This window comes from Pelophylax lessonae (genome assembly GCF_965119305.1).
Source record: "Pelophylax lessonae genome assembly, chromosome: 7".
Lineage (NCBI taxonomy): Eukaryota > Metazoa > Chordata > Amphibia > Anura > Ranidae > Pelophylax > Pelophylax lessonae.
Window position 1 is genome coordinate 127,675,499 of NC_138774.1, and position 144,179 is coordinate 127,819,677.

Sequence of the window (144,179 nt, forward strand, 5' to 3'; positions counted from 1 at the left end):
ACACTGATCTTTCCTGCCCACGCTGCTCTAATAATTCTTTACAGATTTGCTGTAATCATTACACTAAAATTAATAGAGATCATTCCACTGGGACATATTCTAATGATGAAATGTAATTGTTAGAGAAAAAAAATCAATATTGTGAGAAAGACTGGAGTCTTCCAAAGATCTCATTCATAGAGGATAAAAAAGGAAATCAATATTTTAGAAGCACAGTGTAGATACGAATGCTCATTTTATGTGTCTGCAAGCAGAAATTATTCACCTTTGAAATGGGTGAGCGCAAAAGCTGCTTTGGCAGTCACTGATGGGCAAGCAGTTCATTAAAAAGCAGATATTACAGTGTGAAGTGAGGTGAAAAGGTATTATGTCTTTGAACCTTCTCTTGCATATGGGCTTCTAAACAAGAACTGAGGAAGCAATATGGATTTATGGTGTCCACAGCAAGATTGCAACTATCATTTGTTCATTGCAGTTTAAAAAATGAGAACTAGAATATCATCAGTGAGCAAACTTCCATGTAGATTTTTATAGATATGTTCCACAAAGCTTCACAAATTTTACAGATATGGCTATCTATAGTGGATGACCAAAGCTGACTGCAACAAGCATTTGGTATCTGACCTAAAGTGAACTTTGCACCAAAAATGCAAGGTCTTCTTGTTAACAGTGCTTCCCCTCCCCATGACAAAAATCATCTGCTTAAATTATTGAAAAAAAAAAAAAATCACTTAGCGAAAAGTTGCATTAAATACACTTACATTTTCACCAGCTTCAGCCCAAGACACTTAAGCCTAGTACACACGGGCTGAATGTCGACATTTGGACCTGTGTGTATGGCAGCCAGTCTTTTTCGGCCAGCTTCTGTCAAAGACTCATGACTGAAAAAGGTCTGCTGATCAGCTCCCGATCAGCTCTGGGTTGAATGAAAAAAAAAAAAAAAAACTAGTGGTTTGTACTAGGCTTAAGGCAAGAGTGACATAATCCTCCTTCCCTGAAGAGTTCAGGAACTGCTGAATAGCCCAAATCCCACAAGCACATGCCCCTGCATTGTGTTGGAGAATATTTTTGCAAGATTATGACAATTTTTAGCAACATTTCCTTAGATCTTGCTGGAAGGAAGATAACATTACCCCTCCAGTGCAGAAGCTGGGGTAAGATAAATATATTTATTGGCTTATTCCTTACAGGTGTTTTTTTTTTTTTGTAATGTTTGAAGAATTGTAGTAGTTGAGGAAGTAAAGCAGATGTTGCCTGTAGTATTTTCCATATTTCCTAGTACATTTACCAGCAAACAATTACACTGTCTAAAATGTTTCATATTAGAAAGAGGTTTTAGCTGCACATCTTTTGCAAATGTGGCAGTATCCCCGTAGCAGCCGCTGGATAGAATGGGTCCTCTGTTTTTTTGCCTCAACCCTCTCAAGAACCTCAGCCCCTCCGACACACCAGGTTGAGAGTACAAACATATAATATCACAGGAAATCACAGAAAGCAATACTTAGTGCATAAACTTAATATATTGTTACACAATATGGTTGGTAGTTAGACAAGCATAACATGCATTAACATTGGTATAAGAGTAAGGACTAGGCATATGATGACATAGGATGAGCATAAACAGAAGCAAGACCACCTCAAGTGCAGCAGTGATCAATAGTAAAGTTTAATTTACCAAGTGCTAAGAACTGAACTGCCAAAGCATTTATGGCAGCAATGCTAGTCATAGACCGACTGGTTATGAACTGTTCCGAAGAAAAAGAAGATGGTAACAGAGGGGGCAGGGTAACAAAGGGGGCTTGCAGAATAATTATTACAAGAGGGGCAGCCCTTTGAGATGTTCTCCTGCCACCTATGAGTTAGTTGGGAACCTTTAAGAGCATCTTTGCACTTAATGACAGTTCCACTTACCCTGCATGCAGTATAGGTATGGTATTGTCCCAAAACAGGTGCAGGGTAGATGTGTTTCAGATGCAGGTGGTGTTCAGGTTTGGAATAAGTGGGGTATAGAGTGAAGTATGGGCTCAGTAGGGATTTGGTACACTTGGTGTCCTGCTCTCAGTGGTTCAGTCCCTGCTAGCAGTATAATCATTAGGCTAATAGCCTTCTCACCAGTCCCCAGGATGCTGTGGTGACTTCTCACTGTAGAATAGGGAGTGTTTTTGGCGCCCTCAGGTGGTGCTGTTAATGGGGTGGCTGCAAAATGTGGACAGGTTCCAGGGTAAAAAAAAAAAAGGAGCACCAACACATGGGAGATATAACATTAAGAGCCTGGGCACAAGGAGGGGATTTAAAGTCCGTGTGCAAGTTCCTAGACAGACAGTGATGGTGTGCTCTCTTCAAATCCAGAGGGGAGGGGGGAGAGAGAGAGAGACAAATCCGAGGTTGACCCTGGGATGGATGGATGGAGGGGTTGTCAGCTGGGCAGCTGACCGGAGGAGTGAAGCAGCTCTGTATCAGAAATATAGAAGAGAGGAAAGCGCCTCTTGAGTGTTGTAAACGATTTAATGACAAAAATGATAGTAGTGACTCACATTAAGGTACTCGTTATCGTGTGTGGCGTTGTGCTCCGGAGGCTGGATGTCTGCTCAGTTCAAGTCGGTCTAAACGTCCGGGTGGGCTCTGGAGGCTTGCTCTGCCGAATTCCGGGTAGACTCGGTGGAGGAACTTGGAGGAGCTCAAACAGCGGCCGGCAGCATCTGACGTCACATGTGCAGAGAAGGGCAGTGAGGGCAAACCGGGCTTCACAACGCGTTTCAGAGCATGGGTCGATGCCAGGTTCGGGCATGCGCACTCCTTTCTCAAGTGTCCGGAGCAAAGGGAGAGAGCAAACTTTATAGGACACGATCGGGCGTGTACTAACAATAAAAGCGGCAATGCTGGGATCAGATTTAAAGCGGCAATAGTATCTTTAAAGCAGTGGGGATTGTTCTGCAGAAGGGGACCACTCATGGGCTGAATGGATGGTGGGATACACAAGGTTAGGTTGTGGAATTGTGAACATATCTTGGCAGTATTAATAATGAAAATATTATAATCAATAACAATAAAAACAATAATTACAGTGTCCAACATATGACAGCAATAGTGGTTTAAATTAAACCAGAAGAATCAATAAATATGATCAATGACAACGGGCATACATAAAAAGCTGCTTGTTGGATTTGACATAGTAAATACAGGGCTAGGAAAAGGTGGTATGATGGTGGTGTGTATGAGCAGAAGGGTGTAAAGTGGACTGTGGTTGCTGTTTGGTTTGTATAGTGTTATATGATATATAGCTGAATATGAAGCTGGTAGTGAGCATGGATTGGGGGAGGGGGATGGAGATGCGGGGGAGGGGGGGGGAAAGGGTGGAAAGAGAAAAGGGGGAGGGGGGATTTGTTGGAAACGGGAGGAAAAACACACAAGAGGATGGGCAGGGGGGAGGGGTGGGGGGAAGAGGGGGGGGGTGGGGTATGTACATACTTACAAGAGGCGTTCTTGATGGACATGACAAAGTATTATATTGTGAAAGAAACCTGAAATAGTAACAAAACAATGTTAGATAAGGCAATGGTGTCTGGATGGGTGGAGGGGGGACTAAAGGATGGTGTTGACATCGAGCTCCTCATTTAGTCCATTAGGACTGAGGCTGTCTAAGGTGTAGATCCAGAACGTTTCACGTTCGCATAGTAATGCGAAACGTTCTGCTGGTGGTAGACTTTTGGGGATGGATTCAAGGATCCAGACTCTTAGTCCGACTGTGGACTGTTGGTGAAATTCTAAGAAGTGACGGGGGACGCTATGTAGGTCGCAACCTGTTTCAATGTAGCGACGGTGTTTACCGAAACGCTGTCTTAAGGGACAGATTGTACGTCCCACATACAGGAGTGGACATGGACATGACAAGCAATACACCACATGGTCGGTGGAGCAATTATGGAAATCGTTGAAGGTACAGGTTTTTCCTTTATGCATGAAGGATTTTTGACCGTGTTGTATGAACTCACAAGTCTTGCAAAGGGTCTTTTTGCACTGAAACATCCCCTTAAGGGGTATGAGACAGAGAGGATTGGGGTTTTTTAATTTGCTTGGGGCGATTTTGGCTTTGAGGGAAGGGGCCCTACGGTAAGTGATCCGGGGTTTGTCAAGGATGTTGGCGGAAAGGAGGGGATCCTGTTTCAGGATACCCCAATGTTTGGAAAAAATGTTTACCATTTTTTTGTGTCGTCCATGAAATTGAGTAATGAATCGGACAGTAGAATCGGATGTGGTATTGTCTTTTTTGGGGGGTTTTCCAGGAAGGTAAGTTTTGTATTGTTGGCGGTGTCGATCAGAGTATCGGGGTACCCCTTGTCCAGAAATGTCTTTTTAAGGTAGTTACTGTGAGTAATGTAATCTGTGTCTCTAGTACAATTTTGTCGTAGACGACAGAACTGGCTTTTGGGAATATTTTTAACCCATAATGGGTGGTGGCAGCTGTCAAAATGTAAGTACGAGTTGCCTGCAGTTGGTTTGGTATAATTGCATGAGATTATGGAATCGCCATCATGACCTAGCTCTAGGTCTAGATAGGCTAGTTTCTCAGGATGCCAGGAGAAGGTGAATGATAGGCCGAAGGTGTTATTATTGCAGTGGTTCACGAATCCCTGAATGGTGGTGGAGGGACCGTCCCAGATGATGATCAGGTCATCAATATATCGTCCATAAAATATAAGATGTTTGGTGTATGGGTTATTGTGTCAGATAAACGAGTTCTCCCAAAAACCCATAGTAAGGTTTGCGTAGGATGGGGCAAAATGTGCCCCCATGGCAGTGCCTGTAGTCTGGAGGTAATAGATGTTTTGGAAAAGAAAATACAGTAGTTGTGAGTAAGGCAGAATTTGATGACATCTGTTATGAATATGGCTTGTTCAGGATTGATCATGTTGTCATGGGATAGGAAGTATTGGACGGCTGTCAGTCCAAAGTTGTGAGGGATGGATGTGTATAATGAGTTGACGTCAAGTGACAGCCATAAGTATTGATCTTCCCAGGTGTAAGGCTTAAGGAGTTCCATAAGATGGGCCGAATCACGTATGTATGAGGGGAGGGATTGGGCAAGGGGTTGAAGGAAAGTGTCTGCATACTGAGAAAGGCCACTGGTGACACTGTCCATGGAGGCAACTATGGGTCTGCCTGGGGGTATGGTGGGGTGTTTATGTATTTTGGGTAGATGATAAAAACAAGGCGTTTTATAATAGCTTCTCTTGAGGAAAGAGGCTTGCTTGGGTTCAATTATTTGTTGGTGACTGGCCGTGGTGATGAGTTGTTCAACCTCAGCTTGGAAGTTTGGTAATGGGTCTCTGGGTAGTGGAAGGGGGGCCTCTCAGTCTCTTCCTGAAAGCCAAAATCAGTGGGAAGCAGGCAGAGGGTGAGTGGTTGCTCTAGTCCCCCTGCTGCAGAGTTGCAGGTGCTGTGATGTGGGTGTTGCTGCGCTGCCCCCAGGTGTCCTCCCTCCAAGTCTCAGAATCTCCACTGTTATGGTCTTCCACTAGCACTTGAATATCCAGACAGAGTTGCTCTCTCTCTAACTCCCTCAGTGCCAAGATGAAGAGCTTCCCTGGGAAGTTTAATAAGAGTCATCTCTCCGCTCCTCCTAGTGTATATTGGGATCTGTAGTGTAATCATTATAGTGTATCCTTTATATGGCTGCTGTCTCAAACTTTCACTCCCAGGTTCCTCAGCACTTTGCATAGAATTCTATGGGCTTGCTTGATTTTAGCTGTCCCCTGTGAAGATGTATGTCCCATGTTGTGCAGGCAGCAGGATCCCATAACACTTTAGCTCCCCACTGTACAGAGCAGTCTTGATGATGCAGTGCAGCTTACACATATATTTGCAATTGCAAATGTTGTGCAACTAAAACCTCTGTTTTAACACAAAAAATTAGACAGCTTTATTTTACTTTATTTGCTCTTTGCAAAACCCTTCAATGTGTATTCTATAGGCTACTTATAAATTACGATGGTTGTCATTTTGGTTTAGCTTGCTGGAATTAGCGTGGGGACACATTGGAGGCCTTCAGCTGCCATTATGCTCTGCTGGACTTCTGGAATGTGCCTGCACCTATAGAGGAATGAGCACCTCCAGGCATACCTGTCCAAAATGTATCCATTGCCATATGTGCTCAACAGGCTGGTTGTACACAATTTGAATGACAGATCGGCTTGTGTACAAACAGCTAGACCCCACATGGATCAAAATTTTGACAGTTCCTGTTGAACTGCCCAAATTTTGATCCATGTATAGCTGGCATAAATCTTCTCCACTCTATACAGAACAAAAAAAAAAAACTGGTCCAGAGTTTCATTTTAACATTTAGTAAAAGCTAAGGTCTATCAATGGCATTGCCATATAATCTTGTACTCTTTAACAATAATAATTTATGATAATTATATTACAAATGGTTTCTAAAAGCGGGTCATTCATTAACCACTTCCCGACCCACTGCCGCCTTTTTTCTGCAGCAGGGTGGCTCTCCTGCGCAAACCGACGTAGCCCTACGTCGATCGGGCGCTGGAAGCTAGGGGCGAGCACGCGCCGCCACCGGGGCGCTACCGCCCCCACTCAGCAGCCGGGAAGCCGATGCATGGGTCATGCCGCCTGACCCCCTGCGATCATTCCCCGCTAAGGGAGAAGGATGGGCAATGGTTGTAAACACAGCTGACTGTTCTTCTCCCTGAAATGACCATAGAGCCCATGTGATCCTTCTATATGGGATCACATGTCTCTATGGTCATTTCAGAAGCCACTCCCCCCCCCCCCCACAGTTAGAATCACTCCCCTAGGCTCACATTTAACCCACTGATCACCCACAGAGTTAACCCCGTCCCTGCCAATGGCATTATTACAATAACAGTGCATATTTTTAGCACTGATTACTGTAGTGATGTCACTGGTCCCCCCAAAAGTGTCATAAATGTCAGTTAGGGGTCCGATCTGTCCGTTGCAATGTCGCAGTCCCACTAAAAATCGCAGATCGCCGACATTACTAGTAAAAAAACCAAAAAAAACAATAAAAATTACATAAATCTTTCCCGTAGTTAGTAGACACGAAAACCTTTGCGCAGACCAATCAAAATATGCTTATTGCGATTTTTTTTACCAAAAATATGTAACAGAAAACAAATTGGCATAAAATGGTAAATAATTTTGATTTTTTCATTTTTTTTTTTTGTCATAGCAGAATGTGAAAAATATTGTTTTTTTTTTTTTTTTTTCAAAATCGTCGCTGTTTTTTTGTTTATAGCGCAAAAAATAAAAATCGCACAGGTGATAAAATACCACCAAAAGAAATCTCTATTTGTGGGAGTAAAAGGACGTAAATTTTGTTTGGGCACAGCGTCGCATGACCGAGCAATTGTCCGTTAAAGTAACACAGTGCCAAATCACAAAATAGGGCCTGGTCAGGAAGGGGGCAAATCCTTCCAGTCTTCAAGTGGTTAAATATACAAGTCTTAATAGCAAGTTTAATAATAGATTTAAGAATTCCTGTATCATGCCCTTTTATATTTACAGTATGAACCGCAATAAGATCGTACACTTCATTAACAGGTTAGTGATTCTGCCACTGCTCGCTTTCCAATTCCATGAAGCAGCACTTTCTGTGTCCCAGGATAATCATTAAATATTCTTACTGCCATGTTTTATTAAAGAGGTTCATCTATATGTTGCCAGAAATACCTGTGCTTACTATCCCATTGGTGAAAGTGTCAGCTGACAACAACATTGACAGACAGATGGAGGTTTGCAAAATTTGCAAAATAATCCCTTGCAAATAGGAAAGAAGTCTAAATAAGTTTCTGCTTACACAAAATATTTATATTGATTTTTTATATAAGGGATTTTTCAGTTTAAATATATCACAAAGTATAAATAGAGATGTCCACAACTGAATGCTGTATCACATACTACACCTCTACTTGCTAGAGCAGGTCTTCCCCCCATTTGCATTGTAAATTGCATTGCTTGAAAGACTTACCATATTTGCTCTTCCAACTGTTGTTGTATTAAATATATAGAGATTTGTAGATTAACCACTTGTAGACCTCCCCATTGCAAAAATACTGCCACAGGGCAGCCACTCTGTGCCAGGCCACTTACATTTGCGGGTGGGGGGCACAAGCACAGCACAAGTTCATCAGCGGGCCCCAGCCAATGATTTATGGTCAGGACCTGCTGATCAGCTTATAAATGACAGTACAGAGACCTGTGTTTACTAACAACACAAGGTTCTGTACACGGAGCAACGATGTGGCAGTTTTTTTCCTCCCTGTTATTTTTTTTTTGCCCCTAGATGTTAACCCCTTTTCCATTCAGTATCATTGGTACAGTGACATTGTATAGTATTATCACTAATCATTGTATGTCAGTGTCAGTTAGTCAGTTCCCACCCAGTGTCAGTTTCGTGTCAGATTGTCTGCCGCATTATCACAGTTCCACTATAAGTTGCTGATCATTAGCATTACTAGTATAAAAAAAAATAAGTAAATAAAAATTTCAGTATTTTTTTACTGGGTTTGTTTTATAGCAGAAAGTAAAAAATATTGGCATCGAGCCCTCAGTTATTTAGGAACTGTCAAACGGCGGGAGCCTTAGGCGCAAGCAGACTTCTTTTTTCTTTTTTCAGGTGGGGGGGTGGCGGCGGGCGTCATGATTGATGACAGATCTACATTGTGGGACATTTATTTTTATTTTTAAATAAAGAACTTGTCAAACACTCTAAAATGTACTTTTTTACACTATACACTTTTTTTGGTGAATGAGTAGGGGTTCTATGTTCCCCATACTCATTCAAATGGGGGGGCAGGATCTGGGGGCCCCCTTTGTTAAAGGTGGCTTCCAGATTTGGATAAGACCCCCCCCCCGCAGATGCCCACAACCACCAGCCAGGGTTGTGGGGGAGAGGCCCTTGTCCCCCATCAACATGAGGACAAGGTGATTTGGGGGGACAGAGCCCCACTGCCTCAAAGAACCCCTTCATGTTGAGAGCATGTGGCCTGGTATGGTTCAGGAGGGGGACGCTCACTCGCCCCCTTCCTTTGCTGACATGCTCGTCTGCATGCTCAGGTAAGTGCCAAATATGAATTTGGAAGGGACCCTATACCGTTTTTTTTTTATTTTTTAATTGCCAGCATTTGTTTGATTACTCATCAGTTGTTAAGGACACGACTGCCACCCACTCCTTAACAACCATGTTGTTTAGTGGTTTTTCAGGACATGGGTGGCAGTCGCCCACTCCTTAACAATGCCTATTTTGTTAATGGTATTAAATATGGCGGCTGCCAACAGGCGTTCAATTGCTGCATGTGTTCACTACTAGAATATCGCATGACTTCAAAAAATAACTCATGCTCTTTTTTAGTACTGTATTTTCTGGCGTATAAGACTACTTTTGAACCTCAAAATAATCCCCCAAAAATGGGATGTCGTCTTATACGCTGAGTATAATATCTCCAAGGTAGCCTAAGTATAAGTATTACCGGTAGATCATGTAATAGGGGGGTCGTCTTATACGCCCAGTCGTCTTATACGCCGGAAAATACGGTAGTATTTTTTAGTGAATGACCAAAAACTTATTGAAAAATGCTGTGTGGTACCTTATTCACTTGGTGAATGGAGCCCATTGTGTGTGTTTTTTTTTTTTTTTTTTTAATGTTAGGTCTTTTTTCATTTATATGACAAAAAAATTTAAAAAACATTGAGATCAAAAACCACCAAAAGAAAGCTATATTTCTGTGAAAAAAAAACTATACATTTATTTTGAGTACAATGTTAAGTACAGTGTCTATGCAATTACCAGGTAAAGTAGTGCAGTGCTAAATAGCAAAAAATGCCCTGGTCATGAAGGGGGTAAAACTTTCCGGAGCTTAAGTGGTTAATCACTAGGGGAAAGCTCTGTCAATTAAGTAGCGTCATTTAGACTCTCTACTACTTAACTTAAAGGAAATCATCCACAATGGGGGGGGGGGGGTGGTGGTTGATTACTAAACCTGGAGAGTTCAAAATCTGGTGCAGCTCTGCATAGAAACCAGTCAGCTTCCAGGTTTTATTGCCAAAGCCTAATTGAAAATGATGAAGTTAGAAGCTGATTGGCTACCATGCACAGCTGCACCAGATTCTGAGTGCACCCATTTCAGTAAATCTTCCCCAGGTAGTACATTCTTTCAATGAGTCAGACAACTCATCTGGGTTGATTTACGTAGGCTCTGTTCACATATTGGGGTATAAGATCACTGGCAGAATGACCAGGATTCTGCCCGCAATCCCGAATCATTGCAAATCGTGGGACGCCCATGCAATTCTCATAACTTGCAACGGCACCCCAAATGCGGCGCGATTTTGCCACGCTTGTTGCCCGATGAATCGCAGTAAAATCACGCAAACAGAATCGCGGGACGCTTGTTGCCTAAAATAAGTTCTTGTACTTTTTTTTGGACTGCAGGCGTCCTGTGATTCTGTTTGCATGATTTTACCGCGATTCATTGGGCGATAATCGTGGCAAAATCGCTCTGCGTTTAGGGTGCCATTGCAATTCACAAGAAGCGCACGGGCATACCGTGATTTGCAATGATTCAGGATTGCGGACAGAATCGCCATCTGAGATGCCAATATGTGAATGGAGCCTAAAGAAATAGAGACTGTACACTTTGCAAAGTGAAAACTCACCAAGCTTAGTAAATAATTTAAAGCAATGTTCACTTTAATCATCCAGTCATGTGCTTTCCCTTGAGCATTATTGGGTATTAAAAGTGAACATAGTTTGGTTTTATTGACTAAGTGAAGTGAACATTGACTTTTTAAAATGAGTATATAAGCAAATTAGTAAAACAATGCCACTGAGAAAGTACATTAGGACTGGCCATAGACAAGTTGAAAACCAAATTTTCTGACGATGGAAAAACAAAAATGGTGCATACTATTGTGCCATCATTCGTTTGATTTTTCCCAAAAAAAATTCAGCATGTTGGATTGGCAATTTCAATTGCAACACAAAAATCGGGTGTTGTGGCTGGCACACTAATGATGTGAAAACTGAACGACCTGACGATCGTCAAACAATTTCATTTGGCTTTCAACTCATCTATGGCCTGCTTTAAGTACAACCATTGTACATAATTTACATTACACTGGTCTCTTTAACACATAATTAGAGATTTAAAAGTAGTTCAAAAGACTATACATTCCCTTTAGGTTTAAAGAAAATATTTAATGTTTCCAAAATATACAATAAATGCAGGGAGAGCCCAACTTACATTTAATAACACCTAAACCCAAAAATAAATCCCCAAAATATACAAAAGCATTCTATGCAAGCATTCCTAAATAACCAGGAAAAACAAGAACTACAAACAAATAAGAATGTTTAGTGGATGTGCCTATTTTTTCTGTTTCTTTTATTTATTATTATACTCAGGGTTTGCAAATGTTTGACATATTGACTTTGCTTTGCAGATTTGTCAAAAAAATGTATGTTCATGTCCCAATTTATTAAGTAATTCTAAAAAAGTAATTCTAAAAAATTCTAAAAAAAAAAAAAAAAAAAAAAGAGGTCTACTCTATATAATTTGTTGATAGGTAATCATATTTATGAATGTTAAACAGAAAATCAGTTTTTCTCTGTTTTCCCAAAAAGTTATTTGAATTCGAGAGAGGCTTTAACACCCATTAGCCAATCTTAAACAGGGAACAGTGTTTTTCCCTTTACTTTCTAGAAATCAAAAAGTTGATAAAACGGAAAATTGATATCAAATACTTACCGTAATTTTCCTTTCCTGATGGACTCCATGGCAGCATACGTTTGGGTAGGCTCCGCCTCCTCTCCTACCTCATAGGACCCCACTCCCATAAATCTTTGCTCCCTTTCAGCATCAGTGTTCTGTAACTAGCCTACTCAGGAATTGGGAGGGGACTCCTGCTGCCATGGAGTCCATCAGGAAAGGAAAATTATGGTAAGTATTTGATATCAATTTTCCGTTTTCCTGACAGACTCCATGGCAGCATACGTTTGGGAAATAACTCGCTATACACTCCCGGGTGGGAAGATGCTGAACAAAGAAAACTTTAATTGGCACTGTCAACTGACAAGACTTGAACGCCAAAATTAACGGAAGACAAAGCAGCAGGTTCAAAACAATAATGGGAAAGAAAAGTATTAACAGATGACCAAGATGCTGCCTTGCAGATCACGTCAGGTGCGACGTGCTTGGAAGCTGCCCAAGACGTAGCGACACTTCTTGTAGAGTGAGCTGTAATCGCCTCTGGAGGAGCCAAGCCCTTTGCTCTATACGCCCATTGGATAGCCTGAACGATCCACGCAGCCACTGCTCTGGAAGATGCACGCATTCCCTTCTTTTTGCCATGTAGCAGAACGAAAAGGAAGTCCGATTGGCGGAAGGAGGATGTGGCCTCCAGATATTGACTTAGAGTGTTGCCCACGTCTAGAGGATGGACTGAAGAATTCTCATCAGTTCTGAAGGTGGGAAGAACTATCTCAGCATTTTCGTGGAAGACAGAGGTCACTTTTGGATTTGACCCTAGCATAGGGATAAGGACCACCCTGTCTTGAAAAAAGGTCAAAAAAGGTTCTTTGTGACCCAGATTGTGTATCTCGGAGACCCTCTTAGCAGAGGAAATAGCCACCAAAAATGCTGTTTTCAACGTAAGATCCTTGACAGACATGGAAGCAACATCCTTTGAAGAAAAAAAGTCCAAAACTAAAGGAAGATCCCATTTTGGGAATCTTGGCCTTCTCTGAGGCCTAAGCCTGACTGCTCCCTTAAAAAATTGCTGGATCAGATGATGACTTGCCCACTGAATTCCGGTAAAGGCTGAAATGGCGGATACTTGCACCCGGAGAGAACTAACCGAGAGGGGCAGATCCAGACCAGACTGCAAAAAACTTAAAATCTGCTGAACAGTAGGTGTACCTACTGGACCTGACCCCTGGGCCTGATGACTCATGAACCTGGCCCATATCCTTTCATATACCCTGTTGGTGCTGGGCCTTCTTGAACTCATGAGAGTCGGAATCACCTCCTCTGGACATCCGAGAGCTTCCAACCTCCCCCTCTCAAAAACCAAGCCCTGAGGTGCAGCCGTGCAGGGCATGGGTGCAGAGTAGGACCCTGAGACAGAAGGTCCGACCTGAGAGGTAGAGGGATTGGATCCCTGAAGCTCAGAAGGGACAGCAGGGGAAACCATGGCCTGTTGGGCCAGAAGGGGATTATTGCCACGATCTCTACTTCCTCCATCTTCAGTCTCCGCAGGAATTGGAGTACTATTGGCACTGGTGGAAAGGCATAAGCAGACTGGAAGTTCCACCTGTCCGTGAGGGCATCCACTCCGAAAGCTTGAGGATCTCTGAATCTCGTGTAGTACTTCCGAAGCTTCCTGTTGCGTGGACTCGCAAACAGATCCACTTCGGGTGAAATCCCCAGAGATAACACCCAGTTGAACACCTCTTGGTGGAGGGACCACTCGTTGTTGTCTAGTTGGAAACGAGATAGGAAGTCTGCCTCCACATTCAACACTCCCGGGACAAAGACCGCTGAGAGATTGGCCAGATGATGCTGAGCCCATGTCATGATCGGTTCTGTTTCTTGGAGGAGAGACATACTGCGTGTTCCTCCCTGCCTCTTGACATAAGCCACTGCCGTGGTGTTGTCCATCCTTAACAGCACTGAAGCCCCCTGTGTTAGATGGTGAAAAGCCTGGAGTGCTTTGAGGGCGGCTCGAAGTTCTAGAACGTTGGTCACTACTCCGTGACCTGGGAAGTTCCATCTGCCTTGTGCCACTTCGGTCAGACAGTGGGCTCCCCAACTGGTATTGCTGGCATCGGAGGTTATCGTTACCCAGGAAATCGGAGCGATTGAGTGGCAGTTGGTAAGATTTGTACGGCGTAACCACCAGGGAAGGCATCCCTTCATGAATGGAGTCAGGTGAATAACCTGTGACAAATTCTCCGTCGTCCACTGTTGGAGAAACCCCTTCTGGAAGGGTCTCAGCTTCCACATAGCCCACTTCACCATAGGCGAGGTGGCTACAAGCGTCCCTACTACCTTTAGACACTGGTGAGCAGTGAGACGAGAGGCAGCGAGAGCGTGAGACACCCTGCTCTGGACTACAGGAATTTTCTCTTCTGGCAGGGAAATGGTGCACTCCACCGTGTTGAACAGTGCCCCGAGAAACACCAGCGACTGCGTAGGCACCAGATGGCTCTTTTCTAGATTCAGAATTCAACCGAATTCCTGAAGCGTAGATGTCACTTGCTCCAGATGTAAGAGTAACTGATGCTTGTCCTGGGACAGAAGGAGGAGATCGTCCAGATAATGATGCAATCTGATGCCTCTGGTCCTGATGAGAGCAACAACTGCCAGCAAGGTCTTCGAGAACGTGCGAGGCGAAGTTGAGAGCCCGAAGGGAAGACACGTAAATTGCATGTGAGCACGACCTACAGCAAACCGGAGGAACTGATGGTACTCTTTTGCCACAGGAACGTGGAAGTATGCGTCTTTTAGGTCGATCGATGCCAACCAATCTCCTGGGAGAATCGAATGTTGAATGGTGACTAGGGACTCCATTTTGAACTTTTCTTGATGGATCGACCTGTTGAGATAAGTGAGGTCTATTACCGGACGCCAGGTGCCGTTCTTCTTCTGAACGAGAAACAGAGGTGAATAGACTCCGAAACCTCGTTCTGCCTCGGGAACTGGCACAACAGCTCGCTGAACCAGTAAGGAGTCCACGTAGGCAAGAAGAATCTTCTTTTTCTCTGCCGAAGGAGGAAGTGAGGTTGCGACAAACCTGGGTTTGGGAACGTTGTCGAACGCCCACGAATGTCCCTGGGACACGATGTTTAACACCCAGGGATCCTGAATCGAGGCCGCCCAGACATCCCGAAATTGGAGCAACCTGGCCCCTACCGGGAAGGCCTGGACGGGCCCAACCTCAAAAGGATTTGGTGGCCTCCCGGTCACCGGACGAAGAACCTTTAGAGCCTTTCTGGAAGGTGGATTGCCTTGACTTCCAACCTCTTCCGTAGGACTTGCCTGGTTTGTAGCTGCGTGCTTCCCTGGCACGATTGGCAGTTTGTCTTCTCGGGAAAGAGTGCTTCTGAGCGCCTGGGCGTTTATCCTGAGGGAGGAAACCAGATTTTCCACCCGTGGCCCGAGTTATGGCTGCATCCAACTTGTTCCCAAAGAGGGAAGAACCCTCAAAGGGAATTCGGCACCACGCCTGTTTGGAAGCAGCATCAGCAACCCAAGGCCTAAGCCAAAGGGCGCGTTTGGCCGTAACCGAAGCCAGCATAACTCGAGCCAAAAGGCGAATGGTGTCTAGAGACGCCTCCCCCAGAAAACCCGCAGCCATCTTCAGCTCCTGGATTGGGGAGCTCTGGAGCACTTCCTCCGAAACTCCTCCAAGAGTACCCTCGAGGGCATTAATCCAGACTTCCATGGCCTTTGAAATCGTAGCCAAAGCCAAAGCTGGCTTACAGGCCATGCCGGCCGAAAGATATGCTCGTTTAAGATCAGCGTCGATCCTCCTATCCAACGGATCCCTAAAAGAGGCTGTATCCTCCATTGGAAGGGTGACATGCTTGACCAAACGCATCACCGCTGCATCCACACTTGGGGAAGATTCCAGATACTTCACCTTATCTTGTTTAAATGGATACAGCTTTGCCATTTTTGTGGTCAGAGAATTTTTCCTTTCCACTTTGCTCCACTCTTCTGTAATTATATCTCCCAGTTCCCCTAGAAATGGAAAGTCCAAGCGCTCTTTGCATAGCTGCTTGAAGTATTTTCGCTGTTTTGGGGAGGAGACAGCTGGGTCCTCCCATTCAAGAGCTTCTCTCACCGCCTTCACAAGAGAGGAGACCTGGCCGAACTCAAATCCTGAACCGGAGTCATCTGAATCAGATTCGGACTCTGACGGAAGGATAGAAGGATGGCTGGGTTGAGAGGACTCAAAAGGATCCTGAACCAGAAGATCTCTTTCCGGAGAGCGGGATGGTCCTGCAGAAGTACTTGGCTTTTGTAACCCAGCTAAAGAGTCTTTGAGGACTCTGCGCACAACCTCCTCAATATGATGGTCCGACTTCTCCCTTTCACCCGTGGCTTGGGTATAACAGGGTTTACACAGAGAGGAGCCATCAGTTACTATGGTACCACAACCCCAGCATTTCTTGCCATGCGGGTGCTCTGAACGGCCATGATGTGTTGACCCAGAAGATTTGCCATCACGTCCCCTATTGTGGGGGGAACTGCGTCTGGACCTAGACGAGGAGTGCCGGTGATGCGACTTAGAATGTCTGTCTTCGCTGCGTGCGCTAGGCTGGTGTTCAGACCTGGAAGAGCTGGGGACAGACACATGCAGCGATATGTAAGGGAAAGACACAAAAAAACCTCCCCCCCCCCCCTTCAATGCCCAGCACATACCTGGTATGAGCGGGCTGGCCACTAGGGGGTGGAGAAGCATCCATATCGAAGCAACCGAGGGAGCGAAGAAACTCTTCACCACTATGCAAAAGGTAAATACATAGAGCTAAGCCTAAGCATGAATCAAAGAACTGCCAAAAAGCCTATTAAGAGTACAAATCTTACCTTACAAAATGACAGTCAGAGTCTGGGGGAGGCTGTATGTGTATGCCGACCTTCCCACCAGCTCTGACATACTGAGGGATTTAAATATGCCGCCTCGCCGCCGCCGAACGCTGCCGCGCATGCGCGAGTGACGTCACGCGTCACTCCCGCGCATGCGCACCGAATCTAGTGCCCGGCGGCTACTGCGCATGCGCAGAAGCGCCGCGCAAACCCGGAAGCGGCGGCCGCGATCGCGGCCGCGGCAGGACCGGGAGCCACCGGACTATACAGGGAAGAAAAACACGGCAGACAACAGCAGCAGTAAGTAAAAACGGCCTGACATATTTAAACAATACCACAGACTAGCACACAAAAGGCACAACCAAAAGAAATAAACGAATAAAAAAGGTCCCATCACAGGGCTTACCACCCTGCCCAAGCAGAGAAGGGTCCCAGAGGCACACCACCGGACTGTGTCTTCAGGCAAAGATAGGCCACCCGCGGCAGCAGGGCTCTCTCGGCCAGACCACAGCGATCCTGCTGAGGGTCTCTTCCATTGCCCCCTCCATACCCTGCTAATAGCCAGGGCTTATCGGAGTCTCCACGACCCAATCTGCTTCAAGGTATAGGACTTGAAAATAGTAGGAACATAACACCGTATGTATGAGGAGGACGAAAAAAGAACACTGATGCTGAAAGGGAGCAAAGATTTATGGGAGTGGGGTCCTATGAGGTAGGAGAGGAGGCGGAGCCTACCCAAACGTATGCTGCCATGGAGTCTGTCAGGAAAATTAATTTAAATGGTATAACCTATATTACATGTTTTTTATCTAATCCTCTTAAAGGTATGTCAGGGCAAATAAAAGGTACATACTATATCTGCAATACCTACACACTTCTTCATGTTTTTGTCCTTTTAAAGACCCTGCATGTAAAGAAAAATTTTAGTTGATCTGCCAAAAATACGCTTAGCTCTTAATTCCTGTTATGAACAGACAACACGCAGCATTTTTGTAGAGTGAGTGGTGTCAGCCCTTGCCCAGTTTTCTTTTGCTAAACTACTCATGCCCTCCCAAATAATCTGTAGATTAGAAGGGCTACATTCAATAAGTGTGTGTGAGGTTGATTTACTAAAAGTTGTGAGTGCAAAATCTTGTGCAACCCTGCATAGAAATCAATCAGCTTCCAGTTTTTATTGTCAAAGTTTAATGGAACAAGCTGATTGGTTACTATGCACAGCTGCATCGGATTCTGTGTGCACCAGTTTTAGTAAATCTCCCCTGTGTGTGTGCTCAAGCAGTAGGCTGATTTGCTTGCATTACCTAACCCATTTTATTGTGCTTCACATAATGAATTATTCTGTGTAACCAAACATGGATATTAGAGTACTGAACTTATTTTAATGTATGTAAGTGATTATTAATAATTATCTGCAATTTGTGGTGAAAAGTTTAATAATGATAATGACTAAATGACGATGAATTCTTAGTTTCTAATAGAGTAAATCCAGCTCCATTGTGAGCCTCCTTTAGTTTTTGGAGGTTCATTTAACTGTGAAAATCTTTTCCCTTTAGCTGCTATTTGTTCTCAGCTTACCAAGCTCAAAAAAGAGCATATTGATTTGCTGCACATGAGTAGGATTTTATAGTTCTTTCTGGGGAATGAATACAAGAAGCTTCAAAATTAATTTGAAATGATTCTGAAACAAAATAACATTTGACTACGGCATCCTTTAACACATCAAATTTCCTTATGAAATTAAATGTATTATGAAAAAAAAGTCCTACATCTGTGCAGCACCATATTCCATCAACAGAGAGTCAGAAAAAAGTACAGTTTCCTATTCTGTATCTAAGAATTTTATAAACCTTCCATACACTCCGACTGCCAGCCCCTGTGCCACATGTGGCCCTTTGGTACTTTTTGTTTGGCTTTTGGACCTTAACAGCCTTTTATGGGGATGGGAGCTTTGGTTTGTAAAAGGGTAACAGCAGTAAATTCTACTAGTTCCATGTAAAATATCCCCAGTCTCCTACTATCTTCTACAGCATGGCTGCAACTAAAAGAAAACCAAAGAAATTACCAGCTCAACTTACAGACCAGCCTGCAACCAACCGAATTATCCTGTCTAACAGTATGTGTTAAAAACAGGAGTTCAGTTTGCACACATTTGCAAGTACATGCGTAATGGGCCATACACACTATAAGATTTTCTGAAGACTTTTTCCTTTAGACTTACCAAAACCATATAATATGAGGTCAAATCTAAACACTTTCAATTTGTATGCAATCTGGCAGGCCCTTGCACTACATAGAAAAGGTAAATCTGAAGGAAATCTAACCACAAAAGTTGGATAGTGTGTATCCAGCTTAAGCTACAAAGCGTAAGCTACAGAGCCCCGTCAAGGCACCCCAGTATTTTGTGTAGTTCTAACTAAATTTTGGGAGCCTCCCCAGTGGAAGCAAATGCATTATAATGGATAGGCAAAGGGCAGGTGAGCCTGGAGGGAGCCCACCCCTCTTTAGTGGCACAAGTAGTTGGTATATGTGTATATATACCCTTAAATAAAATGAATTCAGTAGTTAGAACACTTTTAAAATTATTATTATTATTATTATTTTTTTTGAGGTAGGAAGGAGGAAAAGAGGAAATTAAAATAAGGGTAAGATATAAGCTGGAGACACCAAAAATGTTATGGTCTTGTGCAAATCGATGTTTTCAAATATTGTCATGTTTTCCCATATTGTCATAATGTAATGTCATATTTATTTTTACATTTTATATCTGTTAGGTATGTGAAGAAATGTAATAAAAATCTAAAATAAATAAATAAAATAAAGCACAGGGGGGGCACTGGACACTAGGGATAGACCGATTATTGGTAAGGCCAATATATCGGGGGCCAATATGCACTTTCCCAGATATATCGGTATCGGCCCCGGAACTGGCCGATATTATGGATATTTTTTGTGACGTCATTCTGCCCTCTTAGGCCGCCTCCCTTGCCTTGGACAGCCTCGTCTGGAGTCGGGACTAGTCTCGCGGGAGTGTATCACAGCCATACACCCACCCACAGCAGCCTGGTGCCAGTCAGCCACTCACATCCATAGGCCCTGTACCAGCCAGCCAGCCACCCACAGGCCCTGTACCAGCCAGCCACAGGCACTGTACCAGCGAGCCAGCCAGCCACCCACAGGCCCTGTACCAGCCAGCCACAGGCACTGTACCAGCGAGCCAGCCAGCCACCCACAGGTCCTGTACCAGCCAGCCAGCCACTTACAGACCTTGTGCCAGCCACCCACCCACCACAAGGTGCCAGCCAGCCACCCACCACAGGGTGCCAGACAGTCAGCCACCCACCACAAGGTGCCAGACAGACAGCCATCCACAGACAGGGTGCCAGAGAGCCAGCCATCTACAGGCCCTGTACCAGCCAGCCACAGGCACTGTACCAGCCAGCAGCCCACAGGCCCTGTACCAGCCAGCCACCCACAGCCCCTGTGCCAGCCACCCATCTACCACAGGGTGCCAGCCAGCCATCCACCCACCACAGGGTGCCAGCAAGCCAGCCATTAAGCATTAAAAAAAATGAACATGTTCAGTACCAGATTTGTGTCAAAAATGTTCTTTATTTTTCAAAACTTGAAATGTACAAAATATCAGCCCATAGCGGCCGATACCGATACGTTGTGACCAAAATATCAGTATCAGCCCTGAAAAAAACATATTGGTCTATCCCTACTGGACACCCAGCATATAGCACCATGGCAGCAAAGGCACCCAGTGCATCCCCTCACCAATACTTCAGCAGAACCAATAAGTGGCCACTGCCCTCATCTATAACCTGCCTTTGCAGCAAGGAGTACATGGAAGGGCAAAGCATGCAAAACAAAAAAAAAAGAAATTCCCAACTCAACTTACCGACCAGCCTTCAACCATTCAAATTATCCTGTCTAACAGTATGCATTAAAAACAGGAGTACAGGGGTGCACTGGCGACCCAGCATTGTACTGTTGAAATATTGGTGAGGGGACACACTGGACACCTTTGCTGCCATGGTGCTATATGCTGGGTGTACAGTGCACCCCTGTGCCTTTAAGGAGGGTTGGGCTCCCTCCAGGCTCACCTGCCCTGTGCTTATCCATTATAATGCATGTGCTTCCACTGTGGAGACTCTCTAAATTTAGAGTTTGAACTACAGTAAATACTGGGGTGCCTTGACGGGGCTCTGTAGCTTACACATGTATTTGCAAATGTGTTTAAACGAAACCCCTGTTTTAACGCATACTGTAAAACAGGATAATACAGTTGGTTGCAGGCCGGTTGCTAAGTTGAGCTGGGAATTTCTTTGGTTTTGTTTTGCATGCACTGCCCTTCCATGTGCTCTTTGCTGCAAAGGCCAGTTATAGGTGGGGGGAAGTGGCCATTTGTTGTAATGTTGAAATATGCTGAGTGTACAGTGCACCCCTGTACCTTTAAGGAGGGTCGGGCTCCCTCCAGGCTCCCCTGCCCTCTGCCTATTCATTACAGTGCATGTGCTTCCACTGTGAAGGCTCTCAAAATTTTGATTTAGGACTACAGAAAATACTGGGGTGCCTTGACGGGGCTCTGCAGCTTACTCATGTGTTCAAACTAAACCCCTGTTTTTACCGCATACTGTTGGACAGGATAATTTGGTTGGTTGCAGGCTGGTAGGTAAGTTGAGCTGGTAATTTCTCTGGTTTTGTTTTGCATGTGTTATTCTTACATGTGCTCCTTGCGGCAAAGGCCAGCTATAGATGACGGTAGTGGCTATTTGTTTGTTGCAGTCTCCAACCAAACCTACAGTCTATGACCATCATTTCTTCTGGCATGCCTGCAGTTTATGACAGTCCTCTCTAGTATTTCATAGATTTAACATTATTTGAGGCCCTTTGGTGATTTTAGTGGCCACAGTTGAGACCCCCATATACCTTGTAAATTAATTGCTCTAAACGTTGCTGGGCCAAAAGCAAACATGTCATAGGTGAGCCTTTCCCATTTTTTCATTTCTCCAACACAAAATGCATACAAATACCAAATATAGTGATGGAGGGGATGGTTTGCATACTAGAACTTTTAGTCTCAAATAGGTTTATTTATTTCTTTAGTAATCCACGTGCTGCACTTCAGACATTGGTGGTACAATGGTTTTATTTTATTGCATGCAACAATTGTCTTTAGTAGACCACCAGGGACAACTTTGTTTCCAAATATTTTCTTTTATACTAGCTTTTCAAAACATTTTTGGTAGCAAAGTAATACATTATAGTAGCTCCAATCCCAGAAGCCGACTTGTTAGTGGAAACGCGTCGGGGGGAGCCAGCCGTGCTGTCATAGGTCCCGGTTTGTACTGCAGACATCCGCGACCGCCCTGTATTTGCTGTCTGTTCGTCTGGATTGTGTAAGTGTATCTTCATTCAGTTCATTAATAAAGTCGAAGGTAATGCACTATAGTCCTCTTCTTTTCTCTGGGTTTGCTCTGTCTTGGCATCTCCCCCTGCTTGGAAGCCTACAGATCCCTCCCCACTTTGGAAGCAGCTGATTGTTCCGGCCCATTCCGAGAGCCATCCCTGCCAGCTTGATCAGTTGGGACTTCTGGACACAACATAGCACATGCTCACATCTCTCCACATTGTGGTAAGAGTCCACTCCTAACACTGGGTGTCCACATGTGTATATCAGGCCACTGAGAATCACTTTGGATCATTTTTTGGGACGAGGCCCCACCCACCTCCCAACACTCCCTCACCTTCACTCCAATTTGAAAAGAAAGACTTTTTTACAGTTTTTGCACTTTTGTTTGGATTGAATGCATATGATTTTGGTATTAACCCAGACACCATCCATGTACTTTTGAACACTTCATTATTTGTTTAGCGCACTTTGGTAATGTTTTCTATATTGCCATCCTTTCACATTATTACATTATTATAGGGGTTTATATCTCAGACCAAAAAGAGACAACTGAGAAGGAGGGTGGGACAAATAAGGAAATAGGAGAGACATAGACAGTTGGTTCTAAATGATGGACAGTGCCTTTGAATAGGAGACCTCACTATGGACCTCAGATTTCAGCCACTCATACATTTTTCTATACAGCACCCGTTACACCTACATGTATAAGTTGCAACTTCATCAGCTCCTTTTTAAAAGTGAAAAAAATATATTATTTACATAGAAAGGTCATGGCCTGCTGCATGCATGTTCACATTCTTCAGTGAAATCTTAGATTCTGTAAAATCTATTGAAATAAAGGTTAGGGGGGGGGGGCATTTATTGCTCCACCTATACCTATGGGACGGTGACAGACCAATCAATACTATTTATGAATTGTTAATGGGTGCTTATTTGCATATTTCAATCTAATTGGTTGTTTTGTTTGAGTCAACTGAAATAACGGTTAATTTTCAGGTACAGAGCATATATAAAGTAATAACTGCGTCAGCAGTTATTCAGACGGCGGGGACAGAAAGAAGAAGTTGAGCCCGCCCTCCCTCCCTTCCTTGTCCCTTTGTCACGGTCCTTTTTTGGATGTCTTTTACATTTGGTCTCGCTTATGGTTGGATATTGTATATTTCAGTAAAATGAACTTGAGCGGTTATAGCTGAGTTAATATATATCTTTATTATATGTTAAATGTTTATAAATATATATATTCGTGTATAATATATATATATACACGTTTTTAATTTTGGATATTTATGTCAATAAAGGGTCGTGGCCAGTTTTCAATCCATATTCTATAGTTGGTCTTTTTTATTAATTAATTAATAATTTATATATTATTATAGATATGTGTTTTTTCTTCTGAGTGGTTCTGTCTACAGTCCCATAATTATATTCCTGGATTATAACTAAGATTAGAGAAGCGTTGCACTACCAAACAGGAAGCACAACAAGTGTTTGAAATCAGAAAATATTGTTGCTGTCCATGTACATTTAAAAATAAATGTAGAAACAGGGTTTTTAAGTAATTTACAATATCTTAGGACCCTGTTACAGTAGAGGCAGTGTGGAAGAATGACCAGAAGAATGTCAGTCACTGTTAGGGCACATAGAAAACAAATGTTTTTTATGTGCCTCATTCTCACTGCAATACAGCCTGGAGGTGCAATAAAATGCCACATGCTGCATTTTATCACACATCACTGGATGGCGCTGCATGTCACTGCAGGAAAAACAACTCAAAAGGTGTGTACCTAGCTTTAATTTTTACTTAGATAAATATCAGCTCAATGTAGATATTCATATCAATGTGTGTTTTTAAAACCTCATCTCTGTGTATGAAATATATGTATATGTACATCAAGGCAGATTTTTTTTTTTCTTGTTATTTACACAAGCTTGGGCTTTCCACAGTGATATGATTGTACTTTATTGTTTTTTTCACCATGAAAGTCTATGAGTTGTGTGACTACATTTATTCCCTGTGTTCCTTATATAGTATCTCAGTTTATAATAGAGAAACAAAGGGGGAGATTTACTAAAACTGGAGAGTGCAAAATCTGGTACTGCTGTGCATGGTAGCCAATCGGCTTCCAGGTTTTATTGTTAAAGCTTACTTGAACAAGCTGAAGTTAGAAGCTGATTGGCTACCATGCACGGCTGTACCAGATTCTGTCTGCACCAGTTTTAGTAAATCACCCCCAAAATGACTGCACTGAGCCAGTGAAAGCTCCCGCAAAAACAATGATACCTATACACAATGGCTGCTATGATCAATTGATCAATTAGCATCACATTCCCTTAATCAAAAAGAAAACACTTTTCAGGTGCTACCTAGAATCATAACATATACAAAGTCTCTGCTAAAAAAAAGAATATATATTTTATTTATTGATCCAAATGTTGTTTTTTTTTTATTTGAAAAATAAATATAAAACCAAAAACATTGCATAAAACAGCTTTTATAGAACTACCATATATTCCACTGCTTCCTGATGAAGCAGGTCCTAGGAACCTGGAAAATGCATGGAAGAACTGGACCCCCCACCTACTTTAATAGATTTGTTGTAAATATTCAAAACAGGGTTATACATGATATTATTGAGAAACGGTATATATAATCTAGGGGGTTAGGAGTGGTACTACATAGGTGTAAGTAATATTTACATCATTTGTCTGTGACACAATCATGAAAAATATTTGTAAGTATGTTTACGCAATGTTTTGTTGATTTTATACCTTTTCTTTTTTTTAATTGAACATTTGGGGCAGTAAAGAAAAGATACAGTATATCCTTTTTAAGCAATGACTTTGTATGTATTTTGATTCTAAGTAGTACCTGAAAAGACCAATGCTTTCTTTCTATATTACAATTTATTATAGTTTATTTAACAAGAGCTCAAAATATGTTCTCTCTAAAAAAAAATTGCTATACTGCCCATTAAACAGGCTGAATTACACATATATCTAAAAGCAAAAGTTTAACCACTTTACCACCGGAGGATTTTCCTGCTTTACGTCCAGGCCACTTTCTGCCGTACCCAAGCGAAATTTACGTCCTTTTTTTTCCCACAAACAGCTTTCTTTTGGTGGTATTTGATCACCTGTGCGACTTTAACTTTTTGCGATAATAATAAAAAAAGCGTAAATTTTGAAAAAATAACAATATTTCTCTACTTTGACAGTTAAAAAAATATCCAATATATTCAATTTTTGTCATATATTTAGGCCAAAATGTATTTAGCATCACTTTAAGTCCTTTATTTCAGCATTAATTTAAGTCCTTTATTTCCCCACAAATAGAGCTTTCTTTTGGTGGTATTTGATCACCTGTGCGATTTTTACTTTTTGCGCTATAAACAAAAAAAGAGCGACAATTTTGAAAAAATAACAATATTTTTCACATTTTTTTATATGAAATTCCCCCCCAAAAAATGTAAAAATCAAAATTTTTTAACATTTTAGGCCAATTTGTTTTCTGCTACATATTTTTGGTAAAAAAAATTGCAATAAGCGTATTTTGATTGGTTTGCGCAAAAGTTATCGCAGCTACTAACTACCGGAAATTTATGTCATTTTTATTGTTTTCTTTTTAACTAGTAATGGCGGCGATCTGCGATTTTATTTGCGGGACTGCGACATTGCGGCGGACAGATCGAACCCTTGACTGATATTTTTGACACTTTTGGGGGTACCAGTGACATTACTACAGTAATCAGTGCTATAAATATGCACTGTTACTGTAAAAATGACACTGGCAGGGAAGGGGTTAACTTTTATTGGTGATCAAGGGGTTATTGTATGCCTGGTGCTTACTGACATGTGTGGGGGGAGGGGACTGTGTGACACAGGCACAGATCGCAGGTTCAGTTATGCTGAATCCTGCAATCTGTCCCTGCCTGTCACTTAGGAGATCCGTCCTCTTTGTTAACACAAGCAGGCGGATCTCCACACTCGATCCCCGACGATTGGGGAAGAGTGGCGGTGATCACCGCCGCTCCTCCCCTGGCTTGACTCCCGCTGTGACTGAATACAGCGGGAGCGAGCCTTTGGCGCTGCGCACGCGCCGCCCACAAGGGGAGGAGTCCAGCGACGTAGGTCTACGTCGCTGGATGATAACAAACCACTTTGCCGCAGTAGGCTCAACGTGAGCGGTCGGCAAGTGGTTAAAAAAGTTAATTTAACCACTTTCCGACTGCAATACATAAATATACCAGTGTGCCCGGGAAATGATCCGATGGTACGGTTGGCTTGTCACAGAGACTACCAGAGACCAGATCATCTCTGATTGCCTCTATGGCCTTGGAGGACAGGAGCAACGTCATGTTGTCACTTTTGGTCTAGGAAGGAAATAAACTTTTTGTTTTTTTATTAAAGCAAAAGGTCAAAAATCTTTTTTTTCTTAATCTTTTGCTTTTAAAGGTAAAGAAGAAATTTGGTATCTTTTTGACCCCATATCTCTCCATAAATAGGACCTGTAATCCTTGTTTCTATTACAAGGGATATTTATATTCCTTGTAATAAAAATAAAAGCATTTGAAAAAAAAATAAAAAAAAACAAATAAAAAAAAAAAAAAATTAAAAGCACCCCACATAAGTTGCGCATGCATATGTAAATGGTGATTGCACCACACGTGTGAGGTATTGTTGCAAGCGTTAGAGTGGGAGCAATAATTCTAGCACTAGATCTCCTCTTTAACTCTAAACAGGTAAAATGTAAAAAAATAAAATAAAAAATTTAAAGCTTTGCCTATGGAAATTTTTAAGTATTTTCTCGCTATTCCACGAGTGTGCGCAATTTTAAAGCATGACATGTTAGGTATCTATTTACTCTGCGTAACATCATCTTTCACAACTTACAAAAACATTGGGGTATTTATTGGGGTTTTTTTTAATTCATTAACTGTATTTTTCAAAAGAAATTGCGCTTGAAAAACCGCTGCGCAAATACAACTTGACATAAAAATTGCAACAATTGCCATTTTATTCCCTAAAATATATAATGTTTTGGGGTTATAAGTCATTTTCTAGCAAAAAAATACTGATTGAATCTTTTAAACAAAAAGTGCCATAAAAGGCTTGGTCTTCAAGTGGCTAAAACTCTCAGGTCCCTCTTCTAACCTACTACATCTAACTTTCAATCATCATTTTCCTTCTGCAAAGTTTTTATTTGCATGTCACAGAAGAGATTGCTCTGTAATACATGCTGTCAAGTGACCTTTACAAACTGCCTTTTATTAGTTATATTTTACTGGTGCAAGTGCCAGCCTTTGAACATGAACAAGGAATGGCAGCGTTAAGTTACAAAAACAAGTATGGCACAATTATTCCGCCTGTCCGTTACTGAAAGTGATTGTGTCTGCTTGAGTTCACTCAGGGAAAGGAGCATTTAAAGCCATCTTGCATGTGGAAATGTAAGAGTAACATGAACAGAAAGAGACAAGAGGTGCTGGTGCAGAAAACAGGAATTTTTATCTGATGAACCATAAAAATATATTTTGAAAAACTGACATAATTCACTAATTTAAGTAATTTATTCTCTCTAATTAAAAAAAAAACAAGTTTAGTAGATAAAATACAGGCATACAATGAACATTATTTTGATCAGAAAGAGCTGATGTATAAGGTAAGTTTGGTACTCAATTTAGTCTTTTCTTTTCTTAAAGCGGAGTTCCAGCCCTGGGGGGTGAATTTTAGATAAAAATACCCCCGGGACAGTCAGGGCTAATACATTCCACAATGGATAGCCTCTGAACTGTCCCAGGTCGCACTTACCTTTTAGAAGAAATACTTACCTTTAAAATTTCTTCTCCAGCGCTGCCATCTCAGGTGTGGGCAGCTGAAGCCAGCGTGTCCTCTTCTGCATCCTCTTCGGTGACGTCAGAGTCCCAGAATGCCCTGCAGCGGCCCCGCTCGTCACTTCCGATGCAGGCACGGCATCCCTGCACAGCTTCTGGGCATGCCCAGAAGCTCTTTAGCAGGGAATGACACGCCTGCACTGGAAGTGACGAGCGGGCCGGGGCAGGGCATTCTGGGACTCTGACGTCACCGAAGAGGATGCAGAAGAGGACACACTGGCTTCAGCTGCCCACACCGCATTGACTCCTGGGAGCGATGATGTTCATCTCCCAGGAGTCATCGCAAGCCGGAAGTGACGGCGCGGGCCGCGGCCGCAGAGGGAGGAAGCGGAAGGAAGGTGAGTATATTTTCTTCAATATCAAGTAAAGTAAACAAAAAAAAAATCAGGAGCATCCATTTCTTTTTCAGGTGACCCTCAGCAAGCGGATGGCCCAAAATCGATTTCTTTCGATTTTGAGGCCAGAACTCCGCTTTAAAGTCTTTTTTAGTCTTTATCCTAAAGGGACTGTGTATTGGTTTTGTGTACAGTATTTATTTTTAAATACATTTTAAAAAATGTATAAAGCTAGTGTGGCGGCAACCAGGTGAGGAGTACAAAGACACGTGTGTCTTGCCTACAGTCAAGCATGTTGGTGGGAGTGTCATGGTCTTGGGCTGCATGAGTGCTGCTGGCAATGGGGAGCTACAGTTCATTGAGGGAACCATGAATGCCAACATGTACTGTGACATACTGAAGCAGAACATGATCCCCTCCCTTCGGAGACTGAGCCGCAGGACAGTATTCCAACATGATAATGACCCCAAACACACCTCCAAGATGATCATTGCCTTACTAAAGAAGCTCAGGGTAAAGGTGATGGACTTGCCAAGCATCTCTCCAGACCTAAACCCTATTGAGCATCTGTGGGGCATCCTCAAGTGGAAGGTGAAAGAGCACAAGGTCTCTAACTTCCACGAGCTCTGTGATGGCATCATGGAGGAGTGGAAGAAGGCTCCAGTGGCAACCAGTGAAGCTCCGGTGAACTTCATGCCCAAGTGGGGTTGGGAAGTGCTGGAAAATAATGGTGGCCACACAAAATATTGACACTTTGGACAATCTATTTCCCAAAGACAACCTCTGGATATGATGCTGGGCATGTGCATTCCACCTCTTTGGTCAACCATGGCAAGGCCTGTTCTGAATGGAACCTGTTCTGTTAAAACGCTGTATGGTCTTAGCCACAGTGCTGCAGCTCAGTTTCAGGGTCTTGGCAAACTTTCCTGTAGCCTAGGCCATCTTTATGTAGATCAACAATTCTTTTTTTCAGATCCTCGGAGAGTTCTTTGCCATGAGGTGCTATGTTGAACTTCCAGTGACCAGTATGAGAGAGTGAGAGCGATAACAGCAAATTTAACACACCTGCTCCTCATTTACACCTGAGACCTTGTAACACAAATGAGTCACATGACACCGGGGAGGGAAAATGGCTAATTGGGCCCAATTTGGACATTTTCACTTGGGGGTTTACTCACTTTTGTTGCCAGCAGTTTTGACATTAATGACTGTGTTGAGTTATTTTGAGGGAACAGCAAATTTACACTGTTATACAAGCTGTACACTCACTACAAAGTGTAATTTCTTCAGTGTTGTCACATAAAAAGATATAATAAAATATTTACAAAAATGTGAGGGGTGTACTCACTTTTGTGAGATACTGTAGTTCAGACCAGAATGAGGGACAATTTAGAAGGAAAGAGGGACAGGGGGACTCTGTTCCAAATCATGGACAGTCCCTTGAAATCAGGGACGTTTGGGAGCTATGCCTATGGGGGGGGATATTTGGGGGCCCCATTATCAAAAAGGGGGCTTCCAGGAACTGATAAGTCCCCCCACAAACCCCTACATCCTCTTTGAGACTGAATATGGGGATGAGGTCCTTGTTCCCCTCAACACTGGAACAAGGTGCCTTTGAAGGTGGGGATGCTTTACCTCAACTCTTTCAAGGTAGCTTCTCAATTTTGAAAGGCTTGTGGCCTGGTGTGGTGCACTCATATAACCCTCCCTTTCCTGCCCAGGTCTGGTTTGATATATCATAGATCAAATTGACAACATTCCTAGAATTGCTATATTCAGGCCCGTTCTTAGTAAGCTGTCCTACAATGGCTGTGTCCTGGACTGCATTCCAGGATCACAGCATGAGGCAAATCCCTGCTGTAAATTGCACCTAAACATAATCTGACTGTGTAAATTGTTCTTCTAGCCAAATACAGGTGGGAAGGAAGGGCTTGAGCACAGTGTGATTGCAGGCATAAGGAGTGAGCTCCACCTCTCTTCTAGTAATGAATGAACAGTGTAATACCAGTGGGTGGGGTTTAGGAAGATGCTTCCCACTCTCTGATTAAAACAATGGACAGTGGGCTTCTACTTCTCAGGCTCCGACCACTGGTGTGACCTAATTACTTCAAACTATTAGATAGGGGGAAATCACTCCACATGAGTGCAATCTAGCAGTAGGGCTCTCTCCTTCTTTTTAGCTTCACACCGAGGTCAAGTGCACATGCAGTTCCATCAACCAGAGACGTCAGTCCAGCACAGGTGAGGGAATGTTTACATTGCCCTTGCTGCAATTTTTTAAAACCTTTTCTACCCTGCCTGTATCTGCCAAGAAGCACACATCACACTGTCAGACTCTGTTCAGTATTCAGCATAGCAAAGCTCACTTATATAACAGAGAATAACTGCCTTTCTTTGTCAGTGGCAGAACACTAGGTTACAATATGGTTTCACACTAATTATAAAACCCATTTAGTTATGAAGATCTACTAAATAGATGACAACTGCCTCTGATTTTCAGTAACAACTCCAAGTGCAATTTATCAATGACAATGTCCCTGTGTGTTAAGGTTCACGCATTGATGTGCAATGTGGTTTGGCAGCTCATTCATGCTTACCATTACCAACCATCCTGCCATTTTAGTAAGTGGTCCCAGGATCACAGAATGAGGTGTGTAAGACAGCACATTATTTTCCGCATTGCACATTACAACAGACCTAATGTCTTGCTGTCTGCATTTTTTCTATACCAGTACATTGCACTGTACAGAGGTTTGGTGCTGGACATTGGAGTGCGCTGCAACATATCGTAGGGTGCCCTTCAAAGTTAATGCAGAGATGCACAGTAATACAGTGCAAAAGTGTGAATGGACCCTTATGTTCACCTTCCCTTGCTCCAAGATCTGTAACTCACTGAAAAATTTACCAACCAAGCATATTCTTCTGCACAGTTTTGGAAATCTCTGTTTATTTCCCGGGAGAGGCCCTCCAACATACAGACACATAATATTGAGCCTTTCCCTAGGTTGCCAATGCACAGGATAAAAAACTGCCAGCAAGTAGAGGATGGAGGAGTGTGAATGTGTAATTATAAGGTCCCATAAAGACTATTGTATTGTAGTAACGTGTTTTAGCAATTGATACTAGAACACACGTCCAAACACATGTGTCCAAGTGTGGTGCTTTGAGATGCCATTCATTGTTAATGGCACCCCAACACACTATTCAGTAGGAGTCAACATGTTAGGTGGGTCCCCATAGGTTGGCTATTGGAGAAACTCTGCCATATTGTGTCACCTTCTTCTGGCCTGAAGCCTACTCACACACATACTCCCAGCCTGAGGCCTGTTACCTAGAATAAACTAATGTCCAGGCAAATTGCATTTTCACTGCTTACTACACAAATGTCACAGAACCATTCTTAGGTTACAGGCCCATAGCAGCATATTAACAGTTCAGAGTCACTGATGACAATTAACAGTTTAGAAGACTCTCCTCTTTCTCATATCTTGCTATGCAGTGTGCAGAACACTTAAAGGTCTCCCAGAACAGTAAAGCCATTTTAGTCATTTTAGCAATAGATGTTACACACACAGGGTGTCCTTCATCACACACAACGAAGATCCTCCAAAGGCTCAGGGGCCACTCGAAACCAAGCCACAGACCTGCAGAAGGTCAGGGATGGCAAGGTCTCTTTGTCTGCTCCTAAGTGTCCTCTTTTCCTCAACCTGGCAGTTCAGCCTTGAAACAGGCTCTTTAGCTCTGCTCCAGCACAGCTCTACATCTTGCTTGATCAGGGGAGTCCTGCTCCCATACCCCAAGCACACTGAGCCCCACTCACAGCTGGCATATAAAGAGGCACTATCTCTACCCATTATGTCACTACAGGAGAGGTAACAATTAACGGGGCGCTGACACCTGCCAATAAAGACACCCACACGGCAGGAAGCTTAACCACCAAAAGGCACTATGTTTCATACTCCTGTTTGCACTCTGTATGCTGTGCTTAATGTTATACTTCTGGCCTCTGTGTTCTATAAACTATGTTGTATGGAACATACAGTACTCCTGAGTCCTGACTGTTGCGCGGTAAATCTGTTTTACTCTAAGCCATGGGTGTCCAACCTTTTGGCTTCTCTGGGCCACATTGAGTGTAGAGAAATTTTCTCGGGCCGCATATAAAATATATACTATAGTTAAGGTATAGAAGTAATAAAACACTGTCGCGTCCTTCCCGCGCCGCCGCACCCCCCGCACTAATTTAACACAACTAGAGGATGATCAAATGAAATGGAATCAGTATACAGATGTCTATTTCTTCTGAGAGATATTAAAGGAACACTCTAACCACCATGACCACCTCAGTGATTTGAAGTGATCCGGGTGGTAGGAGTCAGAAACACTGCACATGCTCACCTCCCCTCTGAGGCAGCCTCTGCCTACCATTAGTTGGAAGCTGCTGTAGCCATTCCCCCAACCTGACTTCCTTCCTCCCCAGCAAAAAAAAAAGAATAGTCAGGAGGTAGTGGGCCGCATTGCCTGTGGTTCCGGGCTGCATGCGGCCCCCCGGCCGCAGGTTGGACATGCCTGCTCTAAGCAATCCTGACCGCTGCACTCTGTAAGTATACAGAGTGCAGACAATACTTTACGTATTCCTGACCATGGTGTTTAATGTTTCAACAGTTGCTGATTGCTAACTCATTAATACAATTTTTTTATTGGATTTGAGCTTTATGTGTGTCTGTGAGATTGGTGTAACTATAATTAAAGAGTACTATGTGGGTGCACAGATTGTGCATATGGTTGAGATGTATACTGTGAGTAGGCTCAGAGTCCATTAAACCACACCCATTGTACTTGCACATAATGAAGCCACAACTACCTGTGGTTGGTCTTTCCTAAGTTCCCTCTTTGCTAAGTTTTAAGATTGTAACATATGCAGCAAAATTCCCACATAGATATGCAGTCCAATGATATCTCTGCTACGCTGCGTGCATCTGACCCCCTTCCCGAGCAAAACATTTCTAGCTGTGCTCTTTTTAACATATTTCCCAGAAAGTATGGGGGAAGACAGAAATAGACATAAACTGAAGAAAGAAAAAGGAGAAAAAGGAAAAAAAGGGGGGGGTTTGGGGGAAGCGACAGGGGAGAGGGAAGCTGAGGCTTGTAAAAATATATCAGAGTAGCAGTCATAGAGAGCTATGCCGCTGATCAGATGCCAATCGCCTCTGCTGGCTGTACAGCGTGCTCGTCCAACAGAAGTCAGTTGTGAGATCAGCTTCTGTCAGACAAGAATATGGAAAACTGGGGCATGGATTGGGATTTTAAGGGGTACCGTTATGGAACCAATACATATAGGAATAAAAAATTTTTCTTAAAAAATTACTTTTATTATTCACATGTATTTCCCAACAAAGGGAAAACAAAAGTAGACAATAATGTTACAAGAAAAATCATATAGACATATACATAATAACAAATACATATACATAAAACATATCAAAGCAGAATCACATCCTTGAATATGTGGGTGGACTCATCAGAGGTCACAGCGGGCCCGGGTGTACCAGTACCAATGTGTAGCTCTCTAATGGATCCAGACTCCACTACCCGACATGTTTCGCGGTAAATACCGCTTCCTCAGGGGCACAAAGGATAGAGCTTTATGATAAACAGCTAAGACAGTGATAAGAAAAACAAAATACAGAGTTAATAAACATGAGTATCAAGGTTACACATTTTCTTCATGAAATTGTAATATTTCGAATATCAGTGTGTGTCAAGTATGGAGCAATAGGTAGGAGCCTCTCCAACTTGTGACACATATACGTCATGTATTCGATCACATCTTTTAAGATCAATTACATCAATATGAAAAAAGTTCACCTACATTGGCATACAGGCCGAGGCAGATGCAGATATTCCCACCCATGGGGCTGATGGAAAATGTATCCAGGGTGAGTGTGCTGGAAGCCAACTAAGTCCCCCTGGCGGGCATGGACGATCGCAAGGCAAGGTGCAGTTGGACAGGAAGGTTTGTCCTAGATGATAATTGAGAATTGAAAATGGTACTAGTAAAGTATGTTATAAAGCTCTTCAAAAAGAGTATGAAGGGTTCCATATATGACTATGTGGACCACATAATTCTCTATATTGTTGTAGAATCATATCATAATTGTTGATTCTATATCCAAGAAATTATTGTTATTAAAATGTCCACAACGTTATTTCTATTGGAGGTCTACCGATGCGCATGCGCAGTTGTACATCTGCTATAGCGATCCAATACATATTTATTAGAGGAGGGGGCGTGGCTTGGACCCGATCTAATATGGCCGCTTGAATCCGAGCTCCTGCGCTGTGGAGTCTGCCATTACCTTTTTCTGAGCCCTTTACCCGCGCCTGTCACGTTCAAAGACATGGGAAGCAAGGCTAGAAGCTCTTCTGCCACCCGAGTGGGAATCCCGAGGGAAATGGAGTCACAGCTCAGCCGCAATATCCCGGACATTTTCCGGACACAACGGCCTTCTCCATCCCCCTCAGCCTCTCAGCCCGCCCGCTCGCGTTCCCGCTCGCCGAACAGGCAATCTGTTGAACTGAGTGCCTCCCTGCCTATGCCTCTTCACGATCCCCCGGGGCCACCGGTGACTCCTCCGATCCTCACCATGGCGGATTTACAATTTGTGGCGGCTGACATTAAAGCTGCCATGGCGGCGGCCATAGCAGAACTACGCAGTGATTTCCAGGCCATGTCGGCAAGAGTGGAGGAAGTTGAACAAGTCACTGCCCGCCATGACACCTCCCTGGGTCTTATCCACCAAGTGACTGAGTCACATGCCGTGCTCCTACGGGACCTTAACCGGCATGTTGAGGACCTGGACAATCGGGGCCGCCGGAGGAACCTGAGGGTGCGAGGGGTCCCCGAGAGCATAGAACACCAGAATTTACCTCAGGCCGTCTCCTCCATATGCAACGACCTCCTTGGCAGACCCCCTGAGGCGCCCGTGGCATTCGAGCGTATCCACAGAGCCCTGAGACCCCGTGGCAGGGAGAATGATCCCCCGAGGGACGTGGTGTGCTGCCTGGTCAACTTCCAGCTCAAGGAGGATGTGCTGCGGAATGCCAGGATGCGGCAGCACCTCACGTTCCAGGGCGCGGAGGTCAAGTTGTTCCAAGACCTCTCTGCCATAACCCTGCAGAGACGGCGGGAGCTTCGCCCGCTGCTGGAAGAACTCAGGTCCAGGGCGATCGTTTATCGCTGGAAGTTCCCCTTCGGCCTGTCAGCCACATCGCAGGGTCGCACCGCTCTACTGAGAGTTCCTGAGGACCTCGAGCACTTCTGCGCCACTTTGGGCATACCTCACATCAATGTGCCTGACTGGTACAGTGAATTCCGCTGCTCTCCGCTGCAACGGGCAACCTCTATGGATGGCATCCAGATGGCTGGCAACTTTGTTTTGGGTCGCCGACGCTCCCACCCGCCTTCTTCTCCTCCGGGCTACGGCAGAGATGTTCCTCGCAACGGAAGCCCCTCGGCATCTCCGGTTCACCGAAGGGCGCGTCATGACCACTAGCTGTCTGCGCTCACCGCGCCTCCTGCTGGATAGCACAGAGACCTTTTTTGCTCTTTGGATGTCTCCTGGATTCGACTCTCTCCCCTGATGGATTGTTGCTACGCCTTACTTACCTCCGTGTTGTGCCCGCGGTCCCGGACTTTCCCACTCCAACGGTCTGACTGCTGCCTCCCCACAGTTGCCTTCTGCGCATGGTCCCGCGGGCGCCATCGATCGAGTGTCCTGCTCCCTGTGTACTGTGAACTGCCTTTCTCATGCCATCGGCATCTCCATGCAGAATGTACCCCTTTGGATTACTCAGCTACGAAGCCCCTTCTCCCCATGCACTGCTGACTCTCGCTTTTTACGACCCCTGCCGGTATGTATTCCGGTCTCCCCCTCATCGTACCGGCACTCTCCCCCCCCCTCCCCCCCTCCCTTGCCTTCACTGGTTTCACGGGCTTTCCCTCCTAGGTGTACGTGACTGCCTGCCTGTATTCTTCAATAGCCCGGACTTCAGCCCCCGCACCCCTAGGTTGCTTTCCCCCTGGTTCCCCTTCCCCTGGTCTCCTTTATAACTAACATGGCTTTCCCCGCAGGTTTACAGACAAGGACTTGGTTTGCCTAGTTGGTGTTTTGCTCACTGATATGCCGGGGAATGTATTCCGATTCATGTATTTTCTTGCAGTGCACCTCATTGCCCCCTGAGGTTTCCCTCCCCCCCTGTCCCTCCAGCCCACCCCGCCCCTTCAGCCCATCCCGCCCTCCATTCCTCCCCTCCTTCCCTCCCTCCTTCCCTCCCTCCTTTTCCTCCTTCTTCCCTCCCTCCTTTTCCCCCTTCTTCCCTCCCTCCTTTTCCTCCTTCTTCCCTCCCCTCCTTCTTCCCTCCCCTCCCTCCCCCTCCTCTTTCCCTCCCCCCCCTCCTCTTTCCCTCCCCCCCCCTCCTCTTTCCCTCCCCCTCATCTTTCCCTCCCCCTTCCTCCCCACTCTCTCTCTCCCGCCGCTTGTCCCTCCTCCCCTCCCCCCCCCTTTTTTTTTTTTCTCTCTTTTTCCCCTCCTACCTTTCCTCAGATTCTTTGTGCCTGTACATGCAGATCGCCTGTGTCCTGATCCTGATGTCTTGCCTAGCCGATGGTAGCCCGGCTATGCAGTAGGGAGTGAGGCCTCTGCTTTTCCTATGGGGCTTCTCTCTCTCTTAGTTGACTGGGTCGGTACTAATAACGATATGCTGCCCGCGGGATGCCACTGCTCTACCTTGCCTCCCCCCCGGGCGCTTGCTTCCGCCCCTGGGGGAGGGGGGGTGGTCCGTGGTTGTCTATGCCCCTTGTGCTGTTCCCCATTTGTTTTGACCGTGGGCGCCGGGTCCCGCAGTCGGTTCGCGCCCCTGGCTATGGCATCCGTGCCATCATTCCTGGTGGTTCACACCCGCCAGGGTGTGCGGAGGTGCGGGCCGGCGGCGGGTTCATGGCGCCGAGGATAGTATTGGCGGAGGCTATTGCCCCGCCTGTGCACGTTACACCGGGACAGGGGCTGTGTGATATCTGCTCTATACCAATAGGAGAGAGTTACTGTTGTTTTATTGCATTGCTGTTCCTTTGCTACATTAGACTCAGCACATCCCTGGTTGGCATGTTTCTCTGTGCTATGTTGAATTCACAAAACTCATTGTTTAATGCCTGTATTGATCGCTCCAGGTGTACTGCACCTGATTGCGCATCTTTCATGAGCTACTTCCTCTCTTATTTGGCTTTCTTTCCTGATCTGTCTGCCTCCCGTTCATTTGTGGGCCTGCCTGTCTCAACCCCGACTGCCCCCAGCTGACTTGCCACTGCACGACCCTAGAGCTGCTGACTTGCCCGCTACTCTTCATACCGTTCGCGACTTGCCTAAAGAGATTCCACTTTCTCGCCATTGCCGCCTTCACCACCCGCCTCTCTGACTTACATCCCTACCTCCGGCTCCCTCTATATGTCTGTGCCCCTGGCATTCCCTCGCAGGCCTGCAATGGTTCTTGCCTGCTCCTGACTCCCTGCACTTGCTCTCTCATGCTCCCTCGCACATCGGGCTCCTTTAGAAGCTACTATTGACTCCTGCAGGTCCTTGGAGTTCTGGCCACCGTGTTGGTTGTCTCCTTCCACGCCCACCAACGGTCGCCGTTCCCTGACGGACGTCCCACTTTTACCGACTTCCAGACTCCCCCATCCCCCTTTGAGTTCCTCAGCAGGTCTGTTGGTTCTCACGGTTCTTTAGCCCTCCTACCATCCTCCGCCCTTACCTCTTCCTCCCCTCCTGTTTGTTGGTTCCCTTCCCCCCCCCCCCTTTTTTTTTTTTTTTTTTTTTTTTTTTTTTTTTTCTCTCTCCCTCTTCTCTTTTCCTCATAGCAGTGCGCCTAGATGGCTGCTTCAATACCACAGCGGAGTGACCTCCGTCTTAAAGTAGTCTCCTTAAACGTCCGTGGCCTACACACGCCCCAGAAACGCTCGAAACTGCTCGGGCACATGCACCGGCTCAGGGCGGACGTGGTGTTCTTGCAGGAGACGCACTTCCACTCGGATGCCCTCCCGAGATGTACGAACAAGTACTTTACCCAAGCATTTCACGCTACATCGGACACTTCTAAATCTAAAGGGGTCTCCATTCTGATCGCTAAATCGACCCCTATCTCCATTTCTGATACCCTGGTAGATACCCAAGGACGCTACCTGTTTCTTAGAGGCACCCTTAAGCATGTTCAGATCACCCTTGCGAATGTCTACAGCCCTAACAGGTCTCAGGTTTCGTTTTTCAGATCGGTACTGGGTGAACTGGCACCCTTTCAACAGGGCACCTTGATTTTCGGGGGCGACTTTAATGTTCCCCTGGAACCACTGCTCGACACCTCCTCAGGTTCCTCATGCTTGCCTTACAGGGCTCTCAAGCAGATTAAGCTGTGCCTCCGGGATCTCCAGCTTCACGATTCCTGGCGGACGCTTCATGCACGAGATAGAGATTATACTTACTTTTCCCCGCTCCACGCCAGATACTCACGGATTGATTATCTATTCCTATCTCAGTCGGCTCTCTCGTCCCTTCTTGAAGCCTCTATAGAACCGTCGATACTCTCGGACCATCACCCTGTCTCTTTCACTCTAGCCTTTCCAGTGTCCTTGTCCAGAGATCGGGTTTGGAGTCTTAACTCTGCCCTATTGACGGATAAAGCTAACTTGGCCGCAATCCGCGAAACTTTGACGGAATATTTCTCTATCAATGCGACTCCTGACACATCGACCCTCACTCAATGGGAAGCCCACAAGTGCGTGGTCAGGGGAAAATTAATAGCGCTCTCAGCGGCACTGAGGAAACAAAGGGAGGCTCTTGTCTCGGATCTGCTCTCGCGCGTTCGTACCTTAGAACTTGCCCACAAACAATCCCTTGCACAGGACACTCTAGCGGCCCTTACCTCCGCCCGTGAACAACTTACGGAGGAATTGGACAGAAAGACCAGGCGGAACTTCCTCCTGTCCCACAAGCTTTTTTATGAACAGGCCAATAAGAGCGGCCGACTACTTGCCACAGCTCTTCGCCAAAAGAAGGCGAAGACCACGGTTCACTCCCTCCGCTCACCTTCTGGCTCCTTGGTGGCTAATAACCGAGACATTGCGGCCGCATTCGAGGCCTTCTATAGCACTCTTTACAACCTTGATTCAGCTCGCTCTCAACCCGTCTCCCACTCTTCCAGATCTCAGGCCATTTCCGACTTTCTTGCGTCCAATGTACCTCAACGAGCTTCGTCTGACTTTCGCACTACACTGGACCTCCCCATCTCCAAACAGGAATGGGACTTGGCGCTCAAACACATGCAACCCAACAAGAGTCCCGGACCTGACGGCCTCACGGTTGCATACTACAAATCCTTCCCTGACGTCCTAGCCACCCCATTCTTATCCGCCTTTAACTCAGTTTCGGCTGAAAACCCCCTGTCTTCGCGGATGCTTGAGGCCCACATTGTGGTGATCCCGAAAGAAGGGAAAGACCCTACTTCCCCTGCCAGCTACAGGCCGATTTCGCTCATCAATGTGGACGTCAAGCTGTTCGCGAAGATTCTGGCCAACAGGCTACTCCCGCTCCTGTCCAGAGGGATTCACAAGGACCAGGTTGGTTTTGTCCCGGGCCGCGAGGCCCGTGATAACACCATCAAGGCTCTTAATCTACACTATGTCCTCTCTACCACTAACCAGAAGGGGTTTCTGCTCTCCCTAGACGCTGAGAAGGCATTCGACAGGGTGTCGTGGGATTTCATGGCGGCAACGCTTTCCGCCTGGGGATTGGGTCCCCGATTCCTTGGATATGTCATGGCTATGTATGCTTCGCCACAGGCACGGGTGCGTGTTAACGACACCCTGTCGAGTGCCTTCCGTATCTCCAATGGTACTAGACAGGGGTGCCCCCTGTCTCCCTTGATCTTCATCATGACTCTGGAACCCCTTCTTCACAAGATCAGACACACTGATACGGTCCACGGGGTTCGCTTCGCTGACGGTACATATAAGCTCGCCGCTTATGCGGACGACCTACTGTTGTTTCTCACCGACCCCATCACGACTCTGCCTGCGCTCCTCAAATTATTCGACGAGTACGCTTCTCTATCCAACTTTCGGATTAACTTCTCCAAGTCTTTCGCGCTCAACGTCACCTTACCCCGATCGGAAGTCGAGCGCTGTCAGGCGAATTTCCGATTCGTGTGGAAGTCGGACTCCATCACTTACCTAGGCATCGAAATTCCATCTGATCTCCAACACCTATTTGACCGTAACTTTCCACAACTCATTACACGAATATCGAAGGATCTCCGGTCCTGGTCCAAACTGCAGCTGTCCTGGTTCGGCAGGGCGGCTGTCCTGAAGATGAACGTCCTACCCCGCCTCCTCTACGTTCTCCAGACGATCCCCATATTGCTCCCCCCTTCCTTCTTCAAGACCTACCGTCGTATCAGCACTGTCTTCTTATGGGGGGACAAACAGCCCCGCATCTCTTATAAAACTCTCACGAGGCCGAAATCCAAAGGAGGTATTGGCCTTCCTGACCTGTATACCTATTATGCCGCCTGTCACCTTACTAGAATAACGGATTGGAACATACATGAGAGTCATAAGGACTGGGTTTCCATAGAGAAGAGCTTTACCGCTCTGGATCTCCATTCGTCTCCGTGGCTACGAGACGCACATATCCCCCCTGCCCTTACACTCCATCCGCTTATTGGCCCCACTCTAAAAGTCTTCCGGGCAGTTTCCATGTCTCGCTCTATCTCCACGGTTCCGGGTCCCATGACTCCTGTGCGCTTGAACCCCGACTTCCCTCCTGGCATGCACCGTACCTATCTGACCTCGAACTGGGCTCAAGTCCAACTGAGAGCCCATCATCTTTGGGATAACGACGCACCTCTTTCAGTTTCCTCCATTTCTGCGAAGTCCGGCATGCCCCCCATACTTCCCTGGTCACACTTGCTCCTCCAGCAGTACCTTAAGTCTCTTTCTCGCAGTTGCCCCTCCTTGTCCACCTTGTCCCCGTTCGACCACCTATGCCAACAAGAAGGCCCGGTTCGCAGATTACTATCCACCATCCACTCTTTCTTGCTGGATGAGCCTGAGCAGAGGAAGCTCAAGCGCTGCGAGGATTGGGAAGCGGATCTGGGAGTCACTTTCACCCCGGAAGACTGGGACCTTATCCACACCAACAATCATAGGTGTTCGCTTAATGTCACCACGCAGGAAAGCGGTTACAAACTGGTTAGCCGCTGGTACTACACCCCCACGAGATTGCATAAGTTTTTTCCTTCCACCTCACAGACTTGCTGGAGGTGTAACGCTGAACCTGGCTCGCTCCTCCACATTTTCTGGACCTGCTCTCGCCTCACCGCTTTTTGGGAGGAAGTTCATAGGATTGTGACGCGAGTGACCACAGCTGACATCGCCTTCACTCCTGCCCAGTACCTTTTGCACCACTCTTCTACCTCCAGTAGGACTTACTCTAAATCCCTTGCGATTCTTCTGGTGAACGCCGCCAGACAGTGCATCCCGGCACTTTGGAAGACCACACAAGTGCCGACCGTCAAGCAGTGGTTCCAGCGCCTCTCCAAGGTTGCGGAAATGGAAGAGCTCATAGCCATCGCAAGAGATGCTCCTTCCAAACATTACAAAAAATGGGCATGCTGGATTGACTATACTTCCACACCGGAATACTCCCGACTTTGTCAGTAATGACCCTGTGGTACCATTCTCACTGACCTCATGGGTGCTTCGTTCTTTCTGCTTTTCATTGTCTCCTCCCCTCCCCCCCCCCCTTTTTTTTTTTTTTTTTTTTCTCTCTTCCTCCTTGTCCTCCCCTCCCCGCCCCCCTTTTCCTGTCTCCCTTTCCCTCCTTGTCGGTCCTCCGCTGGAAGCCTTGTTGTCTCTGGGCGGGCCCGGACAACTGGCTCCCCCCTTTTCTGCACATCCTCCTGGCTTTGTCGTCATTCCCCCCCCCCCCCCGGACGACCCCCCCTGTCACCCGTCCCTGGGTTTTTGACCACCCAGGCCATGGGTCTCGACTCGGACTTGCCCGACTTGTTTACGTGGTTCTCCTGACGATTTGCATTCCTTTTTGATGTCTACTTCTTCTTCTTCCACTTCCACCACTCATTTCCTTTCCACTTCCAATTCCTGTTTGTATGGATGCGCTTCACAGGGTGGAGTTGTCCCGATCCCCCTTGGTTGTTAATGATGTTTGCTTTATGCATTTATACACTGTTACTTTTACCAAAGTTGGCTGATTGTTTGTTTGTAACTTTGCAATCTTTCTGCATAATGCTGTACGATCTCTTCGTCTACTTTGGCTGTTTGCCTGTTTGTACCTTTATATTTTTATACACCAATAAACTATTAAAAAAAAAAAAAAAAAAAAAAAAAAAAAAAAAAAAAAAAAAAATTAGAGGATTGGCTTCCTTTTTTCATATATATTGTCATATTCTATGCATATATATCTATAGAGACTGGCATGTCGGTTTGGAGATCTGAATATAGATCCACACCTCTCCCTGGGTATTCAATACACACCCCCGCGTTCTGTGTATCCATCTCCACCATCTGACCAATACGCAAGCTTTGGCATAAAATCCTGGTAGGTAAATACCTTTGTACACTTTTCAATAATAGAAATAACGTTGTGGACATTTTAATAACAATAATTTCTTGGATATAGAATCAACAATTATGATATGATTCTACAACAATATAGAGAATTATGTGGTCCACATAGTAATATATGGAACCCTTCATACTCTTTTTGAAGAGCTTATTACATACTTTACTAGTACCATTTTCACTTCTCAATTATCATCTCGGCCTTTGAGAGCGTGACCACGTCATTTCCGTCTACTGAACCCGAGGCTTGGGACGCACATCCGGCGGTCGGAACGCACGCTACATTCAGACGTGCACCGCAAGAGAGGAGGTTGCGGCTCCTATGCCAGACGGGCATACCTTTGAATTTTATACTTTGTGAGTACATGTCTTTTTTTATATAATAAAGCTGTTCTGAGAAACAATTTTACACTATTGGCGGCTCCTTCCCTTTTTCTTCTGCATACCCGGGCACTGTACTGGATTCCTATTTATACCTATTGAGCTGACATCTTCATTACTACTACGGAGCAATACCAAGGCCGTGGGAGATCCTGATTGCCAGTGTGTGGGAGCGATCCCCTAATAATCGACCCGCTGTTTACCCCTGTAGGGGTAAGGGAATCTGGTAAGCGCAGGACCCCAGGCTCAGGGGAACACTTTTTCCTTCTGCCCACCCACCATACTTTGGGCATAGAGAAAAGAGCACTTCAAAACCACCATATATGGACCTCACTTATTTAGGACTCTTTTTGGACTTTTAAACCACCGAGACGGCACCTTTACTTGGATCCATTTGTTGGATTATTTTAACTGACCCTTTTGTCTGTATTTTTTCATCTTGGTACCGCTAGTTTGGCACGGATATATTCACCAAGGAATTGGTTCACCTTTGCACTTTTTGCACTTATTTATTTATTGGGAATTATTTATTCATTCATTTTTTCCACTTATATTTATTGGCACTTTTAAGAGCATACTTATCAATTGTCACTTTATGGTCATATATACGTTATTAGTTATTTTACTTATATTTATTAGGAATTTTTATAGTATACTTACCAATTGTCATTTTATGGTCACATACTTATTACTGGATCACATTGGATCAATTTTTATTTTATTTTCTAGCACTTCACCTTTTGTATTCACTTTTTGCACCTCTCTTTGCACATTTTGTACGTATGAAATTTATTTATTGATGCTATGTATATAGGGTTTTATTTCATTTTTAGAAATTACACATAGACCCGCTCTGGTTTTATACAGGTCTGTCATTTATCAGATTTTAGTTGATTATACATAGATTCCAATATTAAATTATTACACAGGCTTCTATAGGATATCCTACTAGAAGCATAGTACCCTACGTATACATTCCCATAACACCCCACCAGGCAGCGCCAATCACTTCCTTCCTCCTTTATATTTCTTCAAGTGCTCCCCTTCTAGGGTCGCATTTTTGAAGTGGGCAGCAGCTAGGTGCAGTGTTCATTTGTACATATATACCCCCTATCCTAAGCGCGGAACTACACACACCCTTACTGAATCAAAGTTGCATACAGCAATGCTAGATTCCACAATGGGTTTCATTTTAAGGCCTAATGCACACTGGTTTCTTGTAAACGCTGTTTATCCTGACAGGAGAAATTTAGCGTTATATACTCACCTAAGCTGCATTATTTTAAAAGAGTTTAGCAGAGTTTAACAAAGTTTGGAGTTTATTTTAATTTATTCTAGCCATTGAAATTAATAAATGCTGAAGTGCTAAACAAGCCTAGAGCTTATGCACGTTTATGGGTGTTAATGAGAGTTTATGTGCGTTTTTCTTCTTTTTTTTGTGGTCTGAAGAACTGCTCTTGAAAGCGATTTTAGGGCGTTTAGACAACAGCCCATAAAGTCCCCTGCTGATAAACTACTAAAAACGTACATCTGTGCATGGACACATCTAATAACAAAAAAAGGGCAAAATAAAATGTCCAAACTCACTAAATCGGGAGTTTAACAGCAGCAGTGTGCATAAGGCCTAAGGTGTACAGTCCTTTGTTTCATCTCAAGGTGTGATTACCTGACTCAGTGCTGTAGTTCAACTGAACAGCTACAACATCAGTCATTTAAGTGTTATTGAATCCAGTAGGTAATAAAGCCCAGTTCTGTATGGCTACATAATAGCTGTCTTGACATATTCAGAAAGCAATAGCTTTGGCATTTGCAATACCTGTGAATGAAGCAAAAAGCAATTACTATACTTCAGTATTATTGTACAAAGGTATAGGGGTAATAGCTAAATGGCACTATAATTAATTTATCTAGGGGGCTCCATCATACTGTAAATATTGGTGATTTTCTTTCTTTTTTTGTGGCATATTTTAAATCATGGCCTTTACGTAGCCTTTAAGACGTTAAATTGACTGTTGTACCACTATTAGACTGTGTGAACAGGTAAAAATATAGAGGAAGATAAATATATATTAATCTCTACATCTCCTTGTTAATGTATTTTGCAAATCTGGTTGAACAAGACATAAAATATTAACAAAACAGGTTATTTCACACGAATTTAAAAAAAAACTGTTTTATACAAGGTACTACATAACTCCCTCAGAAAAGATATGCAATTTAAATAAGATTAAATGCCTCCCAGTTACATTTTGTTGCAAAACACTTGGCAGCACACTACTGTAAGACAAACTGCAGGCCATGAACAAAGGAACATTAAATGTAATTTATTACATAGATTGTTAGCAATAAATTTGAGCAGATCAATGAAGGCCAGCAGGTGCAATAGTCCAATCTTAAATATGTAAGGATTGCTGTAGAGGGACTTTAAATATTCTAATTATAGATACACATTTAAAAAAAAGTAAATGCTTCTGTTTTCATTCCAGTGACCATGATAATTTTTTAGAGGAGACATTGACCCCAAAAAAATTATTAAGATTTAGGTGGAGAAAGTTGGAGGCTGCTAATGTGCAAAACTATATTTTCCTATACTTTCTCAATGTGAAGAGGTACATTTTACCATCAAAACAAAAAAATGGTGCGGGGTTAATGTCAAATTTACCAAAATATCCTTATCCAGGCTAGCAGCCTAAGCAAAACAGAAAGGGGGACAGAAAACATGCTCACCTCCCCCCCTGCAAGGCATCTTGTCCCCAATATTGAGAAGACAAGGGTCCTATCCCTAAATTCTGTCCATGGTGGGAAAGTATTTGAATCTGGAAGATCCTCTAGTATAATAGGGCCTCCAGATATCCACCCCTTGATGAGTGACCTGGAAGCACATCGAGGGAAGGAGATAGTGAGGAGGGTCGTGTCCCCCAATGACCACTGTGTGTCAAGCTGAGCCCCGCCCACTGACCTTACCTCTACCACCAGACCCCGCCCACCATCCCACACCTACCGACCGCATCGGCATGCTACACTGCTATAGCCAGCACCATTACCCAGGCATCCTTTCCCTTTCTCTGGTCTATATTATTTTTACCAGGCACCATTTTTCCTGCACCTTTAATTTCCTATTTTATTTTTCACTTTTTCGGTGTTTAATCATGGTATCTATTCATTTTTATACCTTCAGTGGCTTACCTTTCTCATTATATGGTTGTTCCACATACCACTATACAATTTTCACTTGCTTCACTTCTTTTGGGTTTTGGTTCTCTTGGATCTCATTTATAGCCTCACTCTTTTAGTAACCGACAGTATCATATTATATTATATATACAATTTTTGCTACTTTTATTGATTTATACTCGTATGGTCAGTGGAGGCTTTTTGAGATCCATTTATGGAGATCCTCACTGTATTATTTATTTTCACATACCTGCTTGACGTAGGCAGGCCTCGCTCCCTCAGTTCCCAGGCTGGACATGCCCCCGGACGATACGCGACCTCTGTAACAGTTGATACCCAATTGTAAGCTATACCTTTGATAGGTCTTTGAGGTTTACGTATTTAATGGATATATTGTTATTCATGTATGTACATCTTCCCTAGATATTTGAACTATGTCTACTCCTGATGAAGTGAATTCTCACAAAACGCGTTGAGTTAAACACAGGCAAATTTATCAATTACACGTTTTTACTTAGTACCCTTGTTTCATCACCTCATTATAGTTACATAGTTACATAGTTAGTGAGGTTGAAAAAAGACATCAGTCCATCCAGTTCAACCTATGATGTGTGTGTGTGTTTGCTTTTAACCGTACATTGTATACCCCTGTATGTTGTGGTCTTTAAGGTGTCCATCTAATAGTTTTTTGAAACTATCAATGCTCCCTGCTGATACGACTGCTTGTGGAAGAGAATTCCACATCCTTACCGCTCTTACAGTGAAGAACCCCTTACGCACTTTAAGGTTAAACCGCCTTTCCTCAAGTTTTAGCGAGTGGCCATGTGTCTTAATGTATCTCCTTTCTCTGAATAGTTTGTTCCTTATGCTCGGGTCGCCAGTACAGTATTTGTACATTGATATCATATCCCCCCTCAATCGTCTCTTCTCCAGAGAGAATAGGTTCAGTGCTTGTAGTCTTTCCTCATAGCTGATGTCCTCCATTCCCCTAATTATTTTTGTTGCCCTTCTCTGGACTTTCTCCAGTTCCAGCACATCCTTCCTGAGGACCGGTGCCCAGAACTGGACAGCATACTCCAGATGTGGCCGGACCAGAGTCTTGTAGAGCGGGAGAATAATCTCTTTATTTCTGGAGTGAATCCCCTTTTTTATACAACCCAGTATTCTGTTGGCTTTGCTTGCGGCGGCTTGGCATTGCATGCCACTGCCAAGCCTGTTGTCTACCAGTACCCTCAAGTCCTTTTCCATCCTAGACTCACCCAGAGGTTCCCCCCCCCCCTAGTGAGTAGCTTGCTTTCTGGTTTCTGGCCCCCAAGTGCATTACTTTACATTTTTCAACATTAAATCTCATCTGCCATGTAGTTGCCCACCCCGTTATTTTGTTCAGGTCCGCTTGCAAGGTTTCCACATCCTGCATAGAAGATATTGGCATGCCTAGTTTAGTATCATCCGCAAATACTGAGATTGTACTAGATATCCCCTCCTCCAGATCATTTATGAATAAATTAAACAGGATTGGTCCCAGGACAGAACCCTGGGGGACCCCACTTTCCACACCCGCCCAATCCGAGTACTCCCCATTAATCACCACCCTCTGTACTCTCCCCTGGAGCCAGTTCTCTATCCAGGTACTCACCTTATGGTCCATACCTACCTTCCTTAGTTTGTACAGTAAGCGTTTGTGGGGAACGGTGTCAAAGGCCTTTGCAAAGTCCAGATACACCACATCCACAGGCTTTCCTTTATCTAGGTGGCAGCTCACTTCATCGTAGAAGGTTAATAGATTGGTTTGGCACGAATGATTTTTCATGAATCCATGCTGATTACTACTTATAATACCGTTTTCATTACTAAAGTCTTGTATGTGGTCCCTTAACATCCCCTCCAAAATCTTGCAGACTACTGATGTTAGGCTGACCGGCCTATAGTTACCCGGGATATATCTCGGCCCCTTTTTAAATATTGGTACCACGTTGGCTTTTTTCCAATCAGCTGGCACCATACCCGTCTGTAAACTATCCTTAAAGATCAAGAATAATGGTCTGGCAATCACCTGGCTGAGCTCATTAAGAACCCTCGGGTGCAAGCCATCCGGTCCTGGGGATTATTATATGTTTATTATGTACCAGAATGCACCAGGATTACATTGTATCATTTGGCTAATGACATAATCTAGGATCCCTAGCCTGTTTAAACACAAACCAAAACCAAATGGAATCTGTTATATAGTGGTGGTAGTGCTACCATCTCTAAATGACAGATTCCCTGGTTTATTTAAAGACTTCTACTACTGCTGCTAAATACCAGATCCACGGTTGCTGTTTAAAAAGAAACAATGTCACTTTTAAAGTACAACATACTGCTGTAAAACCTCACATGCCATTTTAAGGTATCCCCTAAACATGGTATTTAAAAGATTTGTATATTTCTAATGTTTCCCTTTAGGCCGCATTAAAAGACTCTCTCCCCACTAAACTATATTTTACGCAAGGCTACCTGTGACTTTTTTTTTTCTAAACAAAAGTTTGCAAACTAGCCTTGAAAAGTCCAAAAAAAGAAAAAAACAGGATTCAGCTCCCCTACGCATCAGTTTTGTTCTGTGCTTTGTTTGGTTTCAGTCATTTCATCTAGTCAATATGTAAGCAATGACAACTGGATAGTGATTAACAGTAAAAATTGTTCCTCCCAGTATGGAAGACAAAAGTTGAACCAGGGTTACAGTGTTTACAATAAGTAATAGAGTTAGTACTAGAGATTGGGACAAAGTAGATGCAGAAAGCGTGGACCTCCACTGCACTTCACTTCCACTTTAAGAATATAAAAAGGCCCACCTTGTGAGCAACAAAGTACAAAATATAAATATTAATAGTTAGTCTTAGTGTTTGTCATTCACTAACGAAAAAACTCTGAACGACTTTGGAACAAATACAGTTTTTACTATGTATCAATGTTTGCAACAGTGACAGCTCTAAGGAGAAAAGTATTATTGAAATATGTACTGGAGATGGGTAAATGAACTCTATCTTAAGCCATGAATGATAATTAATGCACTAGGATAAAGCAATGCTCTTTTGGAACATGTTTCATAAACTAATCTCAAAGAGAAATGTTGTTTCCATCAGTAATACAGTCCAGATTCAGATCTCTCTAATCTGTTTCATCAATCATTTACCACTCAAAATAAAGTGTTTAGAATTTAGAGGACTGATCGGAATGTCTAAATAGGTTACATAACATTTCAAGGTCCCCTTTCTGTCCTTCACAGGACACTCTTGCCTATCTTATAAAGATCTTTTTTTGTTTTTCAAACAGCTCCTCCAGTGATTGCCTGCTTAGTTTTAAAATGATTTATTATCTCATTACCCACAATAAAATATTCATCTTTGATCCAAGTGTTTTATCACTATGTTGGACTCCAATATATTGGTGATTCCATAGTTGTGTTTGGAGATTCTAATCTTGCTGGGATTCATGCCGTAATCTGATGAGTCTGAAGTGCCTTCCTAGGAAGCTGAAATACACACACAACAGACTCCTTCCTTCCTTTTTCATACAGAGACCTAATTAAAAAGTATGAAGATGTTTCTTACAGTCACTAATCAGGTTCAAACCTTGGAACTTTGAATGTGATTGGTGTTGTAGGAAGCAGAGAGGGAGTAAATTGCACAACACATACTAAAGGATGTTTAGTATAGTCCTTCTGTCCTCCTACTGATCCTGTATGGAACAAGGGATTACACATGGAACAAAATTTGCTCTGTGGGTCTGTGGGTGGCTCAGTTGACACCATCAGTAGATTGCTTTAAAAAAAGGCCTGGATTATTTTGTAAATGTGCATAATATAACATGATACTAACATTTATGGGTAAAGTTGATGCAGGGAATATCCAGTTGCCTCTCGAGGGATAAAGAAGGATATTTTTCCCCTGCTGGAGTCAATTGGATCATGCCTGGCTGGGTTTTTTTTTTGCCTTCTTCTGGATCAACTGTGGGTATAGGAATGTGTGTTTATTATTGTATGATTTTTTTCCTTTTATTGGTTGAACTGGATATACTTGAATCTTTTTTCAACCAGACTAACAATGTAACTATGTATGTCCCACCTGACATACTTTGATTGAAAAAACAAAGGAGTTGAGTAGAATTTTATCAGCCAAAGACCCTGTAACTCAATTAGATGCAAGTTCTGTTTGGGTATTTTAACATCCAGTAGAGCCAGCTGTCAGAATACAGTAACTGCTGTATAGTGTAGATGGAAGATTTTTTAGATTTTTGTCATTCAGTTGGCAAAAAGAAAAAACAATCTATGTGTGTATGAGCAGCTTAAGTAAACTCTCATCCTGCATATGGTTTATGTATTAAATAAACATCTTTAGAAGCTCAACTAGTTTGACTGAATGTTCTATTTAAAGGGTACAAACAAACAATATTGAAGCACTTCAGCTCAGGCTGAATGGAATATGACCATATACTCATATATACAGTGCCTTGCAAAGTATTCGGCCCCCTTGAACTTTGCAACCTTTTGCCACATTTCAGGCTTCAAACATAAAGATATAAAACTGTAATTTTTTGTGAAGAATCAACAACAAGTGGGACACAATCATGAAGTGGAATGAAATTTATTGGATATTTCAAACTTTGTTAACAAATAAAAAACTGAAAAATTGGGCGTGCAAAATTATTCAGCCCCTTTACTTTCAGTGCAGCAAACTCTCTCCAGAAGTTCAGTGAGGATCTCTGAATGATCCAATGTTGACCTAAATGACTAATGATGATAAATAGAATCCACCTGTGTGTAATCAAGTCTCCGTATAAATGCACCTGCACTGTGATAGTCTCAGAGGTCCGTTTAAAGCGCAGAGAACATCATGAAGAACAAGGAACACACCATGCAGGTCCGAGATACTGTTGTGGGGAAGTTTAAAGCCGGATTTGGATACGAAAAGATTTCCCAAGCTTTAAACATCCCAAGGAGAACTGTGCAAGCAATAATATTGAAATGGAAGGAGTATCAGACCACTGCAAATCTACGAAGACCTGGCCTTCCCTCTAAACTTTCAGCTCATACAAGGAGAAGACTGATCAGAGATGCAGCCAAGAGGCCCATGATCACTCTGGATGAACTGCAGAGATCTACAGCTGAGGTGGGAGACTCTGTCAATAGGACAACAATCAGTCGTATACTGAACAAATCTGGCCTTTATGGAAGAGTGCGCAAGAAGAAAGCCATTTCTTAAAGATATCCATAAAAAGTGTCGTTTAAAGTTTGCCACAAGCCACCTGGAAGACACACCAAACATGTGGAAGAAGGTGCTTTGGTCAGATGAAACCAAAATTTAACTTTTTGGCAACAATGCAAAGCGTTATATTTGGCGTAAAAGCAACACAGCTCATCACCCTGAACACACCATCCCCACTGTCAAACATGGGGGTGGCAGCATCATGGTTTGGGCCTGCTTTTCTTCAGTAGGGACAGGGAAGATGGTTAAAATTGATGGGAAGATGGATGGAGCCAAATACAGGACCATTCTGGAAGAAAACCTGATGGAGTCTGCAAAAGACCTGAGACTGGGACGGAGATTTGTCTTCCAACAAGACAATGATCCAAAACATAAATCAAAATCTACAATGGAATGGTTCACAAATAAACATATCCAGGTGTTAGAATGGCCAAGTCAAAGTCCAGACCTGAATCCAATCGAGAATCTGTGGAAAGAACTGAAAACTGCTGTTCACAAACGCTCTCCATCCAACCTCACTGAGCTCGAGCTGTTTTGCAAAGAGGAATGGGCAAAAATTTTAGTCTCTTGATGTGCAAAACTGATAGAGACATACCCCAAGCGACTAACAGCTGTAATCGCAGCAAAAGGTGGCGCTACAAAGTATTAACTTAAGGGGCTAAATAATTTTGCACGCCCAATGTTTCAGTTTTTTATTTGTTAAAAATGTTTGAAATATCCAATAAATGTCGTTCCACTTCATGATTGTGTCCCACTTGTTGTTGATTCTTCACAAAAAATTACAGTTTTATATCTTTATGTTTGAAGCCTGAAATGTGGCAAAAGGTCGAAAAGTTCAAGGGAGCCGAATACTTTCGCAAGGCACTGTATGTATAAAAGAGTCCATGCAGTTCATGAGTGGGTGTATATTAGTCCATAGTTCCAAAAAATGTTTTCCTAGTAGCTGCTGGCTCTGAAAGGAGCTAGAAGAGACTCTGGAGGTAAAATGAAAAAGAGGAGCAGCACCTTATAGGTGTAGCAATAAAACACTTTAATACAGGTAAGAAAAGAGACAATTACAAGATAAATGGAGTAAAAAAGCACTCTGTGTACTGGTGTTCTTCCGCTCTGTATTGGGTACGATTTCGCTTCTGAAGTGGTGCCAATGGCTCCAGCAGCACTGGTGGCTCCAGGCAATAAGAAAGGACAGGCGCCACTCAGTAATGCAACCACGATTTATTAAACAACAACATAGCACACTTACATGTGGGTAATGTATGGGCTTCTCCTGTTAGTCTCTCAACCCCGTGGCATGGCGCTCTCTTCCTCACAGCCGAACCAGAAGCCGGGAGATGACGCCGCCTCGATAGAGTCCAATGGGGGGTGCTCCCCCATTGGACTCTATCGAGGCGGCGTCATCTCCCGGCTGCTGGTTCGGCTGTGAGGAAGAGAGCGCCATGCCACGGGGTTGAGACAATAACAGGAGAAGCCAATACATTACCCACATATAAGTGTGCTATGTTGTTGTTTAATAAATCGTGGTTGCATTACTGAGTGGCGCCTGTCCTTTCTTGTTACATATGTGCCAGCGGGATTCCGGCTTCTGCCTGCTCACAGTGCTGCCTTCAGGAACTAACATCGGATTTTGCCACATTAGGATCAACATCCCTCCATTCCAACTACAGTTCAGTGCGGGTCCTATCCATCGGCACAAGCGCCCAACACATCACTTGTCTCTGGTGGCTCCAGGCGATTGTGGTTATCTCAGCTTCACTTGAGAGGAGGAGATGGCGTCACTACTGAGTCCAAGGTGAGCAGGCATGGTGTGCATGTTTGCTCCTTCCTCAGGCCTTTAGGAAGGAGCATGCCCACTCATCTTGGACCCGGTAGTGACGCCATCTCCATCTCTCGAGTGTACCCAAGATACCTGAAAGCGCAGGGAGCCACCAGCTCCGTTGGAGCCATCGGTACCACTCCAGAAGCAAAATAGTACCCACTGCAGAGCAGAAGAACACCGGTTCACACTAATTGGGATACAAATATGGGAGCTGTCTATGCCGCTCCATGTGTGAAGATGCATGCTCCAAGGATGCCAAGGCTGCCTTATGTGCGAAGAGGCACGCTCCAAGATTCCCTAATTATTGATTCACTTATCCAAAATAAGCGTGCAGACAGTGAAGTGCCAGGATTGCCTTTTTCAGGTCAGTGACCTACCAATTAGAGGAGGAAGGAACGGTTTGTCTGATAACTGTGATTGATATAAGGGCATATTTTAAGGTTTAACTAGTTTCCTCCCTTTTTTTGTTACTATTAACTTTCTTTTTAAAGTTAGTCTTTACAGTTTATCCAACTCCAGCAAAACTTGTAATTGCAAGGAAGGGTAAAGTCCCTTTTGGGGTTTTACTGCCATTTGGATCCCTATAAAGGAGATTTCCCCTCACTTCCTGTCAGGTCCGGAAGTAATGGGAAATCTTTCCAATTTGGATACAGACTAAAACAAAAAACAACTTGTAGTATTTTTAGGATTAATTGGGAATTCTGACAATGATTATATCGCCATCTGTGCCTTCTTATCCTGGCACATTTCTTTTACAGGCATCTCACACAAAGGAAGTAAAAGAAAATCTCCCCAATGAGGATGCAAACAGCAGAAAAATAGGGGGGGGGGGGTTTGGCGAGCGCTTGGTGGAAATGCAATACAGACAAGTGTCATAAAGAAATAAATCCTTTATAGCAATATAGTAATGATATTAGTCCAAACATTTAAGTCCATAAATCCTGGGTGGTAGTACTCTGTGGCACTTGGTAGATAGGCAGCCAGTCATTAGAGTAAGAAGTGGCTCTGTAGATAAAGGGATGGAAGAGAAGCAGTGCCAATCTAAGTGCAGTTTTAGAACAAACAGAGCATATATTTAGTACTGCACTTACAAGATAAAAGCAGGAAAAGGGCATGTATAATGGGACCAGGCAGTGAAGTCCATCTGGGTGCAGATCTGGGGGTCTGCGGCGTCCCACATTGCCGGCTGGGCCAATGGTTTCCAGTGCTCCGGGGGCAGTGGATGGCAGAACAGCTGAGCTTTACCAGGCAGATGAAAACACTGTGATGGGCATGGTCATGGTCCACGTTCGGAGCATGCATGCTCCTTCTTCAGGCCTCCCAAGCGGCCATCTCAACTGGAGTTAAGTAGGGCGGCATGGTCGGCAGACAGCATGGCTCAGCACGCCGGACCCGCCCACCCCTTACAGAACAAACACAGCATCCAGTGGCTTCAGGGAGCATGCTGATGGTGTAATACATTCAAAGCAATTAAAAAGCAATTTGCTGATAGAAGGCAATAAATGAATATGATGTGATATCATAAAAAACAAACACAAAAAGATTAAAAACAAAAGTAGTAAAAACTAAAAAACAAGTCTAATAAATCATAATAAATCTGAGATTTCAGATGCCTATAACGAAAAAAAAAAACTAATGAGGATTGGATGATAGAAAAAAAAATGTATAAAAAACTATGTAGGAAAATATGACAGTTTAATGCATGAATGTATGGATTAGCAGAAAAAGAGAAAGAAACTGCAGAAAAACCACACAGGTTATGACTCCTACCCACACCATCAAAACTTAAAAAAAAAACATTTTAGGCTTACCACACATATTACAATCTGATTGTACAATCTCCTTTGGATCTACCAACAGGTATGTAGTGCAATTAGGTATAAATTGATTGAATAAACTGGGTAGGTCCTCAAAATTAACAGTTTGGGTAGATTTAATTTTGAATATACAGCCATGTATGGTGAGTCTTAAGCCTCGTACACACAATCAGATTATCGGACAAATTTTCGTCCTTTTTTGTTGCATGCTAGTCTTATATCAAAAGTGAAGAGGTTACTTTCATATGAAATTTCTGGTACGACAGAATTTAACTTCAGAAGTGATGGGTTTCATTTTTTTGTATGTATTCTTTCGTTTCCAAACATGCGTAGTCTGGCTCTTACAATTTTTTTCAGACGAAAACTGTAGTACTTTTTTCAGACGAAAACTGTAGTACTTAAACAAAAATTGGACGTTGTGTTCACGTACGATAAAAATTTTATAGCCACCACATCCATGTAGAAAGCACTATAGACTATACTAACGATCCGAAAATCGGCAGATCGTTCTTCAGATGGAATTTTACTTCCGATTTTCTTATTGTGTGTATGGGCCTTTAGCTGGAGCTGTGCATTTGTAAACGACAACATACTTTCTCCTGCAGCACAACCAAATATTGTTTCATAATGAAATAATTAAATGATATGAGGTACAGATTTAGCAAACACTATTGTTCACTAAAGCCCCGTACACACGTACCGATCGTCGGCCGACGGAACGTCCTACAAATGTTCGCGGCTGGTGTGTTTGTTGTTTGTCTGTTGAAAAGTGCTCCAAACTTGCCCAGGACATTTGTCTTCCGACAGAAAATGACGTCACTACGTTCCACGCACGTTCGCCGCTACAAAAGAGGAAGTGAGTGTTTGGCCGTGACCCTTCTGGGCATCTCGCGCTGATTTCGGTAGCATTTGTTTGGTTGACGACATTTCGCTATTTTCCGAGACATCGTTCGAGAATTTATTATGGCGACCGTGAATTCGTCCGTTGCTGTCGTTAGTGTTGGAGTTTTGGCTCTGAGACGACGTACGAGCAATAGGAAGAAGAAGCGGACCTCCTGGACGAAAAATTGGTTGCTTAACCGTGATCAATTTTCTCATATGTCCTTGCTGAGGGAGCTCCAGGAAAATAATCCTGATGACTTCAGGAATTATTTGAGGATGACGGATCCCATCTTTTACCGTCTTCTTGCCCTGGTGTCCCCCTATATTCTGAAGCAGGATACTTGTATGCGGCTTGCAATTACTCCTGAGCAAAGGTTAATTGCGACGTTGAGGTATCTTGCAACAGGGAGAAGCCTGCAGGATCTGAAGTTCACCACAGGCATCTCCCCCCAAGCTCTTGGAGTCATCATCCCTGAGACCTGCTCTGCCATCATCAAGGTCTTGCAGAAGGACTATATCAAGGTATGTTTGATTTTTTACATTACATTACATGTATTACTAGTTTCACCCGAATTATGATGTTTTTGGATGTACAGCAATTGACACAGGCCATTATTTGTAAACTACCCTCTGTCCGCATGCACATAGTAGTAAAGATGTAGATTATCTTTAACCATTTGTAAAATTACCCACTAACCACCCCACCATTCTCTCCTATGTGTCCCTAAACGCATTGCCTGTTAACAGTATTTTGAATTTGGGTCATTTTATTGCTTTCCCTCAAACAATTATTCCTTGGCCAATGTTTTAGTACCTAGTTAATGATTTATCTAAAATACATCAGTCCATCCATTCCCACCTAGGATTGTGTATGTTTATGTAATGATGTTAAAACCTTCACTGACCACAAGCCCTAATTGATGTATAAATGCCCAGTTTTACTTACCCATCCCCCCACCCACATGCTAAATCTCAAAGTCAGCATATACCAAAGCTCAAGTTCAGAGGTCTTCAAACTATGGCCCACCAGTTGTTCACGAACTTCAATTTCCATCATGCCTAGTCATGTCTGTGAATGTCAGAGAATTATAAGGCCTCATGGGATGTGTAGTTCTGCAATAGCTGGAGGGCCGTAGTTTGTAAATCTCAGCTCTAGCTGGTGAGTATAATGGGCCATACACACTAGAAGATTGTCAGAACAATTTATCCTTCCGATTTACCAAAACCAAATAATATGAGGTCCAACAAACACTTTCAAATCCTATGCAATCTGGTAGGCCCTTGCACTACATAGAAAAGTTAAATCTGCACGAAAAAGTCTTCAGAGAATCTTCTAGTGTGTATGGCCCTTTACAATATAAGAACAATAGGAGGTTGAAAAGAAATGTATGTAGATGTTACATCCCCATATCCAAACCTTTGCCTTCCTGTTGTATATTTTTTTAGCAAGTTGCATAAGCATTTAACAGACAACTGTGTGTGTAATTAATAATGTGATGTGCTCAAGCACTAATTTTATTTTTTTTTTTTTTTTTTATTTTTTCCCCACAGTTTCCTTCAAACGCAGAGCAATGGCTGGAGATTTCTGATCAATTTCTGGAGAAGTGGAATTTTCCCAATTGTGGGGGTGCTATTGATGGGAAGCACGTCCGCATTGTCCCCCCTCCGAATTCCGGCACATTTTATTATAATTATAAAGGTTTTTTTAGTATAGTCATGCTAGCCATAGTTAATGCAAACTATGAGTTTATTTTTTTGGATATTGGCAAAAATGGCCGCAATTCGGATGGGGGAGTTATTGATCAGACGGAGTTCGCTCGTCGTCTAAAGAACGGCACTCTGAACCTGCCATCCAGGGAGCAAACTGTTGAGGGTATGAGCTTTGTGTTTATCGCAGATGAGGCTTTTGCGCTTGGGGAGCATCTCATGAAGCCCTACCCTCAGAGGAACCTCACCCCAGACCAAAGGATTTACAACTACCGGTTGTCCAGAGCTCGCAGAGTTGTGGAGAATGCCTTCGGGATAATGGCCAACCGGTTCCGGATATTCCTGACGTCCATAAACCTGGCACTGTACAAAGTGGATAATGTGGTCTTGTGTTGCTGCATTTTGCACAACTTCCTACGCAGGAATGCACAAAATTATGTCTTGCAGCAACTGGATACTGACCCTGCTATGCCAGGTACAAGTGGAGAGGCCCAACCTTCTAACCAAGTGGAGTCCATGACGTCAATGGAAGTTGGACGGTCAGCATTGGCATCACACAGGGCCCGTCAGATCCGCCAGGAATATCTGGACTATTTCGTGGGGAGAGGAGCTGTGTCCTGGCAGCAATCACTGTCACACACCCATTAATCTTGTTAAAGATTGGACACACAAGATAAATGTCAGAGATATATTATTTTTCAACACATTAAACAAAAATTGCAATGATTCTGTATTGTGGATTATAATCATTTGGGCACATATGCCAAACACAATTATTTGGGTTAATCATGTGTTATATATGTGTGACTTTGGAAGGGTTAATACATTCATCAGTGTGTTTCTTGACTGTAGTCTCTCACCAGCTGATCCAAAGTGATGATGGCCATGTGTTATTTTTTAGCCAGTGGTGTAAATACAAGGGCCTTCTGCACCCCACAAAATGTACACAAACCCTGTCACATTGAGAACTAGGTCACACCCAAGGTTCATCTAATGTCACCTTACATTGGTGTTCATTGTCCAGAAGTTGCCCATACTATATATTTCATATAATACATTAGGGTATTAACAAAGTACCTACACCTGTTATGTTGTGTTCATTTATGACATCCTTCTCACTGCCCACCAATGTTAGGATATGTCAGTGTTATGTGAAACTTGATCATTGTTCATCTCAAAGTGTTATATATATAGGTAATGGAAAGTGAACTAGAGCAACGAACAAGCAATACACTATAGATTACACTGATCTCCCTACACTGATTGCTACTGGCAATATCAATGCCATATTGAATCCTAGGACTGCTAGTACCTTGAGTGTTGAGTCACACTTATGCGATGCGGGAAGTCTGCGACTTTGCAGCCTTCCAGCATTGCATAAGGGTGACCCGCCACTTACTTTTTGCACAGGATTGTATTCCACAAGTGTTAAGCACTGTGCGATCCAATCCAGATACATCAGAAATAAAGGGTCATGTGCGACTTGTATGCGTGTTCAGTGCGAATGTAGCCATACAAAGTGTATGTCTCAATTCACACTGCACATCTGATGGCATGTAATATCGTAGCGCACTGCTCCTTTATTACATGCGATCAGATGTTCATGCGAAAATCAGCTATACAGTTTGTATGGCTCAATTCGCACTGCACTCGCACAAAAGTCGCACATGATGCATTTATTCAGCCGCATCAGGATAGGATCGCACAATCGTTCAAACTTGTGTGATCCGATCCTGTGTGAAATGTCAGATCGCACTGTGATATGCGTTAAAACTGGGGGTATCTTTAACATTTCATTGACACCTCCAGCAACTCGCATATGGCAGTGACCAAAATGCTTTCATTAACATGTAAATATGGGAATAGGACAGCCATCATACATTTAGTGCTTCTTTACACAGCTTTAGACCTCGACCCCCCAACTAAAGTCTAATAAAGAATTGAACACACATTGTTGAATGTAAAAACGTTTTAGTATCAAACATTCACAGGGTTAGGGTTAGGGTTAGGGTTAGGGTTAGGGTTAGGGTTAGGGTGTTGTAAAGTGCTTTTCCCAAACTTGGGTACACTCTTTAACATCTGAGTGTAATTAAAATGCCCTAAAACATTCTAAAAAAATTGTAACATCAGGAACATCCCAATACAAACATTAAAAACCTAGTAAAATTGTGGCTTAAAATTTGCCAATCATGTCCACAAAATTGCGCATTTTGATTTGTAATGCCGTTGCAGTCTCCTTTATTTGTTCCAGGTCTGCGCAGCATTGGAGAGCCTCACGGGTCAATTTGGCTAATGTGCAACTATGTAAAACATGGTCTGTAAAAATTAAAAAAAAATGAGTCAATGTGAATCACCTACATGAGGTCATAATAATAGAGAAACATTTGGTGTCCAGGTAATCTTAAATTCCTCTCGAGTTAATACCTACCCTGTTCTTATGCTCTTTTGCCCTAGGCTCTTCTTCTTCCTCCTGTCCTCCTCCGATGCTGTTGCTGATGATTCTGCCGGTCTCCTGAGCTTACTATATATTCATTAGGGGTGTGAACGCATGATGACGTCATTGTGAGGGCATGGTTGTAATGTATATATATTAAGATGCAGAGACCAGAGACGGGCAGAATGCACGGCAACAGCATTGGAGGAGGACAGGAGGAAGAAGAAGAGCCTAGGGCAAAAGAGCAGACAACATAAGAGCAGAAGATTGGACAGCAGAAGAGTGGAGAGGAGAAGATCCAAAGAGCAGAGTGGAGAAGACCGGATGAAGATATTTAAGAACATTTCATAAACGTCTCCTGTCGTTATTCACATACACTTCCATTTATGTGGTTAATGTGTAGGGGTACTATGTACCCCATACCCATTCACATAGTGATTGGGGTCTGGGATCTGGGGGCCACCCTTTGTTAAAGGTTGCTTCCAAAGTCCTAGGAACCCCCTGGCCGCATGACCCCCCAAAACCACCAGACAGGGTTGTGGGGATGAGGCTCTTGTCCTCCTCTACATGGGAGTAAGATGCTTTTGGGTGTGCGGTGCAGAGGCCCCCTGGCCCAAAGCAACAAAACCCCCCCATGTTGAGGGCATGTGTCCTGCTGTGGTCCAGGGGGTGTTTGGTCCGCTTGCTCGTTCTCTTTCCTGGCCTGACAAGCTGCATGCTTGTATAAGGGTCTGGTAGGGGTTTTGGGGGTAACCCACGCTGTCTTTTTGTTGTGGGCATACCCTCAAACTCAATACCACACACAAAAGGCCTGGTTGTGAACTTGGGGGGACACCCACGGTGGGTTGTTCAATTTTTGGGTGTAGTTCCCCCTCAAAAATCTTCACAACGCAAGTGGCCCCGCAAGTCAGAGCATCCTGATCCGACTTACGGTGCGACTTCCATTCAAATAAAGAGGCTCCCATAGGGAACTAGTGTTGTAAATTGGAGGCTAAAAATAACACTGATAAAAATCATTCTGAAAAAACCTACGTGGGCACACAATTGGCTCTTGGACACTTGGTCCTGGTTCCTCCACAGTTTCTGAAGTGGCTTCCATGCTGCTTGGCAAGTTGCCAGGAGATATTGGTTCAGACCTGGCTGGGGATGCCACATCCTGGCATGACGCAACATCTGCAATGTAAATTTGTAAGGGAATACAAGAATATAAGGTTAAACAATCATTGCAAATACACATATTTCTATGATACCACTACACAAAAATCTGTGACTACCAACCTTCTTGTTGCTCTGGTGTCTGGTCACTTGTAGGCTCCACCAGAATCACCTCAGGCATAATGTCTTCATCTACATAATACAAAACATTGGCCATATCATAAAAGTCACAAGAGGTACATTTGTTAGGACATGGTGCCCTGCTTGATAGCTCTTTTAGTAACAAATATGAAGACATGTACATGGTTATCTACGTAAAATATGGTACATTAATGTTTGACAGTGCATAGGAACCAATTACCTTTAGTGGAATCTGTGCCACCATCTGGGCCCATGTCCTCCTCTTCTTCCACAACTGCCGATGGAGCTGCCAAACCTCTCCTCCTCCTTTCCCATTGTTTGGCACGGAGTTTACGTTTTTCTCCTATTTAAAGGTTTGAATAATAATCTGTGATTAATAGGAATGTTTGCTGAGAAGATTCGTGCAGGAAAGAACGTTCGTTGCAACACAATACATATATTTTTAACTATGGCTTCCTGACTTTTAATGTCATATACTAAAACATCAACAATAGATCGATCAAATCACGACATGACAACTAAAATGAGTAATCTAACTTTTTACATAGACATTATAATCTAGACATGTTAATACAACATACACCAAATTATAAAAAACATATTGCATGATTAAAAAAAAAAAAAAAAATAAAACTTACTTTTTTTCAAAATCCGATGGATTTGGGAAAGCTGATCCTGCTCACGGTGTTTGAGGTCAGACCACCGTTTCCGAATCTGATCTTTCGATCGCTCGACAACGAATTTTTTGACCAAACAGGCCACCACCTTGTCCATGATGCCATCTTTCCTGGCATTGGGCCGATCGTAATTTGCCAACTTTCCATCGTAATCCATTTTTTCTAAAATGGAGACCATCTCCACCATTTCTGGCTTTGACATGGGTGTAGCCCTTGATTTTCGGGTGGCCCAATCACTTCGGCCCCCACTAATTGAGCTCCCAGATTGTTGAGACATGGTTCCTAATTAAACAATGATTATTCCACTGCCTCAGGTGTGAGTGTCGCATGTAGGCCTGATCTTCGGCACGTACACACCCCTGCACAAGCCCGCCACTGGAGGAGGAGTTGACGCCTGCGCTGTATTTAAAGGACGCCAGATCGTTCGGCCGACGATTCGCTAGCGGACATATCGAGAGTTGGAGCACGATCGAGCGGCGCATCACGACTTTTCCACACAAACAAAGGTACGACTCTTTTAATAGAAAGTGTGTGTTTTGGGCCCTATACAGCTTTTATTAGGAATATCTTTATTATGTGCCAAAATACATGCTATTTTAATATGTTTTGTGTTGTTTTGTGTCTTGCAGGCATATACTGTCCTGCAATATGGTGGACAATTTCACCACCCACAACTTTTTAATAAGTTTTATTGATGAGTTCAGGCAACTGCCCTGTTTGTGGCAAGTCAAGTCCGCAGATTATAAAAATAGAAAACTCAGAAAACAGGCCATGGAACATTTGGTGGCCTTCTACAAGCCCGTCTGTCCTGGGGCAAATTTTACTTATATCCGCAAAAAAATAAACAGTATTCGCACTGCCTACAGGCGGGAGTTAAAAAAAATAGAGGAGTCCACCCAGTCTGGAGCAGGGGCACGGAATGTATATGTACCACGGCTGTGGTACTTTGATAACATGCGGTTCCTGGCAGACACCATGGAATCCAGGCCGTCAATTTCTACACTGCCTTCTACTTCGGCAGAGGGCTCAGTGTCGGTAGATCCAAGCCAGGATGAGGATTTCCTGGAGGAGAGTTTTACTCAGGTATGGCATTTCACAATATATTGTCTGCTAAAATGTAATCATGTAACAAAATTATAAGCTAAACCATAATTGACCCTTTAGGTAAACGGGCATAGCAAGGGGTTGGCATGACAGGCAACCGCCAGGGGCGCAGGCCAAGGGGGGTGGGTCACAAAAACATTGGCATTGTTTTATTGTTTATTTTAACAATCCACTCAGCCTGCACACCCCAGAACCCCCAGTTTGCAGGCGGATTCATGCAGGTGTAAAACATTGAGAGCAGCTTCATGCAGGTGTAAAACATTGAGAGCAGCTTCATGCAGGTGTAAAACATTGAGAGCTGCTTCATGCAGGTGTAAAACATTGAGAGCAGCTTCATGCAGGTGTAAAACATTGAGAGCAGCTGAGCCAAAAGACCAGGAGACTGAGACTGCCTCTCACTGCATCCCCAGCACACCTCTGGTCTTACAAACACTGCTGCATCCCCAGCACACCTCTGGTCCTAAGAAACACTGCTGTAGCCTCAGCATTCCTCTGGCTCAACCTTTTTTAATACAAAACTAACAGCTCCTGCAAATGGTCCATCCATCCTTGCTTCCATGTCTCTGGTCTCTCACTCTGGGTCAGCAAGGCAGGTGGCTTCCTTATTCATGTTTCCCTGCACTGCTTCACCCTCAATGCCCTACATCAAGTCCTCTGCAAGTTCAGGCCCCTCTCTCTCTGCAACCCCCTCCTCTCTCTCTCACACCCCCTCTTTCTCTCCCTCTCTCTATCTCTCAACCCTCTCTTTCTTTTTCACACCTGAGACAATGATTGCCCACTAGAGAGCTCTACACTGGGCAAACAAGGGGCAAATTAGAAATTTTTTTATGCCCTTTAATTTTTTTTTGGGGGGGTGGGTTACAGTTTTACATTGATCTTGGGGGGGGGGGGGTTGTTGCCAAATACAGCTCCTCAACAAGGGCACTGGAGACCCTAGATATGCCACTGTATGTAAAGTCTGCTATTTGTTCACAATAATATAACAAACATGCATTTTTATATACACTATAACATTCTAATCAATTGTTCATTTCATCAACAGGGAAGTGTCACTGAGGAGGAGCCAGGTTGCAGCCAGGAGCCTGGGGAGCCTGCGGAGCCTGAGGAGCCTGCGGAACTCTTTCCACCACCACCTCCTCCTGCCAAACGGAGGCAAAAGAGGAAGCACGTGGATGACATCACCGACGAGTTTATCCAGGAGGCCACCATAGCCCTACGTCGGAAACCGGAGGCCAATGAGTCCTTCGGGAATATGACTGCCAAAATCCTGGATAAGGTGGACCTCAGGCAGTGTCAGTATGCCAGAAAAATTATTCTGGATGTGCTGCAAAACGCAGAAAACGGCATACTTACTGAGCACAGCCATGCATGCCAGGAGCACCCGTGCCCTCCACCTCCACCTCCACAACACCCACCACCTCGCCAAATGCCACATGGCCAGTGGCAATATGGCCAGCAGGATCCAAACCTGCCCTCATGGCAACCTGATTACAGTTACCACCAACTTTAATTTGTGTAACCCCCTATTATTTATTTTACCCCTGTTTGCCAGTTTCTAGTTTAATTTTGTCCAAATGGAACTTTTTTATGTTTAGTTTATTATACGGAAAGTATTGATGTTTGCTTTGTTTTTTTTTTGCTGAGATCCAAAAAATAAAGAAAATTGAAAATAAAAAATGGCCTATCTGAATTTGTTAACATGTTTAATATTGTGCATAACCTGAAAAATATGTTTTAGACATTAATTCATAAAAGAATAAAGGGTCATATCAATAGTTAGATCTTTGGTGTGAAAATACAAAAATAATGGTGAAGAGTTCAAATTATTTAATTCTAAAATTTGATAGAACAGATAGAATAGACAAACATTATCTTCATCATAACAGAACACATGCCTTTTTATTAGAAAAGTATGGCATTATGAGCAGCATCTTCCTTCTTCTCACATTTATCAAGATGAGCATGTGCTCCGCATTTCACCTATTTCTTGGACTTCCGCGAGCCGAAAGTTCTTTCTGAATAAAATGTTGAGTTTACTAGAGAAAATTCTTCCGGGAACTCATTTGGTTTGATCATGCGTGTTGGGATTTGTAGCTGTGTGTCGGCAGAATTGTGTACTGACAGGCGAACAATCGTCCGTTCTGGTGTCGGCATACAAATATTTTCATGTTTGCAAGAAAGACTTTTGTCCGCGGATTGTGCGCAGACATCTGTCGGAGGCACCATACTAACACGCGTACAATCGGCAGATCCTTCGTCCACCGACGTTTGTATGCCGACGATCGGTACGTGTGTACGGGCCTTAAGACTCTTGGAGATGCATCTTAGTGAACACAACATACAGACATATGGGAAATGATTATCAACACTGACACACATACACCTACGCAGGTTGAACTGGATGGACTATGGTCTTTACTCAATCTTACCTACTAGGAAACTACTATGAGTTCCTACAATCCTGCTGGCAGATTCACGGCTACTTATCTTATTACTGAATTACTGAACTGCTGAATGTCCAAGTGATCTTTCCTTGGGAATAGGTTCCCCTTAAATGTGTTAATAAAGTATTTTCCAGCGTTTAATGTTGAAGATCCTCAAATTTGATTTTTTTTTCAATGTCTAGTGAGGCACGGTGTAAAAATGTAGTTCCTTCTGGTTTATGCCAAACACGCTGCTCAGCAGTCATAAATTACTAAGTCCCTGGACGCTCACTGCTTGCTCTGCCGCTGTGATATATGATGATTTTCATGGCAATCATCAAAGACAAGTCACCCAGGCTAATTCTATTTTCTTGCTATCATAAACCTATTTTAAAATCAAGAAATGTGTAATTTATTTGGAACGTGAAAAAAAAAAAAAAAAAATTGGGCTTTTATAACAAATCATCATTCAGGATTATGCTCTTTACAAAATAAATGTGTGTGCCCCTTCATCACACATGAGAGACATTTCTGTCGACTATCATACCACAGGTCATCTATGGTTGTAGAATCCTTTCCTGATATTTAGTGTTGGGCTTCTCGCCGTCTAGAGCTTGTAAACTACCATTTTTCAGGTGTTGAATGTTTTTTCATCAAGCTCCTGAGTGCCCCTCTTTGTTATCCTATGTGTTAATGCACACATGCGTTTAAAGGAGTTTAGAGGCAGAAATCTGATCGCACCAAAACTGCACTCGGGAGAGGAACGTTCAGACGAAAAAAAAACATCAAAAGTGCTTAAACGTGTCTAAACGCTTAGTTTAGTGGTAAAAAGATTATAAACAATGATGATGATGATGACAGGAAGTTCCATTTGACCTTGTCCCTTCCCTGTTTTACACACATATGCAGAGAGCTACAATAACTAGGGAGGTGATCACAGCTGTACAGATGCAATCCCAAATTTGGGACTACTCCCATCTTAAATATGTGGACTGCATATCCAAACAAAGCATCTGGGAGGAAACTGGCGGGAGCCAGACCGAAGATTGATCTTGCGCACAGGCACAAGGATCAACTTATATGTCCACATGATTTTATGTATATGTCAATTTTTTTTAATATGTAAGCTTATGTAACCTTTATTGTGTTTTTTATTATTATTAATATTGACATCCTTCAAATGCCTCTACTTGACCACATGCATGGAGATTAACATAAAGAAATGGAAGCACACCGGAGTAGAACCCCCAAGCACGCGCAGCCAACATCCTATAGCTGCAGAGCTTGGTTTCCTGAGGGAGTCCAAAGCATGTAGAGAGTATTCTTTTCTTTGTAGGGTGGAGGGGTTGTGGCAGTGCTTTTGATTGTTTTTTTATTTTTGTCTTGTTATCAATTTTTAATAGTAAAATTTGAAAAAAAAAAAAATGTTTACAACTTCCTTTTATATTTTTGTTAAAACAATTTTTAAATGTCTTGTTCTTATTTAGATTTTTTTTTAGTACAACATTCAGCTGGCTAAGACATCCCACAGAGGAAAATATGAAAGAGGAGGCTAATCCTTCAAACCCAGTCACAACAACAACCACGGCCACACCATTGGCAATTCCTTTGGTATCTATCTATCTATCTATCTATCTATCTATCTATCTATCTATCTATCTATCTATCTATCTATCTATCTATCTATCTATCTATCTATCTATCTATCTATCTATCTATCTATCTATCTATCTATCTATCTATCTATCTATCTATCTATCTATCTATCTATCTATCTATCTATCTATCTATCTATCTATCTATCTATCTATCTATCTGTCTGTCTGTCTGTCTGTCTGTCTGTCTGTCTGTCTGTCTGTCTGTCTGTCTGTCTGTCTGTCTGTCTGTCTGTCTGTCTGTCTGTCTGTCTGTCTGTCTGTCTGTCTGTCTGTCTGTCTATCTATCTATCTATCTATCTATCTATCTATCTATCTATCTATCGTATATCCCAAATACTTTTATCTTTATACCCATTACTTACACCATCTCCTTTTTCTTCATAGCCTACTCATCTACTGTACAACTATCATCTCCGAGAGGTCGGGGACGTGCGCGTCATCAGCATAAGCACGGGCCAGACATGACCGCACAAGCTGAGGAGAGAATAATCGAGCTGCTTTGGGGTTTTTGGGCAAGAAAGAATACAGAATGATGTTTTCCTTGATCTGAATAATCTCCAAGTGACATTATTCTGCAGCTTATACATGCTTCTTGGGGAGCTTGATTTGGGTTGGGAGAAGCAATACACAGAAAGCATTTATGCCTTTGTGTTAGCCTCCAGGGCAGCACAAAGGAGTGGTCTGATGGAAACTTTCTAGACACTGTCCCTCCAGGTCCACACATGCACCATTTTGCAACTGTAGCATGCCCCCTTCCTCCTTCCACCGATCCACACCTCCTCCACGCCTGACCCCACCTTCATACCTTCCCACAATTTAGTTCCCATCTCTCTTCATCCCAAGACCAGACTCCCTCTCTCTTGGGCCCTTTGGAATGCCCGCTCTGTCTGTAATAAACTCACCTCTCTCCACAACCTTTTTATCGCTAACTCATTTAATTTACTCACCATTACCTAAACCTAGCTTCATGAATTCGACACTGCATCTTCTGCTGCCCTATATCAAGGTGGTCTTCTCTGGACTCACTCCCCAAAACCCAGTGGACGCAAGGGAGGGGGTGTCGGGATCCTTCTAGCCCCACATAGCACCTTTCAGGTCCTTCACCCACCTCTCTCTCTCTCTGACACTCTCCTCATTTGAGGCACACTGCATTCGTCTTTTCTCTCCTGTTTCTCTAAGGATAGCTGTGTTGGGGTCCCCCAAGGTTCTGTTCTTGGACCTCTCCTATTTTCAATCTACACCTCCTCTCTGGGTCAGCTGATAGCCTCCCATGGCTTCCAAAACCATCTCTATGCTGATGATACCCAAATCTATTTATCCACCCCTCAGCTCACTCCCTCAGTCTCCTCACGTATCACTAATTATATCAGTCTGGATGTCACACCACTTCCTCAAACTCAATCTATCCATAACTGAACTTATAATTTTTTCTCCACCATGTGCCCCTTCCCCCGATCTCTCTGTCAATATCGATGGCACAACTATCAGCCCATCCCCGCATGCCAAGGTCCTAGGTGTTGTCCTGGACTCTGAACTCTCCTTCAAGCCCCACATACAAGCACTGTCCAAATCTTGCCGCCTCAACCTCAGCAATCTCCAAAATACGCCCCTTTCTAACCAATGACACAAAGCTCCTAGTTCACTCCCTGGTCATCTCGTGCCTTGACTACTGCAATTCCCTTCTCATTGGCTTACCTCTACATAGGCTATCTCCCCTTCAATCCATCATAAACGCTGCTGCCAGACTCATCCACCTTACCAATCGCTCAGTGTCCGCTTCTCCTCTCTGTCAAGCCCTCCACTGGCTTCCGCTCACCCAACAAATTAAATTCAAAATACTAACAACATCTTACAAAGCCATCCACAGTTTAGCTCCCAGCTACATCACTAGCCTAGTGTCAAAATACCAACCTAATCGCTCTCTTCATTCCTCTCAAAACCTCCTGCTCTCTAGCTCCCTCGTCACCTCCTCCCATGCTCACCTCCAGGACTTTTTCAGAGCCTTTCCAATCCTATGGAACTCCTTACCCCCAATCTGTCCGATTATCTCCTACTCTATTAGCTTTTAGACGATCCCTCAAAACCCTACTCTTCAGAGAAGCCTATCCTACCCACACATAACAACTATACTTCCATTTTCTCCATCAGCTCATCCCCCACAGTTATTGCCTTTTGTTTCACTTGACCCCCCCCCTTCTAGATTGTAAGCGCTAATGAGCAGGGCCGTCCAATTCCTCCTGTATTGAATTGTATTGTAACTGTATTGTCTTCCCTCATATTGTAAAGCGCTGCACAAACTGTTGGCGCTATATAGATCCTGTATAATAATCCTGTATAGTAATAAAAAGTGGATCTTATACTTATTCCAATAGTAGATTCTGGCAATAGGCTTTACTAAAATAATCACAAGACACAAGGGGCAGAGTTAGTATACATTTCTCATTGATCAAGTGTACCCAAGGCACACAAGGTCTATGTTGTACATTCAGCTCTGCCACTATGTTTTATGCTCCTTCGGGAACATCTAAACAGTGAGATTTTCAGCTTTGTCCTCTACTTCATAAATAACAAAGCTAATTAAGGGGTCTCACTCACTTTGTTGCATTCACTGTAAAGAATTTAGTGGCAGGATTACTCTACTTTATGTTTCTGCTAGAAAAAAAAGCCAGAGCTTTTTAAATATCATATTGTAATTTAAGATAAAAAATGAAAGTAGTTTCATAAGGATTTTTTTTTTTTGTGGGCAGGTCCCATTCCAGCCTCCACCGCAAGATGTCCCTACGGCATTTCTTTAAAATGACTACTTACAGACTTAAAAATAGGTTGTGTAGACAAAAAGCACTCTTAGACAATCAGTGAGGCCTGACAGTATGACATTGACATGTCTCTTTATGTCTGTCCTCTTCCTACAAAAGAGAATGACTTTGCAATGATCGTGATTGTCAGGCTGAACTGGGAATTCTGGTGGATATATTTAGCCCTGGATGGATTGGGGAAGCATGCAGTTCAACTTGATAAACCACATGAATCTTGGATGTCAGTTGTGGTTAGGGTTGGTCTTCAATAAGATGCAGTGATGTGCAGTACCCATAACCACATGCAGTCATCATCCATCCTCCATGTACAGCAATTGAAACAATGAAAACATTTCTGATTGGTATACATTTGTCATTGCCTCTAACACATTACTTGTTTAACGTTAATTATATAAAGCCCTTTAGGTCTCATTTAACTTTAATTTGTTTAACCTTTTTGTCTTTGATTAACTAATGTCCTGAATGAGATGTTCACAAAAGATCCATTTATTATTTCTGCCTCATCCTTTATCATCATTCTTGTTTGTCTGCCTAGAGTGGCATCTGCGTACCAATGAAAATAAAATCCCTGAGGAAGTATTGGCAGGTACACAGTTTAGTTGAACATAATGCTCTGTTGATGGCACAGTCATTATACAAGCAAAACATAGGTTGGATCCAAAGTTGTCTTTTATTAGACTATATGAATTGCCACATTAATCATTGTAGACTGTTATTTCTCTATTTAATTGACAGATATATATTTTAGATTGCCCTACATCATTAACATTTTGTTCTCAGCTTTGCCATGACATTTTTTTCATGGCCCCTTAAAATGTAATTTGATAAAAAGCTCCTAGAAACATTCAGTCTGCACTATTTGTACTTTTACTCAACAAATTGCCTCTTTAGCTTGTTTGATAGCTCGATATTTTGTTTAAAACAAGCATGCTATTTAACAAGTACATGAGTAGTACATTAGCATAGTCGATGTCTCTGAGAAAAATGAAACTTTGTAGGGCTCAGTGCTGGCATCCGCATTTGGCAACACTTTTTAATCATCAAATATATTGGCATTGCAATTTCTATGGCTGCCAAAGCCATAAATCCCTCTCTACTAGTTGCAAAGCGGATTACATTGTCAGTTGCTTGATAGAGTTCCCTCCAAGATTTAGGTGTGTGCAATTAATTAAGCCTATTTTTTTTTTTAAAAAAAGAATAGCTTAGTTTCTATGACTATGTCCATTTTGATGTAAGACCTTTTTGAAGTGAAAGCTAAAGTTTGTCTCATGGGAAAAGCTTAAGCATGAACTATAGGTAAGAAGTTAAATATTCCATTGTAATACATATGCCTGAATTGGTTTACTCTGACAATGTATTTGTTATTCTGTTAAACCATTCTTCAGATTTATTTTCAAGTGCCAGACAGCATCAACCGGTCACTGACCTCACCACATTCAAAATAATAAATCTTGGTCATGGACCTGCCTCAAATTGTGAATGGACAGTAAGGGAACAAACGCTGAGGAGTTCATGTCTATGCTCTTTTTACCTATCTAATCAGCCTTGAACCTTTTCTATCTGTTGCCCATTACCCAGCACTGCAGCTCAGGTTTCTGCTATACCTGACCTCATTAGTGGACTTTAAAGTGAGGCCAGGACCTAAAACTTAAATTTGCACCTGATCAAAGCTTTTTGTCTAGAGGTGTGCCTGTTTATAATTCCTTTCTAACTGTTCATTACTTAAAATATTTCTGTGCAGTGTTTGAACTGTGTTTGTACCCATCTTTTCTGTGTATGTCTTTATCATTGCCCTGTTACCTCCCTCATCTCCCCATTTACCTATTTGCAATCTGAACCCTGTCTGCACCTAACCCAACCGTCAGTCTGTCTGGGGACTTATACTGTTTTACCATCTGTTCTGCCTGTTGTCAATTGTTTCCCTTGCCAACTCAAAGGTTTTACTGACAAAAAATTAAGGTTTTCTCATTAGATCTATTATCTTGGATCCATATATGTTTTACCTGTCTCTGTGTGTCAGGTGAAGTCAAATGGCTATAATAAGTAAAATCCATTGCACACAGGTAGTTTGAGCATATAACTGAGAAAAGTGATGGGGGAATTAATGCTGTAGGTTTTCATAAAGAGCTACATTTATTTTTACAGTAATTGTACTTACACTGGTCTTCATGTATAAAAGTACTAATGTCAGAGGAACTCTGCTTCAAAATGGTTGTAAACCTCAGACATGAAATATGAACAAAGCACATCCTTCTATCCCATGTACTTGTCGCTGTCCAAAGCATTGGGTGTGATTTCTCTCTGTTGCCTTGTTCCTCTGTTATCTGTATGAATCAATTCTGTCAGCTGTTCCCAAATCCAAAGGATAATTGCTGATGAGGGAGGAGAAAAAGCACAAAGTCTGTATTTGACAGCCTCAGCTGTACTTTGAGGGGGTGTTGTGTCCCTTCCCTCCAATCAGGGGCAAGGTAAAGTAAAAATGGCTGCAAATAAAAAATGTATAACTTATGTAGAAGGATTTGTTTCATCTCTGTGTATCACCTGAGATTAGTCACTTCACTAGGTATATGTAATGTTTACAACCTCTTTAAAGCGTAACTCCACTCTTGTTGAGAAAAAAAAGAATTCCCCCTCTGGAGGATCTATGTACGATGCAAGGATTTTAACAAACTTTGTTGCTGATTCCTACCTTATGTTATTCTGAAGAAATAATTGTTTGTTCCTCTGTGCTTCTTTGCTGAGTGTGTCAAATGGGAGTGGTTTCATAATTATCTATCAGCTGTGGCAGCTGCAGGACTCAAATGAGGAAAGCTGCTGGGCCTGCATCCCTTTAGAAGGGGGTTTTGGTACCTCAAGCCAGTGGTTTGGGACTTTACGGGCTAGTATAACATGTAGATTGGTTTGGAAAAGGAGGGTTTTATTTAAAAAAACATTGATAATACACTGATACAATAATCATAGAAAGTGTGGGTTATTTTCACCAACACTAATGGGTCTATAACCCACACTTTCTATGATTATTGTATCAGTGTATTATCAATCTTTTTTTTAAATAAAACCCTCCTTTTTCAAACCAATCTACATGTTATACTAGCCCGTAAAGTCCCAAACCACTGGCTTGAGGTACCAAAACCCCCTTCCAAATTCTTCATGGGATGAAGGCTAAAACCTACTTCTAAGGTCTTGGGAATCGCACCCAATATAGCGGGCCTGCATCCCTTTAGATGTGTTCCTATTGGGAGTATCTCACAAAAAATTGCATTTTTGTTGCAGGGATGCCAGAACTCTGACTCGTATCCTAGGCAGACTTCTGGGAAAATTGGTTAGCCAATCACAGAAGCAGGAAATAGTGTTTCTGGCGTGTGGTCAGTACACATTCTTTGTACAGAACAGCTCCAGGTAGCCATATTGAATTGCATTTCCAGAAAATTACAATAGCTGCGGATTGAAAAGCAAAGGTCATTTTTAATAATATTCAATTACAATATGATTTGTGTCACAATTGTGTATGCTATATTGTTTTTTTTTCTTTATTTGCTATTATTTTCCCCATGAAAGTGGAATTACCCTTTAAGTTAAATGAGAAGCCAATCTCCCAAAAGCCCCCTCTACTGGTGCTTTAGCAGTCTAGATGGCATGATGGCAACACAATGATCTCCAAATGTAAGGTAAATAATCCACTTTATCTTCCTTTGTGAAACCTTCGGAGACAGTGACAGCCAGAGTATAATTATTCTTAAAATATAAAATGTGTATAATTGATTCCAAGTGAAATTTAGTCAAGCATTTAATGTCAATAAGAACCCATCAAGATTATATACCTTGATTATTTATCAACATACAAAATATGCCATTGACTATTTTCCATTGAAAGAACTTAGCTATAATTGTTAACTCAGTCACATGTTGGAATGAACAAATGCATTGTGCCGTGCATATTATGGGCAACGTTCCTTTCCCATCCCCATCTCTTTGTGGATTTGTATCGAAGAGACCATCTGGATTCAGAGATTTTATTTTCCCCTAGGCAGCCTTTGCATAATCTATGAAGGTTGTATTTTAACATTTATATAAAAAAGTGCCGCAAACCTAACATTTTCAGGCAATGTTTCAGGCAAAAAGAGCAATCAGTAAACTTGACTTTAATGGAATGTTGGGCACCAATATGTTAATGCTTTGTAAACTGCTGTCTCAAAGAACTCAATCTGGAACAGGGCCCCTTTAGGCAGCAGTAACCATAAAACGAGGCAGTAATTGCAGCTAAGCCTGCATCATATCTATTTTACATTAACAGCTTTTTGTTTATTTTTTCCATGATTGCAGTCTGGGCTCTTTGTGCATCTCGTGACTTTTATTTTGAACTATAGATGTCTAAAAATCATCATGAATGCTGCTTGAGGCATGGTGATCCTTCTACCAAATGCTGCATGTCATAGTATGTGTCATCCAAAGCTCATCGGTCACAGTAAAAAGCCAGCGTGTCCTTGCTGTTTATCATGCAGAGACAGAAATACACAATTGGAGATGATCACAAACAAAATTACAATCACTTCCATGATGACCCATATTTTTATGTGTTACATATTGGCATAGTCTATTCATAGTTCCTTCCATATTCTTGCTTAACTGAAATCATTTTAGCCACCTGGCAAAAATACTATCAAGGATATTTATCAATCAATTTACCATCAGAATCAGGTGCATATCTAATTCAAACTGCCTGGCAATCATTGAAGGGCTTGTAACTGTGGCAAAAGCACAAGATTAAGGCTTTCATTGTTGGGCTGTTGTTAGCTTCAAACATTTTTTGCATTACCATACAAATCTATGTAGATGTAAAGCCCACTTAAAGGGTAACTCCACTTTTGTGGGGAAAAAAAATAGCAAATAAATAAAAAAAACAATATAACGTATATAATTGTGACACAAATCATATTGCAATTGAATGTTATTAAAAATTACCTTTCCTTTTCAATCTGCTGCTATTGTCATTTTCTGAAAATGCAAAGCAATATGGCTACCAGGAGCTGTTCTGTACACAGAATGTGTACTGACCACACCCCAGAAACATAATTTCCTGCTTGTGTGATTGGCTCACCAATTTTCCCAGAAGTCTGCCTAAGATACAAGTCAGATTTCTGGCATCCCCTGCAATAAAAATGTCACTTTTGGTGAGATACTCCCAATAGGAACACGTCTAAAGGGATGCAGGCCCAGCAGATTGCCTCATTAGAGCCCTGCAGCTGCCATAGCTGACAGATAATTAGGAAACCACTCCCACTAGACCCACTCAGCACAGAGGAACAGAGGAACAAACAGCGATTTCTTCAGAATAACAAAAGGTAGGAATCTGCAACAAAGTTTGTTAAAATCCTTATAATGTTCAGAGATCACCCAGAGGGGAATGTTTTTTCTCAACAAAAGTGGAGTTATGCTTTAAAGGAGGTTTAGTTCAGGTTAGTAGGTGTTCAACTGCAGGTCAAATGTATCTGTCAATGAATTCTAAATGACATCAGAAGCCTCTTAAATTGATGTCAAACTTATGGGCAGGGCTTACTGTGCCAAGTGCGGGACCCGGAGCGAGCTCTCGCTAGTGCCCCCAGAGGCAGGCTGAGGCCGACTTTCACACTGATACATAGTTAAGGTGGCACTGGAAAGTGAGGCTCTTCCACGAGAACACAGTTAACTCTTTGTAGACCATAGCTAACTTTGGAACACTTCACCATGTCCACTACAGACAAGGTCCCTCAATGTGCTTCAGAACACTTCTCTCACTTAAATTGTGCAGCATTTCTGAGCCAGTACCACAGAGCTTGGACCAGACTCGACCAAACCAGTAACCTGTCACCTCACTACCAGTGACATTGATTCATGTTTCACTGGACTACTATGAACTTGTATATATCCCATGCTTATTGTTCTCCCAAGGCCTCACTATATCCTCCATAATGTCCAGGCTAGGTACCGGGCTCCACAAACCCAGTAACCTATCACTTTACACCAAGCTCTTTCACTACCAGTGCTTCCCACACCCTTACCATGTCACCTTCTTCCCAACTGGATAACCGCACACATTAGTACTGTAGTCATTAGCAATGGAAAAATATTTCATCTTCTCAAACTCCTCGCATCCCCATGGCAAGCCCTGTTCTTTGGAAACATAATGCATGCAACCTTTTAGTTACCAAGCAATTTAAGAAACAACAAAATGATTTTACTGAAGTAGTTAAAACATAACAGATAAACAGTTCTGAAAGACATCTTTCATAACAGTGTTAATTTTGACATCAAATTTCAAATTTAGTTTTAGTCATAGTCTTCTGACTAAAATGGCATTTTAGTTTTAGTCATATTTTAGTAATCTGAATTGTTTTAGTTTTAGTTGTATTTTAGTCAACTAAAATCTGCAGTACATTTTAATTGACTAAAATATTCTACATTTTAGTCAACTAAAATGATTTTAGTCGACTAAAATTATTTTAGTCTACTAAAATTGAATGGGTGTAGTTAAGCTGTAATGCATTATTTAAGCATGTCTCTAGAATTTACAAACTCATTATGTACTCCTGGAGTAAAAAAAACAAATCTAACAACATGTTATTATTTAAGGTTTTAACCACTTCTGGACCGGAAGGTTTTGCCCCCTTAATGACCAGACCATTTTTTGCGATTCGGCACTTCATTATTTTAATGGGCAATTGCATGGTCGTGTACCTAAATAACATTGATGTCCTTTTTTTTCCCCACAAATAGGGCTTTCTTTTGGTGGTATTTGATCACCTGTGCGATTTTTATTTTTTGCGCCAAATAAATAGCAACAATTCTGAAAAAAAAAACAATATTTCAATATTTTTCACTTTCTGCTATACAAAATAAAATTTAGAAATTTTTTTTTTCATCCTTTTAGGACAATTTGTATTCTGCTACATATTTTTGGTAAAAAAATTCCCAATAAGCGTATTTTGATTGCTTTGCGCAAACGTTATCGCGTCTTCAAACTAGGGGAAAGATTTATACATTATTTATTTATTAATTAGCGGATTTCCGAGGAAACCAGAAGTTCAGTTGGGTAAATGACCCTCCCTCACATTCCCTTTTTGTTGGTTGATGAAAACTGAACTTAATTTTGGTCACAGTTTTCATTAATTGATAAAAATTTGGGGTAATTTTCATTTTGTTTTCGTCACTGGAAACTTGCCGCTGCCGAAAATTATAACCAATATATTTTCATTGACAAAATTCACATTGTTTCATACACATTCCTGAGTCTTCTATGTGTCCTTTTAGTTGTGCCCCTGGTGTTCCAATTTGCCCCATGAGATAGTATACCTTAAACAGGTGAAAATGTATTTTAGTCCATTTGTTTCAGCAGCATAAGTCCATATCCCTTGGAAACCTGACTGGGCTTACACAAGAGGTGGTTAAGCAGTAAAGTGGCAATTACATCTTAACTTACAGTCAGGTCCATAAATATAGGGACATTGACACAATTCTAATAGTTTGGCCCTATACACCACCACATTGGATTTGAAATGAAACAAACAAGATGTGCTTTTAATGCAGACTTTAATTTGATGGTATTTACATCCAAATCAGGTGAAAGGTGTAGGAATTACAACAGTTTGTATATGTGTCTCCCACTTTTTAAGGGACCAAAAGTAATGGGACAATTGGCTGCTCAGCTGTTCCATGGCCAGGTGCGAGTTATTCCCTCATTATCCCATTTACAAGGAGCAGATAAAAGATCCAGAGTTTAGTTCAAGTGTGCTATTTGCATTTGGAATCTGTTGCTGTCAACTCTCAATATGAGATCCAAAGAGCTGTCACTATCAGTGAAGCAAGCCATCATTAGGCTGAAAAAAACAAAACAAACCCATCAGAGAGATAGCAAAAACATTAGGTGTGGCCAAATCAACTGTTTGGAACATCCTTAACCACTTAAGCCCCGGAGGATTTTCCTGCTAAAAGACCAGGGGGTATTTTGCGATTCGGCACTGCGTGACTTTAACGGACAATTGCGCGGTCGTGCGACGCTGTACCTAAACGAATTTGAAGTCCTTTTTTTCCCACAAACAGAGCTTTCTTTTGGTGGTATTTGATCACCTGTGCGATTTTTTGATCACGCGCTATAAACAAAAAAAGAGCGACAATTTTGCAAAAATAGCAATATTTTTCACATTTTTTTATATGAAATTCCCCAAAAAAAAAATGTAAAAATCAAAATTTTTTAACATTTTTGGCCAATTTGTTTTATCCTACCTATGTTTGGTAAAAAAAATCGCAAAAAGCCTATTTTGATTGGTTTGCGCAAAAGTTATCGCGTTTACTAACAAAGGGAAAGATTTTTGTCATTTTTGTTGTTTTTTTTTTAACGCGTAATGGCGGCGATCTGCGATTTTTTTTGCGGTACTGCGACATTGCGGCGGACAGATCGGACCCTTGACTGACATTTTTGACACTTTTGGGGTTACCAGTGACATTTCTACAGTAATCAGTGCTATACATATGCACTGTTACTGTAAAAATACACTGGCAGTGAAGGGGTTAACTTTATTTGGGAGGGAGGGGCTGTGTGTGTCCCTAGGGGCGTGATTCTTACTGTGATTGGCTGTGGCTCTAGCTGTAAGGACACTGATCAACGGATCTACATACTAGATCCGTGTAATCAGTGTCTTTACAGCGAGGAGAATGACAGGCAGCTTGTTTACACAAGCTGCCTGACATTCTCCCTCTTCCCCCGACGATCGCCGAGTGGCCGGCGGACATCGGGTCCGCTGGTCACACGCGCGGGGGGGCGCGTGACCGCGCGGGAGCGGGAGCGCGCCTCCGCGGGCGCGCGCTCACTCCCCAGACCCTCCCAGGCTAGTGACGTTAATTAACGTCACTCTGCCTGGCAGGGGCTGACCGCTGCAGTAAATCTACTTGCGGCGGTCGGCAAGCAGTTAAAAAGAAAGAGCGAAAAAAAACAAAAAAAAGAAAGAACGCACCGGTGAGCTCAGCAACACCAAAAGACCCGGAAGACCACGGAAAACAACTGTTGTGGGTGACCGAAGAATTCTTTCCCTGGTGAAGAAAACACCCTTCACAACAGTTGGCCAGATCAAGAACACTCTCCAGGAGGTAGGTGTATGTGTGTCAAAGTCAACAGTTTGCCAAACAACATCTAAAAAAGCCTTCACAGTTCTGGAACAACATCCTATGGACAGATGAATCCAAGATCAACTTGTACCAGAGTGATGGGAAGAGAAGAGTATGGAGTAGGAAAGGAACTGCTCATGATCCATAGCATACCACCTCATCAGTGAAGCATGGTGGTGGTAGTGTCATAACGTGGGCATGTATGGCTGCCAATGGAACTGGTTCTCTTGTATTTATTGATGATGTGACTGCTGACAAAAGCAGCAAGGTGAATTCTGAAGTGGTTCGCAATATTATCTGCTCATATTCAGCTAAATGCTTCAGAACTCATTGGACGGCGCTTCACAGTGCAGATGGACAATGACCCTAAGCATACTGCAAAAGCAACCAAAGAGTTTTTTTAAGGGAAAGAAGTGGAATGTTATGCAATGGCCAAGTCAATCACCTGACCTGAACCCGATTGAGCATGCATTTCACTTGCTGAAGACAAAACTGAAGGGAAAATGCCCCAAAAACAAGCAGAGGCCTGGCAGAGCATCACCAGGGATGAAACCCATTGTCTTGGTGATGTCTATGCGTTCCAGACTTCAGGCTGTAATTGACTGCAAAGGATTTGCAATCAAGTATTAAAAAGTGAAAGTTTGATTTATGATTGTTAATCTGTCCCATTACTATTGGTCCCTTTAAAAGTGGGAGGCACATATACAAACTTTTGTATTTCCTACACCGTTCACCTGATTTGGATGTAAATACCCTCAAATTAAACTTGAAAGTCTGCAGTTAAAAGACATCTTGTTCATTTCATTTCAAATCCATTGTGGTGGTGTATAGCAGTGGTCCTCAACCCTGGCCTACAGGGCCCACTAACAGGCCAGATTTGCAAGATAACTGAAATACATCCCAGGTGATATAATTTGCTGCTCAGTGATTGCAGTACTCTAGTCTGCATCTCCCCAAGGTAATACTTAAAATCTGGCCTGTTAGTGGGCCCTGAGGACCGGAGTTGAGGACCACTGGTGTATAGAGCCAAAAAGATTAGAATTGTGTCAATGTCTCAATATTTATGGACCTGACTGTTGCTACTGTTTCCTTCCCATGCAGAGAGCAACCAACAACCTTTTGCCTAGAGGTAGTTTTCATTGTATCGGTTTTCCCAGCAGAGAGTGGTACCTCCTAAAAAGCCAGGGAAAATCTGACCAGCGGTGTTAACCCTTATCTTTCAGATAGAACCACTTCTGCTGGGCAACAATAACTAAGAAGTGCAAATAACACAGCTGTTTTAATGGAACATGCAACCCAACCAAAAGATAATTACACAGGCAACACAGCAGTACCTTATTAAGCTCCCGCTTACACTTCACACACATCACACACACCACCCATGTAGCCATTGGTGAACTGCATGCATGTAAATAGAAAGTGGCTGCAAAGCGGCTGTAGTGGGGAAGTGACACTGAGATGCAGCAGAGAAAAAAGAGGTAAAAACAACCATTATATAAAAAAAAGGCTGCAGGGGATAAGTTACACAGAGGTGCAAAGGAGAAAAAAAGAGGTAAAAAAAAAAAACATAAAAAAAAAACATAAAAAAAAACTGCAGGGAAAAATTACAGATGCAGCAGAAAAAAAAGAGGTTAAAGCAACCATTTTATAAAAAAAAACTAAACAAAAACAGCAAATAGAAATATTCTTTGGTTATGATAGCTAAGATAAAAGGTTAGCAGAAGGGATAATTTATGAATTAAGCTATGATTTCCTGTCATTTTTTTGTATTGCATCATAAATCATACCACCTGTTTAATATTAGCCATACATGTACTGGTATTATAATTTCATTTTACTATATTTTCAATAAAAGAGATTTTATCTTTTTAGAACTGTATGTACTACGTAGTCAATTCATGATGTAAACATCTTTGAAAAAGAATAATCCATTCTACTTAATAAATAAATAAATAAATTAGATTTGACCTAATTATTCTTCTGATCTTCTGAGAGAAGGAATATATATATATATATATATATATATATATATATATATATATATATTTTTTTTTTTTTAAATCAATAGTTTTTATTCAGGTTTTAGTTATAGCATGAAAAGAAACACTACATAATATACAATACAAGTCACAAAGCTCACAGAAAGTCAGATACAGAACTTCAAAGGCATATAAGGTTCTCGCGAGTACAGAGTGCAAGGGTAAAGTCACTTGCTATCGGAGAGAAGGATTATTTGAAATGATCTCATTTGCAATCTATTGTTTATTATTACGTGTATAGCCAAATTGGGGTGGAGATTTGTTTTCCATTTATGTATAAATCTTTGGTAGGCCATTTGAAGACCAAGCTTTTTTTGGCATTTTTTGTCTACATGTAACAATCAGTTTATTTTGCTAGAAAATTACTTAGAATCCCAAAACATTATATATTTTTTTAGAGCAGAGGCCCTAGAGAATAATTTGGAGGGTTTTTCTAAAAAGGGAAATTGGTAGAATTGCTTAGCATGAGCACAAGATCCCTGTGTTCATCCCTGACAGAACGGGGGTCTGCCTTGTTTACATCGGCAGACTGCCGTTCTTCCTCTCTTGGGAGTGATCGCGGGTGGCTGGTGAAAATCGCGCCCGCCAGAGCCACTGATTGGCTCCCCCTGTTGTTATCTAGTGGCTATTGCACAAAATCAGGTACAGGTACGTGATTTTGTGCAATAGAGCTGACCTGCCGCAGGCAGTCGGCAAGTGGTTAATTGATTAGTCATTTACTTGAGGTGATTGTAGCCCTATTAATGCACGTCCAACGAAAAATAAATAAATTATTGTCCGTGATACATTTTTTTTTTTGGCACTAGCATTCTCATTTTCAGGGCAAGATTTCAAGGTTTACCCCCTTCTTCAAAGTCCAAGCTGTACTGCTTGGACTTTGAAGAAGGGGGTACACCCTGAAAGCTTATCCTGAAAATTTGGACTTTAGTGTAAATAAAAAAAGTACCATGGACAGTACTCAGTTTTTTCAGTCATTTACTGCATTTAAAATCTATCTAAATGTATTAGTCCATTGTGTTTTGTTTATACTGTACAATTGCAGATTGTAAAAAAGCACCCCTGTTTTGTAAAAAAAATAAAAATAATAATTATTAGTCCATATAACGCCACTACTGCTACTAACACACTACTACTTTCAGCTTTCATTGGTGCTCATTGCTCGTTCGTTATGGCAAACAGTAGCTATAGCTTAGTGAATTGAGTAGATAGAGTTAAATATTTCCTCAGGATCTAAAACCAAATACCTCGCCACACAGTTGATCCTGCCACTGCGCCAAAGTGAGTAAAACAATAAAAGTAGACCAAATATAGCTGCCACTTGCCACAGTGATGAATAAACAACAAATCTACCAACAAATAGAAAGTTAAGGGACGTGGCTGCAAGTCAACCGGAAGTGACTTAACACGCAGCACCCAAAGTGACGTTCCGGCGGGAAGTAAACATTGGTCAGGTGAGACATGAAGTTTTATGTTCAGCGGCGGCCATGATATGCCAGCTTCTGAGCACTTTACCAAATGAGATTTACTGATCTACTACATGTGAGTGCAATACCTGTTGGTATACTTATGTTTTTATTAACACATTTTATCAAATTTATTAACATATTTTATGCACTATTGGAGTATCCTTTTCTTTTTTTATATACACGGGAGGTATATACTCACCTCTGTCCTGGGACCAATCCTGTTTAATTTGTTCATAAATGATCTAGAGGAGGGGATATCTAGTACAATCTCAGTATTTGCAGATGATACTAAACTAGGCATGCCAATATCTTCTATGCAGGATGTGGAAACCTTGCAAGCAGACCTGAACAAAATAACGGGGTGGGCAACTACATGGCAGATGAGGTTTAATGTTGATAAATGTAAAGTAATGCACTTGGGGGCCAGAAACCAGAAAGCAAGCTACTCACTAGGGGGGGAACCTCTGGGTGAGTCTTGGATGGAAAAGGACTTGGGGGTACTGGTAGACAACAAGCTTGGCAGTGGCATGCAATGCCAAGCCGCTGCAAGCAAAGCCAACAGAATACTGGGATGTATAAAAAAGGGGATTCACTCCAGAAATAAAGAGATTATTCTCCCACTCTACAAGACTCTGGTCCGGCCACATCTGGAGTATGCTGTCCAGTTCTGGGCACCGGTCCTCAGGAAGGATGTGCTGGAATTGGAGAAAGTCCAGAGAAGGGCAACAAAAATAATTAGGGGAATGGAGGACATCAGCTATGAGGAAAGACTACAAGCACTGAACCTATTCTCTCTGGAGAAAAGACGATTGAGGGGGGATATGATATCAATGTACAAATACTGTACTGGTGACCCGAGCATAGGGAACAAACTATTCAGAGAAAGGAGATACAATAAGACACGTGGCCACTCACTAAAACTTGAGGAAAGGCGGTTCAACCTTAAAGTGCGTAAGGGGTTCTTCACTGTAAGAACGGTAAGGATGTGGAATTCTCTTCCACAAGCAGTCGTATCAGCAGGGAGCATTGATAGTTTCAAAAAACTATTAGATGGACACCTTAAAGACCACAACATACAGGGGTATACAATGTACGGTTAAAAGCAAACACACACACACGCATCATAGGTTGAACTGGATGGACTGATGTTTTTTTTCAACCTCACTAACTATGTAACTATGTAACTATGTAAGATAGAAGATCGTTTTTGGATTATTCACAACCCTGAATCCTTATTGGCAGGCATGAGAGTGTGAGGTAAATATTGATGGTAAGTGTACATCCTATAGGGAAGCGGTGACACGTTTTGCACACGGTGTGGTGTGAAGACTCCCCAACTCACAACATTTGATTTTTCCCAGACTGATATATGCACATTTTCAGCTATGGATATGCTCACTTCAGACTTTATATGATTATATGCACTTCCGTACCACTGCGTGTTATTTTGTGCTATTTTTATCATGTATTTAGTGCCACTGTTTACCTTTAGTTTCTATTTGTTAGTAGACTAGAGTTAAATATTTCATAAGATGGTTGAGAAGGGTGATGCACGCCCAATTCCAGACCCCCAGGGGTGCAATTTTTCTTCTCATAAGTGAACATTGATGTTCTTCAGCTTTCCTGTTACATTGCTCTGACCTCCATTCAGCACAGAGTAAATGGACCTGAACTGACTCCAGGGTACATTGCACCATAGACAGGATTCTGAACTCAGAACTGAACTCAAGCCTAAAGATTGGGCAAAACTTCTAAATCCGAGGTCCCATCCCAGCCATACAGTGTCCCCAATAAAATTAAATGATCCTTGTTGATAAAATCTGATCAGTACTCTATCCTGTAGCTTAACCACTTTACCACTGGAGGATTTTGCTGTCTTACGTCCAGGCCACTTTTTGCGATTCGGCGCTGTGCGACTTTAACTGACAATTGCGCGGTCGTGCGACGCTGTACCCAAACAAAATTTACGTCCTTTTTTTCCCACAACCAGAGCTTTTTTTTGGTGGTATTTGATCACCTGTGCGATTTTTACTTTTTGCGCTATAAACAAAAAAAGAGCGTAAATTTTAGAAAAATAACAATATTTTTCACATTTTTTTATATGAAATTCCCCCCCAAAAAAAATGTAAAAATCAAAATTTTTACATTTTTGGCCAATTTGTTTTCTGCTACCTATGTTTGGTAAAAAAAAATCACAATAAGCATATTTTGATTGGTTTGCGCAAAAGTTATTGCGTTTATTAACTAAGGGAAAGATTTCTGTCATTTTTGGTGGGTTTTTTTTAACGAGTAATGGCGGCGATCTGCGATTTTTTTTGCGGGACTGCGACATTGCGGCGGACAGATCGGACCCTTGACTGACATTTTTGACACTTTTGGGGGTACCAGTGACATTTCTACAGTAATCAGTGCTATAAATATGCACTGTTACTGTAAAAAGGACACTGGCAGGGAAGGGGTTAATTTTATTGGAGAGGGAGGGGTTAATGTATGCCTGGTGCTTACTAACGTGTGTGGGGGGAGGTGACTGAGTGACACAGGGACAGATCGCATGTTCAGCTATGCTGAACCCTGTAATCTGTCACTGTATGTCACTTAGGAGATCCGCCCGCTTTGTTTACACAAGCGGGCGGATCTCCAGACTCGATTCCCCAACGATCGGGGAAGAGCAGCGGTGATCACCGCCGCTCCTCCCCTGGCCCGACTCCCGCTGTGACTAAAAACATGTAGGTCTACGTCGCTGGACGGAATCGAGCCACTTTGCCGCAGTACAGTCCCAGTGACTGGTCGGCAAGTGGTTAACATGCAATGTAACATGAAACTGCTGAGGAACATCAACCAACACTGGGCTGTTCCTAAGGCAATTCTGCCAGTTAAATAAAAAACACAACATAGCAGCATGCTGTAAAACTTTACAGTTTAGGTGGTTGTACATTTCAGACATAAAATATACACAAAGCATATCCTTCTATACTGTATACTTGTCTCAATTAATAGCACTGTCTCATTTCTTCTGACAAGTTTTTCTGACACCAGGAGAAAAAAGGTGACAGGGAGGGCTCTCCAGTTGATTGACAGCTTCCCTTCCCTCCTAACAGGTATCCACACCCTTTTTTCTGACAGCTCAGACTAGCTTTATAAATTCTGGACCAAGAGAAAGATGCAGATAAATAGGTACTACTTATGTGGGAGGATTTGTTATAGCTCTATGTAAGGGTTGACAGCCACTTTAAAGCTCAAACCTGGGCAATTCTGACAAGCAAAGCATCACTACTTTTAGGTAGAGTTGGAGCTTGTTGTTACCTCCTGCTAACCCCCCTTTGGCCTATAACGGGCTGCTTCACTGGCTACAATAATGTGCAGGAAACAGGAAGATATGGGCGAGCTTTGGCACTATCTGGAAACTTTGGCTTTGGGTCATAATTGCAGATCCTAAGAGGTACATGCATGGTTGAAAGAGTCACTTTAAGGTGGCTCTATGCATTTTAATCCTTTTATATTGTCTCCATACAATCTCTCTTAGATTTACCAAAAGCTAAGGGCATACCTAAGCAGTGAGGGCATACCCAAGCAACCTTTTTAATTTACATCCTATATGGCAAGCCCTTGTGCTGCATAGTTTTTGGTAGCTCTAAAGCAGATTTTACAATACATGTAACATACATGGAACAAAAACACACACAGATCCATAACTCCACTCAAGACTGACCTCTCCTTTACATGGACAACATGGGTGCTGGCCATTACAGTCAATCCCCACTCTTCATTGAAAATAAGGAAAAATCAGCTGCACTCCAACTAGCTATTTTTGCTGTATTTGTTTTTTTTTTTAATCAGTCCTTTGACTGCATATAGTAATGTCTCCAACCCAAAACCAGCCTTTCTTCATGCATTACACCACTCCTGGGTTGCTCACAAGGATAGGGAAAGTCCACTCAGATACACATGTTCACCCAAATAAGGAACCTTGGTTGGCACCTGAGGATCTACATATTGATTTGAGGTTGGTACAGTATTTATACAAATATACACCAACCTCAAATATATATATATATTTATATATATACTGTATATATATATATATATTGGGACGCCTGCCTTTACACGCACATGAACTTTAATGGCATCCCAGTTTTAGTCCGTAGGGTTCAATATTGAGTTGGCCCACCCATTGCAGCTATAACAGCTTCAGCTCTTCTGGGAAGGCTGTCCACACGGTTTAGGAGTGTGTCTATGGGATTGTTTGACCATTCTTCCAAAAGTGCATTTGTGAGGTCAGGCACTGATGTGGAAGAAAAGGCCTGGTTTGCAGTCTAATTCATCCCAAAGGTGTTCTATTGGGTTGTGATAAGGACCTGCACCTCGGGTTGAGGTGCAGGCCAGTCAAGTAAAGTTCCTCCACCCAAAATTCGCTTTATGGACCATGTTTTGTGCACTGGTCTAAGTCATTTGGTGGAGGGGGGGATTATGGTGTGGGGTTGTTTTTCCAGGGTTGGGCTTGGTCCCTCAGTTCCAGTGAAGGGAACTCCAAAGGCGTCAGCATACCAAGATATTTTGGACAATTTCATGCTCCCAACCTTGTGGGAACAGTTTGGGGATGGCCCCTTCCTGTTCCAACAAGACTGCGCACCAGTGCACAAAGCAAGGTCCATTAAGACATAGATGAGCGAGTTTGGGGTGAAGGAACTTTACTTGACTGGCCTGCACAGAATCCTGAACTCAACCTGATAGAACACCTTTGGGATGAATTCGAGCAGAGACTGTGAGCCAAGCCTTCTTGTCCAACATCAGTGCCTGACCTCACAAATGCGCTTCTGGAAGAACGGTCAAAAATTTCTATAGACAGACTCCTAAACCTTGTGGACAGCCTTCCCAAACGAGTTGAAGCTGCTATAGCTGCAAAGGGTGGGCTAACTCAATATTGAACCCTACAGACTAAGACTGGGATGCCATTAAAGTTCATGTGTGTGTAAAGGCGGGGGTCCAAATACTTTTGGTAATATAGTGTGTATATTTATATTTAAATTCTGTATCTGTTTATAAATTTACTCTAAATTTATATACAGTAAATCTATCTGTCTTGGACCCCCAAAACCTGCTTATTTGTGTCAGGTCCTGAAGGTAGCTGAGTCCCCCTGTTTTTATCTCCTACTGTGCTTTTTCCTCAGCAATACAGGAAAATTGGATTCCCTAAACATTTGCCATTGACCAGTCATCCAGTAAGTGATATACAGTAAGAAATACTTTTGTAATACTTAATATGAATTTTAGATATGTATATGGTTGTAACTGTGATATTCACTTTTTTCAAAACAAATGTAGTTTTCACAGTTCCTGATGAAGAAAGGCATCAGACTCGGGAAACATGTCAAACTTGCAAGGGCTCCATTACTACAATCAGGATGGGAGATTAAAGCGGAGTTTCGCCTCCCCCTCCAAAAATGAAAAGTCAGCAGCTACACATACTGTACACATACTGTAGCTGCTGACTTTTAATATTAGGGCACTTACCTGTCCCGGAGTCCAGCAATGTCAACACCGCAGCCGATGTTTCGTGCTGCCGCCGCCATTGCCGTTAAGGGAACCCGGCAGTGAAGCCTTGCGGCTTCATGGGCGGGTCCCTACTGCGCATGCGCAAAGCACGCAATGCATTCCTACTGGCTCGGCAGCTGAGGAGGGAGGAGGGGCCGAGCTTCTGAGGGACGGTGCCGTGGCACTGTATCCCGGAAGTGGGGAAGGGTACCAATCAAAAACAGGTCCCCTTTCCCCCCTCCTCCCTGAAAGGTGCCAAATGTGGCACCGGAGGGGGGGAGGAAACAAAAGAGCGGTAGTTCCACTTTTGGGTGGAACTCCGCTTTAAGATAGTATGTGTAAAGTTTTGATGGCTGGGGTAAAACTTAATGTGCATGAAACATTTAAAATGACCTAACATAATGTCTGGAGTATACTGTTAAAAATGTTTTTCAATCAAAAATATGTGGAACATAAAAACCTAAGTACTGTGATCTATGGATGTGCTAAGGCACTAATAGACCTTCTTGGGAAAGTCGTTTTTTTTTTTTTTTTTTTTTTTAATAAAAGGTTTTAAACACATGGGTATTTCAATAAAACAACATTTTTTAAGGAGATATACTATGTATGTGGAATACATTTAGGTGACTCCTGAAAGATCCCAGCATTTTGAGATTTTTAATATATGAAAAGGAAGTGGTGCACAGACTTGGGAGGCCAGCCAAATCATTATTAAGTACGCTAATTAGTTCACTGCTGCCGTAACCACTATTAATAATACTCACCAAGTAACAATGTGATACATTCTCCCTTTTAATTATGTGAAGACAATCACAGGTAATAAACATGCTTTAGAAATATGCTGGCAAATAGACGCAACAGTTGTATTCATATTGATTGCAGCAGAAAATAAAGAGGGGAAGGGGCATAGAAAGAATTTTTTACATTATTAAAAAACAAGGATATGCAGATTTGAAAGCTAATACATCTCAGTTGTTAGCCTTTAAATGGAAAAAAAAAAAAAAACATTTTAAATTAAACCAAAAGAAATGCAGCAATGTTAAAACATGAAAAAATATCCAATCTCTTATTAGTAATGTTAAAATGAATGGAAAGCATTAATAAATGCTTCTTTATTAAAGAATAAACAAGAAGAAGCCAGACATTACACTATAATAATGTCACTGAAGGCATCCTTTTCACAATCTCCCCTATAATCGTCTAGATAAGTGGAGATAGGCTTTGTAAATGTGGAAAATGGAATGCAGAGGTTCTAAAAATATAATGTAGAGCTTGGGCTTGATATCATTGTACTGTGCTGTGCCATATTGATAATATTTAAGGTTTATAATTATTAAGCCAAAGTAATATTATGAATATAAGACAAAAATGATGTAATATCTGCTTTCTTGGCAACTTTATATAATTATACTGCTTAAAGGAATATATATACTTTTATATGTTTTATTTATTATATTTCATAGAAAAAACATTTTGTAATATTACATTTTGAGCAGTAAATGTTCTCCCTAAGAATTTTTTCATTTGAGTAGAATAAAGTGAACGGTGGTAAATTAAAAAAAAATAAAAAATAATGTACAATATTAAAAAACAATCATTATACATTATGCAACATGCTATGCTGGCAAATATGCTGTAGAATAGACACAACAGTTGTATTCATATTGATTGCAGCACAAAATAAAGAGGGAAAGGGCACAGAAAGAATTGCTTACATTATTAAAAAAAAAAAAAGAAAAAAAAGGATATGCAGATTCTAAAGCTAATACATCTTAGTTGTTAGCCTTTCAATGGAAAAGACATTTTTTTTAATTAAACCAAAAAAAAAAAAGGAGCAATTTTAAAACATGAAAAATATCCAATCTCTTATTAGTAATGTAAAATGAATGGAAAGCATTAATAAATGCTCCTTTATTAAAGAACAAACAAGCAGAAGCCAGACATTACACTATAATAATGTCCCTGAAGGCATCCTTTTCACAATCTCCCCTATAATAGTCTAGATAAGTGGAGATAGGCTTTGTAAATGTGGAAAATGGAATGCAGAGGTTCTAGAAATGTAATTTAGAGCTTGGGCTTGATATCATTGTACTGTGCTGTGCCATATTGATAATATTTAAGGTTTATAATTATTAAGCCAAAGTAATATTATGAATATAAGACAAAAATGATGTAATATCTGCTTTATTGGCAACTTTATATAATTATACTGCTTAAAGGAATATATATACTTTTATATGTTTTATTTATTATATTTCATAGTAAAAACATTTTGTAATATTACATTTTGAGCAGTAAATTTTCTCCCTAAGATTTTTTTAGTTTGAGTAGAATAAAGTGAACAGTGGTAAATTAAAAAAAAAAAAAATGTACAATATTAAAAAACAATCATTATACATTATGCAACATGCTTTGTCATGTAAATGTGTATATACTGTATACATGTTATAGATAGATAGATAGATAGATAGATAGATAGATAGATAGATAGATAGATAGATAGATAGATAGATAGATAGATAGATAGATACAGTATCTCACAGAGCGAGTACACCCCTCACATTTTGTAAATATTTTATTATATATTTTCTTGTGACAACACTGAAGAAATTACACTTTGCTACAATGTAAAGTAGTTAGTGTACAACTTGTATAACAGTGTAAATTTGCTGTTCCCTCAAAATAACTCAACACACAGCCATTAATGTCTAAACCGTTAGCAACAAAAGTGAGTACAGCCCTATATTTTCATGTGACAACACTGAAGAAATGACACTTTGCTACAATGTAATGTAGTGAGTGTACAACTTGTATAACAGTGTAAATTTGCTTTTCCCTCAAAATAACTCAACACACAGCCATTAATGTCTAAACCGTGACTACACCCCTAAATGAAAAAGTCAAAATTGGGCACAAAAGTGTCAATATTTTGTGTGTGGCCACCATTATTTTCAAGCACTGCCTTAACCCTCTTGGGCATGGAGTTCACCAGAGCTTCACAGGTTGCCACTGGAGTCCTCTTCCACTCCTGCATGATGACATCACAGAGCTGGTGGATGTTAGAGACCTTGCGCTCCTCCACCTTCCATTTGAGGATGCCCTACAGATGCTCAATAGGGTTTAGGTCTAGAGACATGCTTGGCCAGTCCATCACCTTTACCTTTAGCTTCTTTAGCAAGGCAGTGGTCATCTTGGAGGTTTGTTTGGGGTCGTTATCATGTTGGAAGACTGCCCTGCGGCCCAGTCTCCAAAGGGAGGGAATCATGATCTGCTTCAGTATGTCACAGTAAATGTTGGCATTCATGGTTCCCTCAATGACCTGTAGCCCCCCCTAGTGCCGGCAGCACTTATGCAGCCCCAGACCATGACACTCCCCCCACCATGCTTAACTGTAGGCAAGACACACTTGTCTTTGTACTCCTCACCTGGTTGCCGCAACACACGCTTGACACCATCTGAACCAAATAAGTTTATCTTGGTCTCATCAGACCACAGGACATGGTTCCAGTAATCCAGTAATCTGCTTGTCTTCAGTAAACTGTTTGCGGGCTTTCTTGTACATCATCTTTAGAAGAGGCTTCCTTCTGGGACGACAGCCATGCAGACCAATTTGATGCAGTGTGTGGCATATGGTCCTAGCAGTGACAGGCTGACCCCCCCACCCCTTCAACCTCTGCAGCAATGCTGGCAGCACTCATACGTCTATTTCCTAAAGACAACCTCCGGATATGACGCTGAACACGTGCACTCAACTTCTTTGGTCAACCATGGTGAGGCCTGTTCTGAGTGGAACCTGTCTTGGTAAACCGCTGTATAGTTTTCAGGGTCTTGGCAATCTTCTTATAGTCTAGGCCATCTTTATGTAGAGCAACAAATCTTTTTTTCAGATCCTCAGAGTTTTTTTCCATGAGGTGCCATGTTGAACTTCCATTGACCAGTATGAAAGAGTGCGAGCGATAACACCAAATTTAACACACCTGCTCCCCATTCACACCTGAGACCTTGTAACACAAAGGAGTCACATGACACCAGAGAGGGAAAATGGCAAATTGGGCCTAATTTTGACATTTTGACTTAGGGGTGTACTCACTTTCGTTGCCAGCAGTTTAGACATTAATGGCTGTGTGTTGAGTTATTTTGAGGGGATAGCAAATTTACACTGTTATTCAAGCTGTACACTCACTACTTTACATTGTAGCAAAGTGTAATTTCTTCAGTGTTGTCACATGAAAAGGTATAATAAAATATTTTAAAAAATGTGAGGGGTGTCCCTTTTGTGAGATACTGTATATATATATATATATATATATATATATATATATATATATATATATATATATATATATATATATATATATATATATAATTTCCCGTTATATCTGCTTGAAACATTAAAAATGCTATCACACCATTGGTTGCTGTACAACATATATACATACTGTATGTGTACTGTGTTTGTTAAGCGATACCATTCTTTATTATATTTGACTACAATATACCATCATATAGAGTTGCTGAGTGCTGAGATGTATTGGGCAATAGTTGGTGGAGATGTCTGAAATCATAGGATGGTGGGTTGGGGTGAAAGTGGTAAGGGGAGCTGGCTGACATTGCAAGAGGAAACAGGTGTGGGTGATAGTGGCGAGGGGCTGGCTAACATTGCAAGGCGAGTTGGATGATAGTGGTGGGAGGCTGGCTGACATTGCGGAGGGTGGGTAGAAGTGTAGGGTGAACAGCTACATCAGCTACAGAGATGTTAGCAGCCCGCATGGACGTGGATAAGAAAGCTCCCTCCATGCATCAAACTCACCCCTTTTCCTGCTTACACTGCAAATGGGGGGACTGATCAGGGGGTTGCATTGGAAGAGGTGGATAGTGGAAGAGCAGAAATCACTAGAGGAAGCAAAATCCCCTAGTGGCAAAACAAAACTAAGATTAGGGCACATTCCTCATTGGGATAGTGAAACTATGCTTAGAAATTGAAACTCTTGACTAACCTTTATATTTTTCTAAATATATTCATAAGTGCCACATGTTTGAATGTTTTTAGTATATTACCAATGTGACTAGAGAACATCAAAGGAAACATAGGAAAAACACTTAAACTTTCAATTAGATGCTTTCGAAATGCCTTTAAGCTGTGGTGTGTAAGATTCTGGTACCTTTGGTACCCTTATTTCCCATTTCTACCTTAATATTGCGTCCCACCTTGTTAACTAGGTGGAACGCATACACCTTTAAGAACGATGACATCATCGCCGAGCGCCGCTATGAGCGGCTATTTCAATCGCCGGTTTTCTCTCACTCATTGCTCGTTCAAACCGCATGCTTGACCAGTCTTGTCCTATGCTGCCGGAGCTTCTAGCTATTCCTTTGCCTGAACAAAACCGGAACCTCGCTACCGATCCCGTATCTCGCTACCGGATCACTCTCTTGCTACTGGACCTTGCTACTACTAACCCAACTAGTGATAAGTACCCCACAGGGGATTTCTTCCTAACTAACTTACACTATCTACCTCTGCATACTAAAGGACTGTTACTATGTAAGCACTATTTCTATCATCTGCATAACTTCATAGATTGCTAGCTCTTGAGCCTACCATCATCTACATCATTGCACTAGGTTACTCTCTCTTGTATACTTCATCTGCTGTCCCCTACCACCTGTTACTATACATGATTGCTAAACCTATCTGCATACTCCCTATCATCACCTACCACTCTCCTGAATATTACTACTGAGTGCTCACCATTTCTAATGCCTGTCTCTCACCTCTATACTATCATATACATCCTATCACTCCAGGAACATCATATTGAGTGTATGTATATTTGCATAAAGCAGGCTGTGCACGGTGATGAGTCCTGAGAGTTGGATATGTTTGTTCAACACATCTCTACATGACTACTGAGTGTAATAATTCTGCAGCTGCAAATCCATTCACTAACAAAAAACGCAAGAGCGTTACATGGTGTTACAGATTCTCACATGCAGCGTCAGCAACATTGTGTTTTGACATCACATATTTTAGATGTGTAAGTGATTTTATTTAACATTCACATGTTTTCTTGGCTTAAATTCATTAGCAGCACCCCAATCTACATTAGCAGCACCCCAATTTGATTAATTAAGACTTAAAGAAGAAGATTATTTATATAGTTGTGTCTGTGACATTTTATTTTCTATCCAGCAGTAATATTCCTGAATGCAATAGCCAAAGTAGCCACAAACAAATCTAAAATCTACAGGATAGTGTACTCTTACAAAATAAAATGTAATGTCCTCAACTTTATACAAATTGGTCAATGACACAACAGTATAATAGTATTGTTTGTAACCTTCTTTTTTCACAGTACCATTCTGCTCTCAAATGTTTAATACAATTTCAAAACAGATTACACAATAAAACGTTAACCCATCCTTGTACCCACTGTTATTTCAAAAATATTTAAAATAAAAGACTTTAGCTCAAAGGGAAGGAAATGCATTTTTGGTAATCGGTTGCTATTACGTTAGTTTACCATTTCCTAAACTGAAAACAACTTGGGTTTAGGTCAGATTCATGGTGGCCCTTAACCTGAAGCCTATGCCTACATGTGACAGTTACATGTAGTTTTTATATTCTCTTGTTTTACATGTACAATGCTGCTGTAATTACTTTTCATGCACTGTGCGCTGGATGTGATTCTGGGCATCTGTTCCTGTTCTGTATGCATTGCGCTACACAGCAGCGCTTATCTTGTTCAGTAGCTAAATATAATATTCAGTACCCAGCGCTGCATGGAATTATGTCCTGCACTTACTAATTAACCCACAGTTGCAAAATGTAGCCATGCCCCCTATCTTTAATGGACACACATAGCTTATTGTACTTTCAGGTTGACAGATCAGATGGTATCTAGTGAATTTACACATTTCTTATCACAGGTTAAATATGCAACAATATGACAAAATAAGAGACAATCCCAGTGTAGTGGGCACTGGTACGCTTTGTGTGGAGATTACATTTTACAATTTATTAGCTCGCTATACTTGGTGGAATACTATCCTGTCAGGGCCAGGATCTAAACCCATTAGCTCTGCTGAATCCAGTAGTAGCTATTCTTCTGAGCCACCTCAGGTGCTGGACATCTCCCTCTCTGAACGTTTAGAACAATCTTGCCTTGAGTCCAGTTTTTGGTGAACCTTGAACTTTTCTTTTCTCCCATGAACTTCTTATTTAAGCCATGCCTTTGGAATTCGTGTTTGTCAGATTATTGTGCCCTCTCCAGCCGATATCTTGCTCCTTTGTGTACCCGCAACTGTGCTTATCTCCACTTACACTTGTTACTGACCCTTGGCTTGTTCCTCGACTACTCTTCCACTTGATCTCAACCTGTAATGACTTTGTCAGGAAAGGAATTGCCATTCAGCAACAATAGAACGCTGGAGGCAGATCAGGTGTGTCACCACGCCCATCTCCCCAGCCCTGGCCCTATATAAAGCACTCTCTGGCTGTGCTTCAGTGCTGGTTTATCATCAGCTCTAGTACCTGTGTCCTGTTTGTTTATCTGCGTTCCTGCTTTTGACCCGGCTTGCACCTTGACCCATCTGCACTTCTCCTTGTTTGACCTCGGCTTGCCTGACGACTCTTTGCCTGAACCATACCTCTGCTGGATATTCTGTGTACCTACATCGGCCTGGATTCCACGGATTCTCTCCTTGTCTTACCCCTCTGTACCTCCATTTCCTCGGACTGATTCACTGTGTATGACCCCCGGCCTGGCATTAACCTTGTCTCTTTTCTCTGAGCATCCATAGATCTCCTGGAAGCGGTCCTATCACCATCCATCCATCCATCCATCCGGGATCCATCCGCATCCAGTGCTCCTTGGGACGTGTCATCTCCTGTTTCACCACCAGGGGTGATCCGCACCGAGCTGCAAGGGAAGCCCTCTCAGCACTTCGGCCTCCACCAAGGTAACTGACAGCATAAACCAGCCATGTCAGAGGCCGACAGAGGTGCTTCCCAGCTCGAGGCCCTATGCCAGCAGGTTTCAGCCCTGACCCAAGCTGTGCAAAGGCTACAAGATTAGTACTTCCAGCTAGAGGGTCGAGTACTCAACATGGCCGGCCCTTCTCCTCCACCTGATCCGAATCAGCCATCCACTAGCTCGCTGCCGGCTCCGGCCCAACCGGACCAAGCTAGCTCCGGCCATTCGGCTTCAGCTCCGCCCCCGGAACCACGGGTGCCCACGCCGGAACGCTTCCGTGGGGAGCGTAGGAAATTCAGGGCCTTCAAGAATGCTTGTTTATTATACCTAGCCCTTCAACCTAGGACCTTTTCCTCTGAGTCCGTCAAGGTGGGATTCATAATTTCCCTACTGGCCGAAGAACCTCAGACTTGGGCACACAATCTCTTGGAACAGAAGAGTCCAATCCTGAATTCCACAAACTCTTTCTTTGAGGCTATGGCCCAATTATACGAGGATCCCCAGCGTACGGTCACAGCAGAATCGGCCCTGCATGCCCTCCAGCAAAACAAACGCCCGGCCGAGCACTATACGGTAGACTTCCGTAGATGGGCAGCCGACACGGACTGGAACGAGGCAGCATTAAAATACCAGTACCGTCATGGCCTCTCGGAAGCTTTAAAAGACTAGCTGGCTCGGGTAGAAACACCTGCATCCTTAGAGGATCTAATCGCTCTTGCCATCCAAATGGATAGGCGTCTGCGGGAGCGACGCTCAGAACGCCTTCAAGGGTCTCGAGCCACGTGGGTCATGCCAAAGGTCCCATTTATGGCCTCTCCTCTACCAGGACCAGCTGTCAATGCCCCGGCAGGCGGGGAACCTATGCAAATTGGGCTCATTCGTTCCTCCTTGACCCCCGAAGAGAGACAACGCCGTCGCCAGGCGAACCTCTGTCTATACTGCGGAGCTTCTGGCCACTTCCTCCGCAATTGCCCTGTGAGGCCTAGTAAGTGCTGTTCACGGTCTGTCCCGAACTGTCAGGTCTCTGAGCCATCCCCTGCTCACCTTATCCTTCCTGTCTCCCTACAGGTAGCAGAAGAGAGGATCCAGCTCACGGCAATTATTGATTCCGGAGCTTGCAGTTGCTTCCTGGATTGTACACTAGCTGCGAAGCTAGGGGTACCCCTGCAAGCCAAGGAGCAACAGCTTCAAGTTTTCCTGGCCGACGGATCCCTGCCTAGTTCCGGACCCGTGACCAGGGAGACCTACCCGGTCCTTACTACCACGGACTCGGGTCATCAAGAGCTCCTCCGCTTTGATGTCCTGTCCTCTCCCTTATTCCCGGTCATCCTAGGCCTACCATGGCTCCAAGCCCACAATCCACAGATTGATTGGATTAAGAAGAGGATTTCCTTCTCATCCAAATACTGCCTGGATCATTGCTTCCCTTCTGAATCCCAAGCTCCTGCCACTTGCCTAGCCGTCCAGCCGGCCTCAGATTCCTCCGAAGACATTCCTGCAGCTTACCGGGACTTTAAGGATGTTTTCGACAAAAAGAAAGCTGATGTTCTACCCCCTCACAGGCCCTACGACTGCCCCATTGAGCTTCTCCCAGGGGCTGAGATCCCTTTTGGAAGGATCTTCCCCCTATCTGAAAAGGAATTAGAAACTCTCCGGTCCTATGTCGATGAGAATCTGAAAAAGGGGTTCATCAGGCCCTCATCCTCCCCAGCTGGCGCTGGAATATTTTTTGTGGAGAAGAAGGACGGTACGTTAAGACCTTGTGTTGATTACCGGGAACTCAACAAAGTTACCATTAAAAACCGCTACCCTCTCCCGCTAATTCCAGAATTGTTCCAGCGCTTCCGGAATGCTCGAGTCTTTACTAAACTAGACCTCCGAGGGGCATACAATCTTATCCGCATCCGAGAGGGGGATGAGTGGAAAACTGCATTTAGAACCCGTTTTGGCCACTATAAATATTTGGTCATGCCATTCGGGCTGTGCAATGCCCCGGCCACTTTCCAACATCTGGTAAATGACATTTTCCGTGAATTTCTGGATAACTTCTTAATTGTTTACCTAGATGACATCCTGATCTTCTCCCCCTCTCTAGAACTTCATCGGATTCATGTTAAAAAAGTTCTAACCACCCTGAGGAAACATGGGCTCTACGTGAAACTGGAGAAGTGTGAATTTGAAAGAGGATCTATTCAGTTTCTGGGGCTTATCATTTCAACAGAGGGCGTCTCGATGGATCCTCAGAAGGTGAAGGCAATTTTGGAGTGGCCAGCCCCCACGGATAAGAAAGGAGTTCAGCGATTTGTGGGCTTCGCTAACTTCTACAGAAGATTCGTAAAAGGCTTCTCAACAATTGTCACACCCATCACCCAGCTAACACGTCAGCAGATCCGTTTCCGCTGGTCGCCAGAGGCCCAGTTAGCCTTTGATAAATTAAAGAGCCTGTTCGTGACCGCTCCGTTTCTTCAACATCCAGATCCAGCTTTACCCTACATTCTCGAGGTAGATGCCTCAGAAGTAGCCACGGGGGCTATTCTGTCCCAGCGACAAGGCACAAAGGCCTTACTACACCCAGTAGCATTTTTTTCTCGGAAGATGTCACCTCCTGAGAGGAATTATGATGTGGGGGATCGAGAACTTCTAGCCATTAAATCTGCCCTGGAGGAATGGAGGTACCTGTTGGAAGGGGCAGTGCACCCTATTATGATATTCACGGACCACAAGAATCTCGAATATCTGAGGGCCGCCAAACGGTTGAGACCTCGGCAAGCCAGGTGGGCCTTATTTTTCTCCCGCTTCAATTTCCACATTACCTACGGGCCAGGGTCTAAGAATGGAAAAGCGGATGCCCTGTCCCGGATGTTTCCAGACACTCCCGATATAACAGAGCCCAATACCATCCTGTCGGCTCAAAACTTTTTTCTGATCCATACGGACTTACGGTCCTCAATTCAGCAAGCCTCTATCCATTATACAGGACAAGAAGCCGAATCTCTACATAAGCGGGAAGGGTTCCTCTGGTTTCAGGAGAAAATTTTTGTTCCCACACAAGTGAGATTGATGGTCCTCAAGACCTTGCATGACCACAAACTTGCAGGGCATTTTGGGGTAAGGAAGACCTTCGAACTCATTCAACGCCACTTTTGGTGGCCTAAATTACACCAGGACTGCAAAACATATGTAGATTCCTGCATCACCTGTCAACGCAACAAGGGGGCAAAAGTAAAGTCATGGGGACTGTTAAGACCATTGCCAATTCCGGAACTACCCTGGAAGGGTCTATCTATGGACTTTATAGTCGAGCTTCCACCCTCAGAAGGGTTTACTACCATCTTAGTGGTCGTAGACCGACTCACTAAAATGGCTCACTTCCTACCAATGATGGGTACCCCTTCTGCCTTGGAGACAGCCAATACATTTATCAAAGAGGTGGTCAGGCTTCATGGACTTCCGAACAATATAGTCTCGGATCGAGGCGTTCAATTTACCTCTAGGTTCTGGAAGGAGCTCTGTAAATCTTTGGCGGTTGAAGTGTCCCTGTCATCTGCTTATCATCCACAAAGCAACGGGCAAACTGAAAGAACAAATCAAACCCTGGAACAGTACCTCCGATGCTTCTGCACCAGTGCTCAGGACAACTGGACCTCCCTGCTTCCATGCGCGGAGTTCGCCTATAATAATTATGTGCACTCCGCAACCAACCAAACCCCATTTTGGGCTAATTATGGCTTTCATCCTTCCTTTTTGCCCAATCTGGATCAGGAAATTACGGTTCCCGCAGTCCATGATCGGCTAGCAGCCATTGCAACTAATCTCCAGTTGTTACGGGACAATATTCTGAAGGCACAACAGGCCTATAAAAAGTTCTGTGATCTCAAACGGAAGGAGAACCCAGCATACAAGGTGGGAGACAAGGTTTGGCTTTCGTCGGTTAATCTAAGATTGTCTTGCCCATCCAAGAAGTTGGGGCCCCGATTCATCGGTCCTTTTGAGGTCAAAAGAATAGTGAATCCTGTAGCCTTTGAGTTAATCCTGCCTGGCTCTCTTAAGATCCATCCGGTGTTTCATGCTTCGCTGCTTAAACCGGCGATACCAAGCCCCTACCCTGGAAGAGAAGAGTTACCACCTCCTCCAGTTTCGGTAGAAGGGGAGACTGAATTTGAGGTTGAGACCATCCTAGATTGTCGACAGAAAGGCAATCGCACTCAATATCTAATCAAATGGAAAGGATACCCGCCGGAAGACAATTCTTGGGAACCATTAGGCAACATACATGCTCCTAAACTCCTGAGAGAGTTTCACAACAGGTTTCCGGGAAAGTGTGGTCGTAGGGCATCCAGAGGCTGCCCCTCGGGGGGGGGGGGCACTGTCAGGAAAGGAATTGCCATTCAGCAACAATAGAATGCTGGAGGCAGATCAGGTGTGTCACCACGCCCATCTCCCCAGCCCTGGCCCTATATAAAGCACTCTCTGGCTGTGCTTCAGTGCCGGTTTATCATCAGCTCTAGTACCTGTGTCCTGTTTGTTTATCTGCGTTCCTGCTTTTGACCCGGCTTGCTCCTTGACCCATCTGCACTTCTCCTTGTTTGACCTCGGCTTGCCTGACGACTCTTTGCCTGAACCATACCTCTGCTGGATATTCTGTGTACCTACATCGGCCTGGATTCCACGGATTCTCTCCTTGTCTTACCCCTCTGTACCTCCATTTCTTCGGACTGATTCACTGTGTATGACCCTCGGCCTGGCATTAACCTTGTCTCTTTTCTCTGAGCATCCATAGATCTCCTGGAAGCGGTCCTATCACCATCCATCCATCCATCCATCCGGGATCCATCCGCATCCAGTGCTCCTTGGGACGTGTCATCTCCTGTTTCACCACCAGGGGTGATCCGCACCGAGCTGCAAGGGAAGCCCTCTCAGCACTTCGGCCTCCACCAAGGTAACTGACAGACTTGTTGCTGATCTTTGACTTATTCCTTGACTACGCTTCCACTTGATCCCAACCTGAAATTACTTGTTGCTCACATTTTGCTTCTCCTCGACTACGCTTCCATTTGATCCTAACCTGCAATCACTTGTTACCGACCTTTGGCTTATTTACTGACTATGCTTCTGCTTGATCCCTGCCTGCTATATCTGCTACCGGTCCCTGGCTTGCTCGCCTCCTGATGGAGCAATACTGAGGACTGCAACCTCATACTAACATGCAGCAGAGCCCATCTCCACCACCAGGAGCTCTGGTGAATATCTGTTTGTGCTTAAGCCCTGTATCTCAGGTGAACCTGTGTTATTTGCCAGGGTGACTTGCTTGTGTACTTATCCAGCTGGTTGGTGGGAGCCTACTGCTAAAACTACTGGTCTCCTAGCCTGACCCCTGAGTGTAACAATTCCTCTTTTATTACACATAAATGAAGCCACTGTCCCGAGATTTAGCCCTGCTGCTTCCTTGGTGCATGCACATTGCTTTCTGTTGCATCCATGTTTGCATTCCTGATAATATACAATAAGCACATTTCTTCTCAATTTATTAAACTGACTGTAGGTATGTGTGACAAAGGGGTACATGTACACTTTAAAGACAAACATTAAGATCACTGTAAAAAAGAGCTGTTCAATCAATGAATATCTGAGCAAGAGCAAGGAAATTACATATAAATAAGCACTTCTCAGACCTTTTACTACAAATGAGCTGTCAATCTCATGCTGTTTCCATTTAAATGACTCATACTGTATGTACCCTACCAAAATATTTCACATGAGATTATTCATGTTAGTGAAAGCAATAGCTCGAAGGTAGGCCAGTGATTCACCCTGTGCTGTGAGCGTAAATTGCTCAGCAGTGTAGGCTGACTTCTTTTCAATATTGAGCATTTCTCACTGACAGATCATATGTTCTGCTTGTCCATTATTGCGTGATATTCTACTTTGATGACACATAATATGATGCAGGGGTTCTGGCAACAAATATGCCTTGACATTCATCAATAGCACATCAATAGTAAATACTGTTTTATGTTCTAACAAATTTGTATCTGTATACACAAGTATTGCATTAGTATTTCGGCCATACACTATTACATTTCAGAATATGTAAAAGAGGTGTACCTGCTTTCACAAAATCTGTAGTGCCTAGGTTCATGTAACCCCAGCTATACGAATAAGAAAAAAAGAATACCCTCCAGCAATTTTCAGACTATTGTAAGCACGTCAGACAAAGGAAACTCCAGAAACAAAAATGATAAAACAGTAGAAATGTTAGTATATATCAATATAAAGTGTTCTTTAAAAAGAGTAGCCTGTACATACTGTATGCGTATATATTGGCATAGGACTGCCGAAACTTTAAACCTACAGCAATCAGAAGATGAGACATCCAACGTATTTGGAAAATATGAGTTTACAGTCTTCTTCAGGGTTGCTCATACAGTATTTCAGGCCACACATATAAGCTGCCTCCAGATAGTCAAGCCATGAATCAAAAAGGAAGAAAATTATGCTGCTGCCTCACAGGACACCCAGGACTAGGATAGGAAGGAGACAAGTTTATTGTACATGACTTTAGTCCATTGGGTCTTACACTGGACTGGCCCTATCTCTTTTGGCCAACATCACATTTTGATAAAGATCCCTTTGAGATCGCCTTGGCCCTATTCTGATGCCCCCAGTAGCTTTGCAAGCCAGACTGTTCCTCCTTCCTATCCTGGTCCTGAACGTCCTGTGAGGCGGGAGCATAATTTCCTTTTTTTATAATGCGTGGCTTGACTATCTGGAGGCAGCTTATATGTGTGGACTGAAATACCTTTATACAAACCATATGAGCATCCCTGAAGAAGATTGTAAACCCATATTTTCTAAACACGTCGGATGTCTCATTTTCTAAATGCTGTTTGTTTAAGGTTTTGGCAGCCTTATGTGTGAGCTGCCAATATACACATATGTTAAAGCCCCACTCTTTTTAAAGAATGCTTTTATATTGATAACTAATGAAATTTGTACTGTTTTATAAATTTTGTTTCTGGAGTTTCCTTCGTATGAACTGCCTTTAATAGTCCCCAATTTACTGGAGGGTATTATTTTTCTGTTTAGATTGGGATGATGACACTCAAAGAGGGGAAGGAAAGAAAGGCACCAATCAGGCATAGTGTAGAACAGTTTATTTAAAAACTAAATATATAGAAAATATTGCCCTCACAGAGTAGTGGGGGTGACAGTGGGCGGCCAAGGGTGGAAGAAAACAAGGACAATTCTAGGACAGCTGCAGTCTGTATCTGGGAGAGGGAAGTGTTCAAGATTGTGTATCCTAAGCCCTCAGTAAAAAGGAAGCCATGCATGCACCAATAGTGTCAGCCAGTTACTCATTCATTGACTTTTGATTACTAAACTCTGGGAATACACCTCCTTTGTGAAAAATATATACTGAAAATGTTCCTATATTTATGGTATTGTCACAGGGTTAGCGTTGTTTTAGTGTGCTTTTTTCTGCGTGTCCACTGATGGCACAGCTCTTCACTAGGGATGATCGAACTTTTGAAAAGTTCGGTTCGACCAGAACACCCGAACTTCACGAAAGTTCGGTTCGGATTTCAGAACCCCATTGAAATCAATGGGACCCGAACTTCTGTAATCAAAAAACACCATTTTTAAGCCCTAAAACCCAATAAATGCCCCTAAAAAGTGCCTAGGGTTCTGGGTCATGCCCCAGGGACTATTAATCACACAAAAAAAAGTTCTTAAAAATTGTCGTTTTTGATAGATAGCCAATTATTGAAAAAATTAAAAAAAAAAAAAAAAAAGAGATTTCTTTGGATTTAGTGTCTGGGGGGTCTAAAAGGTGTACCTGTGAAGTTTCAGCTCTGTAGCATGTCCAGAACCAGAATTACAGCATACCAAACCTTCAAAAATGGCTTTTTTGCTTGACCGCACCTTTCTTTTGCTCCTAATCAACGGCTCAGCCAATGTGTATGATGGGGACATAATGCAGTGCACTGGGAACAAGATTAGAGTTTTTTTTGGAAAAAGGTGCTGTCTCTTTAAATGTGCATATAATTAACGGGTGTATTTCCACAATGGGGCTTTTATTACCAAATGTTTCAAGAAGTCCAAAGATGTATGTAATTGCACTTTATTTCATGTAAAATGGTGTTTGGTGCACTTTAACTTGAAATCTCACAAGAAACAGACATATATGCACGGATACATTGAGGGTTAGGGGTAGGGGCCACAATGTAGTGCAGAGTGAACAAGATTAGAGATGTTTTGGATGAATACTGTTGTCTCTTGACTTTGAATAGAAGTAAAGGATGCTTAAAAATTGGGCATTTGGTGGTGCGGACGATGCCTTGACACCATATCCCTATGAAAGTGCTGGTAATGAAAGCAATAATTGCCTTTGTAAGGAAAAAAATTACAATGATATGCATCTGTGTGACAGGTGCGCAAAAATTGTTGTTTGGGTGTTGGCGGAGCCATACCACTGTAAGCCCAAAGAGCTGGTGTTGAAGAAGGCGTAAAAATTATGAAGGTGTGCACCTGTGGAACAGGTGCGCAAACATGGTAGTTTTGGTGTTGGCGGAGCCTCCCCACCATAACCCCAAAGAGCTGGCTTTGAAGGAGGCCCAAAAATTGTAAAGGTGTGCACCTGTGGAACAGGTGCGCAAACATTGTAGTTTTTGTTTTAGCATAGCCTCCCCACCTTAACCCCAAAGAGCTGGCGTTGAAGGAGGCCCAAAAATTGTAAAGGTGTGCACCTGTGGAACAGGTGCGCAAACATTGTAGTTTTTGTTTTAGCATAGCCTCCCCACCTTAACCCCAAAGAGCTGGTGTTGAAGGAGGCCCAAAAATTGTAAAGGTGTGCACCTGTGGAACAGGTGCGCAAACATTGTCGTTTTTGTTTTAGCATAGCCTCCCCACCTTAACCCCAAAGAGCTGGTGTTGAAGGAGGCCCAAAAATTGTAAAGGTGTGCACCTGTGGAACAGGTTCGCAAACATGGTAGTTTTTGTTTAGCATAGCCTCCCCACCTTAACCCCAAAGAGCTGGTGTTGAAGGAGGCCCAAAAATTGTAAAGGTGTGCACCTGTGGAACAGGTGCGCAAACATTGTCGTTTTTGTTTTAGCATAGCCTCCCCACCTTAACCCCAAAGAGCTGGCGTTGAAGGAGGCCCAAAAATTGTAAAGGTGTGCACCTGTGGAACAGGTGCGCAAACATTGTAGTTTTTGTTTTAGCATAGCCTCCCCACCTTAACCCCAAAGAGCTGGTGTTGAAGGAGGCCCAAAAATTGTAAAGGTGTGCACCTGTGGAACAGGTGCACAAACATTGTCGTTTTTGTTTTAGCATAGCCTCCCCACCTTAACCCCAAAGAGCTGGTGTTGAAGGAGGCCCAAAAATTGTAAAGGTGTGCACCTGTGGAACAGGTTCGCAAACATGGTAGTTTTTGTTTAGCATAGCCTCCCCACCTTAACCCCAAAGAGCTGGTGTTGAAGGAGGCCCAAAAATTGTAAAGGTGTGCACCTGTGGAACAGGTGCGCAAACATTGTCGTTTTTGTTTTAGCATAGCCTCCCCACCTTAACCCCAAAGAGCTGGTGTTGAAGGAGGCCCAAAAATTGTAAAGGTGTGCACCTGTGGAACAGGTGCGCAAACATTGTAGTTTTTGTTTTAGCATAGCCTCCCCACCTTAACCCCAAAGAGCTGGTGTTGAAGGAGGCCCAAAAATTGTAAAGGTGTGCACCTGTGGAACAGGTGCGCAAACATTGTCGTTTTTGTTTTAGCATAGCCTCCCCACCTTAACCCCAAAGAGCTGGTGTTGAAGGAGGCCCAAAAATTGTAAAGGTGTGCACCTGTGGAACAGGTGCGCAAACATTGTCGTTTTTGTCATAACCAAAATGAGGTTCTGTGAACGTAAAGAGAATGAGAGGAGGGTTTGAGGGTGGCACTATGGTCCAGGCTTAAACTGAGGCTCAACTGCCACATCACAACGATAGCCTAGTCTACAAGGTCTGCATCAGGTGCATCAAAGCTTGATATCCACGACTGATTCATCTTAATGAATGTCAAACGGTCGACTGAGTCGGTGGAGAGTCTAGTTCGATGGTCTGTGACGAATCCTCCTGCTGCGCTGAATGCCCGTTCCGATAGGACACTGGAAGCAGGGCAGGCCAACAACTCCATGGCATACTGGGCCAGTTCTGGCCAGTGGTCTAATCTTAAGACCCAGTATGCCAGTGGATCGGATTCGTCACATGAAAAGCCCTCTGTGTCACTTTGTGCCCTCACGTAATCGTCCACCATGTGATGCAGACGGTGTCGATGCGATGTGGCAGCTGAGAGGCCTGGGCGGTGAGGACTAAAAAAAGACCGAAAGGCATCCGTCAACCGCACGCCTTCTCCAACGCTCCTCTCGTGACCACCAGTAGAATCCATGGTAGGTTGTCCCCGCCCCTGCACCCTACGGGAGTCGGGGAACATGTTCACCAGATTCCTCTTGAGACTGTCCTCAAGGGATTTGATCCTGTGGACTCTATGGGTGGATGGGAAAAGCTCCGAGACTTTACACTTGTACCGGGGGTCAAGTAGGGTGGCCAACCAATAGTGGTTAGTCTCTTTAATGGCCTTGATTCTGGGGTCCTTTCGCAGGCTCTGGAGCATGATGTTTCCCATGCGTCGCAAATTAGCGAAGGCCTGAGAAGCTGACTCCTCGGGGTCACTCATAACGACATTATCTTCAACGGGCTCCTCCTCCTCCCAGCCACGTACTACTCCAAAGTGTCCCGAGGGAGTCAAACTAGGCCTTGCAGATTGCCGCATGTCTTCCTCCTCCTCCTCCTCAAACCCTGCAAAAGTTCCCGCAGAATCGTCCTCCTCCTCCTCTTCCACCCCTGGATCCTGCTCGGGCCTCTGGGAGCTAGGCATAATGGGGTCAGGATTCTCAGGATAAAGGGGGCCTTGAGAGGCAAGGAAGTCCTCCTCTTCCTCCTGCTGCTCTGCCTCCAGTGCCCTGTCCATAATGCCACGCAGAGTGTGCTCCAACAAAAACAGTACCGGTAGGGTGTCACTGATGCATGCGCTGTCCCGGCTGACCATCCTTGTGGCCTCCTCAAATGGCGAGAGGACAGCGCATGCATCCTTAATCAAAAGCCACTGCCGTGGTGAAAAGAAGCCCAGGCGCGCAGAGCCAGTGCTGGTGCCGTACTCGCATAGGTATTCATTGAGGGCCCTCTGCTGCGTGTACAGGCGCTGCAGCATAGCCAAGGTGGAGTTCCAGCGGGTGGGCATGTCACAGATGAGGCGGTGTACCGGCAGGTGAAACTCGCGCTGCACTTCGGCCAAACGTGCAGTGGCACTGTACGACCGCCTGAAGTGACTGCACACCCTTCTTGCCATCCTTAGCACATCCTGCATTCCCGGGTACGAGTTCAAAAACCGCTGTACCACGAGATTCAGGACATGCGCCAGGCATGGCACATGGGTTAACTTTCCCTGACGAAGGGCGGCCAGGAGGTTTGACCCATTATCAGTAACCACCATCCCTGGCTGCAGCTGGCGTGGTGTCAACCACCTCTGGGCCTGTGCCTGCAGAGCCCCAAGAATCTGAGGGGCAGTGTGCTGCCTGTCCCCTAGACACACAAGCTGCAGCACTGCGTGACACCTTTTGGCCTGAGACATAGAATAGCCCTTTGAACGTTTACGTGGTATCTCATCATATTCAAAGGACCATTCTGCAGAGGAGGGCATGGAGGAGGTAGAGGAGGAGGAGCAGGAGGGGGTAGAAGTGATCGATCTACCCGGATCAGCGACACCACCAGCTGTTTGCAGACGTGGGGGCAACACTGGCTGCAGCACCGAGCCCTGGCTACAATCCCTTCCACTGGCAAGCAGTGTCACCCAGTGAGCAGTGACAGAAATGTACCGTCCCTGCCCATGTTTGCTTGACCAAGTGTCAGCCGTCAAGTGTATCTTACGGCTGACTGACTTGGCCAGGGATGACACTACATTGCCTTCCACATGTTGGTATAGGGATGGCAGGGCCTTACGGGAAAAGTAATGCCGACTTGGCACCTGCCACTGTGGAACTGCACATTTTGCGAAGTCACGGAAGGGAGCAGACTCTACCAGGTTAAATGGTAATAGTTGCAGAGCCAGTAGTTTAGCCAAACTACTGTTTAGACGCTGGGCATGTGGGTGGCGGGGAGTATACATTTTTTTTCGTTCCAGCATGTGTGGAATCGAAATTTGGCGTCTAGATGATACAGCTGGTGGTGTGCTGGAGGTAGATGCGACACTGCCTGCTATATCATCATCCCTGCCAGTGGAGGCTGCCAACAGGTGACGAGTGACTATAGCAGGGCCAGGAACAGACTGATGTGCAGGTGGAGCAGGTGGAGCAGATGGAGCATGAGGAGGAGCGCGAGGAGAACTAGGAGGCCGACTGACCAATCTTTGGCCCTTTTGTGGGTTCTTTAAATGCTCCTGCCAACGGGCCGAGTGGTGGGTTGTCAAATGCCTGTTTAGGCAGCTTGTACCCAGGTGGTTGACATTTTTGCCACGTTTTATACCCTTCTTACAAATCTTGCAGATCGCAACTGTTTTATCTGCATGGGATGTCTCAAAAAAGGCCCAGCAAGATGAGGTGTGTATAGTGGCCCGGGAGACAACAGGTGCGGCCTTAGATGGAGTAGGCCGTCTGCTCTCCCCTCTTGCTTGCTCTGCCTCCTCCTCAACCTCAGACCCAACATCTGACTCCATCAAAGACTGAGCATCAGGCCTGGCCTGGGAGACAACAGGTGCGGCCTTAGATGGAGCGGGCCGTCTGCTCTCCCCTCTTGTTTGCTCTGCCTCCTCCTCAACCTCAGACCCAACATCTGATTCTATCAAAGACTGAGCATCAGGCCTGGCCTGGGAGACAACAGGTGCGGCCTTAGATGGAGCGGGCCGTCTGCTCTCCCCTCTTGTTTGCTCTGCCTCCTCCTCAAACTCAGACCCAACATCAGACTCCATAAAGGACTGAGCATCAGGCTGGAGTAGATGGCCGACACTGTGGTCAAACAGCTCAGCTGACTCCTCTGCCATGTCTGAAATTGGGTCTAAGGGAGGACATGAGGTGGACATGGACTCATCTGTATTTGTTCTGACAACTGCAGAAGACTGACCACTTTTCTCTGCCTGGGTCACTGTAGTTGCAGATGATGCCGATGATGAGGGTTTGTTCATATAGTCCACCACCTCCTGTACATACTGTGGACGTATAGCTTGGCCACTGCCGGAGAACAATCCAAATGGTGGCCTGGCTGAGGACTGACCACCACGTCCACCCCTGCCTCTAGACACCCTAGAAGCTGTGCCCCTTTCCGCAGCAGGGCCACGTATGCCTTTTCTTGGTCTACCAGGCATATTTCTCAATGATGCGTTGGCAACTGTGTGCGGTGAAAAACGCACACTGCTATGCGACCCACAGTTGTCGCTGGATACAGCACAGCAGTTGCGGTTCACGCACAGTAGCAAAGCCTTTTGCACAGTGGACCTAACGCTTTGAACAACAGGCGTTAGGTTGTCACTGATGCGTTGGCAACTGTGTGCGGTGAAAAACGCACACTGCTATGCGACCCACAGTTGTCGCTGGATACAGCACAGCAGTTGCGTGTCACGCACAGTTGCAAAGGCTTTTGTACAGTGCACCTAACGCTTTGAACAACAGGCGTTAAGTTGTCACTGATGCGTTGGCAACTGTGTGCGGTGAAAAACGCACACTGCTATGCGACCCACAGTTGTCGCTGGATACAGCACAGCAGTTGCGGTTCACGCACAGTAGCAAAGCCTTTTGCACAGTGGACCTAACGCTTTGAACAACAGGCGTTAGGTTATCACTGATGCGTTGGCAACTGTGTGCGGTGAAAAACGCACACTGCTATGCGACCCACAGTTGTCGCTGGATACAGCACAGCAGTTGCGTGTCACGCACAGTTGCAAAGGCTTTTGTACAGTGCACCTAACGCTTTGAACAACAGGCGTTAAGTTGTCACTGTATTTTGCTGCCTAGCAAGCACGTATACCTGCTGTGATACAGCAGCACTGTGCCACGTGCTCACTAAACAGAACCCTCACACTTTCCCTACAGAAACTAAATTTTCAAATCTAACTAATGTAGTACAAAGTTCCCTAACTACACTAGATATCCCTTTCCACTAAATAGAAAGCTCCATACAGCAGAAGACTGACACTGTCCCTTAAGTTTTTTTTTTTTTTTTTTTTAACTCTAAGAACCAGCACAATCGCTGTATCTAACTACACTGGCTGTAAGCTAAATACAATTCTGCTATATGGAGCTTTAGAACCACTCGATATGTAGGAAATGTAGTGTAGCAAGCAGGAGTCAGACAGAACTGCTTCAACTCTCTTCAACAGGCTCTGGATAACTGTGCTAGGGGTTAGGCGGGGCCATCTTATATAGTGTGGGGCGTATTCACTCCTGATTGGCCTCTGGTCCCCGTAGTCACTCCAATCACGTTCCTAGGAGACTCCTGCCCCCTCATTGGCTTTTGCAGACGTTTCTGGGCCAATCACGGGCTTTTAAAGCCCAGTTCCTGTCCCAGTGCATTTTGGGCGGTTCTGGTGGCCGAATACCGAACTTTTGCCGCAAAAAGTTCGGTATTCGGCCGAATATCGAACATCCAATGTTCGGGTCGAACCGATGGTCGACCCGAACCGTTCGATCATCCCTACTCTTCACCACGTATAATTCCAGCTATATGATTAATTCACAATACTGACTGTTTTATAGCTTAATTTAAAGCTAGACATATGCTTTGAGGTGAATTTGTCAGTCTCTGGCTTTCTTCCATATTTGCCATTATCCTTGAAAGATATATTATCTCACCAGACAGATTTCCCAGTAGCCAATAAGGGGAGACAACTCTGTTTTAAATAGTAACGTTAGCACCTTGTCATAACTTGAACAGTGCTTCTTGCTTTGAAACTGCCCTAGATTTGACTGTTGGAACAGTACCATAAACTGGATCATCACTCATTTTTGGTCTTTCCATGGTAGAGGGGAGGCTGATATTGCAAGGCATAGGGGTGGGGGCTGGCTGACATTTAGGAGGGGAGGGGGGGGTTAGGTGCAGAGATGTGGGGTGAAATAAGCATTAGCTACAGAGATGTTACCTACCTTATCTTACCTTTATATTTTTAAGAATATATGCCACTTATATTATTAATACTCACCACGTAGCAATGTGGGTACTGCTATGTTAGTATCACACCAAGGTGCCGTAAAGATTTTCCATTCAGTTTTTAACAGGTTTCTGTGTGTGTGTTGTTTTCTCACCAGCAGTGTTCTCTGGTGTTTCCTGATAATCTTTGGGTATATTTATTGTGCCCTTCTCTTCCCATTTGGTACAATCTCCACCAGAGTGGATACAGGCCCTTTGCTTGTTACTCCACCTTACACTTGCGTAACACCCTCCTGTTAGGCTGCTATGTTTTGGTTAGGCAAATCTATTTTTTGGCTCTCCTGTATTAAGCAGAGCTCTCTTAAAGGAGATACGCCTGTGGCCTAACACAAAAGACTTTAAACCCCCATACACACAAGCTGAATGTCGGGAGACGTCAGCCGTATAAAACGCTGATCAGCGGAAAGCGCTGATCAGAGTGTTCTGGTGGGGGTCGTTCCACTGTCAGAACACAACATTCCAGCAGGGTAGATCACTATACTAACTTTGCATAGTTAGAACAAAAAAAACTCATAGTGTATACCAGGCTTAAGACACATATGTGAATGCGTATCTCTTGTATCTCTTTGGAGGATTATCTTAGTGGAGATAGTTTTTGTTTTGGTTAGCCAAATCTCATTTTTACCTCTCCTGTAATCTGCAGGGCAGTGTGTGTGATTGCGTTGGGCTGCTCTGGGTTCTGCAGGGTGTAGATTTCACTGCTTCCCGCTTTTTACTGGAGATTTCCAAAATATAGTATGTGTGTGGAAGAGTCAAATAGGCAGCCTGAACATTTATGCAGCCCCAACCAATCCCTGTTGAGGTGTGCTCAGGCCGTGGCTTGGAAGTGTATAAACAGTCTGGAACACCAGTGAACAAGGTTTTTCTTTCCCTAGAGGAGAGGTCCAGCCTACTCATCAGGATCCCAGCAATGCTGAGAGGGCCTGTCCAGCCACAAAGTCTATCAGGGTCCTAAGAGGGGTGCTTTGGAGTTCACAGAGGGGCCTGCTTGCTGGAGTCAAAGAGACATTCCAAGCTAGGGACACTATGAGTGATTACCCAAAGGGGAAGGATTTTCGTGACTGTTGCTTCTGTTACCCCTGTTGCATGAATTGCAAGGCCTGCCTGCCCTGGGTCATTACTATTGGTGCCTCAGTGCCATCCATGTATTTCCTCTCTGCTTATGGGACTGTTCTGCAGAGCTATGATAAGGAAGAGTGTCCTAGGTGTTCCTGTTAGTAACATGGAGTATCCTACAGCTCCTTGAACCCTATCCAAGTTTTTGCTGTAAAATTCAAAAAAGCAGCACTCCCAGACTGTGTTTCCTGGACTCAGAAGTATGAAGTTGCTGTTTGCCTGGCTGTTGCACTAGTGGGAATAGAATCTGGGACTATAAATGAGCAGCCTTAGTAAAGGGTAGCTCTACACTTGTCTAACCACTGGTAGTTTTCTTTGGTCATTCAGACTAAGTACCTTTAGAGTTTACGACCGTGCTAATAGTGGCTCTCAGCATCTTCTGCCAAATCAATTTGACTGTACATATTTTATGTACATATACATTTTTTTACTTTACCTCAAAGTTGCATGTTGAAAATTTTACATTTAGAATGTTCACAAAGATGCATTTTGGATATGAAAATTGTCTTTGCATTTTAGGCGAGGAGGCAGAGTGTCCTCTCACTCTTACCTTTGGGCAGTAGAGGGTAGATCTTCTCATATACAATGAATTGCAGATGTTGGGTCAGATGTCTTTCTTCATAGGTCTCTGTTCCGGACCCTGTAAGAAAATGATATTGACCTATTGACTGCATTTGAGGAATAAGTATGTATAGTCTATTAAAAACCAAGACCAGAAGACTAAGTGGAGCTATTAAAGACAGGAGTATAGGCACAGGATACATTTTCTTGTAGAATTGAAGACTAACGTCTATTAGATGATTTTGATTAGAGTTTCTTTTAAAGGACTAATTTCTCATTTTGTCTAGGAGTCTAGGCATGTCTAGGGGTAGGGCATAAACAGCAAAACATACCTTATTCTTATTCTGATGTGTAAGGGTCCTCTACGTCCTCACATACAAAACAGGACTGCTACTCTTGCATTGTACATGGTGGCATCGGGGAGGTAACAACTGGACAAATAGTGAAGAAGAGTGTCTTCATTATTATGGCCTTTTCCTTATGCATAATACAAAACAAGTAATCAACTTGCAGATGGGCTTAGACCCCTAGACAAAACGAGAAATTAGTCCTTTAAAATAAATTCTAATCTAAATCATCATGCCTTCAATAGCTCCACTTAGTCTTCTGGTCTTGGTATTTAATAGCCCATAAACACTTATTCCTCAAATGCAGTCAATATGTCAATATCATTTTACAGTGTAAAAGGAAAAGGGGGAACTGCCTTGTCAATTTGTAGAGTTGACTAGAGTTTGCGTGCTTATAATCTGCTTGAGCCCTTGCTCACACTGAATCTGACTTTGGAATAGTTTGACTTCATTTGAAGTCGCATTATTTCAAAGTCGCAGATCAGTGTGACTTCAGCTGTGACTTGGCTGACATCAGTACAACTTCATGCACAGATGTCTATGCAAGTTGCACCGTAAATCACAAAAAATAGTGCAAGAACCTTTCATTCAAAATGTATTAGCACCACAAAGTCAGAGGTTTAAACAGTTCCATTGCTGACAATAGGGTTTGACTTGCCATGCGATTTGGACAAATCGCATGACAAGTTGCACTGGTGTGAACAGGGGCTGAAAGTGATACATATGAAATATCCATATTAACCTGATTGAAAGGAAACAAAAAAAATTATCAAAAAATAAAAATCAATTTTTTTAGTTCTGAACATAACAAAGAAAGAAAATACGTAAATAAAAAAAAAAAAAGTAGTTTCCCTGTAAAGTGTATCATTCCCGAAGTCAAAGGTTCTTATTTATCTTTCTGTCCAGGCATGGTATAACCGACCCAATTACCTATAAAAAAAAAGTAATTTCACTATTGTGTCATTTGCACACGTATCTGTTAAAAATTAAGCAGACTGCCAGTTCTCTCAGCCACATTTGTTATTAACAGAAAATCAAACAATAATACATAGATAGGGCAAACTGTTATTTCTGCAAGTGCTTAGGAAGTTAAAATATTAATTTATAAAATAATGAATAAGTCATTTAATTTAGTAAGCAGCACATGATTTCAGTATTGAAGAGGTTATTTTGTTTTTTTTAGATTTCGTGTTTTAATAAAAAGAAATTATATAGTTAAAAATGTTGGTGTGCTTAATAGGCAGTTATACCAATAAAATTCAAGTTTTGATTTATGATTTTCCAAAAAATACACATATACAAAATAGGAAAGACACTACAATAACATCTATGAAAAGCAAAATCCCCCAAAAAAATAACAATCTTCATGCTCTATTAACGAGTAGAAGAACCAGGAAGACCCTTCACCATGCCCAATTAAAGGCAGTGCTCTTGCCTTAATTTCCCCCCTCATTACCAAGGACTATGATTTTCCAACCAATGGGGCCTGATATCTACATATTTCTTTGCACACCCTTTGCATTGATATGCAAGTTTTTAATGCTCCAAAACCACCCCGTTAAACCAATAAAAAAAAGTTTTTCAACCAATAGTTTTTCATTAACTCTACAGTGATTGGCAGCATAGAAAACAGGTGAATATTTTTATTGCAAGACACAGTGGGGTTGGTTTACTAAAACTGGATAGTGCAACATCAGGCTTAACAAACCTCCCTCAAAGCACCCACTCTAGACTAAAGCCCCGTACACACACGCAGATCGTCGTCATACAAACGTCGGCGGACGAAAGATCTGCCGATTGTATGCGTGTTAGTATGGTGCCTCCGACAGATGTCTTCACACAATCCGCGGACAAGAGTCTTTCTTGCAAACATGAAAATTTTTGTCTGCAGACACCAGAACGGACGATTGTTCGCCTGTCAGTACAGAAATCAGCCGACAGACCGCAGATTTGCAAGACTGGGCATGCTCAGAAAATAAAAAACACAGGGAAAGTTAACCATTACATGACATCACTTCTGCAGTCAGCTGAAGTCTGCGGACAAAATTCTTGTGCTGTCCTTGTGCTGTCTTTGCACTTTTCAACAGACACCGACATCGCGGGGAGAAAAGACGAACATTTGTATGACGACGATCTGCGTGTGTGTACGGGGCTTTAGAGACCTCCTCCATGCCCATCAGCTAGTGGACATCCGGCGCATTTTACACCCACAGGACAGAGACTACACCTTCTTCTCCACCCCACACGGCTCATATACCAGAATTGACTTCTTTCTGGTCCACCACAATACCATCCCATTGGTCTCAGAGGCTCACATTAGGCATATAGCCCTTTCGGATCATGCCCCAATCGCTCTGGGCGTGACCCTTAAACATCCCATGCCCAGGCCCTCTTCATTGGTGCCTGAACAAAACTCTTTTACAAGATCCAGAGACGAGGGCAGATATGCTTAAGGAGCTAACCCTCTTTTTCGCCACCAACAAAGACACGGCCTCTAGCCCTTTATTCCTCTGGGAAGCCCATAAGTGCGTAATCAGGGGAGTTCTTATTAAACATGGCCACAGACTCAAAAAATCAAAAGGAGAAGTCTTAGCAAATCTCTTAAAAAGACTACATGACCTTGAGTCCCGCTACAAATCCTGTCCTGACCAAACCACAGAAGCAGACCTAGTACGGACCAGGGAACAGATCAGGGACCACTTATCATTTCAGGCCAAGAGCAAATTAATGTAGATGCGCAGGTCATTTTATGAATACAGAGATAATTGTAGCAGATCCCTAGCAAACGCTATCCGTATGCGACGGAATAGGTCTTACATCCCAGCCTTGTCTACCTCGACGGGAACTAAAATTTACTCTTCCCCCGAAATGGCGAACACTTTCAGAGACTTCTACACATCGCTGTATAACCTTCCCCCTCCCTCCCTAGATAAGGTCCCGCAGGACAAATCCAGGATTATCGCGGATTATCTAGAGACAGCCAACTTACCTTCCCTCTTGGAGGAGGAGATTGGAGTTCTGTCGGAGCCGATATCTGTTGAGGAGTTGGCTACGGCCATAGCCGGTTCCCCAACAGGCAAGGCCCGGGCTGGACGGCTTCACTATTCCTTATTTCAAAGCATTTCTAGACTTGTTGGCCCCCCATTTCGTAGCATCCTTTAATGCCATACTCGAAGGTCACACAATGCCCCCAGAACTCCTGAGTGCTAACATAGCAGTCATCCCCAAGCCGCCTGATAAGGATCCCCTCCATTGTGCCAACTACAGGCCAATTTCCCTTCTCAACTGTGATCTAAAGCTCTTTACAAAGATTCTGGCAGAAAGACTTGGCCCTATATTACAGCGCATTGTCCCCCTAGACCAAGTTGGCTTTATCCGTAAGAGGGAGGCTCCTGACAACACGATCAGAACTATTAATGTCATCCAAAGAGCCAAACATCTTAACCTACCAATGATTCTCTTGTCTGCTGACGCTGAAAAGGCTTTTGACAGGGTGAATTGGTCTTTTCTACGGGCTACCCCGAGACACCTTGGTCTACCGCACAACATCATGGCCTGGATTTTAGCACTCTATTCGAACCCCTCGGCCACAGTTAGTGTCAATGGTGCTACCTCCAACCCTTTTAAGATAGGAAATGGTACGAGACAGGGCTGTCCACTGTCACCACTCCTGTTCGTTATATCTCTGGAACCACTACTACACCACATCAGGAACAACCCCAACATCACGGGTCTACCTACCAGTTCTTTTAACCACAAGGTAGCCGCCTATACAGATGATCTGATATTTTTTCTATCAAAACCCTACATTTCTTTACTGGTCCTTATGTCTGAACTTAGTTCCTATATCAGACTTTAAGATTAACTTCCAAAAATCAGAAGCCTTAAATATTAACCTCCAACCGCGAGAACTGGCGCTTCTCAGTTCGAATTTCCCATTTCGAAGGGCAGAACGGACTATCCGCTATCTGGGGACTGAAATACCGGATAATATCCACCATATCTTTCAACACAAGTTTCAACTTTCAACCGTTCCTGATCACCATGTCTTCTGATCTAATAGCTTGGCAAAACTTAGCAATTTCTTGGTTCGGGAGATGCAATGTCCTAAAAATGAATGTGATGCCACGCTTCTTGTACCTCTTGCAAGCCCTACCAGTTAAAATACCTTGAGTGTTCTTTCGTAAACTTAGCTCGGCGTTTATCAGATACGTCTGGCAAGGGTAGCACCCGCGCCTCAAACACTCACTACTACAGCGCCCCAAACTTGATGGCGGTGTAGGTCACCCTGATCTCGCAAGATACTGTACAGCAGCACATATGACCAGGGCAATTGACTGGTGTAGACATGCCCCCCATAAATTATGGGTATCACTGGAACAGGAGGCAGTGGCGGCTCCTCTGGCGGAACCTCATATACCCGGTGGGTACCCCCCATTCTTTAGTTGATGCCACCTTAGCGGAACTTAACAGATACTTCAGGTTAGCAGCGACGACCACGTTCCCCTCCCAATGACCCCAATCACTGGCCATCCAGATTTTGCCCGGGACTCTCTGATAGGACTTTTCGTCTTTATACTGATGCAAGTGTCGTCAGGGCCTCATATTTTCTCAGCCTATCTGCCTGGCAAACCTTTGGAGATAATTCCATCATTCAACACTTTGACACTGGGACACTGGAAATCATTCCAGCTCTCCTGGTTTCTCAGATCCCTTCCCGACCATTCCAAGTTCCATAGACAGTTAACACCATTTGAAGACCTCTGATTAAGTGAGGGAATGATCCAAAAATCACTTTCAATCTCCTACACCATACTTCTCTCAACGACCACCCAACATGACCCTTCGTTCCTCCTTAAATGGGAAAAGGACCTAAACACTACGTTCACAAAGGACCAAAAAAACAAGATACTTTTCTTTGCCCATAAATCCTCTCTGTAGCAAGTATCAAGAGACCTCATACAGAATTCTGACACGGTGGTATCGTACCCCAGTAATTCTATCCTCCATCTTTCCAGGACATAACCCTTCTTGTTGGCGCTGCGGTCTTCGGGCAGGTACTCTTTTCCATATTTTCTGGGAATTCCCCAAGATTCGACCATTCTGGCAGCAGGTACTACATATTGTACATAAACTCACTGACTATTCTCTACTAGATGACCCTGCTACTGTTCTCCTCAATTTGACGCCCATGTCAAGAAAGCGGTACCATAAATTGCTGCTGAAACATTTGCTGAACGCTGCCAGGGCCTGTATACCTAGCATATGGAAACAGCGAAAGCCCCCCCTTGTTTCCCACTGGTTTACCAGAGTGAATGATATACGGCAAATGGAACAGCTTACAGCAACTCTAAGGGACAGGGCGGAGGAACACGCAACATGTTGGATTCACTGGGATCTATTTCACTTGTCCGACGATTATCTGTCTTACTCTGAACTGGCTTGCCGGGCGTGAGGGTGGCACAGAGCAGACCCCCACTTTCCACTTTTCTATCTATCTTTCTCTCCCCCCCCCCTCTCTTTTACCTTTCCTTCCTCCCTCTCCTCCGTCTCTCTTACCTCAATTTCTCCCATCTCTTACATCTCTTCCCCCTCCTCCCTGCTTTAGGGCATTATATTTGCCCTATCCCTCATATTAAGTTATAACATACCACTAGGTGTGCTCCAAACAAAGGGTGGGGGGCTGGTCCGAAGGTCCTCCCCGGGATCTGATGGGCCCCCTCGCCGGCCAAATGTTAGATGCCGGTGGGGATTCCTACCCCTCTCCGCCTGGATGGGTGGCGCTGGACTACCTCCCACACAAAATCCTATATACAACAATACTGCATGTGAATGACAAAGCACTGAAAACAAGATGACAAACGGGCCCAGGTTGCACTATATGTTTATGCTTTGTGATCTTTTGTCTTACACCAGGTTGTTATCCATACTGTGTAACCAGACTTTCTGTCGCCATCTTACAACTAATTTGTATTATTGTTGTCACTTATTTTTTCATGGCATACCTTTAAATAAAGAATTAAAAAAAAAAAAAAACTGGATAGTGCAAAATCTGGTGCAGCTGTGCATTGTATCAAATCAGCTTTTGCACTCTCCAGTTTTAGTAAATCAACTTTATTTTAGTGGCAGAATGCTTTCATGTTTTTTTTCTTAGTTGGAACCTCTCAGGATAGGAATATGATGAATCTACTTGCTGACTGCATAGTAAAGAAAGAAGCAAAAAAAAGAGCCAGAAAAAATGCCCCTACATTTGTGGTCAGTAGGAAGAATGTTCCTTACATTAGTGGTCTGTGGAAAGAATGGTCACCTTACAGTGATGTCCATAATATCATTGGTGTCATGCTAATGACTTTGCCAAGTGGTGTTGGCCTTGTAACTATGAAGGCACAATCAAATCAAAGATCAATCAGACACAGCTCAAGAAACTCAAGCAGCCTCTGAAGGAACCCTAGGGTTACACAGAGACCTGGTCGAGAATGGCTGCTCTAGAATGTAAAATGTCAGGATTACTGTGTAATAACAACGTCAGATTGCCAGCAACCAGAGGACTTTATGCCATAGTGTGGACTGATATACTGGAGCAGTGTGATTAAGGGTGCCTTTAAATAAAAGAACCATCTGAAAAACACAAAATGTGACAATCTTCTGTGTTTGTGGCAACCATAGCACAATACTTATTTTCTTAACATCCTCTCTTTTTATTTAATGGTTTGTTGACTCTTACATTCCAACCTAATAACCTCACCAGTTAACCTGAGATATGTTTAAAAGACGAATAGCATTGGGATTTTTTCTCAGGCACTAATGAGCAGGAGCTTGTGCTGCAGAATAACACAATTACTTAGTAATGACTCTTTGGCTGTATTCCTTCTATCATGAATGATCAAAATAAAACAACATCCTATGCCCTAAATGGACATGCTGGTCAGACTCCTTTGAGTTGCTTTAGTATTTTATTACATCTCTGAAAACCCCTTCCAAAGAGGTGCTTGTAGCCGGTGTGTGCAGCTTTCTCACCGGGGAAAGTGTGTTTTCATCCTGTATATAAAGGAACTATTTGGTTTTTTTTAATTACAGTTTTGCTTTTTAAATATAGTAATTTGAATGATATCTGCACAATCTGAAGGTTTTCTTTTTTATAAAAAAAATCCACATTGAAGGGATTTTTCAGGATAAACCTAATACCCACGGAATTAACCTGTCAGCATATTGGTGGTTTCATCTGCTAAGGGTAGGAGTTGGCTGATCCTGATTTCTGGAGTTCTACACCTCAAGCATATACTGACCTCATATGTTCCATAGAGGCCTCTAGCTCTGGTGAGTTAGGTCTCATGCACACAGGCATATTAAAATACACTGGATATTTCTACCAGGAGCTGCCAGAAAAAATCAAGCTTAAACAATTTTTATTTTGGCACATAATTACATGCATTTGTGTGTGTTTACACGTGCATGGTGTTTAGAGGTGTATTCAAATAAACTAATTCTATTGGGTACTAAAATGCATTTACTTCATAGGACTTTATGCATGTTTATACATTGGACATACATTGGACATTAACCACTTCAATACAGGGCAATTTCACCCCCTTCCTGCCCAGGCCAATTTTCACCTTTTAGCACTGTTGCATTTTGAATGACAATTGCGTGGTCATGCAACACTACCTAAACCAAATTTATGTCATTCCTCCTCCCCCCCCCCCCCCCCACAAATAGAGCTTCCTTTTGGTGGTATTTGATCACCACAAGGTTTTTTTCTTTTTTGCTAAACAAATAAAAAAAGACCGAAAAGTTTGAAAAAAACGTGTTTAGCAAAAAAGAAAAAAACCTTGCGGTGATCAAATACCACCAAAAGAAAGCTCTATTTGTGGGGGGGGGATGACATAAATTTGGTTTAGGTACAGTGTTGCATGACCGCGCAATTGTCATTCAAAATGCAACAGTGCTAAAAGGTGAAAATTAGCCTGGGCAGGAAGGGGGTGAAATTGCCCTGTATTTAAGTGGTTAATGTCCAATGTATGTCCAATGTATAAACATGCATAAAGTCCTATGAAGTAAATGCATTTTAGTACCCAATAGAATTAGTTTATGTGAATACACCTCTAAACACCATGCACGTGTAAACACACACAAATGCATGTAATTATGTGCCAAAATAAAAATTGTTTAAGCTTGATTTTTTCTTTATGTTATGTTTTTTGTTTATGGTATACAATTTTGTAAATAAATACGTTTTTTTCCTGCACTGATGAACACTGATGAGACTGCACTGACAAGCACTGATGGGGTGGCACTGATGGGGTGGCACTGATGGGTGGCACTGATAGGCGGCACTGATAGGCACTGATTTGTGGCACTGATAGGTAGCACTGATATGCAGCATTGGTGGGCACTGATGGGCGGCACTGATAGGCACTGATTTGTGGCACTGATAGGTAGCACTGATATGCAGCATTGGTGGGCACTGATAGGCGGCACTGCTGGGCACTGATAGGCGGCATTGATGGGCACTGATAGGTGGCACTGATAGACGGCACTAATGGGCACTAATGGGCACTGATAGGCGGCACTGGTGGGCACTGATGGGCACTGATAGGCGGCACTGATCAGCACTGATGAGCACTAATGGGCACTGATAGGTGGCACTGGTGGGCAATAATGGGCACTGGTGGGCAGCACTGACAGATGGCAATGATGGGCACTGGTGGGCAGCACTGATGGGGAGGGCACTGGTGGGCAGCACTGATGGGGATGGCAATGGGGGGCTCCCTGAGCCCTGATTGCCATCCCTGGTGGCCATAGTGGGCATCCGTGGGGTCATGGATGGGCATCCCTGGGGTCATGGGTCAGCATCCCTGGTGGTTCTAGTGGCACCCCCCCCCCCCGAGGGTCTGCACCGGTAATCAATGATCTGATTACCAGTGCCGACCCCCCCCCCCCCCTGTCAGGCACGTACTCAGGAAAGCCGATCAACGGCTCTCCTGTTTACTATGTGACCAGCCGTGATTGGACACGGCTGGTCACGTGGTAAAGAGCCTACGTCAGTAGGCTCTTTACCGAGATCGGAGATGCGGAGACGCCGCATCACCAATCGCCGCTCTGCGCGCCCCCGCATTATCCTTCCGCCGTCATATGACGTCCGGTCAGGATAATGCAACCACTTTCCCGAAGTCATATGCCTATAGGGCGGGTGGGAAGTGATTAAAGGCACAAACATGCTTCTCCAGGAGCACGAGTTTGGGCCATTTTTTAATACCCCTGAGTGCTATGCACAAATACAACTGCATGTGCATGGGCACATTAGATGATATGAGGCCTTATACCTGTGCAGACAGTAGTGAAAGCTCTGTCACTTTTTCTATCTGCAAATATTACAGTGATTTTCTGGATACAAGTGACATATATTTAAATATATAGTTATTGTGGACCGCATTTCGTCTTTATGCTAACAGCTATCATAAGTGGACATTGAAGGCAATCTTTAATTTATATTATTTAAGTTTCCGAATTCACTTGCAAAGTCTGCCCCTTAAGTTTTAGGGAAATTTGCTGTAGTCTTTCAGTGCCCTAACTAATTGCAGCTGTATACACTATGACACAGAGATTTGTGTCAAAAACACAATTCTACTCACCTTCTATAGAGTTCTTAATAAATAATCCTTTTGTTTAGGGCTAGTGAATATATAGTATCTGAAAATGTCTCAAAAGTTGACAATGGTTGTTGACTGTATGCTCAAATCTCCAAAGTGACATCCAAATAACTTTAATATAATATTTAGCCTAGAGACAGGGGGTGCCAATGACAGACAAGAAACTAGCAGTCATGTTCCCCCAGCTGCAGCATTCTGCCAAGTTTGCTCCAGTGATGAGGAGGGAGGGGATGATGAGGTCACTGACTGTACTTTGGTGCCTGAGAGAACAGAGGAGGAAAGTGAGGAGGAGGCACAACTTCAACGAGGCAAGATGTCCTCCAGGGACCAGCTTAAGGGCAGCCACCCTATTGCTGAACACCACAGAGCTCCACAGGTGCAGGGCGCTGCTAACTCCCCACTGACTTCCAAAAGTTCATTGGTGTGGGATTTTTTCAACAAATTTGCAGCAGGCCACAGCGTTGCTGTTTGCAATCTCTGTCTGAAGTAGATCAAGCGTGGCCAGAACACCAGCCGCTTGGGCACCACATGCTTGACAAGATATATGACGACCTGCCATGCAGTCCATTGGCAACAGCACCTGAAAGACCCACATCATAAAAAAATGCAGACTTCTCCTTGCTCCTCATCTGGGATCTCTACCCCTGCAATACCTCAAGTCTTCTCAAAAACCTGCACTGAGAGGGATGATGATATAGCAATGGGTGCCACAGGTACTTGCACCCAATCTGCTAGCAGTACACCACCTGTTGATTTCACCAGGCAAATATTGCTACCCCAGTTGCTGAACCATAAAGTAAAATACTGTCCCAGCCATCCACATGCTCAGCATCTAAATGCTAGCTTGGCCAAATTGCCAGCACTACAACTGCTGCCTTTTCATCTGGTAGACTCTGCCCCCTTTCGTGAGTTTGCGGTATGTTCTGTACCACAGTGGCAGGTTCCAAAAAGAAATGTATTTTCACGTAAGGCCATTCCAGCTCTGTACTATCACGTGGAAGGCAATGTTTTGGCCTCATTGGACAGAGCTGTCAGCAGCAATTTTCATATTACTGCTGACTCATGGTCCAGCAGGAATGGTCAGGGATGTTACATTTCCTTCACTGCGCACTGGGTAACTCTGCTGGCAGCTGGGAAGGATGCAGGACAGGGTTCAGTGCTATTGAGCTTGTTCTGCCACCTCGCCTCCATATAGCTCGTGCTAAATCTGCCACCTCTGTCTGCTCCAACCCCTCCTCTTCTTCTTCTTCTATGGCCTCTTCTGCTGAATTTTCCTCTGAACCAGCAGTGCTCCCTAAGCCTTCAAGGGGCTACGCAAGCAGTCAGGCTAAAAGATGGCATGCAGGGCTTCAGTTGGTCTGTCTAGGGGACAGGAGCCAGACTGGGCCAGAGATTCTGTCAGCTCTGCAAGGGCAGGCTCAGAGGTGGTTGATGCCACGGCAGCTTAAGCCAGGAATGGTTGTATGTGACAATGGCATCAAACCTTCTCTCCGCCCTCCGAAAGGGACACTTCATACATGTTCCATGCTTGGCACATGTCCTGAATTTGGTGGTGCAGCCTTTCTTGAACAGGTACCCCGGCTTACAAGATCTTCTGAGGCAGGCCAGAAAAGTCTGTGGCCATTTCCAGCGGACATACAATGCCAGTGCTCGGCTGGCTGACATTCAAAGGGAAATTCTTTCCAGAAACATGTTTGTAATCCAATGTACTCTTATATCAAAGCGAATTTGCCCATAAGAAATAATAGGAACTCAGAAGATTTGTTCCACAGCCATTTATTCAAAAGTCCTTCAGTTTATAGTCCATGTAAAAAGATTATAGCAATGTAATAGGTTGTGCAGCCATAAAATGTCCATCCACAGATAGCAACCTCCACAAGGGGATTAGAAGCAAAATCCAGCAGGAGCTACAGAGTATAAAGGAGAAGAGAGGTGCCTCTAAGCGTAGCAATGTGGTTACATTTAATGAAGGTACAACATTTAGCTACTAACATGGTTGATGATTAAAAGAGGCATATCCATGGTATGGTAACATCTGAAAGGTCCTCCTCAGTTTCCAGGAGGTCTCTTCTGGGACGACCGCTCCCAAACCATTTTAGTCGATCCTTTTTGGTCCACCGCTGGGTTGTTTTCTGCTTTTATAGTGCTCATGGGCCTATGCATGAACATGCCTTTATATTTGACTGAGCTTGGACACTGTTATACTCTATTACCTTGGCCTACTGCTTATAAGTATTTTGACTTGTGTACTTGTTTGTTATCCTTTGATACCAATAAAAAATTATTGAAAGTAAAAAAAAAAAAAAGAGGCATATCTAAGAATGCAGGCAACTGGGGTAAAGCTGTCCACATAGACCACCTTCCTCACCACCGGCAAGACTACCCTGCAGTAAAGCGATCTGAAAGCAAGGCTTGAAGTCCTCATGGAGCACAGTGTGGAAGGGATTTACGTTGATGGGGATGCAGAGGATGGTCTATGTGGACAGCTTTACCCCAGATGCCTGCATACTTAGGTGTGCCTGTTTTAATCATCAACCATGTGAGTTGCTAAATGTTGTACCTTCCATTAAATGTAACCATATTGCTACACTTAGAGGCACCTCTCTTCTCTTTTATACTCAGTTGTGACATGACACTACGTGTATATTAAGACCTCACTTGTTTCAAGTCAAAATTTTAAAAAAACATTTTACTTGTCTTGCAAAATGCTCTCAAACCAAGTTACTCTCAGCTCAAGGGTTTACTGTATTTTATTTGGAAGAGAAAAGTTATTGGATGTAAACATTATAGTATCATTATAGTATCACATTTGGAGGGCTCCGGCATCTGGGAACAATCAACTAGCACCCATTAGTATGGTGTGCATTGGTTAGTTCTCAATGAGTATTAGAGATGGGCCGAACAATCCCCTGTTTGCGTTGTCTGTTGGAAAATTGTGTGTGGGAAAATTGGGCTTTGGGTGTTCGTGGTACCTTCACACCGTAACCCTATAGAGGTATTGTTGATGAATCCAGTAAGGCCTGTGCATCGTCAAGAAGCATGTGGCTGACGCTGTGTTCAAATACCTCAGCTGACTCCTCAAAGTATGATGGTGGGTCTATGGCAGAAATAGCTGTGAACAAGGAGGCAGAATAAGCCACTCTAGCAGCTGCCATGGACTGCGCACTAGTTTCTGCTTTGGTGACAGAGAATGAGGAATGAGGAAAGGATGACAATGGTTTAGTAAGCCAGTCCACTATCTGTTCTGAATGCTGTGGCTGGATAGTACGGGCAACATCACCTGAGAGCCTAAGGGCAGACGTTGTCTGCTTTTGCCTGTGAACACAGAAGTTGCTGACCCCTCACAGTGCCATGGGAACGTCTGCCTCTCCTTGATGGCCTCCCAGACATGATGGGGGGGGGGGGGCTTATTTACAAAATGTAACAGAGAAAGGGGAAATGTGTACTTGGATGCACTTTAATCAATGAAAAGTGGTGTTTGGTGCACTTTAAATTGAGAACTCACTACAGAAACATGTGGGTGAGGTGAGGTAAAGTGGCACAAGCGTGGATTTCTTTATTCTTCACTACAGAAACTCACTCCACTGACAGACTACAATATACTACAGTAAAACTGCACTGACACACTTCAATATGCTGCAGTAAAACAGTACTGAAGCATTTTAATATACATCAGTAAAAGTGTACTAAGGCACTTCAATATACTGCAGTAAAAGTGCACTAACACACTTCAACATACTGCCGATAAAGTGCATTAATGCAATTCAATATACTGCAGTGAAACTGCACTAATGCAATTCAATATACTGCAGTAAAACTGCACTAACACGCTTCAATATACTGTAGTAAACATACACTAACGCACCTCAATATACTGCAGTAAACGTGCACTAATGCAGTTCAATATACTGCAGTAAATGTGCACTAACGCAGTTCAATAAACCGCAGTAAATGTCCACCAACGCAGTTCAATATACTGCTGTAAACGTGCACTAGCGCACGTCAATATGCCGCAGTAAACGTGTACTAATGCACCTCAACATACTGCAGTAAAATTGCACTAACGCAGTTCAATATACGGCTGTAATAGTGCACTAACGCACCTCAATACAGTGCAGTAAACATGCACTAAGGCATGTCAATAAATTGCAGTAAACATGCACTAATGCACCTCATTATACTGCAGTAAATGTGTACTAAGGCATGTCAATAAATTGCAGTAAACGTGCACTAACGCACCTCAATATACTGCAGTAAACCTGCCCTGACACTAAACTGACACAAAAGTAAAAATTAATGGTCACATTACACTCACACTGCACTATCACTAAACTGACACTAAAGTAAAAAGGAACGGTTGCACCACACTGATGCTGCACTATCACTGACATACTTCAATATGCTGCAGTAAAACTGCACTAAAGCATTTTAATATACTGCAGTAAAACTGCATTAATGCATTTCAATATACTGCAGTAAAAATGCACTAACACACTTCAATATACTGCCGTGAAAGTGCACTAATGCAATTCAATATACTGCAGTAAAAGTTCACTAATGCAATTCAATATACTGCAGTAAAACTGCACTAACACACTTCAATAAACTGCCGTAAAACTGCACTAACACACCTCAATATACTGGAGTAAGCATACACTAATGCACCTCAATATACTGCAGTAAAGTGCACTAATGCAGTTCAATAGATTGCAGTAAATGTGCACTAACGAAGTTCATGAAACTGCAGTAAATGAGCACCAACACAGTTCAATATACTGCTTTAAACGTGCACTAGCGCAAGTCAATATGCCACAGTACACGTGCATTAATGCACCTCAATATACTGCAGTAAACTTGCACTAACGCAGTTCAATATACTTCAGTAATAGTGCACTAACGCACCTCAATATACTGCAGTAAACGTGCACTAAGGCATGACAATAAATTGCAGTAAACATGCACTAACGCACCTCAATATACTGCAGTAAATGTGCACAAAAGCATGTCAATATATTGCAGTAAACGTGCACTAACGCACCTCAATATACTGCAGTAATCCTGCCCTGACACTAAACTGACACAAAAGTAAAAATGAATGGTCACATTACACTCGCACTGCACTATCACTAAATTGACACTAAAGTAAAAAGGAACGGTCGCACCTTACTGATGCTGCACTATTACTGACGCACTTCAATATGCTGCAGTAAAACTGCACTGAAGCATTTTAATATACTGCAGTAAAAGTGCACTAACGCACTTTATTGTACTGCAGTAAAAAAGCACTAACACACTTCAATATACTGCCATGAAAGTGCACTAAAGCACCTCAATATACTGCAGAAAATGTACACTAATGCATCCCAATATACTGCAGTAAGTGTGCACTAACGCACCTAAATATATTGCAGTAAGTGTGCACTAACACACCTCAATATACTGCAGTAAAAGTGCACTAACGCAGTTCAATATACTGCAGTAAATGTGCACTAACACAGTTCAGTATACTGCAGTAAATGTGCACCAACGCAGTTCAATATACTGCAGTCAACATGCACTAATGCACCTCAATATACTGCTGTAAACATGCACTAATGCACCTCAATATACTGCAGTAAACATGTGCTAACGCACCTCAATATACTGCAGTAAACATGTGCTAACGCACCTCAATATGCTGCAGTAAATTTGCACTAACACAGTTCAATATACTGCAGTAAAAGTGCACTAATGTACCTCAATATACTGCAGTAAATGTGCAAATGTGCACTAATGCAGTTCAATATACTGCAGTAAATGTGCACTAATGCAGTTCAATATACTGCAGTAAACGTGCACTAATGCACCTCAATATACTACAATATACTTACACACTAATATTACACTTAAACTCCAATATTACCTTGCATATGGCTGCTCTGGGAAGGATCCTTTTATAGTGGGGGTGGGTCTATGAGCAATGAGCCATGATTGGGCAAATTATTACTTTCTCCAATCATGGCTCTGACAGTGTTCTGTGCCCTGATTGGGCAAATCCTTCATTGCTTCAGCCAATCAGGGCTGTGTGGCATGCAGTGCTCGGCAGGCCAAACAAGGGATCAAATGCCCCGACAATTCGCCCAACACTAATGAGTATATGGGAGCTGATTGTTTTCATAACAGAATACAATGTTTCTTGGGTTTGCCAAGTTATGCACCAGTGATACATTTTGAATGTAAATCAATTATATGAGTCCATTTTTTTAGCTTAAAGTGGAAGCTAAACCTCAGACATGAAATATGAACAAAGCACATCATCTATACTGAATACTTGACTCTATCCAAAGCACTGAGTGTGAATTCTCTCTGCTGCCTAGTTCCTCTGTTATCTGACAGATGATGAGGAGGGGAGCTCCAGCACACAACCAGTGATTTACAGCCACAGCTGTGCATGTTCTCTGTGTACTGTGAGGAGGGGGTGTGTCCCTTCCCTCCAGTCAGGGCTCAGAGCTGTCTTCCCTGAGCTCTGCTGTGTGAGCTTTCAGATTCCTACCCCCTGCTTTTCAGAGCGGAGAGATGCTATGTAAAGTATGTGTTTTGGAAGGCTGTGGAGAAAAGAGAGCTGCTGATAAACAGGCACAACTTATGTAGGAGGACTTGTTTCATTTCATGTGTGTCACCTGATGCTAGTCACTCTGTGTATAGGGTGGTTTTCAACCACTTTACCTATTTTGAAAAAAAATAGACAATGTAGGCACACTAAAGGGCAGTTTAGTAAGTATTTCGATGTCTGTTTTATGATCAACCCAGATGTAACTGCTTTTATCTCCCTGCTATTCAGGCTAGGTTCACACTGCTGCAATTAGATTTTGATCCGACTTTCTGTTTGATTATGTGATGTAGCTTAAATGCTACGTGGATGTGATTAGGAAAAGAATGAAGGCAACATTTTATAACTTACTTCAATAACATATAAGCATACATATAGGTTTCATCCTTTATTAGTCTCTGTATATAGACACATTAAACTTATAAACTGTAAATTGGTCCAAGTCTGCATTGGTGTATTATCAATAGTTATTTTGAGAACTTATTTGGGGTTCTCATAAGTTGTACTGAAGGTAATATTTAACAGAAAAAGTGATAATTGCCATGATTCATTCTCATAAATCATATACAGTATATCATGCCACTGTATTTTTTTTTTTTTATCCTCCGGCATCCGCACGGAAAGATCTTTGGGAGGGGCTTCTATAATTTTTCTGGTGTATGCTCTCTACAATATGAGTCTGTGTCTGACCAGCCCTGATTGGTGATGTGGTGGTCACATGTCTAAACAAAAAGACAAAAAAAACATGTTTCAGAAGAGCAATTCAAATTAGATTATCAATGTCAAATACCTGTTTTACAGCCTGCTATAAATATTTATTGAACATCAAATGTGTATTTTTTGTGCAATAACATGGTGTGGCAAGAGTCAAATATAATTGACTCTAGCTTTCATTTTGTTTAGATGGCATCTAAATCCAAGGCGCTTCATTTTTACTTTACTATTATGAATTAAAATAGATATTTTTATTAATGATTATATTACAACGAAGTGTTTTTGTGAGTTTCTTAGTGAATGTAATCAGCTTACTATAGCCTGCCACACATAGGGCCGGATTTAAAGAAACTGCAGCTTCAAACATCTATGACGTGTTTCAGTTTCGCCGCGTTCAAATCAATTAACTGGCGCTGCGGCGAATTGGCGAGTAAAACAGCAATAATGAATTCCGCCGTCAGCGGGATTCACTTACGATTGCGGCTTCGCCAATTCGCAAACTTATGTCTTCGTGCTTATAGCAGTTTCACATAGCGATGTGGGCTAGTGGATTAGTGCACACATCACATGTCTGTAATTCATCTCCCTCTGCTGTAGGTTCGAGGCTTACCATCTCCACCTACTTTTTTTATTTTCTTTTTTTGTTTATATTGCTAAAATGTAACGGATTACATCATATATATTGCTAAATAATGTTACACTCAGAAGCGCTTGCAAGCTTACACCATTTCAAGTGTTTTTTTGATCTTGTCTGTGTGTCGAATCGATCTTATGAAGGAAAGTACCAAAGGCAAGTGACCAAACCCCTACCCTACTTCAGGGCAAGATGAAACCTCACAATTTTACCATGGTCTTCTTCCCACATTCCATACAATGTTTAGTTCTTTAGCTATATGTGCTTTTTAGCCTTAACACACTCCTTTTTTTCCACCATACAGCTTTATTCTGCACAATAGCTAAGTGCTTTGCAACTTCACTGCAGTTCACAACGTCATGGGTTCAAATCACATCACTACACTTGGGATCTCTTTTCACTCTCATTTTTTTAAACAGTTTTTTTAAACTATCTTGAATTTGGGGGGGGAGGGGGGTGTCCTACCCAAATTTCAAGCACATCAATGGAAACAACACAATTTTGATTTTATGAGTGTGGTCCTAGTTTTATCGAGATGCAATTCTTTACATATTTACCATGGTTCTTACAATTTCTTGACCAATAAACATAGGTGTCTGATATTGGACTCTCTCCATATTTCAACAACACAGACCCTCATAGTCCAACACTACATTTGCCTCACACCTCAACACAACACTGTCACATCCCTACTCTACATTACAACCCCTCACATCACCAGTACAAGCAGCATGCAAAGTGCAAAACTCCGGCCTTGGCAGCTTAATGGGCCATACACTAACAATTTGTCTAGACTTTTTCCTGTAGACTTAACCAAACCATATAATAGAAGCTCAAACCTCAACACTTTCAATTTGGATGCAATCAGGCAGGCCCTTGCACTACATAGAAAATGTCAATCTGAAGGATAAAGTCTTCTCTAAATCTTACAGTGTGGATGGCCCTTTTGTCTGTAGGCACCCACACAAAACAAAAAAACACATGTTCAATTCTAATGTATTTATTTATTTGAGAATGACAGCAGAAGGAGGGATGCAGCAAAAGAATATTGTCACTCTCCAGTCCGTGTGCCTTTACAGCGCCAGACCACGATCTTTGCTCCATGGCTACGGGATTCTGATGTCTTCCACAACTTCCGGCAGAGTTCAGAATCCATTCTGCACCTCTACCAGCTCATAGGGGACAGGCATGGCAAGGTTGCTGGGCAGCTTCCAAGCCACTTTCGAAGTTCCAGGGTGTTCATGTTGGTCATTGGCCATGTGCCTTACCAAATATCCACTGACCACAAAAGAAAATGAGTGGAGTCCATCAAGGTGGGTTTCTACCACCTACACCCGCAAGCAGTACCACTCCTGGAAAAATAAAACAAAGGATAAGACATTTCATTATGAAAATCACATCTTAATGCCTGTTTGCTTCATTCTGAACTTCATTTAATTTCGACATCACGAGTGAAATAACACATTTTATGCCAACTTACACAAACCAGAAATCATTAATGTAAACATTTGAATACACACCTGTGACGCCAGACAGCCCATCACCACAGGCTTCCCATGGTACGTGCCATGATTCCAAGATGTTGATGTTCTGGAAAATTACAACACCATAAGATACCAAGCAGCCGTTCATGTTATCAATAACTACACAGGTGGCATAGACACAAATAAACACCTGCCAGCTCTTCTCAGCCCTTTACACTATTCACAATACCAACATGTTTATGGTTAGAGGTGCATGTTTTTGCTCAAGTAACACAATTTTACCAATGTTGACTACACTTTATCTACAATGGCAAGTGTCATTGGCAGATGATAATCACCCTCTGTCTCCCTGTGAGTGGCACCTCTGCTAACTAGCTAATTAATACACATGCCCTATCTTGACCGGTTACAGTACTTACATGTAAAGTGGCTAGCAACCAGGGTATTCCGGGTGGCCATACCGGCAGCGGTGCTCCGCCGCCTGGGGGCCGCCGGCTGACGGACCTCTGGCTCCCTCTCCTCCGTCAGCTCCCAAGAATCATCCCGGGCAACGCACATGTTGTGCAACACGCAGCACGCCAGGATGATCTTGGAAGCCTTTGTAGGAGAGTACAGGAGTTCACCCCCAGGCCGGGCCAAGCAGAGAAACCGGGACTTGAGAAGACCTATGGTCAACTCAATGATACTCCGGCTTCTCCGCAAGGCCCTGTTGTAATTCCTCTCTGCTGGGCCCTGGGGGTACCTGATTGGAGCCATCAGCCACGTCAGCTGCGGGTAACCAGCATCCCCTGAAAAATAAGAAAAATATACATTAGTTATTCATATCATGTGACTTTAGATGACTCCTCAAAATGGGAGACAATTAGGCATTTTACTAAACAACCTGCTCGTCTGTTTGCAAAAAATCATATGAAACATCTCAACTCTGTCTAACTGCCTAAATCACTAATACAAATGGGAAAAAGGACACACAAAGTGGTGGGTTTCTCTTGCAAGTTCCAACTTGGCCCCTATTTTGTTCCTATTACATTAGCCTAGGTCTTACTTCTGGAATATATCTGCAACTAGAGTGAGGAAACCAATATTGACTCACTTATGCAAAGTACTTTGGGGATATGGCAATACCATTGGAATCATTTGTCGGTTTTCTTTGGGTGGCTAGAGGACACCATTTACACATTGGTTAACCACCTTCATTGGACTCAAAGACAACTTTGCAAATCTTTCTTTTGTGAGCTGCTAAGCTGCTGATCTGGTTGTGTGTGAACAGCCTGACAACTCCTAACACATCCATTTTAGGTAGGCTTTGCTTAAATCAGGGTGTACACCGATGTAGCTTATTCCTATGTCTATGTAATCTTACAGTTTATGTTGTTAAGACAAAATACTTTACCAATAAGCCACCCTTCGGGCATTTGTCCACTTTCAAACACCTCGTACAGAGTACTTGTTCTTAACATACTGGAATCATGGCACGACCCTGGGTGACCAGTGTTGACACTCATGATGCGCTGTTTGGCGTCACACACTAATTGGACGTTCACGGAGTGGTACTGCTTGCGGTTCCGGTATTCACTTTCGTGGCTCCTTGGGGGCCTAATGGCTATGTGGGTGCCATCGATTGCCCCTAGGATTTGCGGCATGTGTGCCCGCCGGTAGAAACCCAACTTGACTTCATTCCACTCATTTTCATTCTGTGGCCAGTGGATAAAATTGGGCACTATATCCACTATGGCATTAATGACCAACATGAACACCCTTGAAACTGTGGGCTGGCTAATGCCCATGATACTTCCCGAAGTGGCTTGGAAGCTGCCACGCCCTAAAATATACAAAGTGGCCAGCAATCTGGCCATGCCGGGCACCGCATGGCCGCGCTGTGTGTCCGGGTCAATTTTCTCTGCTATGAGCTGGTAGAGGTGTAGAATAGTTCCTCGCTCGAGCCGGAACTTCCTCCTGACATCAGAATCCCGCAGCTTGTCCAAATAGATCCTTGGAGCAAAAATGCGTGGCTGGCGAGGTAAGGGCACACGGACTGGAGGTGCTGCTGCTGGAGGTGCTGCTGCTGCTGCTGCAGCTTCCCCACCTTCTGCTGCCTCCTGTGCCAGGGCCTCCTCAAACAAGGCACCAATAAATGCCAGCATTGCACCATCTAATGCGTCTGGGATATCGTCCTCCATTTTGAACGCGCAAATTCGCGAATGCGCAGATATATATAGAAACGGCCGCTAATTATCACACCTGTGAGCCAGCTATAAAAGGAGCACATGGCCAATATGGCTGCTGGATGTTATAGATCGATGTTTCTTATGTGCTAGCAAGACCCTGTGACCCACAACCTACATTATCTGGAGGTAAGACAATTGTATCTCTCTCTCCCAAAAAAAAGGAAGGAGACAATTTGTACTTATCTTGGGTGTGCTTAAGTTGTCTATGGTGAATCCCCTCCAACCCACAATAGCTTGGGAACCCCTCAAGTGTCTTTTAATCATTGGCAGTTGGCCCCATGTGCATGTGGTTTGGACATGTGTTTTCTCATGTTTGTTAAAGGTGTGCAGTCTAGATTTGGCATCTAAACCTGCCCCCTTACCTTCCCAGCTTCCAAAGACACCATTTTTGCTTTCCTGATAACTGTAATTTATTATGTGCACGTATGTAGGTCATGCGATTTCTCATGTATGTTTAATGTTTGCAGCCTCCTTTTGCCTATAAAGGATTACACCACCACCACCACCACCACTGTGTTTGTGCCATTAGGTAAGTGTTTGGAGGGCCTCGTGTGATTTGTACCCCTATGCGTTTTCTTATGTGTTTTTTTTTTCCATTTCTTTGCAGCCTCTTCTGCTCTTTGCCACCACCACCACCACCACCACCACCACCACTGTGTTTGTGCCATTAGGTAAGTGTTTGGAGGGCCTCGTGTGATTTGTACCCCTATGAGTTTTCTTATGTGTTTTTTTTTTCCATTTCTTTGCAGCCTCTTCTGCTCTTTGCCACCACCACCACTGTGTTTGTGCCATTAGGTAAGTGTTTGGAGGGCCTCGTGTGATTTGTACCCCTATGCGTTTTCTTATGTGTTTTTTTTTTCCATTTCTTTGCAGCCTCTTCTGCTCTTTGCCACCACCACCACCACCACCACCACCACCACTGTGTTTGTGCCATTAGGTAAGTGTTTGGAGGGCCTCGTGTGATTTGTACCCCTATGAGTTTTCTTATGTGTTTTTTTTTTCCATTTCTTTGCAGCCTCTTCTGCTCTTTGCCACCACCACCACTGTGTTTGTGCCATTAGGTAAGTGTTTGGAGGGCCTCGTGTGATTTGTACCCCTATGCGTTTTCTTATGTGTTTTTTTTTTCCATTTCTTTGCAGCCTCTTCTGCTCTTTGCCACCACCACTGTGTTTGTGCCATTAGGTAAGTGTTTGGAGGGCCTCGTGTGATTTGTACCCCTATGAGTTTTCTTATGTGTTTTTTTTTTCCATTTCTTTGCAGCCTCTTCTGCTCTTTGCCACCACCACCACTGTGTTTGTGCCATTAGGTAAGTGTTTGGAGGGCCTCGTGTGATTTGTACCCCTATGCGTTTTCTTATGTGTTTTTTTTTTCCATTTCTTTGCAGCCTCTTCTGCTCTTTGCCACCACCACCACCACCACCACCACCACCACTGTGTTTGTGCCATTAGGTAAGTGTTTGGAGGGCCTCGTGTGATTTGTACCCCTATGCGTTTTCTTATGTGTTTTTTTTTTACATTTCTTTGCAGCCTCTTCTGCTCTTTGCCACCACCACCACCACCACCACCACTGTGTTTGTGCCATTAGGTAAGTGTTTGGAGGGCCTCGTGTGATTTGTACCCCTATGCGTTTTCTTATGTGTTTTTTTTTTCCATTTCTTTGCAGCCTCTTCTGCTCTTTGCCACCACCACCACTGTGTTTGTGCCATTAAGTAAGTGTTTGGAGGGCCTCGTGTGATTTGTACCCATATGCGTTTTCTTATGTGTTTTTTTTTTACATTTCTTTGCAACCTCTTCTGCTTTTTTTGCCACCACCACCACCACCGTGTTTGTGCCATTAGGTAAGTGTTTGGAGGGCCTCGTGTGATTTGTACCCATATGCGTTTTCTTATGTGTTTTTTTTTTCCTTTTCTTTGCAGCCTCTTCTGCTCTTTGCCCACTACTACCACCACCACCACCACCAAGTCTGTTTGTGCCATTAGGTAAGTGTGTTCTGTAACTGTTCACTAATTATACTGTATATGAAGAGCAATCTGCAAATCCTGTTTTTTCTGTTTTCTCTTTTGTCATTTCAGATTTAGGAGTTTGGGGCTCTTTGCTGCTGCTGGACAGCCAGATTCTCTGCCCACCTCGTGCTCCCATGGCCCCACCCACTGGAAGGATGAGAAGGGGCAGGGTGGCCAGGGGGGCCAGGGGGGCCAGGGGGGGCAGGGGGGGCAGGGGGGGCAGGGTGGGCAGATCGTCTGGCTCTGGTGTGAGGGAGGCTCCAGCTGTATCCATGAGGGAGTCCACCATCCCCATCCCGGAGGAGGAAGCCGGGGGAGGTGTTAACACACCAAGTGGACAAGCTGGCTCTTCTGACAGTAGTCCTGGAGCGGGTCCGTCCACCAGAGTCAGCTTGTCCACATTACCCCGGCTTCCCCGTTTCACCCACAATCAGTGCTGTGCCCTGGTCCACGCCTATATGGCCAGATATCAGGCGATACATGGGACCAGGGCCGCGTCTTACTCAGTAACAGAGAAGAACAGATTGTGGGATGAAATCCGGGATGCTGTAAATGCACTGGGTGAAGCACCTCGCCACCGTGACAGTGTGCGGAAGAAGGTCAACGACATCTGTGGGTCCGTTCGGAAGAAGCTAATTGCATGGGCTGCGGAGGGTCTTTATGACCGTCAAGGTCGGCTGGATGAACGTGCACGAAGTTCTCTCTGGGATTATCAATTACCTTTCTTGAACATCATAGGACCCGATACCATCTTTCCCAGAGAGGACTTAGATTCGGATGCTTTGCACCGAGGTAGGATATTATCTTGGATGTCAATTGTGTGAGTTGTTTGGAAAAGATTAACTACTATCCTATGTGTGACATTAAGAGAATGTGATACTTGCCCTTCCAATTGTCCTTTTTTTGTTTTCCCCAACCTGCAATTTGTTCATCTGTAGCACGGATCTCAGCCCCTCCACAGCCCATGCAGCTTGGCGAACCAGACGGACTCACAGGTGTTGACATCAGTGCTGACCCTCCTCCTGGTAGGTCCAATATCATACTGTGCCAAACAATGTAGATGTTTTTTTTTTTCCAAGATAGCTCATATTGCTATGTCCTTTACAGAAGATCCGCAGCAGGGAACACACCCAGTGCAGCTAGGCCTGGAGGAAGGTGTTGGTATGTCTAGTCAAATAATGTTTTTTTGAATCTTATTAACCCCATTAACACACATGTTTTTTCTTAGGAAAGAGTGTTGCCTTTTAGATGTTTACCCTGCAAAACACAGTTGACAGCATTAATGGGTGCCGTCATTAGTAGGCAGACCAAGCCTTCTTAACCTTTGGGAGGGTTTAGCAAGTGTCCTATGAGCCCAGGAAAGCACTTTTGAATGTTTGGCCTCAATGCTTCATTCATGAAGCTAGGAGGGCAATCTGGCCATAATCATTACTGACTAAGGTTATGTACTAAACATGTTTTTTTTTTTTTGTTTTTAAAAGAACATCAGGCCCCTCTTGACGTTGCAGCTGGAGTTGGATCAGGAGCTGGCGACGATTCTGCATCCAGTGCTGTGGTATGTGATATAAGGGAACAAGGTGCACATGTAACATTTCAATGGTAGCATTGATTTTGGACTAGATGTGGCTTACATTGTGTGTGTTAAATTAGTGCTATGACATTCTGACGATGCACCAGCACAACAAGAGTTCTATCTTGAACATCAGGGAATTATGTTATAATTTGGTGTGCCACTAATGTTCCAAAAACATCCAGGATCTTTAAAGTCCGGCCCGTCTTTGATTTTCCAGGTCCAAATTCATGGGTATCGTTTGGTTGGGTTGTCCTGTAGCCGATTGATGGCAAGATTTTAGACAACATACGTAGATGTATAAAGTCATTGGTGTAGTAACAGATTTACCAAAAGCATAAACAACCTACCACACCAGGGTTAATTGGGAACACCTTCATGTTGAATCTTTTTTGCCTTTGTCATATTAGTCATACCAATATAATATGTACCCATTATCAGAAGTGTTGCTAGCTTGGATAATCTTACAATGAACAAGTACTCATTAGAAGCACATCAAACTTTTCAACGTTCTGCTTGGGGTGTTAAGTTGTCAAACTAATCTGAAATATTTAGTCATGATGTTTGATAATGATTTGGTCTATTTCTTCTGCTTTCAGGTAGCCTTAGATGCAGAGGGATTGTCACCTACCCAACTTCGTCCATCTATGCTGGATGTAGCCGAGAGGCTGCTTGATGAGTATCAGGTCCAAAATGAGTTAAGGAGGCGTACTCAGCAATCTACTGAGGCAGTACGTCTGCTCGGGCTCATACAGGAATCTGTAGCAACAATGGTACAGGTTCACCAGGATATGTTACAGGTTCAACAGGATATGCGTAACAGCTTGGTTTAGCAGACCAGCATCAACGGGATCGGCAAAGTGTTGACACTCAGGTGCTGGCCACACGCCAATGCCTGTTTGGATCTGAAGATGCCCCATTGGCAGAGCCCTCCCAAACATCTCACTCACCTGCCACTGCAGGTTGTGGTAGTGGGAGGGTAATGCCAGTGTTGGCCACTTGTCAGGCAGCTGGGGATGGGACAATTCCTCCTGTAGCCACTCCTAGCACTTCACACTCCGTTCGGACTCCCACACCCCTCAATGAGCAATCCTCCTGCACAACCTCAATGCGCACTGGTTCCACAGTACCCCTTCCACCTGACTACATTCCCTCCACACCTTTATCACTTCACTCCTCCCCAGGCCGTTCTTCTTTTTTGTCACCAATGCGACATGTCGTTTGCCCCCGCACCGTGGACCACAACAAACAATCAACCACCACTCCCCACACATCTTCACAACCCTTGCACCACCAGCAGCATCAAATAGCCTTGGAGCAGCAACGATCCCATCTCATGGTAATGGCACACGTTGCCCAAATGCTTAGGCTGACCCCAGAGCAGATGACACTATTGGCCGAACATCTTCTGTCTGGGACATTTCCAACGTTCAACACCCTGCATCATCAGCAGCCTCAGACAGAAGATATGATCCTAATGGGCCACTTGAGCACAACTCTACAGTTAACCCCAGACCAGATGGAACTATTGGCCCACCATTTGATGGCAGGAAACTTAACAGTGCTCACCACACTGCTTCAGGCACGACCACCAACTTGATTTTTTGTTTTTTTGTTTAATTTGGTTTAGTTTTGTTAATGATTTACATTGGCCAATTTTTTGGGCCATTTTTTTTTTAATTTGAGGGTGGCACAATATGATTTATTATAGTGCTTCTTTTGGGGATGAAATAAAATTTTATGCAAAATGATTAGTTTGTGTTTGCTCTTTGGTTTTTTAGGAGTGTTGGTGGCCAAGTAATGGCCCTGGTTAATGTAGGCATTTATACACACGTGCTTCTCTATCTCCAAACATATGATTTCATGTAAATTTAGATAACTCAATGTTCACATAACGACCCAAGAAAAGGTCTCCCTTCAAATGTAGCTTCAAAACAAGTCTCAAGGCTAACATAAACCAAAGCCAACATACTAACAATTACAGACCACACCACTCAAGTAAACAAATACAACACAAAAGACATTCGATGTGTACACCAAAAAGAAAACTTGGGTAATAAAATAAATGTTTTAATAACACATGTGGGTGTCTACCAACTGTAGCGTACAAAAAATATATTACAATATATAATAGAATGAACTAAATTGCCAATGTAACATTTGTGTTGCAAAGAGCAACATACTTAAATTTAATTTAGATAAACATTTTAAACATTTTTTATGTTTTGACATCATTTTTTGGAAGGTTTTCACAAAAACAATTCTTTTTTGTAAACATTTGTGGTTTTGTCGTTTGCCCTAAAAACAACAAGGCTTTTTTGTAAACATTTTTGGTTTAGTTTGTTACCAAAAACAACAAGGCTTTTTTGTAAACATTTTTGGTTTAGTTTGTTACCAAAAACAACAAGGCTTTTTTGTAAACATTTGTGGTTTTGTCGGTTGCCATAAAAACAACAAGGCTTTTTTGTAAACATTTGTGGTTTAGTTTGTTACCAAAAACAACAAGGCTTTTTTGTAAACATTTTTGGTTTAGTTTGTTACCAAAAACAACAAGGCTTTTTTGTAAACATTTGTGGTTTTGTCGGTTGCCATAAAAACAACAAGGCTTTTTTGTAAACATTTGTGGTTTTGTCGGTTGCCATAAAAACAACAAGGCTTTTTTGTAAACATTTGTGGTTTTGTCGGTTGCCATAAAAACAACAAGGCTTTTTTGTAAACATTTGTGGTTTAGTTTGTTACCAAAAACAACAAGGCTTTTTTGTAAACATTTTTGGTTTAGTTTGTTACCAAAAACAACAAGGCTTTTTTGTAAACATTTTTGGTTTTTTTCCGTTGCCATAAAAACAACAAGGCTTTTTTGTAAACATTTGTGGTTTTGTCGGTTGCCATAAAAACAACAAGGCTTTTTTGTAAACATTTGTGGTTTTGTCGGTTGCCATAAAAACAACAAGGCTTTTTTGTAAACATTTGTGGTTTTGTCGGTTGCCATAAAAACAACAAGGCTTTTTTGTAAACATTTGTGGTTTTGTCGGTTGCCATAAAAACAACAAGGCTTTTTTGTAAACATTTGTTGTTTTGTCGGTTGCCATAAAAACAACAAGGCTTTTTTGTAAACATTTGTGGTTTTGTCGGTTGCCATAAAAACAACAAGGCTTTTTTGTAAACATTTGTGGTTTTGTCGGTTGCCATAAAAACAACAAGGCTTTTTTGTAAACATTTGTGGTTTTGTCGGTTGCCATAAAAACAACAAGGCTTTTTTGTAAACATTTGTGGTTTTGTCGGTTGCCATAAAAACAACAAGGCTTTTTTGTAAACATTTGTGGTTTTGTCGGTTGCCATAAAAACAACAAGGCTTTTTTGTAAACATTTTTTTTTTGGTTGCCAAAAACAAGGCTTTTTTTTTTTTTTTATTTTTTTTTGGGTCCCAAAAAAAGGGTTTTTTTTAAATTTTTATATTTTTTTTGGTTGCCAAAAACAAGGCTTTTTTGTTTTTTTTGTTTTTTTTTTTGGTGCCCAAAAAAAGGGTTTTTTTTAAATTTTTATATTTTTTTTGGTTGCCAAAAACAAGGCTTTTTTGTTTTTTTTTTTTTTTTTTGGTGCCCAAAAAAAGGGTTTTTTTTAAATTTTTATATTTTTTTTGTTTCCCAAAAACGAGGGTTTTTTTAAATTTTTTTTTTTTTTTGGTCCCAAAAAAAAGGGTTTTTAATTTTTTAATTTTTTTGTTTCCCAAAAACGAGGGTTTTTTTATTTTTTTATTTTTTTGGTCCCAAAAAAAAGGGTTTTTAATTTTTTAATTTTTTTGTTATATTTTTTTTTAGAATGTCGAAATGTGACAGTTAAAAAACATTGTAAAATTAACCAAACAAATTAAAAAATAAAAACTATAATCTTTTTAAGGGGGAAACATTCCTGACAAATGGCTCCTGAGGGGCTGGATCGGCCCCATAAGTTTCTTCCAAAACCAAGATTCTGTCGATGCACCATGTTACGTATTCCAAAAGGACCTCATAGGTGAGGTGCGTGTGTCCTGGGTAGAAAAAGACATGACAATTAGTTTTATGCAAAATGATCCAAACAACGATTGTAATTAATGTGCCTCAACAAATATGCTTAGGAGTCTATTGGTTGGCTTTTATCAACACTCTGAAGCAAATATGCTAAATTGCTGGTGTAAACCTTAAACTCAAACTTTCACAGCAAATTGTTCAAAAGGTTACATAAGATGGCTTGGAATGTTAGTAGCAGTTTCACCAAAGCTAAGTAAAAGGCTTTTCTTCATGTCAACACAAGCAATCATTTAGAAGAATGTAAGGTGTTTTGGGTTCAATTGGTCAACACGATACATGTGCACACATTTATCTCTATCACCATTGGAGTTTGTGTAGCGTTCTCTCTCCCTCTTACTGTCTATAGATTGAACCTGACACATAGTAGAGACTTACCCTTTGGAATTCGGAGGGCCAGTTGTGGACGGAGCAGATGTGTCTGCTCCCCTGATCTCCTTTCCGCCATCCCAGCTGTGTTAAGAGAGAAGAAAAAGTTTATCAACAAATGGACTCACGCTAACTGTAGGTTAGGCAGTCATGAAAACGCTCTAACACCCACTCATTACCCCTCCACATTTCCCTGAAAGTTTTATTTAGACTTTGATATGGTGGTGATGCAGATTTGTACAGTGCAAGCGTCATTCTACTGGGTGAAGCTTGTAGCGTTAAGGATACGTACTCCCTGCTTTTGTGCTGATTGTGTTTTTCGGATGTTTTTGGTGCCTCAGCCCTGCCTGTTCTAAGTGTTGGAAACATATTTTGGGAGGGCTGTGGAAAACTAATCAGGTTAGACTTACACTCTCTAGGTTTTTGGGGACAAGATAAATAACAATCCTCCTTTTTACATGGCCCCTGTACACACCTCTAGGCACCTCCCTCCTGTTGGTTGACCCCACAGCAGGCAGCTTGCTATGGAGGCACATGAGATGAAGCCAAGCACCCTGTGCCTGTTCAGGCACCTAACTGTGAGCCAGCCTTGCCCCCCTCCCTTCCGATGGTCTCAATGATTAGGAGTGACAGCATCAGGAGGCAATATTGGCATGCTGTCACCTCAGTTAAGGAGGAGGGGGAGTCTGTTCCAGACAAGTATTAGTGCAAAAATGTGGACAGTAAAAAATGGTCCCAGTAAGTCTGAGGGGGAATATGCACACCTATCACTTGGAATACTAATGCATAGAATGCATTCACATAAAGAACCTGCTGCCTTTAGAGGAACTTGAAGCCTGAGCGGGGACATACACAGTTAGCATTTCTCCACTTACTAAGTAGACACATTACTGGAAAAGCACACAACTTACCATCATCAGTTTTTTTTTGGGCCCCCGAAGTTGATGGCGTGGCTGGCTCGGGAGAAACTGCACAAAAAGAACACAAATTGTGAACTGGAATGTGGTACATTACCGAGGAAGAGTATTTATGAAAGATTGGCAAACACACATTTTCAGTGTTGACTAAATCAGGACATGATTAAATTACAATG